We start from the raw sequence: 144,179 nt of genomic DNA on the forward strand, positions 1-144,179 counted from the left end.
TTTGTGGGTGTCTGCTTTGCTGGGTTTGCATCAAGGATTTGAACCCAAGATTTTTGTGCCAGGAGTGGTGCCAAGAGAGGTCTTTCTTGCTACATTATGAACTATCTTCTCAGTTTGGGTCCATTGAATTTCAGTGAGTTACATAAACTGTAATAACTCCAAGTGGAGACAATCAATGTAGAGCACTGATGTTTCAGTGAATAGGTCAACCCCTTGGATCACGGGAGTTAAAGACTCAAGATCCCTGCTTTGAATTGGGATGACTTTAACATGTGTCAGCCGCATCCTTGGAAAGTATTTTGATTATTGGTCTAATACTGAGGCAGTTCAAAAGTCTCCTGTAAATCAATATGTTTTCATGGAAAGCTTCAATTTTCATTGAGAAAAGGTGTTTCAAATAAAACAGTATCTGCAATCAGCTCTGGTTCGCATTTTATAAAGCATATTGGCAAACAAATGTCTAGAAAAAAGCTGCAAGAAATATTGGAGTCCTAGAAAATCTTCTTTGCTACAAAACCTTACGGCATTCAGTCATCTTAGTTTATCTTTAAAGGTAAATGGTGGCTGTTTACAGGAGATAAATGCCTAAAAGAGGAGCAGATTTACCAAGAGACATTTGAACTTTCTGAAGGCATAAAAAACTGCAAAAGGGCTGTCATGACTGGGACCTGAAGCTACTCAAATTCTGAACGGAAATCAATGGCAAATGTTTAAGGTAAGGATAATCAACCACTGAAGCACCTTTGAGAGAAGTAGATTATACCTGCCAGCAACTGCCATCATTAAACCAGGTTAATTTGAAACTGTCTCAACATTGAGCAGAAAGTTTTTCTATAAAACAAGTTTTAATTCAAGTGGAATTAGTGAACTTGCTGTAAGAATCATTCAATGGTATCCCATGGTCTGTTTTATGCAGAAGGACAGAATAGGTAATCATATTGATTTTTCTAAATAAAGTTTTACAATTACTTTTTGTGTCATAAGTTACTGTGAATGATAATCATAAAAAATATTAAGTCAATTAAAATGATTTCTCACTAGTCATTCTGTCAAAACCTACTTAGATGAAACAAAGCTGTTTCCCATGCCTATTACGTACAATTTACGTGATTAAAAAAAAGAAAATCTTTCTTTTTACATTTTCACAAAAATATTCAATTATTCATTAGAAAACTTTGGCTTTCTATTTTCCACAGTTATAATGGTCAAGAAACTTTAGACAAGTAGCTTTGCCTGACTCAGACATGTATTTTGTATTTCAGAAATGAAAGAGTCTGTATCTCGTCATCTGAACTCAAATGGCAGGATTCAAAGGAAAGATTCTGAACTCACTCTCTGGTACTTTTCCCCACACTGAAGAGCACACAGGTCCTGGGATAACATGCCAGCTTTCTCCCTTGAAGATCTGTGAAGTAGCAGTCAGTTCTAGGGAGGTGATAGAAAAAACCTTGTAGATTTTTGTTTATGTAGATGTTCATTAGCTACGTTTAACAAAGAGTAACAAATTGACATGATAAAAGCAGAAAAATAGCTGACAAACACAAACTAGTATCAGACCACTTCACTGCTGAATAGGGTGATAGCTAGCTACAAGAGAACACTAATGCTGAATCTCTCCAGTATCAGTGATGATACTGATCAGTGGTCTGTGATTTGCACAGGAAATAAATTATTCTGATCAATTTCACTCTCTTTTCACTGAGATTCTGTAGGCGATTTCCAAAGGGTATATAGATATGTGCCCATACAACTGTCCCCAGAGATGAAAGAGAAAGGTTACGAGAAGATTTTAATCATAAATGTATGATGATTTATTTTCAAAACATTCCTCTTCTTCATTTTTTACTAAGCATGCCATGGATAAGAAAAGCTTCCAGGAATATGTAGAGGTGGTGTACCTAAAACCGCAGAGATGATGTTCTCAAATGGCATCCCTTATGCTTTCTTATTGTGTGATGAATCTAACACACTGTTAAAAATACACTTTTTTTGAACATTCCCCAAGTACTGTAGAATGAGAAGCTTGTAAATGGATTAAGTTTCAAAGAAGGCTCTGTGTATGCTTTGGATTATCTGAGTCTCTGCCTGAACTGGTTTTTATTTCCAAAATAAACAGCGCCATCTAAAAAAGTCTCATGTGGAAGGCCGTAGTATTCTCGTTATTTTCAAAAATTCGCATGCTGTGACTTCAGGGTCCACCTTCATTTGTTTCGGCATCCCATTTCAGATAGTCCTAAAGGTGGACAGGGGTCTCATACCCCCTGAAACTTAGTTTCTCATAACTTCCTCGAAAAGAGGAAAATTGCTGCCTACAATGAAGGGAGTTCATGTTCAAATGCACAGTGAAAGCATTGCCACTGGCATCTCCATGACTCCAGAAGCCTGTGCCTCTCAGCAAAATTGAAGGGTTACCCTAGGTCTTTCCCCAGTTGAAAGCTGAGGGGTGGGAGAACACAGAAGAGGAAGGATGGCAGGGCTGGGGAGGGTTGGGTGAGATCCAAAGCTTAGTTTTAGTTCCAAAAATAGTGCTGAGCAATGAGACCTGAATTGATTCATTGTCTCATCTGCCAGTCCTGTTTCTGTATGTAATTCCTAGTAGCCTATATTGTGTTTGTGGTCACCTGGTATATCAAGTTACAGAGCTGCATATGAAACGTTCCTTTTCTAGGGCTGGAGAGAAGAAACCATTCTGGGTCTTGATTTGAAGAGTCTGAAGCACTGGACAGGTGGTGGAGCATCCTGGGTGGCAGTCTAGGGTCCCCAGCTGGGAGAGCTGCCTGTGAAACTCCTCCATGGGAATGATTTATTATTGCAATGCATTTCCCTCTGATTACACAGCAGGCGGCAATCATCTTCAACTGCAGACGTATCTGTAATGATGAATGTGTCAGGAGGAATACATTGCCTTCTTGGAGCACTGAAAGAAAGTGTTACATTTTTCTAGGCTACTGCTGTAGTTATTCTGTTGGGTTTGAGTTGCTGCCAATATATGTCATGGATAGGAATCGACCTTCAGGGATGTGTTCAGATGCAGACCTTCAAAACATTCATCTACCTCATTAATAAACTCAGAGCCACATAAGGAGCTGGGCACTGCAATGTCAGACTTTTTGGCATGCTTCCCTTCAGTGACAGGGGCCTAAAAAGCTTCCTTTGTAAGGAGCTGAGTGCCTTGGAGAGAAAGGTCTGAAAGCTCGCTTGCTGGAAAGGAGTTGATTTTTTTTGGTTAACTAGAGGCAGGGAGGAAAATAAAGAGGGCTTAATAAAATGGAGCATTTTCTTCTACTTTGTATTCCCAGGCACAGCTTTGGCCCAGCTTGCTGCCTTGTGCTTCTCAGACTTGAAACAATACTTTAGTGGCCCAGGAATACATTGGCCTTGGTTTACATCCCTGTCTGTCATGTCCAAGAAGATTCAAGCATCCATCTTCCATTTGAATCTGTAAGAGCTACTGATCCAGCTAAAACTCTTCTGCTTATCAGGCTAAACAGAGTGACCACTTAACCTTGTATTTGGAGCACTGACAAAAAATAGGAAAAATTGGTGCTGGTAGTTGGTCCAGCTAATATCTGGGCATTCACAAGTATCTGCTGCCCCAGCCAGGTATCCAGTAGGCAAGGAGCTGTTTTTTTTTCCCCAGACTAATTTAAGTAGTTCTTGAAAAGTAGGAAAAGTTCATCCAGGATTTATTAGGAGACACTGCTGACAGCCTGATCTCACTGCCAGTGTGGAGCACGGCTGGGAGACATCACGCTGCACCCCTCCATGGGTATGGTCTGCCATGCCATAGTAGACCATATACCATACAGCCCAAATTCCGTGGCCATAGGGGTGGACTGCTAAAGGTGGGTTGTGCTGTCTTGCTTGCAGTGTGGCCAGCAGAGTCCAGATGGAAGGTTTGCTCTGAGAACCCGTATTCCTCAGTCCAGACAGGCAGAAGAATATTTGTTTATGAGATTTTGAATCCCATCAGAGCTTGGGGATGAACTGAGAACCTCCCTGGTCAGCACTAGCAGGCAGAAATAGCTCTAGCACTGCAGCTGCAAGTATTTGGGCACTGGAGATGTTTTACCAGTCCTATACTTAGTCATCCACATGCAGTCCTATTACTGCACAGTGAGCCTGTGCCCAATACCTGCAGACTTGAGGTCCCTGGTCAGCTACCACATAGGTTTTTCTTAACTCCTTTAAGTAGAATATTTTTCTCTGTCATATTGTATGACTGCTTCTCTGTCCTTATGGCAAAAATTATGGATATGTTGTGCATGTTTTGTTGCCTTACTGTATTATAATTCTCATTGAAATTTGCGTCACAAGTGTGGGCACACGGGAAATGAGACCTATTTGGTGCTGCTAACTTCTGCTGAAGATGCCTGCTCACTTTTTCCCCTTGCTGTGGACTAGTGACCTGAAGTAAATCACCTTTCCTTTCTGTTTAACCCATTACAGCCTCTTTATGAGAAATAAGATAAAGCCAGGATGGCAGTTGGTTTACAATACAGAAAATAGCTAAGACTACTTAAAATAACTTGTTTATTACTAAGAAAAACAAGCAGAAAAAGAAACCTTGTCTTGCTTTTTCCTGAACACACATGTTATATCTACCTAGCTCCTTTTATTTATTTATATTTGCTTTTCCCTGGCCTGAAAATCAGATATATTTGCTGTGTGTTTAGGTACCTTTGCCTTTTTCACATAGACCAACAGTAAGCTGCTAAATGAAGCAGTGTAAATGGGATACCACACATTTCCACACAACATTTTAGGACTTTTTGGCCACCAAACAGAGTTTGCTTCTTCCTGGAAGCCAGACACAGGCAATTTTTTTTTTTTCCTGTGCTTTGTTCTCCATGCTCCTTTGAGGCTGTCATAGTTTTTGCTCTTGGTCTTGAAGACCACACAGCCATCAAGGTTGCTAATCAAGGAGGGACCTGGGGAGCCAATGGCTCTGAGCAGGATGGCCGCTCTGCACCGACAGTGCCCACAAGGGGCACTGACCCTGTGGAAAACACCTGATTAAGACACAGCAGCATCTGACATCTAATTGCGTTGTGTGGGAGTTTTCAGTGAAACATCCTGAGAGTTATGACGTGCAATTTATGGCACTTCGTAGAGCCCGTCTTGTTATTTAATTGATTCCAGGCTGGTACTTACTAAGAAAAATGCTGTTTGTGGGTGCTTGAGCTGTTTATTATCCATTAATAACCACGTGGGTGGACAGCTGTGTTGCTCTGATCAATACAGGGAGCTGCGTTCCTGCATCAGAGGGGTGTAGAGAATTTGGCACCCAGGATGTGCAGAGAAGAGAGCTCCCTTCTTGTCTTACAAAGGTCCTTCTTGCCCTTGCTCAGCTGCCATAAACCCTTACAGGAGTTCATCGTTTCCAGCTGTCTGGAGAGGCCGGTTTGCATCAAGCATGAAAGCCAGGCTGTGCATTAGTGCTGAGCCACCTCTTGCTATTGAGGAACAGAATAATACAGGACAGCAAATATCTGTTCTTTAGTCTGGGAAAAGGTACTGCTTTTCAGTGTTTTCCTGAGTTTTAAAACAGCAGATTTCTTTTTTTTGTCTGCTCAAACTATGCTCACTACATAATTACATTGAATGCAAATTTCAGTATAAATCTCAAAATAAATATTTGTACTAAGGAGACAGTAGTTATTTATACTTCAGTTTCTGTGCCTGTATAATTGTATAATGTCTAGCATGTCAACATCTTCGTCTTGAGCTTTTTCAATGAGAATGGAAAACATTTTCACTTGTACATATGTATGTGTATATGCATATGGATAATGCAGATATTAGAGACATTGAAATATAGGAAACTAGGAAATTATTATTTTGTTTTCTTATGCATGGAAAAAAACTTGTTTCTACAGCTTTCTATGAAATGAGAAATCTTGAAAACTGTTTTCAAAATTGCATGTTACGTGGTACACGACATCCACTGATTTCTTAGAACATCGCATAGAAATGTATATAAAAAGCAATGAATAAATGATAGAATTGTGTAAAATGAAATTTTCATTTTTACCGGCTTTTTCATTTCTGATTTTGAAATGCTTTTCTGATGTATGTGTCACTACAGGTATGATAGTCAAAAAAATAAAACCAACCCAACCACAGCTTCATCATCATGTAATATCTTGACAAATATACAGATGGGATGCACTCACAAATTGTTACTGGGCTCATATTTGCTCTGAGCTGAAGGTTAGTTTTGAATTTGTCCCAGAGAAGTTGATTACTTGATGAAAAAACACAGAAGTCAAAGATAAAAATCATAGCCCTCCCCACATAAGTTCTAGGTTTTTTCTTTACATGCTTTGTTTTTGGGCAGTAGTAGTCGCCATCATTAACATATTTTGTCATCAACAGAGTGTGATCAATTTTAGCCACTGAGGAACTAGAGACGATTTGAAGGCATTGACCTAGACATGAGAGGTACTTTATCTCATTAGAAGATAATCAGCACTATCTGGGCCCCTGAGGAATTATTGTTTCATGATTAGGCCCATAACCTGATGGAAAATAAGCCCCTTGGAGGAGGTAGCTTTGAAAAGTAGGCAAAAGGTAATACAGCAGCACATGAGCTGTGCAATTGAAATGACTTTAAACTAGAGTCTCTTGGCAAATGAACAACCAAGGGTGTATTTTCTTTTTTATTCAGTATATTTATTGCTATCCATCACAGTCACAACCTAAGTGTTCAGCATAACAGAAAGAGCAGTGGCTTAAATGGAATTAAATCCAAATGTGTTATTTTTTTGTCCCTTCTGCACAAAATGTAAAGTAAGAGAGGGAGGGGAAGGATGGAAATGGAAAACGTGAACGGAAACTACTTCCTTTCCCTTTCTTGCTCTTTGAGGCTTTGTCACTTTAGGCCTTTGCTGACAGATTAGCAGTTTCCTTTGTAAGGCTCTTCTCATTTCAGGTTAGCATTCATATGAAGTAATGTTATTACAAAGTGACTTTCCTGGCACCTTCAGCAAGATGCATGCTAACAGGGAGTGATGGAGAGGAGCTAACATGATGGGGATGTCAGACAAAACTGGCACAGCAGTGTTTTTTCCCGACCAGCACTGCACCAGGCCAGAGTTCTTTGCCATATTTCCTTGTTCACATGAAGAGCCTTTGTGGGGAATGAAGAGGGCAGCTCCATGCCAGCCTTCACCACTGCAGTCAAAGCAGGGAAAGAAGACTGCTCTCCTACACCCTCAGGGAACTTATCTCAAAGGTGGCTCTGCTGTATTCAAGGACATGCAAAACTGGACATCACAGCATCAGCAGTAGCTTTTTTAAGAACCAAATGTTCTCACAGAGGAGACTGGGAGACTAATGCACTCCTGGATGCAGAGCGAAGGCGTAAGAACCAATTAATTTTGTTTCCTTCTTCCATGCAGTTTGCAACTTTGCATAATGGATTTCTCTCCTCCCATCTCTACTCCTTCTCTCATCCCTAGCACAACCCATGTACATTTGAGATTATGACTCTGACTGTGAGCACAAGCAACTAATTAATGATAAAGCAGCAAATTTTTTCCCAGCATAACACCATTTACAATACTTATTGTTACAGATTCATCTATAGAATCTTACAAATACCAAAACCCTGGAGCTGTGCACAACTGGACTGGGAAGAATCTCATTTAACTGTGGCTGCTCAAAAGAAGGTTGTCTGAGCTAGTCCTTCTGGCTCTCCCTATCATAAGTAGAGGCAGAAATAACTGTATCCAAAGAGGTCTTCAACCCATTTAAATAAGGATCCTGTTCTAGAGAAAATTGTATTTCTACATTGCTCCTAGGAGGATGCCCTACTTTTGACAGATGAAGTATGACATGCCTCATCTTTTCTTGCTGTGGCTTCATGGCTCTTTGCAAACACCACTGAGTCACTTTTCAACCCTTTCTACTCTGAAATGTATCTGCCCCAGGATTAACACATATTTTAACATTCATAATTTAAAATATATATTCCTCTCTGTCATAAATATTTCCTATTTTCAGGGTCCAAAGTATTAGACTAGCTCTTACATAAGTGTTCATAAAAATGTAATCATGATGATTGCCTGCTTTAGAGTATGACACAAGCATGCCCAGAACAAAAGCCATGGTAATTTCTGTTCTCTGTGATGTGCTATGGAAATCTGCTTATGCTTGTTTTAGTATGGTGCATCTCTTTAACATCCTCTGCTCAAGACTGTCCATAAGCCATACATCCTCTCCCTGTCCTGTGCAAATTTACAATGAGGTGTTTGGATAGCAGTGCTCAGCTGGCTTTGTCACCAATATCCATTTGTAGCTCTGTTATATGAAGTTTCTTCAGAGGTTGCCTGAGAAGGACCAATTTCAGTGTACTGCTGTTATGCATAGCCCTCCCTGACACCCTGTGCTTAGCCACACAAAACATCCAATCAGACAAGCTAGCAACATGGGAAAACCAAGTTTAGGGAGGGCTTCAGATCAGTGTAGAGACAGATCTGTTCTAAGCATATACCTTTTGTCTCTAAAGTCATGTTTGATTTATTCCTAGAACATTTCAAAACCATGCAATCCTTTTAAAATTACCCTTTCCCACTGAAGAAAAAAAAACAAAAAAACTCCACCAAAACCAAAACCAAAGAAAAAAAAGAAAACCCCAATCAAATAAAAGCACTCAAAAACCAACAAAGAAATCTAACAAATCAGCATTTTATAGTGGAAAAATGTTCCCAGCCAACTCCATTATTTTGTAATTATCTAGCTCATGACTTCTCAGCATGATGTGAAAGCCTCCAAACAGAAGACATTCTACTTTTCTCTTTTTTTTCCATACATGTAATGGAAAATATAACAATTAAAACCCTGGAAAACTTCTGTTTTCTTTATTTTTCATTTCAGGAAGACAGCATAACAAAATCTGGGATTTGATGTCCATGTTTGAATTGTCTCATTTGTGTTTTCTATAGGACATCATTTTAGTAATTAAGCCTATATACACTTCAGTTCTGCTCTCATCCTTGTTTATCTGTTGGCTACAGGCAGAAAAGTTGAAGCCTAACCCTCCTGTTGTAACATGTGCAATCACTGGCAGTTCTCCTGCTGTAACATGTGCAATCACTGGCGGTTGCTTAGCCTTTGTTACCCAAAAAGACAGCCTGGCCAGATGACCCAGGGGTATCTTCCTTTGTGCCAAAAATTGTGACTTTTATGGAGGAAACTCCTTGCTCCTTTCGGCTACTGGCACTTAGTATGCGCATCTGTGAGGGGAGCTGAGCTAAATCTTCTCTGCTGGAGGGATTTACCTGCTTTGACCTTGCTGCCTATTCTTTTTTAGGCTGGAGTTTTAGCAGGAGGAATTTTATGATGTCACAGATCCGTTGTGCCCATACTCCCATGAAATGATCAGAAGCAGCTGCCACCAATAATGATTCCATTTGGGAATATTGCTACTGTGCCATATGGTTCCAATCACCTCTGCTCAGTGCTGCTCCTCAGCGTTTTACAATCGCAGGCAAAATCATAGTAGTGATTATGGTGGGAGTCAATGAAAGCCTCTGGTCTCTAAGAATAATTTAACTCAAGAACTTTTTGAGGCATTCCTTTGCCTCCTTTCCTCCTACAATTGCGTTAGATTTTTAAACCAAAGGCTTTGCTTTTGTAGTGATTTATTCAGCACCTTTAGAAAGCTATTAAAGAGAGAGTAAAACCTAGAGAGCTAGCTGAGACATTTCAGAGGCAGGAGAGGAAGAAAGGGACAGGGGAAGGAGGAAGGAGCAAGAAAGGGAAGGCAGTCGGGAAGATGAAGCAGTGATTGAGGGCAGAAGTAAAGGGGTATTTTTGTCTCTCCATTTCTTTGATACCATTCTTGCTGGCTTTATCATTCTCCCTGGTTCTGTGTGTTGGTAGAAATGAAGTTGGCAAGCTCGATTGAGAAGAAGGCGGCAAAGTCAATTTCCAAACGCTGCCAACTAGGTTTCCATGTCTAGACAGTGCATACGACGGTTGGCAAAAAGCCAGAAGCGGAGTCAATGGATTTACAAAATAGCAGCATTTCTCTGTATTGATTTTCTCAGGGCGTTTCCAGAACTCAGGGAGAAGCAGGTAGTTACATTTTAGATTTTTTTCTGCTAATAAAAGCTCTCACAAGGAGCACTAATAAAGATACTTGTGAGTCTGGGGACATTGACTAAAGATGCCCCTCCAGAGGGGAGAGGGTGAGTATTAGATACTACATTAGTTGTAAATGTTTCTGGCTGTACGTGGAGATTGAGGTGCAATTTTTGTCATGTTTAAGCACAATTCTACACTTTTAAAGAAAAATGAAACATTTTTCATATGCCAGTGGTGAAACTATAAATCTGAGAGAGCGGCTTTGGCAGGGAGATGAGTAGTCTGGCACATCCATGTCCCTGTCCCTTTCCCTCTGTGTCCGATCAGCTCTGACAACAAAGTTTCAAAAATACGTGTTGTCAGTGAAATGTACCTAAACCTCCTTTGGAAAGACAAGCAAAAGTTTAGCTTCAGTGCTCTGAATTTACAGGCGCCTTTAGTTGCAGGCTTTCTGTAATGTTAAGTGAACTTAGATAAATATACAAGTAAATAAATGTACATGCTAGGAAAACGGGGTGTTTAGAGCTCTGCTTTCCCAAATATATAGAGCAGGGGATTAGGTCTTGGCCTGCCATGCTGTGTTCCAGATAGGACTGGCACCTCCACCCTTTTGGAAGTTAACCCTCATATTTGCAGAAACTTACTCCATCTGTTAAAACTCTCACTGTCAGCATCTTGAGGGCCCCCTGAAGCCGTATGTTGGCAATTACAGGATGGTATAGTGTGTGTGAGAACTACCTGGACTGTGGAGGTATACTGACAGTTTGAGTTACACATATGGTCTGGGATGTGATGGTTAGTATAGCAGGGCCTGAAACCAGGAACCTGTTCTTTGAAGGGCAGAGACAGATCAGAAATAGGTAGACCATGACTTGGGAAAACAGAACTAAGGTACTGATTTTTATCTATGTTGTGATCTTGGCAAGTGTCTTTAGACCATCAGGAACTACCTGCAGAAGAGACATTACAGTATTTTCCCACCTTACAGACTATTTTGAGAAAAAAAGGCATATTAAAAAAGTGACTTTTCTTGATTTCATTGTCAAAAGTTGATGGACAGTAAGGTGATGAAATGGTTGAAGGGGGTCTTGGACCAAAGAAACCACAGAGCAAATAGCCGTGGTGGGAAGTCTTAGACAGATGGGATAAAGATAGGTGTAAAGTCCTGAAAAGGTGAAAACAATGAAAATCCTCAAATATTAAGGAAAAATTCAGAAAGAAGAATTCAATATAGACTACCTTATTAAAATTACTTCTTTCTATTTCGAAGCTGCTGGGCTGATGTATCCTGATCCTGACAGCTGATGCATTGAGATCCACTATCAGCCACATGTCAAATTGCTAGACTGACTGTACACCAGATTTACATGGGCAAGACTGATCTCCAGTCACTCACACTGTCTTCATCTGCTGCATCTGAACCTTGTCTGCTGCTAAAGTGCTGCTGAGACAATATCCTGAGAGCCCTTGGAGCTGAAGATATGCAACCTATTCCTACTCCCGGATGCTTTCCAGGTATGTCATACAGCTAGGTTTTCATTCATAAGGCGAAAGGAGCTCAGAATACTTTTAGTTCTAAGTGGTGTCATCTCCATAATTAACTAAAAATTTCTTTTGCTTTGGTGTAACAGGATGGCTACAAGAGTCTTACCTATTCCCTGTTAACTTTTGGATGATAGAAAGATATGGAGGAACGACTTATTAATAGGCCCTCCTCAGCTTGCGGAAGGGACCTTACATTTAAAGTGAAAATCTTCTTAAGAAAGCAGAGCCCTTGGAGGAGGTGAACTGAAGGAGTAACAGAGATGGGAACAAGACAAGGGTGTCAAGGAAGTGGTATTCCAGACTTCTCTTGAACTTGCCAAGAAGGCTTGGAAACAGAAAGTTAGATTTTTTTTCTTATTTTCTACAGGCACTCTCACAGCCCTGTGGCTGCTCTAGGGAAACTATTTTTTTCTCCTCTCACTATCCCTGTTTCACATTTCACAGGGTAGCTCACTCAGTAAAAATAAATAAAATAAACAGAGATACCACATACAAAAACATTTTTATTATTGTTATAATTCACTGTTTAATGCAATGCTTTAACTAGGAATACAACTCAGCAGAAGTACATATACATACATTGCATGTAATTTTAGTTGTGTCTTCAAGATATTTCAGACCCTCATCATCTCAGTCCTTCATCAGTTGTTTTGGTGAAACACATTCTTCCTTCAATCTGCATAACATATTTAAATGTTGCTGAATAACACAGATGTTTTTCTTCCAAATGGATCACATTACATCCATATTCCCAGCTAATATAAATTTATCAAACTTTGCTTTCACCATATGAGTGTTGTGTATAATATGTGCATATCTATACAGCGTATATAAATATATATCTATAATGTATATATAATCAAATGGATCAGTTTTACACAGCTAATCATAAACTTGTGCTTATCTTATTTATATGTGATCAGATGTACGGCATCAAGAATTTGACTAGTCTCCAACTTGTAAGATCCTCAGTTCCCAGTTTTGCCATATGATTTTAAATATCGCATACAAGTAATGCATTTTCTTCTTTCTTGCAGTAGTCTTTTCTTTTGAAGAAAAGAATGCAGTTGTTTTTTTTTTTTATATTAATGAATGACAGGTTTTCCATAGCCTTAAGATAAAAAAAAGCCTAGGAAGAGATAAAGTTTGTCTTCATATACAGAGCTTGAAGAGTAATTGGACATTCATCATAGATATATTTACATTGTAACCTTATCTGGATAGTATTACACATGATGTATTTGTTTATACAGTAAAGTTAATGATATTGGTCATGTTAAAACACGTTACCTAGAGGTATTTACAAACTGCTAGTCTCTAACTTACCAACCAAGGCTGCAAAGTGGCACCAGATTTAAGGGATAAGATAGAAGAAGGTATCTTTATTGGCAACCATGGCACCCTCACCAGTGTCTTTATTATTATTACTACCACTTCTACCATGATGTGCTTCAGAGAAAGGCTGTCTTTGGGGTAGAGGTGTAGAGACAGATCCTTCAGTGTGAGCAGAAATTCCCCCCTGCTCCCTACAGCCTACCTGAGCTGGAGGAGCAGAAAAGCAATCTAACTGTGAACTGCCTGTCCCTTTGCTAGTTAGGGCATGATGAGCTTGTCCCCCTGTGCTTTCTTCAGTGCTGTCAGGTGAGTCAGTCCAAACACTAAAGATCCAGCAAAATCCTTCCTTCCAAAGGCCACTGAAACACAGACTGTAATCATACTGCCTCACTTATCACCCACAGCCACTTCTCACAGTGTGTCAGAGCTCTTTAGGGCATCTCAAAGAAAACAGTTTCTGTGTGCTTCTAGACAAATACAGTCAAAAAGAAACAAAAAAAAAAAAAAAAAAAAAAGAAAAAAAAAGAAAAAAGAAACTCACTATAGAAAGATGAAAAAAAAATGTTGTTACCTAATGGCACTTTTCAGGTTATGGAGAGCTTTGGAAGGCAAAAGGAGACCAGAATTTGTTTCCCTTTATTTTGTTAATACCAGAATGAAGTGTGTATAACAAATCTACACAGTATTCTGAAATATGAGACCTGGGAGAATTGATAAGCTCGTGTAACCCACTGGTTCCACAGTGTAGCCAAAGAGGCCATAGCAAAAGGAGAGAAGTAAAAATATAGGAGAAATAATTGAACTGGTTGTGGTAAATGTTTCATGTCCAACTCAGCCTTGTTATAATTACATTTTTAGGCTTCATTTCTCAGTGAATACTCTCCTAGCAAGCACAAGAATGAAAAGGGATTTGAGAGAATGGAGGGCTGCGTTACCATTGCACGTGGCATAAAATTAATTCATGAACATTGCGACATGATATTCCACTACAAGAATATTCAGTCTTTGTCACTACCCACCATTCTTTCTTATATGGAAGTCACAAAACTGGGACAGAAGAGAAATGATTTGGCTTTGTTTCACACAAGGGCTGCTTTTTTTTACATCCAATATAAAGCCCATGAAGAAAGGATTTATGAAACATCTCACTCCACACAGCAGTTTGAACTTCAGTGGAGGAGGATTTGCATGCTCTGGAGGGCAGAATTTTGGTGGGGTTAAAGAGTTTGTATACCAGCATTCACAGTGCCTGAAATGGAAGAGAAACTGCACACCATGCAGCTGCATGGCATACTTCTTAAAGGAGGGCATGTAGAAAGTTTTTTTTGTCAATACTATGACAAAAGGGGAAAGGCAGACACAGAAAGAAGAAAAGAAGTCACAGCAAATTAAGGACCATCCCTCAGCTTCCTTCAGGGAAAGACTTTTACAAAATAAAAAAGATAATTAAAAAAAAATTAAAAAAAGTTTCTTTAAAATCTAGCACTTTTCATGATATACAAGAACAATGAAAGCAACAATGCATAGGAATCATACCATAAGCAAGTGCCTCCAGACATGTTATATGAAACATCTGTGGACCCAGGGGTGAAAAAAAGCTTCCTTTTAGCTTCTCAATTTCTACCACCTGCACTACTGCCAACTGAGAGTACAGAGCCGTGTAGGAGGAGATCCTTACAAATATCAAAGATACTAGACTCTAAGCCCACTGTCAGCAAACATCCCCCACATGGGACCAGAGTTTCTTTCCCTTCTGTTTGTTTCCTAAAACTGTAGCTTCTCACAAGCAGCACCCTGATTTGTCAAAACCCGAAGATATTTAGGAACTATTGTCAGGAGAGGGAGGGAAAACAAATAGCAGCAGCATTCTTCCTTCATCCCCAGCTCCATTGTGCCAGTTTTGCAGTATGACGGCTATGAGAATGCTGCATTTACCTGCGTGATACTTAAAGGCCAGTACCAGGATGACTTTTGGTAGCAAAAGTGGCAATGAGAGGTGCTGCTATTCAAGGTAAAAAATTCTAAGTGAAAAATCAGGAAAAATCAGGAGCTGCATCTTCAGGCAGCACTGGGGCAATCCATAAGAATGAAGAACAGGGATCAAAAGCAGTCAAACAGAAAATTGCCCATGGCTTCCTACCTCTTCCAGTCTGGGACTTCCAGGGTTTCCTCAACTGTGTGTGGGCTGTTCTCACCACAGCCATGCACACTAAAGCCAACACCTCCTATCAATATGTTTTTCTCCACCAGAAAAATGTAAAACAAAGAGCTGATAGGTTTAACACTTGCTTTTCTCTTCTTACTTTGTGGATGCCAAAACCTGATCCCTGATGCCCATTCGAGCACTCCTGTCCCCATGAGCTTTTGTGAGGCAAAAAAGAAAGACAAAGCTATCTGACCTATACAGATGTGTTTGTTGCCTTTGGAACATTTTTCATCAGGCAATGTTCAAACACTGCTATCTCTGAGCAGATCATCATGATTCCTAGTTAATCAAATGAAAATCCCAAGCAGAAAGGAGGCTGACAGAATGTTTTCTTAAGTTCTGTCTTTACTGGAAAACAGATTTCTTGACATTTATGAGGCTTTTCTTTCTTTCATTCTTCCTTTTGTTTTCTGTTTTTTACTGCAGATGTCTTTAATACTCAGAAAAGGTGCCGGCTGGATTGACATATCTTCAGGCTGTTGTTCTCTCCCTGGAGAGTGAAGGTAGGGCTGGCCTGTGACAGTACAAGTCACACCCCACGGGCTGCTGACGTGACAGATCCTGCTGCAGCAGGGTTGCTGTCAAGGGCTGGTTGGGCCTTTTCAGTTTTAGCCTGTTTCTGGAAATAACTGAGAGGAAGAAAAGGAGAGGGGCAGAAGTGCTAGCTGCAGGTTGTTGTTGTTTTGTTGGTTGCTTTTTTCTCATGAGCCATCTGCAATTTTCTCAATTGCTATGTGAAACAAAAGTGGCCAGGGCAGAATATGGTGTGGACATGCTGTTGTGATCCTCTGGGCAAGCCCAAGGTGAAGATGTGGCAGCATCAGCAGGGCCACCTGGGGTCTTTGGGGTGTCAGGGCACAGGTGACAGCGGGGGAAGCCAAAGGAGGTACTCAGGGAGCGCTGCTCTTCAAGACCAACATCTAGATCTCAGAGAACATCAGGAAGAACTTCTTTACTGTAAGAGTGACAGAGCACTGGAACAGGTTGCCCAGGGGGGTTGTGGAGTCTCCTACACTGGAGATATTCAAGGCCCGCCTGGACAAGTTCCTGTGTGATGTACTGTAGGTTACCCTGCTCTTGCAGGGGGGTTGGACTAGATGATCTTTTTAGGTCCATTCCAACCCTTGGGATTCTGTGATTCTGTGAGAACTATTACTCAGAAGGAAAGTGAAACCCTGTGAACATGGTTTGGGACACAAAGGAAAGACGTGAGAATTCAAAAGGTGTTCAGAAGAATAAATTATTTCATGGCTCTGAAAGATTATCCCACTTTTTGTCTTGCTGAGACAAAACTACCTTAGGACCTGAGAGATTCCCAGAGGTCTCAAGGCAGGCTCTGCCTCCTCTCTGCTTCCTGTAGGAGGCAGACTGTGTCATGAGTAGGTGTTGGCTCTGCACCTCCCACCGGCTGCCAATGAGCACAACGCAGACAACATCCCGTGCAATATCTTGAATGTTAGATGATTATTTTCCATGTATATAAACCATGCTGGGGTGTGTGTTTGCATGTCAGTGCATACATGTGTAGGTGCATTATGGCATTTATTTTTACATTGCTTAATTGTCTGTGAATGCGGATATACCACAGAAAGATTTTTTCATTGAGCTGGTACAAGGTGGAAACACACAGGATTGTGTGCCCTGCAAACCTTTTAAATATAGTATAACATAGACCAAAGCATCTTGTCCTTTAGGATCAAAAGTGAGGATGGTGCTAGGGAAGAGTGTTAGGAAGCTTCAAACTGAAGGTTTTTCTTTTTTAATTTTGTTATTGTTGTTTGCTTCATGAATGCGGGCCCTAAAATATCTGGTTTTCTGTATAGTATTTTGAATGTCCTCACCTCACATGATTAAAAAGTATAATTGCAATCTACATCTTGCACATTTTAACCTATAGAAGTGTCCTCAGCTGGTAGAGAAATTAATAATTTATGAACAAGTGACATCTTCAAAGGTCAAAATACAGGATTTTCACTCCTGTTGAAAAACTGAAGTTAAAAGATTAAATAGCAATATAAACCCCATTATTTAGCAATTTGAGTATCTGTATTATTTATACCCGCAGTACTTGCTGAAAGAAAGAAACAAGTGTGTTTCTTTTATGAACCTTCTCTAAAGGAGTAAGATTTAGAAAATGAACAGATTTCAATGTATCTTTGGTTTTTGTCTGGATTACTTAACACTGTAAGAGAATGAATAACCTAGAAGTGATCATGCAAGTTTTTCCCTTGACCTGTCAAGATAAGTCTAGTGAATGTAGTTTTGAAAGACAAGCAACACTGAGTTTTGCAAGCCTTATCACTGAGTTATTCTTTCTTGCAAGCAGGAAGATGAAAATAGTGATAGTAAATGTGACCCAAGGCAAGTGAGGGTTGTAAAATTAGATCCTTGGCTGCATGGAGACACTTAGCTATATTAGGATGAAATCACTAGGGGTATAAAATCAATGAATGCATATTAAGATGCATTAATCCTGAGTTTAATGTAGCCTTAATTTACTGCACTTTAATCCTCTTCATTTTCACTTTCTGCTAGGAAATTGTACTTCGAAACATGAAAATTGTCAGATTGCCAAAGTGCTTTGACACTGTATTCCAATAAGCTTGTCAAATGTAAATTTTAAGTCAGCAAGATTAATTTCCCTGTAATCTTGAAGGCCAGATATTTTGAAGTGCATTTTGGAAGACTCTAATGTGGTAACATGAAACAAGAGAATAATTTGAAGACAGTCCCTCAAGACACTGTTTGTGCGGCAAGCTACTTTTTGGGGTAACAAAATCTGTAGGTGTACCTTCATAGCGCCTTGAAGTTAGGGTTACTAAGAAGGAGGTAACTAGAATATGCATAACTCAGACAACTGCTGTTTTCAGCAATCTGATAAACTTTGCCCTGTCCACACAGTGCTCAGTTGTGCTACATTAAATATCAAATACTGAAATAGTAAAATTTTTGCCAGGCAGAAAGAATTGGAATTTGAGCTGGTGTGGAGTAGCAGATAGTATTTGAACTTGATCTTTGCCAGCCCTCCAACCAGACTATTTCAGTATCTGGTTTTGTGTAATCACTGTTTTCCTCTCTGCCTTTTTATTAGCATTATCCCTTGGCTTACAGACAAAATGTTGCTCCCAGCTGCTACAAAATGAGATGTAGCCAAAATCTTTTCCACAAAGTAAACATCTTGTCCAGGATACACCCAGGAAGGACTCTGGGTTCACAGTAAGGGCTTAGTCAGAGCTTGATCCATACGGGCACATCAGCCCATTTATTCTTTTCCTCAATAAATGAACATGAATCCTTTTTTGACTGGTCAAGAACATGACCATCTAATACTGAGTATTAATTCTGTAGAGCCTCATTATACCTCTCTGTCTGCACATCCATCTTTAAAAGGATATAACATCCATTTTTCTAGTAAAAACCTTGCTTTTATTCCTCAGCTGAGGCCCTTTGTTTGGCCACTATGGTGGCTGACTGGATGAGATCTTTGAATTTAGGATTTCTTTTGATATTTGTTTTGCATGCCCTGGACAAGTAAGGTACAAAAAGCAAAAAAAGCTGATGGTAGTAAGAGACAGATCCGCTGGTGGATGTTACATGACAAACAAAGCGAACAAAATTTTCAAAATCTTTGGTTTACATAGATGCTGAAATAGTCTTGGGATGTAGCTACCTGGGAAAGACCGTCTTTTCACTTTTATCTTGAGGGGATGAAGGAATCGAGGAACAAAAGCCCCTTAAACTATGGCAAGCAACAGACTTTGAATAGGTTAAGCAATGATTACACATTGAGCATAAGTACACTTTCAGAACTGATGCAGTTTTGGAAATGGCAGTGTCATAAACAACATAAAATAACTTTCATCAGGATTTACCTAACATTAAAGTTCTTACATGATAGTGGCAAAAAAGCTGCAGACAACTTTGAGCTTTAGAAACCTTCTACCATGATTCATTTCAAATACGTAGTGATCTTCCAAACTCCCATGCTTCTTCCACACAGTTGCTGTTACAATTTCCATTTTTTTTTTTTTTTTCCCCAGATGAAAACATACTAAGCAGACACAGGGAAAAATAAATAAAAGGAAGAGAAGAGCAAGGATTTTGCACAAACAACCAAAAATTGTAGACTCTAAAGCCCTTCTGCAGAATACCTGCAGAAAGCAAGGAACTGTGCCTCCAGTCCATATCCTTGAATAATTCCTCAAACATCTCCATGTCCACAAGATTTATTTTCAATAATTTAAAAAAAATGCTTCTAAGTGTAGTTCTCAGGAGTGGAGCTGATGCTCCATGTCAGTATTTCCACTAACATCCTGGATTGCACATTCTGTAGAAGAGCATAAAGTGCTATGGCGTTTATCTAGTTTGTTTGTTTGTTTTTAATTTAGAACTTCTTCATCTTTTCCATTATTATTTTTATTACTATTTTTACCTTGTAGCTCCTATATTCTTGTAATGACACATAAGAAGGTGCTTAAAGGTCTTCTTGAAGGTAGCATTGCAGAGCGCATAACAAGCAGGGTTGATGGTGCTGTTGATATAACAAAGCCAATAACCTATGGTCCATACAGTACCAGGGATGCAGGATGTGCAGAAGCTGTTGATGAGCACCATCACATTGTATGGGGTCCAGGTGATGATGAAGGCTAGGAGGATGGCCAAAATGGTCCTTGTCACTTTTTTCTCTCTAGAAGGAGGTGGTTTCTTTTTGGCTGGCTGTTTTGTCATCTTGACGATTTTCCGGGCTACACTATTCTGCTTCTCCTCCCCACTGGTGCCTACAACCTCCACAGTAGTGTTGGTGGGAGCACAGCAATCACCCTTTTGGGACTTGGTGACTATCCTGATGCATGTCAGCTTGGAGTTTCCCACTTTGAGATGGTCTTGGGAGACAGAAGCCTGGCTGGAATCTTTGGCAGCATCATCTTCTTTCATGTTGGAAGCCACCACACTGACAGAGGTAGAGTCGTTGGAGCTCTCCTTCTCCTCCCCTTGAACACAGTTCTCTGTCACAGTCTCTCCAGTGGCTTTTCCATTCTGAATTTTGCTGTGTTCCAACCCATCACCACTGGCTGGGATGTTGTTATTGTTTGGTTTCACTATTTTACTTTGGACAAGGCTGGGGGAAACTGTATCTTGGTTTTGGGCAGCTTCCTTTTTTCCTTTCTTTATTCGACTCTTACTGGCTTGAGAGATTTGCCAGTAAAGGACACTCATGATGATAACAGGCAAATAGAAGGCTGCGATGGCAGTACCAAAAGTGACAGCAGCATTGGAAAAAAACTGAATGTAGCAATCCCCATCTGGGACAGTCCTTCCTCCCACAATGAACTGCCAGAAGAGAATTGCAGGGGCCCACAGGATGAAGGACAGCACCCACGCAGCTGCGATCATCATGCCTGCCATCTTAGTGGTCCTCTTCACAGGGTAGGTCAGAGGCTTGGTGACACAAAAGTATCTGTCAAAGCTGATAATGAGGAGGTTCATTACAGAGGCATTGCTGACCACATAGTCAAGAGCCAGCCAGAGGTCACACACGACAGGCCCCAAAGGCCAGTACCCTATCACAGTGTAGAGGGTGTATAGGTTCATTGAAAAGATGCCGATGATCAAGTCAGCGCAGGCCAAGCTGAACAGGAAATAGTTATTGACAGTCTGTAGGTGCCTGTTGACTTTGATTGACACCATGACCAGGATGTTCCCAATTATGGTGACTAGGCTGAGAGACCCTGCTACCAGGACAATAAAGACCACCTCTACAGTTTTATAGGGGCTCTCCAAAGCCATCACATTTTCAGTAGAAGAGTTTATGTACGTTGAGTTATTCATTTCTGCTCTGCTAACAAGTTACCCAGTTATCACTTAAGCCTGCAGAGGAAAGAAAACAAAACAGATACCATCATGGAATTAGTCCCTCTGCCTTTAGGAAATGGACCCCTGAAAAACTTCCTGGAAAGAGTTTAGAGGTAGAAGATGTGTTCAGAAAGACCAGTCAACTTTGGCTTACAACAGCAGCTTACAACATATAATATCCCTTTAGGAACAGCATACCAAGAGGGTACCTCTAAATATGTGACAAAGACACAGCATTTGAACCCAGATCTAGATTCTTAAGTTCTCAGATGCATTTTTCTCTATGTCCTCTTATAAAACTAATATAAACTTGAAAATTTTGGAACCAGACCTGTGTATTGGTTTTTTTCCTACCTCTTTGACCACATAAACCCCTATTCTAACTAAGAAAGTCCAGTCCTAAGTGTGTGCCATGTTTCTAACCTGAAGTGAAAATGTGATTTACCAGGAGACATCCTGTGAAGGTGACTTACTTTTCCATCTTTCTTTCATGTTCCACCTGAGTATGCTTCTCTGAGATTCATGGAACAAGTTTGTGTTATGTCTCCCTCTCATTTTCTTACAATGTAGTTACTTTTGTTTTTCAACACTTGGAAAGATTTTGGCACTGCATGAAACTAAAGTTATTAGCCTGCCAGTAAGCAAGAAAAGGATAGGTCTGTTGAAGTCCACAGAATTAGTAAATTTACCTCAGTTGAGCATGTGGCTATTCTTTTCCATTTAAGTGAGATTAAGGTTAACTTTTACATCCTTTACACTATTTGTACCTGAAGAAAGCGTTCTTGTTTGGGTTTTTTTAACATGATGAGTTTGTCTCTTGATGATTGCTTTTTTGTACTTTTCCATATTTTTTCAAATCACAGTATATTTTAACTGTATCACATAAGCTACAACAGAAACTCTGACATAGATAGCATGGTAATGATAAAGAAACAGACACAAATCAGTTCTGTTTATGCACAGCAATTTTTTTTTGTGCCTACCATCAGGACTCAATGAATAGTGATTAAACTGCTCGCAATATACATTTGATACAACACCAAGAAAGCAGCACATGCTTTTGCCTTCAGGATACGTGAGATCCTTTTGTGCATCCCCTGGAATTCAATAGAATGCACTTGAATTGTACAGTCAGTCTCTGAACACTCATTATTTATGAGCTCTGCTCAGGGGATTATTGAGGCATGAAGGCCAGATGTGACAGAGAAGTTAGGTTGTTTCTAATTGGAATGCTCTCTTTTCCCCCCACACATAAGGCATAACTTCTTTGCAATAAAGATTTTAAAAGTAGTGACACAATCAAAGAAAGAAAAAAATCCACTATGTTTGGCTCCTCTACATATCAGGGATTAAGGAATCCTTCTCTGGCCCCTGGAACTAACCTGCTGATGCACAGACATATACAATTCATGTCACTGAAATGGAGGAATGTATTTTCACTGTTATTTCAGCACTGCATATTTTCTTTCAGATGAAAAAGGAAGAAGATGATGCAAAATGTCAGCACAACAATAAAACCCTTCTAACCTCTAAGAACAAATAAGCAAGTCTGTCTCCATAGAAAACTCAAAATGCTATACCAGGGCAAAGGTTTTCTATCTGAGGCAACTCTGTAATCTTGTATATATATACTTAAATATAAATATACTTAAAGAAATACAACTGGCAGAAAGTGGGGCTCATGCACTTGCGTTTGCTTTTAAAACCAGACAAGATTTGTTTGTTCACAGAAATAAATAAAGGCTAGACAGATTTTTTTTTCCTACTGTCTATTCTCAGGTACATCCTTAAAATTCTTGGGATCACATTCAAGAGAACAAAACTGTAGGGATGCATGCTTTAATTACATATGTGATTCGTATAGCAAGAAAAGGCTGAATGGTATATAACAGAATTTATATTCCATGAAAAAGATAGACAGCAGAATAGCCCAGACATCTTTAATATATAGGACTGTCATTTCAGCAATTCATTGCATGCTTTTTACCCAAAACTTCACAGCTGAGCAGCTGACTATCTGTTTAGATGTGTAAGATATCAATTTTTTTTGGACAAGTTAAGAACTTTTCCCAAGCAGAATAGTTTATGAACATTCCTGTCAGAATGCACTCACTGAGATGTACTGATTTCAAAAGAATTTCCTCTGAAAAGTTTGTGATCCAGGGCTCTGCAGCTACCTCTGGTGACGGAGAGTGAGAGGGGAAGCAGGAAGGGATGAGAGTGAGAGAGGATCAGAGCTAAAAAAATTGTGCTTTATGGTAAGAAGTATTTCCCTACAATTTCATTTTGACAAAATGTTCAGAGGTTTTGTTTTCATTCCCCTGGAAAACTAAAATGAAACATAAAACCTTGATACTTGTGAAACCAAATTACTCTCTCCCAGCAAAATTTGTTCCTATGTCTTTTCAGCTGAATTTTTTACCCACTTCCAGTAGAAATATTGGTAATTCAGTATAAATTCCCTTGATTTTATTACCTGAGATGAAAAGAGCTGGATGAAAGCTAAAAGCTTATTTTACCTGTTAGGAATAGGTTTTCCCTGTGTGGAACAGGATTTCACTGTTCTCTTTTGAATGGAAACAAAGCAGAGGAGTCCCTTTCCTAGTGATCTCTCTTTGCACAAAACTTTACTGCCATGAGAAGGCTGGTGGTCAGAGACTGCAAATTACAGTTACATCTTTTTTAAGTATGGAGAAACCTACCTGCTTTCATTTTTTCCCTTTGTTTGCATGAATATGACTATAAAGTGAACCATGATTTGCTGTTTGTTGCTGAGAAGGCATAGGGCTGGACAAATCTTTGATTTCAAACAACACAGATCATCACTGCTGACAGTGCTACCATTATAGGAGCAGAGACAGGGTTATGCATGCTTTCTAACCCAAGAACCCCTGAAATCTGCCAGGCTCTTTCTTGATGTTTCCAGTAGGGTTTGAATCAGGTCTGTAGTGAGGTCTCTTGTTACTTGCTGTGGCCACTTGCTCGCTCAATATAGGGCTGTTTGTGGACTACTTTTCTATTGTCATGCCACAGAGCCCATCTCTCCTACTGAAGAGGCAGTTGTTATGGCAACAGATGTTATTCATCAGGCAGACCTACGGAGCAGAGGCATTTTAAGGTAATATGACCTCCTGCTATGACAAGTACCAGATCTTATTCTTGAACAAACAGAGCTCTCCTCTGCAAGCCCATGGGTGTTTGCGTGAGTTGTACAATATGGCACCGACTCCTGTGGGATACCATAATTTATCCTTCTATACTAAGTGCTTTCTTGCTAAACAGAGAATACCCAGAAAAGGCAAGAAATTTCTCCTGTGACCTCAAAACCAAACAAGTTCATTTTTTGAAATATATTTTAAAATACACATGACTTTATGGAATGCAAACACAATAATCACCATATGAAAAATGACCAAAGCCAAGAAATCCACATATAGCATAATTTATTGTTTGATATTTGATATGCAGTTGAGAAACATTTGCAGTGCAATAGTTTCTCCCTTCTAAAGAATTCAGTGCTGAAAGTCATTCACTTCCTTTCTCTCAACTAGACACTGGGTTGGGGAAAAACTGCAGGATTTGGTAGGTGACGTGGTATGTGCACTTTTGACCTGGTGTGATGTAATGTCCTTTTGCAGTGAGTGGTAGACAGGTAGAAGCTCAGCACAAGTGGATTAACCTGGACCCTCACTGCCACTCATAACGAGTAACACAGTCCGGGCTGTCATAGGCTGGAATAAAACTTCACAGAACATGCTGGCAGCCACAGTCCTTTTCCTCATTTACCTCCCTAGCAGTTGCTTGGAACAGCAAAACAGAGGTCTAATGGATGAAGACTGTAAGCTGGTTCATTGTAAAAGGGAACCACAGTGAGTATAAAGAAGCAAAATGATGCTGTTGAGTGTATTCCTCTTATTCCATTGCAGACCCTGAGGAGGAGGCCTGCAGAAACAAGAGGGCAAGGAGAAGAGACAGGAGGTACTTAGATATTATATCCTTCTGACTGTGCTTTCCACTTGCCTTGACATAACTTCGTCCTTTTAGTGCAAATGAATCTTGTAAAGAGCATAGAATCATAGAATCATAGAATAGTTAGGGCTGGAAAGGACCTCGAGATCATCTAGTTCCAACCCCCCTGCCATGGGCAGGGACACTTCACACTAAACCATCCCACACAAGGCTTCGTCCAACCTGGCCTTGAACACTGCCAGGGATGGAGCACTCACAACCTCCCTGGGCAACCCATTCCAGTGCCTCACCACATTGTAACTTTAAATTCAGGATACATTTCCAACATCTGTCACAAAACAGACTGTAAGAATGTTGTGTATATTGAAAATAATGGCTGATAAGTTGTGCCTGTCAAAGTTTATTAGACAAATACTTCCTCTGTATTGTGCATATTTCCAAGTTAAATATGGTCAGGATTTAATGCCTTCTTTGAATCCTCAGAAACCATACAAAGGTCAGGACATGAAAGAGGTAACAAACGATCTGTACCTGAAAGTAACATTTGTGATTTAAATGGGATTACCCAGGAACCTATGTGCATTGCTACTCTGAGCACTTTTCAGCATTCAACTCTCAAAGAAAAGCAAAATATACCCTTTAAACTTCTCCTCTTTGATCCAGTTCCTCTTCAGTCCAAACCTGTGTAAAATGGATTTGATTTTTGCTGTAGCAATAATTTCTTTCTTTTTCTTTTTTTTTTTTTCTTTTTCTGAACTGATTTTGCTCCTTACGGCACTGGCTTTGATTCTGAAATTCCTTCCTGGCACCATTTAAAGCCACAGTGTGGAAAAAAAGAAAAAAGAGAGAAACAAAACCCCTAAGCCCATGACAGATACACAGGGCACATCCGTCAGAATTTATTGCAGACTTTAAGAGACATTATAGATCTAGTCTGGGCTTTTGGTGAAAAATAAATTTCAGAAAATTCCCTAATGCTGCAAGACTAAAATCTTTACACCATGAGTTATCTTCTGCATTCCATTTAAAACTAGAAACACCTTTGCAGAGTGCCACTGCCTTGGTGTGGTCCATTCTTCCTATTTCCATGTATTTTTGTTTTTCTTAATCGACACACGTCCTACAAAGAAAGATATTCTGTGGTCTTGTCTAGATCTACGTTTCCCCATCTCATTGTGAAGTACATCTAAAGGCAAAATAGAAAACTTCTGCAACTATCTTGAAACAGCAAGTAAATCAGAGTTGTAGAGCAGTAACAAAAGTTAACTTACACTGTGCCACTAACAACAATTAAAATCAAGCAAAAATAAGAATATGACCCCAAAAGCAGCGGAGAACAGTATGTAAGTAGGTGGCAGCACTGACATCAACATTGCTGTCTCAATGCTATTGTTAGGGTCTGAGGTTTTGTACAGCTATTAACTACATCTTACTCATGTTCTTATAGCCTAAAACTAGTAAATATAGTTTCATGAGCCCAACTGGTTTGTATTCAAAGTCACACAAGGACAAGTATGGGAAAAAAAAAAAAAGAAAAGGCAAAACAAAACAAAACAAACAAACAAACAAAAAACCAACAAAAAACCAAGAAAACAAAACCCAAACCTTCCTCAGTAATCTCTCTAGTTTTGGGAAATAAAAAAAGAACAATTTTCCCTTGAAGTTATTATGTATTTCTATTCTATTGGTACTGTTGTTACTATTACTATTGTTATGCAGATAGTCACCCACTGGTACTAGGGCACTTAATTCTTTTTCTGTAAGTGTAGTTTTAGCTGCAGATATGTCTTTGTTTTTCAGGACCTGTGTAATCAAGAGTAAATTTACATCCTGTCTTTGGGCAGCTGACACTATTACAAGCTAAATTCTGCATCTTAATGCGCTGGGCAAACCTGAAAAATATGCTTACTAGGCATGTTTTTATCTAACTGGTTTTGATCCACAAAAAGGGATTTTTATCTCCTGTACTAGAGGAGATAGGTACTTTCACTCATGTTTCTCCTTACTCTTGCTAGGGTTGCTAGGATTGTATATGAAGAACCCTTGGTCCCAAAATATCAAGCAAATAGCCAAGTCTCGTGGTGAAGTTATGGCAAGGCTTTCCTCTGCACTCTGGTGGAAGTTTATGATAAGGTCTCCTGTATGGTAAAAATGACTGAGTGCAGTAATCCATATCATTCCTTCTGAGTCCTACCTGCAATTATGTGCACCTCAGTGCATAGCTATGTGTGGTGCTTATGTGCTGAAGAGAATCTGCAGAATGGCAATCGAAAAGACAGAGTGTTTTATGACTATGGTTCAGGTGAAGCAAATAGAGCAGGACATTTTTGCTGTGGAAAGCTAGAAAGGAATAGCACTTCTTTTCCTTTTTTTTTTTTTTTTCCAGGTAAGCTGTGAAGTCAGAAGGGTCTGAAAATCTAGTTACTGAGATCAAAAGAATTTATAACTCAGAAATCAGAGAACAAACTAATTTTTGGTCTATGAACTATGAAAAGCAAAATGGAGCTCTTATTGAAGCATCACAAAGTTGTCTAAGTTAAATGGGTAGGATCTCCATCTAGAGGCACAGAAAGGCAGCTACCACAAGCAGTTATTTCTAGCAGTAGTATGGCTTCAATATGTGTTGAAAATTTAGCCATGTTTCTCACAGGTAGAGGAGCCCCACATTTTAGTACAATTTGCATTTTATTATAATTAAGGAGCAGAGATAAAATTTGATGATATTCTGAAACCATTACAGTTGCAGAATACATTATTGAATCAATATATTACACTGTATTTGTAGCAAACAGTCTGAATACTGAGGCATAATTATGCTGGGGTAGCCACTGCACAGACACACATGCTCAGGCCTGAGCTTATCCACTGCAACCAGTATTATTAAGTCACCACTTTGAGCATGAAGGAGCTCAAAGTGTTGCTTCAGAGTAGGCTGTAAATGGGTCAGAAGGGTGACTGGTGTCATTTAAAAGTGGCAAAACTAAGGGCTAGCTCCTGCCACACACACATTCCATCAGTTGACCTATGCTGATTTACATTTGCAGAGGTTATAGGCTAGATAGAAAAGGAAGACCAAAGTTGATAGATTCCAGTAAGTCACTTCTCCTCTTTGCACTGCACCACCGTTGCTGGTAGTTGTCCAAAGCTCCTCTCACCAGTCAGCCCTAACAAGGCAAGTGTTATCTGACTATGTCTTCTTCAGGCACTTTAGATAAAAAACTTATATGAGAACTCAGACTAAAATTATACTTAATCAGCCATGAGGAATGTTGCCTTGGCAGAACCATTGTCTAAGCTTCTCTTAAGATTGAATTGAAGATCATTAGGTTCTAGGGTATATTCTCTGAAGGAACAGTGCCATGATAGGTAAGCAATCCTTCTGCAGCCTAACACAAGTTGGAGGCACAGTACTTCATTATCCTCATATCAGCTATCATGATGCGCTATTAAATAGAAAAACCTCATGAGAGCTACTCAAAGTCCCTGGGTGACAAGTGGCAAAGCTAGTGAAAGAGGAGAGGGTTCCGAAGGCTGACTGAAACCAGTTCACAGTTTATTCCGAATACCTGGAGGTAATGCATAACAGACATGCAGCTCTTATTTAAAACATGTAGATCTAAAAAAACCCAGGCAAAACAAAAAAGCAAACAAAAAAAGTCACTCAACAAAAAAACAAACTCACACTTTTCCTGTTGGTTTGTTGGTGTTGTTGTTTAACTTTTTTCTTTGTTTATTTCTTGTTTGGTTGGTTTTTGTTTGTTTTTTGTTTTGTTTTGTTTTGTTTTGTTTTGTTTTGTTTTTTTGAGAAAGCCTGATGGAATATTGGTGATAAAATAATAACAGAGAACTATAATACAGTACAGGTGTGTCTCTCAAAGAACTGCTGATTAACCCCCTCAACCTGCCAGTATATCCAGCAAAGATGCTGTGATATTTTCTGCAAATCCCTCCAAATCATGGAGGTTCTGGATAAACCTCTCACTCTTCCTCAGAGATTTTGCAGCCCTCAGTAGTATTTCTGACAGATATATTACCATGCTGAGGGCCCAAAAAGACTCTTACCAAACTTAAAGAATATCTTCCTTTTTGCTTGGTTGGAAATGTCAGTACATTGCTTTCATTAGTAATTTTCTTATTCACTCGTGATCCAGCAGACTCACTTGTGATGCCTCCAAATGATCCTTGAGCCTGTTTTGGAAAGTATCCAGTTTCTTTACTCAGCAAATGTTTTTAAAATTCTCGTGAAGTCCATCATGGTCACTTTTACATGAAGTTCTCAAGAGCTTGAAAATGCAGTCCGTTCTGCTTCTGTGTCCATTAACCTTGGGGGTTTTTACACATCTTCCATCTTACTTAACAGCTTACCTAAGATGTAGATTAGAAGCACAGAGGAGAAAGCTGACTCAGATATAAAAGGAATGCAAGAATTTAAGCATATATTGAACCTGTTCAAACCTGTTTCTGAGAACGCAGATAAACCATTTTTTATGCCTGTATTTCTGCAGACTGTATTTAAGGCAGTAATAGTGAAAGATAGCAAAATTACTTCTTTACCTTACCACAAACGAATGGCAACTTAATTCCCAAAACAGAATTTATATTTCCAAGCCCATTCTGCAGTCTGAAAAAAGTTTGGGAAAGATGACCAGATGCTAACAATACTTAGCAAAATGCTTATAAAATGTTTGAAAATCTCAACTGAAGTGCTTGCTAGAGCTAATTATAAGCATGTTGATCACAGCTATGAATGCTTATAGCGAGCCTGTAAAATAATCTTCTATTTTGTGGACTGAGAACCTTAAATATTACAAATTCGTTGCCAAAGGAATGAAATATTTATTTAGCATTTTTTCTGCAGCATTTATGCTCAGTTACTAAGTTATTATAGGCTCTCTAAGTCTCTGACTGTGTTATGTTTCACTAAATGACTGCTACCGACTTTAATTATGTCAACTGTAGTTGCAGGCTAATTGCATTTTTAATCCACTACAGGTTTAAGAAATCCATGGCTAATTCTGGCTCTGATGCATGACTCCAGATATTGGTCTCAGCACACTGCAGTTACACTTAACAAGGTAAAATACCTTACCTTTGCATATGAATAATTCAGCATGGCATTAAAAGAAGCCCCTATCCTATGTTAAACAATAATGTAATGTTTAACAAGGTTAACATAATAGAAACTGGGCAACTTGTCTCTGACCATGTACCTTCTGTTAAAAATACATCCAGAGTCACTGGGCCAGGAAGCCAAAATGCATAAGCAAATATTCTCAAGCTCTCTGCTCATTTTGATTTTTAAAGTGACATTGCAAAGGTAGTTCACAGCAAACTTTGACCTCTCTTGCCTGCTTGAAAAAGAAAAATAATGGGAACATTCGAAATGCAGTTTCAGAAGTGTTAAATGGGATTATTTGAAGCCAAAACTGTTAAAAGCTTGAAAGGCATTAACCAACACAAGATAGAGAAGACCATGCATTTTTGTATGCATAGATCTGCACTCTGAGGCATGAAAAGACTACACTGAATGTAGTCCCTGGGTGCAAAGGCTTCAGCTCAGCTTATTCCTCATGGGAGACAGTTTGCTATGATGACTAAACACAAAACTTTATGCCCCTGTCACAGCATATCCTTGTAAACTAGTGTGTAAAGAAAATACTGCTATCCCACATAGGGTTTCGGAAACTGGTCTTGTCACTTTAGCAGTGAAGCCTGTGAGATACAAAGCTTTCACAGGGCAATGGTGATCAATATACTTGATTTCCCTTGTGTGTTTCATTCTAATTCAAAGATGAGTTTCGTTTTGGTTTTGTTTTTTTGTTTGCTGTTTTTTTGTTTTCTTTTTAAAGAGAAGAAAAGCTTTTGAGACAGATAGAGACAGGCTGATTTTGAAATTCAGGCTTCTGGAGACTACGCTATTATATTTACTGTATGGGAACCTCTTTCATGTCATGGTGGAAGCACCACATCAACTTCACCAAGACCATTGCTAGAGTTACTTCACTTGCATGAACATACCCATTTCTGGTACTGAGGATTTCAAACTGGTTTTTTAATATCCAGAAATTCCATAATCATGCTATAGATTTCTCTCTCTCTTCCTTTTCCAAGCTTATCTGTCATTGTCTGTAAGTTTGCCATTGCTGTTTCCTCATCTCAGACCACCTTTCCACGGCAAATATATCTGAGGATTAAAAAGACTACTAATGAATTTATTTTGTTTCCTGAGGTTTTACCTTACCCTCATCTTCTTCAGTGTAGCCTACATGGTCCAGTTCTCCCCATCTAACCCCTTCTTTACTTAACAACTCTTTGAATTGGTAAAGAGTTGGTAAATAAGGAAGTGAAATACTACCTAGGTAAGAACACTATCTAGTAGTGTACCTAGGGAACAATCTACTCCATCAAACTGCTGAGTCCCTAGGGTGTTCTGTCTGAGATGAAATCCCTCCTACTGTGCCATTCAACATCAGCAGAATCACTCAGCAGCCGTTGCTGCATTGCAATGTGCCTCCATGCAACACAAACCTATTTGATGGGCACCAGTGCTTGCTGAGGAAAGACGTATCAGTGGTGTGGGGCAAGAGAAGAGAGAAAATAATAAATGGGCTGAAGCAAGAGGGAGGAAATGGGACAAGACTGAGAAGTGAATGCAAAGCAAAGTTAATGAGGAGACAGCAAGAAAAGGTGCAAGAGAAACAGAGTTCTGAAATAGCATTCACCTGGTATCTTTGAATTGTCATCCCCTATTACCTGTTTTCAGTAGAAATTCCTCACTGGCCCTAGTTTCAGCACCTGTTTGTGTTATCCCATACCAGCCCACAGAGACATTGTTTAACATTCCTTCACAATTTTCACTTTGAGCAGCATTGTCAAAACACTAAAGTGACTTGAAGATCTGAAATCTCACTTCCAATAGGAACTCAAACATTTAATTTCTTAAATCCTGCTGCCATTCACTGGGACTTGGCCTCCATACCCTCTTTGGAAATGAGGCTGGAAAGTTTTTCTGAAAGTTACCCTTTTTTCATCTAATTAGGAATTCCAGTGTGTTCAGTTTTCCTGTAGAGATTATTTTTTCCCCTGATAGATTGCTTTTGTTGTTTCCTAAGCTGTTATCTATGTTGTGGACATGAATTTATTTCCTCTTGCTTTATTATTCTTTTCTTGCTCAGTTCTGAAGCAAAACCATGACCTTGGATCTGAGACCATTAGCAGTCATTCTGTGAGGGATCTGTCTCTAAACAGTATGAGATTTAGACAATCAAATGGGATTCATATATTTATCTCCAGGTAAGGCTGGATTTTCTTGAAGGGTTTCTATATTTCTCCTTCTGATCCCTGGGGAGGGTAAAATGGAAAAAAGTACAAATGGAAAGAAATCGCATTAAGTAAGCAAAACTGTGACTGAACTCTGGGCACCCTGGCTCCTGGTGTCCAGCACACCACATCCCTGCTGTCTCAGCTGAACTGTCAGAGGCGCAGCTCAGGTCTGTGGAACAGCCACAGCTCTCCGTAAAGTCGTGTCCAAGGTATTTGAGTTGTCATGGTATCTTTTTTTGCCCCGTTCCTGGTTATGTTATTGAGTGCTGCCTCACATCCTTAGCAGCGACACTCCTTTCTCAGGTCTTTGCAGAAGCTCTGTTTCAGGGAGAGGCACTATCTGATCTGTAAGCCGTGGGTCTGAGACAGACCCACATCATTTTCCTCATTCATTCCCTTCCCGTTTTTCCATGCTGCCTATTGCAGCACCTTGTTACCTTTCAGCCTCTCTGGTCTTTCTTATCTTGTTCTCCACCTCTCTGTTGTTCAGGTCAGTCTTCTGGCTATAATTTCCACACCTTGTACTGTGTTGCTTCTCTCATCTTCTGGTCTAACAGTTACTCCCTTTGTTAGCAGTGCTCATCTCTTTTTCCTCTGAGCACTTTAAACTGCAGAAAGTCAAAAAAGATTCATGCAGTCTCATATAAACCTCTTGGCAGGTCTAGCAGGAGGCAAAGCTGTAATGACACACTGCAGTGCTGCCCTCCCACTTGGGATGATTATTGAGTGAGGCTGATCAGTGGCTCTACCAAACAACTTACTTACAGAAATAGTCCTAGCTTTCATCAGATTTTCTTTGAAGTTTGTAAAAACCTGATACATCAGTATCAACTGTTCCAAAATCATAAGAACCAGTTTTGCTCCCTGTTTGAGAATTATCAGTGGAGTAGAGTATCCTTTTATAATACCCTTTATGTAATAGAAGTAATGAAAATATTTTTGAATGAGAAATGCAGAAGACCCGTGAGTGGATAACCAGCAGATGTAACCTGAACTGAGATGTTCTGCCAATCTGTGTGTTTGATTAAGAAGTAAATCAGATCCATCTGAACAGGAATCGTTTTAGTAAGCATGAAAAGTGGTGTATTGTGAGGGTAGTTTGAAGGGATGGTCTTACAACAACAGAGAAGTGGCAGTATATGTCTAACAATAGGAAAATGTACAGCGATAAGCAATAGCAGGGCTGAACTGAACAGAAAATGGAATCTGTACCTAATGTATGCACATATAAGAATTTATGTATATGTTTAATTATTTCTTCATAAGCAAATTACACTAACGCAGTCATTGCATACGGTAGCAGAGAGACCCCCAAAAGTAGGAAGGTAGAATGAGGACAGGAAAACGATTTTTCCTTGCTGAAGTTTTTGGTTCTCTGAAGCTCCCAGAGTTTGAGGCTGAACAAAGCCTCGATAATGCCATGCTGATTTGCAGATGTCGTGTACCCCAGCCATATATGCCTTGTGATATTCTTTGAGAAGTACATGGCTCAAAGGCGCATTTCACAGCTCCTTGCTCTCAGTCACTCACACTATAAGCCTGTGACTTCAAAGGGACATCTGAAAGGAAATGTTTGGAGGAAAAAAAGGGGGGGGTAAAAAAAAAAAAAGAAGAGAGAAAGATTGTCTGCCTGTCCCTTTTTTTTTCTTCTTATGATATAACAGGCTTAAGATACTTTGGAATAACTGCTTCTCAGTGGGTTAGTTTTACTTCTTACTTTACAAAGACCATAAAAAAACTGGCAGTAAGAAAACAGCTGTGTGATCCCAATCCAGATGCTGTTATCTTAGAGTGGGCTTGTCAAACAGCAGGCAAGCAACTTTCCATCTCTAAGCAGGCTCCTTGGGTCAAGCTGGAATGATGTCCAAGATGGTTACTCTCAGACTTTTTCATAACAGGACTTGCAGTTGTAGCACAAACAAAAGCAGGCAGTGCTCCTTTCTGCATATCCAGTCATAAAGTAAGTAAGAAAAACTCAGGGTTGGCAGTGCCCTTTTGGGCTTTAGGCAACATTACTAAGACAACACTTTCTCTTGTTTCTGAGTGTAAATGAGTTTCGATTTTAAATTCAGTCCATTTTATGGTTCTAAACAGGTTACCCATAACATCAGCATTCTCCACATATGTGAAGTCCTGAATAGCTTTTATGAAGCATCTACAGTGTAATTTTTTGGGGAAGGGATAAAACACTATGTAAATTAGGATTAATTTTTTTTTTAGCATTTTTAATGAGTTAATATAAATATTTTTGTTTTAGTATGTGACATACAATGCACTCACATTGGATGTTTGATGCACTGGATGGCACTGAATAGCTAAAGTGCAGACATTCTTGTTTGCAGGAAAACATAATGGAGGGATTTACTGTCAGGTTAATGTTTAACCTCTTAATCTTTCTAATGTTATGCTTGGAAAATGCCCTTTAAATTTAATTATCCACTTCTTTATATTTACGACTTTGCAAATGAGCATTTAAAAATGTCAGTCATCTCTCTTTGAAGAAATCTGTAGCAATTTTATATCAACTCATAGTGATGCTGGTTACCCTAAGCAAATGCCACCAAACACACCATACCACTGACAGCATCATTTACTCTCTTCTTAACTGTCTGAGATTTGCATATCTCAGACCATGCAATTTAAGGCACAGTGTGCTTTCTCCTTTACTCCACCAGATATTAGAAACATTTCAAATCTGATTAGATTATGGCTCTGTATCTAAATGAAAAGACTTCTGGTAACCCATATAGTAAAAATCTCAGTAACTAACTGGGGATGTGTCACATTGTCCTAAGAAGAGACTAAACTCTAAAAGAGTTTAACCATGAGAGTTTAACCATGCCCAGTGCAAGGTCCTACACCTGGGTCAGAGCAATCCCAGGCACAGCTACAGGTTGAGTGGAGAAGGGATTCAGAGCAGCCCTGCGGAGAAGGACTTAGGGGTGTTGGTAGATGATAAGCTGAACATGAGCTGGTTGATGAGAAACTGACCATGAGCCAGCAATGTGTGCTCGCAGACCAGAAAGCCAGCCATGTCGTAGGCTGCATCAAAAGGAGTGTGCCCAGCAGGTCGAAGGAGGTGATCCTGCCTCTCTGCTCTGCTCTCGTAAGACCTCACTTGGAGTACTGTATGCAGTTCTGGTGTCCTCAACATAAAAAGGACATGGAACTGTTGGAACAAGTCCAGAGGAGGGCCACGAGGATGATCAGGGGACTGGAGCACCTCCCGTATGAAGATAGGCTGAGGAAGTTGGGGCTGTTCAGCCTGGAGAAGAGAAGACTGCGTGCGGACCTCATAGCAGCCTTCCAGTATCTGAAGTGGGGCTATAAGGATACTGGGGATGGACTATTCATTAGGTACTGTAGTGATAGAACAAGGCATAACGGGTTCAAACTTAAACAAGGGAAGTTTAGACTGAGTATAAGGAGAAAGTTCTTTACTTTGACGGTGGTGAAGCCCTGGAATGTGTTGCCCAGGGAAGCTGTGAATGCTCCATCCCTGGCGGTGTTCAAGGTTGGGTTGGACAGAGCCTTGGGTAGGATGGTTTAGTGTGAGGTGTCCCTGCCCATAGCAGGGGGGTTGGAACTAGATGATCTTAAGGTCCTTTCCAACCCTAACTATTCTATGATTCTTCCAGAACAAGGTCTAAATATTATTATTTTTTTTTTTACAAACAGAAAATTAATTTCAGGAATTAATTTAGTATGGATTCTATGTAGGATACAAACTATGTCAGTATAGATACTATACATATCACTTCTCAAACCTTTGCAAAAGCAGGCACCAAATTCTTATATTTGTTTCAGGGGGGAACTGTGGGGTTCTGCTCTTTTTAAAAACAGTTGCCATTGTGACTGTTACATTGTCATACAGGAGTAAGAGACTCCATGGGGTCCTGGGAGCTCTCTGCTAAGGCAGAAAGGAAGAGGAAGAGTGGTACCATCACTGCTTCATTTCCATCAACAATCTTGCTTATGTTTCTAAGACCTGACACAAGGGATGTCTCAGTTATCCACACAGGCTGGAAACAGGCCAGGGACAAAAAAAAAAATAAAAAAAAATAAAATGTAAAGGATGTGGAAAAACACAGGACAACTCCTTACTTACATCTTACATAGAAGTGTGTTAATTCTTTCTTCCATTACCTCCAATGTAGGTATTGCAAATTCATAGTCCATTTAGATCAAAGATAGCACATTTGAATTGCATGATTCTTGCAAAGTAGATCAAGCATGCAAAAAAAATGACATTCCAAAATAATATGATTATATCTGATAATAAGACAAATGTCTTTCCTAGCTACTCATGCTAGGAGTATCACCATGCACCATACTTGAACACAGTCATTCTATAATGGAACATAGTTACATAGTTCATGCTTATTTTCAACTGTTAATTTGATAAAGAAATTGAAAGAACTGAACTCTTAACACCTTTCCTGGGACAATGTCTTCTTGCTGCCTTGTAGTCTTCACAGGTGAATGGGGTTTGTTGCTTTACGTTAACGGACTGGTTCAGAACTCCAGATAGTGAGAAACTGATGCAATTTACCCTGAACTAAGCTGAACCAATATACCTTAAGCTCCCATGTAAATACACATGGACTTCAAACACAAATAGAAATTTGAGTTTCAGGCATTCCAGTAAACTTGTCATGAACAAGCTGCACATAGCTTGTGATACCTTCAATTTTTTCAATACTAGGAAACAGTGTGATGTTAAAAAATTAAGTAAATAGTGATCTAGACTATTCTGGTGCAAAGACTGTACTGTATTTGGCTGAGAATAAAGATAATGTAGTAAAAAGAGGGAAAGCTCATAGCTTTCATACTTCCTTTTTTGCAATCTTGTGATGCACATTGTGCTTCTGTAGTCAGAAAGTGGTTTGATCTGCCTGTGTTTGCTACAGTCAGTATTAAAATAAAGAGTGAATCTGGGTAAGTGAGCCAAAAGGTTTTTTCTGCAAGGCTCTGTAGAGGAAGGCAAGAAAGGTGCTCAATTTTTTCTCTTTCTGAGAAGAAAGTTCATTAGAACTTTATTTTCAAGAGAAAGTTGTGCAGAGATTTACAAGCAAACTGACAGTGGTAGTTATCATTAATGGGGAATGCCAGAAAATTTAATGCTTCACTTTAGAAAAGCAATTGGTTGCTATGACATTCTTAAGGCCATGAGTTCAAGATTGCTCATAAGAATATGAAATTTCTTGTTCTTGGACAGCCAAGACACACATTTTGGAACCTTCACTTTAGAGCCCAAGAAAGCCTCTTGGGAAAAAAGGTAAATGAAAGCTCTCTCCAACCTCGAAAGAACATCTGAGTAAGAGCTTGCCATGAATAAGGTATGTTTGTCTCTCCTTACACACACAGGTTACAAACAAGTGTTGAGGCTTAAGAAATATTTTGAATTCTTGTGATTTTTTTTTTCCTGAATACTTTCGTCAGCTAAGACAGAATCAGCCCACATGCTTTTACTTCACCAACCTGAGTAGTTAACACTGTTCTGACTCTAATGGGATATTTCCTTCAGAGTGAGAAACTGGTGACACAAAGCAACTACTTACTAGTGAAATTTCCTTATTTACAGGAGTCTTTTCTGTTTCTCTTGCCAGGGATGAGCCCTAACAAAATCTGTCCCTGGTAGGCATGCCGCAGGGGCCTCGGTGACTCAGAAGCCTGCTCCTTGATTTCCTTAAAAATCACACTGAAGTGATTTTTCCCCCACCTCCAGCCCAGGCAGAGCCTCCCATCACCAGCTGAACTCTGGGGAGAGCTGGGGACTGCAGATATGGAAGTGCTTCACATCTTGTATTTTCTCCTTGTATACTCTGTAACTCAGAGAGCTGGGGAAGGACCTCACTAACCAAATAGGCTGCTCTGCCCTATCGATTGAGCTTAAAAGCTTGTGTCTCATCCCCCTTGACAGTAGCATGGTGGTTGTTTGGGGATATAGAGCACTTTTGTCCATCTTTGGGGACAATGGGCATCTGCTGGCCAACGGCTTCCTTTAGGAACTGTTACCTCTTGATACATTAATTTGAACTAAGCATAGTATGGTGACCCACCATACAGTTTCACTGAATTTAGGAATGTGTTTCAGCCAGGATTTTTTCTAGAGCACCTGGGCAGTGATCAACACAGCAGGTTCCTTACCCTGTCTGAAGTCTTCAGCTGTAACTAGGATCTCACTTAGGGAATATTTATGTTCATAACAGGCAGATCCTAAACTCATAGCAAAGGTATAAGGAGAGGTATTCTGGTCTCAATATCAGAGCTGCAAATGTACTTCTCCTAAAGTAGATTTAAATGCAGTTCTTGGAAGCATCCATTACTTGTTTATTCAGTACTTTTGGCAGAGTAGACTTTGTTACTTGTACAGTCTTCCTTAGGTTATGACTAATACTGGGCAACAGTTGCTCTCCAAGATTTCCCTCACTTCCTATTTACTCACTGTGGCAAGCATATTGGCTGGACAGAATAGGTGAATTTAAATAGGCACCTGTGAGGAACTTTCAGTATAATGTAACCAGCCCAGCCAGAGAAACAGCACAGCCATTTTCCTGCTCTTTTGAGAACATTCAGAAGATACCTCTGCGCTTTTTCTCTCACAGGACACATGTAGGAAGTCTGTGAATATAAAGCTAATGCATGCTAGTGTTAGATATCTCTGGCATATGCTCTTTCACACAGCAGGAATGTTGTCTTGCGCATTGCATATCCAATCTTACTCAGCTCAGCTGACACCATCCTTATTCAGTATTGTTTCCTTCCTTTTAAGGAAGAGACTTGTGTGCTTTCCTTCCTTTCCTCCTTTTACAGCCTGGACCCTAAAGCTTTATCCCTACTGTGTTGTCTCAGTTATCTCCTTTTGTCTTCCTATTTTTATTCAGGGACTTGTTATAGCACAAACAGTGACAGTAGCTATTCCAGAAAATACAAAAGGTGTTAAGGGCTAATCACTATTCAAACAACTATTTTTCCCATTTCCTTCAAAAGAATCTGTCTGCAACAGATAGAAAATCAAAATCCCATAATGCCTGTTGAGCATAATCTCTCTTTCTCTGTGTATGTATATATGGAATGCATATTTATGTTCTGCTGTAGCTTTATTTCCTGTCATTTTTGTTCTTTATTGATGTATTTCTCGATGTAGTTGATCTGCATTGCATTTTCTCCTGTTCATCTATCTTCTTATCACAGTGTACACAAGGGTTTTGGACAGAACTGTGAGTATTAGACAAAAGACAGTAAATCCAGAGTAATTCAAATTATATGGGCTAATCAACAGTAAGTAGTGTTTCTGTCAGTAAGCGCACAACCTTTGAATGCTCAGTGTCTCTGATGTCTCTTCCTATATACTGTTTGGTTTTGAGATTCACAGAATTAATCTGAGCTCCCTCCGCAGCTAATAAAGTTACCTACTCATTACAAAAATGAACAGATAATATTTGCTTGTGTAGATTCACTTCATCTGCTCTGAAAACTTTCTACTTTTGTGCAGGTTTATATTCTTAAAAATGAATTATATATCAGGTTGCTCATGAAAACAAACACTGTGAGGATACTGCAGGTATTTCATGAAGTGGGTTGTGAATTTTCACACATCGACATTAGCGGTGGAAGCCTGACTTGTAGAACACTGAAAGCGGAGGTCTACCGTATAAGCCACATTACTCATTCAAACTTGAACTTCAGAGTCTGAACCCCCATGGTAATTTGCTCTGAAAAAAAAATAATCAGTAGGTCAAAAGCCCTGCATATGCCAATGGCAAAATTTCTGTTGCTTTTGGTAGGTTCAAGACTTTTCTGCATAAAAAAGGAAAAGCAGGATTGGTGTCTGGGGACTAGTCCAACTTCATTGTTTTATTGGACCTAGAACTATATTCTTCTTTACTGTAAACTGTCCTGGGCTCACACTTGCTATTCATCACCTGGAAGAAAACTCTTGTCTTCAGTGCACTTTTGTAGCATTCTGAGTGCCCAGCCACACATCTTCTTCTGAAGGACAGCGCTTTCCCTATTTTTAGCACAGGGTCATGTGAAACTACCTTTGACTGTAGCCAGGCAGCTGGCACACATAACTTATTGCAAAACAATTCTGCAAAGGGTAACATTGTACTCAGGATTGGTGCCTGGTGTGCTTCTGAGTGTCCCAGAGGTGTGGATGCAGTCTTCTTCACATACATTTTTTCCAGATGTATTTACTCTACAATGCTTCCCCCCTTTTAAGCATCTGCTGCAGTTTGCTCAACACATTGTGTTTATGGCTAAATGGATGTCTCTGTATATAATCACTTTATTGAATCCTTAACTGATAAAAACACTTTGCTAATGACAGAGACTAGGAAAAGCACCATAACAAAGATCATAATAATAGTTTCATGAACAGACACAAGCAGCAAAACAACTAAGGAATAAAATCTCATCTTTGTGATTCACCTGTTCTGTGGAGGAGCTGTGGATAACAGGCATTTCATTATAAACTGGAAATTAAAACTGTGAAATAGCTGCAGTGGGATGGGATGGAGGAAGTCCTGGCAAAGATGAGGTCATCATACTGCAAACAGAAGGAGGTGAAAGAAATAATATGACTGCCATGGGCAAGTGTTTCTCTGAATAAAACAAAAGGGATCCAAATCTTTACAATTTTTACTCGTCTCTTGACGCTGAGTGAATAGACAGAAGAATAAATAAATATCAGGAAGCAAATTGAACTCCCCCACATTTGCTATTCCACCTCCCAAAAAGGAAAAACTGTTCCCTGTAGTAGAAACATGAGCACTAGATTCAGACTTTTCTTTAGCAGCTTTATGTCACTCTTGTGGCATAAGGTAATGGAAAAGCTTCCAGGCAACTGAATTTTCCCTCCCTGCTGGAAAAACTCTGGGTGGCTTAGACCCAACATTTAAAAACACTTAAAAATGTGAATAACTTCAAGATACCACAGGTGGCCACATCTAATGGTTTAACACAAAGGGCACTGATTAAAGTCTTCTTTGTGTAAAAGGAAAAGCAAAAGGCAATGTTATATGTATATGTTTCCCTCTCAAAGAAATCAATGGGGGCTACAGGAAATTTCTAAGAGAGCTGTTGGATGGAAGATTGTTTCTTTCAGTTCAGTTACTGAAACCATACAGAGTGGCAGAAGCGATGCAGTATTCCGAGGGGCAGCTGGGCTCTGCCTGCAAGGCTGGGGATGAGAATCACCATTGGAAGATGCTGATTCTCAAATTGTATTCTGCCTTTATTTTCCAAGGTGTTACCACTGTGGTAGCAGTGGCTGTCCTACAATGGACAGGGGCTTTCCATATCTCCTCATTTCACATCAGTCATGAGGCAGAAGGTATGCCCTGGGAGGGTTGTGTCCAACACATGAGAAGCATCTGTAATCTAGCAGAGATTTTGAATTAAAAAGTGCTTTTGTCCAGTGACTGATCCATCTTGGAAAGTAGTTTGAGAGCAAGCCATATGTCCAATATCAGTCACAGAGGATATATTATTTGACAACCTGAAGTATGTGACCTGTGAGGGAAGTTTGAGGGAAAGGGTCTTTAGCCTGAAAGAGAGATGTCTTTTGGGTTACCTGATAGCAACCTGCCAATACCTGCCTACAAAGGAGCTAGCGAGAAGCTGGAGACAATCTCTTTGTAGTGTTGTGTGGTAGGAGGATGAGAGAAATGATACCATGAAGTTGGTGTGAACTTGGCAGAACTGGTACAAGTAAGACTGCTAAATAACAAGTGATCCATGCTTATCATTCCCCTTTTTTTTCATCTCTGTGTGTGCTGAAAGTAAGTGAGCCCTTATTCCTTATTGCTTTGTTCAGTGAAACAGTGAATAAGCAAGGGTTGAGCTCCAGCTGTAATAACAAGAACTGGCAAGAGCCTGGAAGGTTTGCAGTATTTTCCCTAAAAACTGCAAGAAAAGCAAGAACCCCACCACCCCTGACAACCATCACTTTCTTTATTTATTAAACTGCTCTGGAAACAGATAATCTCTTCAATTCTCTTATTGCCTCATCTACCTTGAAATGGTAGCCATTGTCACTTTGATAAATAGACTGCAAAGTTGCTAATATTCACTGCAGCTTCTCTAACACTCCTGTATCCTCAGCCAATATGCCAGCTTCATGACTCTACAGCAATTTAATTCCCAGTGAATTACTGCAATGAGATTTCAGCTTCTTGCAAAGAGGGTTACTGGGGGGTGGTGTTTCTTTCCTTCCTTGTCAGGGCGGAATCAGGCCAGTACCACAAAACGTTTGATCGATCTACTGGAAGATGAAGTCCTAGCAAGTCCCGATTTTGAAGATGAACTTCCATTATGTCCCAGAGCCAGATTCTACCATCTCTTAGCTTCTCTATGTTTTAGCTGTCTAGCCTGCTTAGGCATTTTGTAAGACTTTTTAAAAGGCTACATACCTCTCGATGTACATGAATAAATCAGTAATACCTCTTCCTCAGACTGAAAATAACCTTGGTGCCATGAAAATAACAGGACTGCTTGTGAGCAGATCCTCCTTTCAGTCTGCCCTACAGGATTTGTATAACGTACAGTATCTGTACAAACACAAGATGGAAGTGTTCTAGGACACTTCCATTCAGTCAAAAAGCACTGGGGAGTGTCAGAAGGAATATTCTGGAAGGTGTGGACTGGAAACAAATTTAAAAATATCCTTTCTCTAATCTCATTATAAGTGAGGACTTTACCACATAGATGTGCTGTTAGTTTAGCTTTCTTTGGCTCTTACGTCCAATATTAACATTCAGCTGTTTCTGAATCATGAGAAAAGATTATTTCTGAGTATTTGTAGAAGAAAAGTAGCTAATTATCAAGGTTTCATTTTGAGGAGCTATTTGACTATTACTGTGATGACAAAAGCTCGCAAACCCAGAAAAGATTTTTCTCTCTAATGACAGCACATCTCAGGTGCTGTTTTAAGAGGTCAGCTCATGACTCATACAGAAGATATGTTACCTCATTACTTTGTGCAGGCCCTTCCGATACAGTTTTCATGAGTGCTCCGTAAGACAGCTCTTATGAAAATTAGGATTTAAATATTTTTTTCTGATACTGTATATTCATAGCTAATTCTGTATGGCATACAAATGTTCTAAAACACATTTTCTTAGAGCCTTTCCATTGCACTTTCAGCCCTTGTCAAAATTGCTAACACGCTTTTAGGTTAATCTTATATTTCATAGAATCATAGAATCATAGAATAATTAGGGTTGGAAAGGACCTCAAGATCATCTAGTTCCAGCCGCCCTGCCATGGGCAGGGACACCTCACACTAAACCATCCCACCCAAGGCTTTATCCAACCTGGACTTGAACACCGCCAGGAATGGAGCACTCACAACCCCCCTGGGCAACCGATTCCAGTGTCTCACCATCCTAACAGGAAAGAATTTCCTCCTTATTTCCAACCTAAACTTCCCCTGTTTAAGTTTTAACCCGTTACCCCTTGTCCTGTCACTACGATCCCTGACGAAGAGTCCCTCCCCAGCATCCCTATAGGCCCCCTTCAGGTACTGGACTAAAGAGTTTTAAAATTGTCCAAGATATTCATATGAAGAAGAAAAAAGAACAGTGCTGAAGCAATGGGTGGATATTGTACAAATGTGACCCATTTGAACGTATAGTTAAAACATTATAGTGCGTCACTATTCCAGTACTAAAGAAAGACAAATACAATGATTCCAGCAAAGCTGCATCCTTCCAACGGTGGAAACCAAACTTGAAATGTGGTCTCTTGTCAGCCACAAAATGAATTAATTGTGTCATACAGTCCCCTGTCCCAGAGGGGACCTACAGGCTTCAGACCTCTAAAAATTGCTGTTGTTATTTGCTACAGGGTCTCAGATTTGTCAGATCTCATTTATTATGGAAAATTCTCTCTCTCTCAGGGTACCTACTGTGGAAAAGTAACTTTCTAAAATTTGCATTAGAGAATTTCCTTCCCACAGCATCATGTGCTCAGATTTCCTGTTTTGTCTATGTATTTTTTCACTGAATTATTTGCTCATAAATCATACTTGTTTGTGGTCTGATGTCTACTGGAATCTATTCCTTATCCATCTTTTGGTGAAGTATTTCTGCATTGCTTTCCTGAGGAAATTCTGCTGCTATGGAGAGTGCATGTGTCAAGCATCAGCTGGTGATCAGAGGCTGGCATGAAAGGTGGACCCAGTAACATGATGGAAGAAATGTGAGGATTGATTGTGCCTCCACAGGACAGAGTATTAGGGATGATTCATTGCCAGATGTGAAACTGCAGCAAGGGGCTTGAACTGTTCAAAGGGGGAAGCATGGGTATGGTAAAGAGGTAAAGAGAAGTAATCTTAAGATGAAGATGAAAGAAACTTTAAGGAATATGCTAGATAGCAGAAAGGCAAAAGTAGGAATATAATGGAACACAAAGAAATAGAAGAAGAAAAAACTAGGAGGCCAAGTAAAGGTACAGTGAACCAGAGCTGAAAGATGTGTACTTGTGATAAACAGAAAGAAAGTAGGAAAGAAAATTGAGAGTAAGACAATGTTATAAAGTAGGTTTTTAAACAGTGTTATTTGCCTATAGCTAGCTCATGCAGCATGCAGTGTACCTTTCTGTTTCTGCTTATAGGAAGAGTGGTAGATGATAGTTGTATAGACTAACAAATACTTAATTCCCTCCCTTCAAAAAATAAAATAAAAAAACCCTCAAACCTTTACCTCTTCTTATTATTATCAAAATTGCAAACTTAACTAAATAAATTAAGAATTTCTGGATTCAAGTCTACCTTCACATCCTTCAGTGAGTCCATATGTAGACAGACACTGGGATATTTTTTTGTGCAAGGTACATATATGTTTATGCTGAGGACCAGAGTAACACTAGGAGATGAATACTTAAGTCTGTAAGAACTGGTGTTGGGAAAGCAACTGGCACTCATACAACAAAACTCTATACCTAGCATGATGCTTGCAAAACGTAAATTTTCATCTCTCTTTTCCTTTAAAAAGTCTATTGGTGAATTCAGTTACAGAAAAGCTCCCATGAATGTCTATACATTCTGACTCATTAATTCATCCATTTCCATAACTAGTCCTCTGATGCCATGTGAAATAAAACTGTTGAAAATATTCCAAATGCATATGCTTCCCTAAAGATTGTTTGATGCACACCACAGTGTGTTCCATCTTTTGTATCCACTAAGCTGTGCACCGTCTCTCTCTGTTCTGTCGCTTGCTGTCCTCCCTGGAGATTAGCAAAGATAAGTTATTTAGGTTTTGAAGACTCCACAGGGCTGTTTTCAAAGTGGCATCTTTTTTTTATAATCATTTTTTCTACTCAGAGGAAATATCTTTCTTTCTGGAACAAACTTCTAAACCACATTCTGCCTGATATTTGCTTTCCCTGTTAATCTTCACATCCAATTTTGTAGATATTCAGGAAATAAAAGAGCCAGCTCAGAGACCTGAAGGGCTGTGGTGCTTAGAAGGTGTTTTAGAAATCTCTTGTCAAATGATTGGTGTTCTTGGTTTGCAGAGCAAGTCCCATACGTTTGGCTGCTCCTTCTGCAAACATTTGTACAAACTTTCTGAAGACCCTTTGATCTTTTTCACATAAACTGACAGATGACCGCCAGGTTGGACAGAGCCTTGGGGGACATGGTGTAGTCTGAGGCGTCCCTGCCCATGGAAGGGGAGTTGGAACTAAGTGATCTTAAGGTCCTTTCCAACCCTAACTATTCTATGCCTAGTAGAAAACTACTTGGTTATTTCCTCCTTCTGCCTCTTCTGGCCTTTCAGATACTGTGTGAATAAGAGCTCTACCATGCCTTGCTCTTCTGCTGTTAACTCAGCAGTCTACCAGCCTCTGCTGAGAGTCTCCCAGCTGCGATCCCTCCACAATTTAATTGTCCAGCATTGTCACTCTCCACTATGTGATATGTCAGAAGGATTTGAAGCAGGTTGCCTCACTGGACTGCTTTTTACTCTGAACAGTCTATGACTGTCACTGATCCTATTATTTCTATGTTTACTTACTTATTTGATGTATTTTCAGGGTCTCAAGAATTACTCCAGATGACCATCACTTGGTGTTACATAATCTAAAAAAAATTGATTGTTGCCCAGAAAACCTTTATGACACTTAGATTATTTCATTCCTTAACCACATCATAAATACATGAAATGCAACTTTAAATATACCTTAAATGAAGATCACAGCTTTAAAGAAAGTTACCGTTATGACATTCCTTGCAAGAAATTGTACATTATGGCAACTAATTCAAATCCTGTAAAAGAGATCAAAGTATGGATGACCAGAGTCTTATAAATATTTTGTAATTATTATTTCCAGACAGACCTGTTAATATCTAATAGGAACATGAGCATCATTCCTCAATGATATTCCAGTTAATAGTAAGCCTGGTTCTTTCACTACACAAATAAACACTTCTCTGATTTTCAGAACCCCTTGTGGGGGGTTCACCCAAGAATGTGAACAAAGATTTGTCTGAAAAGGAGCAGCTGATCTATCTTCATCCAGGTACTTCTTTAGCAGCCTCATGTGACTTACACAATTTTTTTCAGTGTGGTGGACTTCAGTGTTAATAGGAAAAAATTCATTCTGGATTGTCCAAGGAAATTGTGATGTTCTGTGTTCATTTCATGTCTCCAAATATGTAATATTTTTCAGCAATGGGGTAATACCTATCTTCAGAAAAATCCAAAGAGTGATAACCCTTGTTCATTATTGCTGTCAGTGACATGCATTAATTTATGAGACATTTCCAGGATAAAACTGGAAAGAGATTGATAATGGAATAATGTCTAGTAGGCGGGGTGACTTTTGCAGAGCATCTGACAAGCATCTAAGACTTCTAAACTTTGTCCTAATCTGGTCAGCTCACCTAGTTCTGTTGACTTGCCTTTTTGTTTGTTTGTTTGTTTGATCAGAACTGTGAACAAAGTCTTACAACTTTCAGTTTAAATTATATTCAAATCTCTTTGGAAATATAGAAGAACGTATAAGGCAGGACATTTCAAGTGGTACATGTGATGTATCTCAGCTTAGAGGAGATTTAATCTTGTTGGCAAGCAGGAATAACTTCAAGATTTAATGTCACTTCTGCACTGACTGTAACAGTGATGATAACAACCTTTACTGACTTTTTCAATCCTGTGAAGGATGACAAATGAACAGTTCCCTCTTCTGATGTTTCATGACCCTACTCAGGGTTCTCCACTCCAGAATTATGCAACTATGTTGTAGGAAGTAAAGAAATAAAGAGTAACAAAATGTGGAATTCAAATGGAATAAAATAAGAAAAAGTCCTTGTCCATGGATAGGAATAAAAGCCATGTAGGTGGAATTGTACTATGACAAAGGTATCAGGGTCTTGTTGTGCTAGTGTACAGTTAAATATCTGACTGCTGTGGTTACTGGTTTACTGGTTAATTACTGCTGAACAAAAAAAGGAAGGAGGAGAGAGTTTTCATACCTGGAACAGTTGATGTTTAATTGTCATACCTAAATTAACAGCCCATCTTCAGCTCTGCAATGAATGACAATGGAGAGGTTCTTTCGCAATAGATTTGGCTCTTCAGAGTTCTGAATTAGCCTCCTGAAGTCTTTCTCTCTGCTCTCTCTTGCTCCTAACCTAAACACCTCAACTGTGTGCCCAGGGATGTGAAGCAAGAATCCTCATCATGCCAAAGAGTGGACTGTGCCATTTAGTCTCTTTTATCCTGTTTTATCTGAGGGACTGTTTCAATCTCTCATCTTTGTCTCATCTCCCATTCATGCTTTACTGTGCAACATCATCTGGAGAAAAATGAAGTCAATCAAGTATGCTGTAAATACCTGGAAATGAGTAAACAGCATGGCAATAAAGCTGACCAGCCAGCCCCACCTTGTGAGATGATTTTTATGTTTAGCTGCGTCATTTCACTAATGCACCCATTCATCTTGTGCTGGGTTACAAGTTAAATCTGCATGCACTCGTGCTCTCTTGGGGGTGGAGCTATCCAGCAGGGGTCATTTTATGCGCAATAATCTGCGTCATAACACTGCGAGGGTTCTCCTATAATTTTTTCTCCTAGCTTTTTATTTTGTTGCTACGGAGTAGGTAACTGCAACTGGACGTTCCTCAGATGCATAGCCTTGGCATGTCAGGCTGCTATGCATTGTTTATTTGAGAGGCCAGAGCAATAGCAAAGGGATTTAGAGTGGGAGAAAAAAAGGAAAGCTCTGGTGTAGTTAAAGCAGTGTGCACTGGTACAGTAGTAAAGCAGTGTGCACTGGTACAGTAGTAAAGCAGTGTGCACTGGTGCAGTAGTAAAGCAGTGTGCACTGGTGCAGTAGTAAAGCAGTGTGCAGTAGTTCAGGGTAGATACAGGATAACAAATATTACCTATTAGTAAACTAATCAGTTCAAATTTGTCAGTGTTCCACTAACATGATAACATTCACAGAGGGGAGAAAAGGGTATATTTCTGTGTTTTGTGAAGGGAGGGGAACAAAGAAATGAGAAAAATTCAAGCACATTGCTGTAGAAAAAAAACCAGTGGAAATTTCTATGAAAGCGGTTGCTCGATTTCTCACCCTGAGTCAAACTGAGGCAAAAGGTCAGTGAATGCAGCAATGGCAAACATGATGGCAGTTCAGCATTTATTTCAATAAGCATCAAAGTGACTTTGCCCTCTTCAATCTTTTGACATGAAGAAAGAGTGACTTGATTTTTAGCACTTAATGAAACTAAACCATGCCCAGCTCTAGAAAGGTCAATAAACTTTTCTGGTTAATATATTTCAGAAGCCCACATAAAATCATCTATCTAATATCAAATCCTAAAGCAGATACTTCTACAAATTCCATAGTATTCATATCTTCTGATACTGGCACTACAGCAGGCAGAGATTCTTTTGCTCTTTACTATAGAAAAAGCTTTCTTGCTCTTTGTTTTTTTTTGTTGAGTCATTGAAAAACTCCCTGGTAGAAAAGTCATTGAAAAATTCCCTGGTAGAAAATATAATTTACATTCATCTTTTCATATCCTAGTTCAATTATGTTTCTCATTACCTCAAAAGTCAGCTTAAATGCTCCCTGTTGTCCAACAAGTAAGTATATAAATAAATAAATAAATAAATAAATAAGCAAGCAATTAAACTACAGGGGAAAGAAAAGCTTAATTCCATCATTTACTACAAAGTACTCTAAGCAACCGTTTCCAAGCTGTATAATGGCTACACTGAGTTAAGATAATTATCTCTGAACATTTCAAATAGAAACATCTTTCACCTCTTCTGTCTTTACCAAGGTTTATTTAGTTGACCTACTGAGCCATCAGAGGTTGCCACTTGGAGACTTCAACTTGAAGAAAAAAAGAAAGGGATGCAGTGATCATATGAAAGGCACTAGGTTTTTTTTAGTTTTACTAGTAACAACTGTTCATCCTGGTATTTATTTAGGAGCTTCTGATATCTCTGATAAGATTGTTTAAAGCACTATCAGACACTAGCAGAGGGAGAATTAGAAACTCACTGGTCAAGTCCTGTGTTGGTACTTTTTGGCTAGCACACGGCATGCTGAGATCACCCCTGACTATGCATATCTTTCAGCCTTGGTTAGACCATTAGATCTTCCAAACATGACTTTTTCTTAAAAACGTGTTTTCTTAAAAACATTTTCTTAAAAACAGGCTCTAGGGACCTTAGCTTAGTCTTACTCTGAGGAGGAGGCAGGAAGGCTTGGAAGGGATAACATACCAGTTTTTGTAGTTGAAAGTACTTACAGTAACATAATTGCAATTATTAATAGTGGTGAAAGGATGTGTCCAATCTGTAATTTGATATAATGTTTGGCAACTTGAGCAATAGGAATCATGAATCATTCATTAACTGAGCAATGCTTTTAATTAGTTAGAATTAATTTTAGATTTTCTCTGTTATTTTGTTGTGCAATTTAATATCACCAGCATTATTTTTTTGAATGTTATAATCACATTTGGGCTTATATGCAGTTCCCACCAAATGCAAATGTATTATTTGCTGTAGTTCAAACTCTTTTCACACTTAGAGAAAAACCCTTGAAAATGGTAGTCTTAAAGATGAAGCCTGTGGTATCTTTCCAGTTGTATATGAAGTGCCATTCCTGTATTATAAGGTCTGAGAGCCATGATGCTGTAAAGAGAAGTTAGTGATATGTCTGCCTGCTTGATGTTTCAGATTTTATTTGGCAGTAAATAGGCAGAGCTGCATTGAAGCTAGCAAAGTCTTACTAGCTAAAAAACCAAAAGTGATATTATGGCTTTGAGCAGAGCTCAATTCCCCAGTCACCAGTTTTCCATACTGCCTACCACTCAGCCAGACATCAGTACTTTCAAATTAATTAAAATTCTTTTTGGTTGCTCCATCAAAAAATATTAAAGCTTTTGTGACCCCAGGACATGCTACCATTGTGTTGTGTCAGGCTGTAATGGAGAGGCTTAGGTGGAAAAGTCCATCTTTTCAGAGATGTAAGGCACCTTTTTTCTTCACTGACTTAGGTTCCATTTTAATTCCATTGTATCTGAATAAATTGATGAAAATACCCCTTCTCTCCCATAACTTACATCTTAGTTGTACATGCTTTCTCAGTCCCTGGAGACAGGCATTCCCACACTCCCAGAGGAATGAAGACAAAACTCCAGCTTCCCAAGAGAGCACTAAGACATCTTTAACCACATAATAATTGGTGGGTTTATGGAGTTCCAGGTCATTTACCGATATTGAACACTTCAGTGGCTTAATCTTTCCTCACACAATCTGTAGACAAATAATAGCTTGATAGACTTCATCATTTATGAAAAGCACACAGAACGGGCAAGCCAGCATGAAAATGTTTTAGTTATACTTTGTCAAAAGTATATCACAGGAGATAAAAGTGCTCTCCCTTCGTTAGCTTTATTTGGGGAATTTATCCAAGTCTAAATTTATTATTAAAGACTGCATTTGTGTTCAAAGATTGAATTTCCAGAAGCTAAGAAGAAAGTGAAACAAGATAAAAACCAGTATAACAATGAAGAGTGGCAGAACACCACAGACCCTGAGGACAGGGTCCTTTCCAGGCTTGGAAAAATAAAAATACTGCCTAGAAATCAGTACATATTATGGAAAAGAGGATAGGACAGACCTCAGGTTTCACTAACCTTTTGCTTTATGTAAATTTAATATGGGAAAGTACTACGTAGAATCATAGATTCATAGAATCAACTAGATTGGAGAAGACCTTTAAGATCATCAAGTCCAACCATTACCCTAGGACTGACAAGTCACCTCCAAACCATGTCACTAAGGGCCTCATCTCCATGATTTCTGAGCACATGGCATCGGACACATATGAGCAGGGTCAACTCACTGCAACAAAAATTCCCATTGGTCGGTGTTCTCCAGACTAGTAGATGTTCTCTAGGCATTTCTCCCTAGCTTCCCCAAACTATATCTATAAAGCATAAGTGTCTAGAAATGCAAATGAGTGGCACCTGGCATTGATAAGGAACACAGAAAAGCGGTTTTCTGATTAAATAAAAAGCTTATGTCATAAATTTAATTTATTTCTGGAGATGAATCCAATCTTACCAAAGCCAGAGCAATTTTCTCCACTGTGTTTCAATAGTTTTGGGATTGATGACTTGTGAAACTATGCAAATTTAAATAGGGCATATTGCAAATAAGGTTGTTGATCATTATACTGCTCAACTTCTGCTTCTGTTGGTATTATTATTTTTGCATTCTATAAAACAGCACTTGATAAACATTGTTTAAATTATTTTGTCTCCAGGGCAAACCTAGTATTGCTTTTATGTGTGACTGCTGGTCTGCTGTTACTGGTAGCTTATCTTCTAACAGCATGTCATTGTTAAGAGATGTGTAAGAATCATAGAATAGTTAGGGTTGGGAAGGACCTCAAGATCATCTAGTCCCAGCCCCCCTGCCATGGGCAGGGACACCTCACACTAAACCATCCCACACAAGGCTTCATCCAGCCTGGCCTTGAACACTGCCAGGGATGGAGCACTCACAACCTCCATGGGCAACCCATTCCAGTGCCTCACCACCCTCACAGTAAAGAACTTTTTCCTTATATCCAATCTAATCTTCCCCTGTTTAAGTTTTAACCCATTACCCCTTGTCCTGTCACTACAGTCCCTGATGAAGAGTCCCTCCCCAGCATCCCTATAGGCCCCCTTCAGATACTGGAAGGCTGCTATTAGGTCCCCACGCAGCCTTCTCTTCTCCAGGCTGAACAGCCCCAGCTTCCTCAGCCTGTCTTCATACAGGAGGTGCTCCAGTCCCCTGATCATCCTTGTGGCCCTCCTCTGGACTTGTTCCAGCAATTCCATGTCCTTTTTATGTTGAGGACACCAGAACTGCACACAATACTCCAGGTGAGGTCTCACAAGAGCAGATCAGCAATAACAAAATGGGGTAAACCATATACAATTCTATTTTCTTTCTTGTCAGTTGGTATAACAGACTTCAGAGTCCTCATACTGCTGTGGTGGTTGTATTGTAGGAATAAGGATGAGAATAAACTATTTAGCTGTCCTTTAGTGCATGCTGGTGCATGTTGATGGTTTGTCTGCCAGCTTGGTTGCCATTGAATGTCTCAGAGGGAGAATTAAAGAAGGGATTTCCAAAAAGTGGCTGGAATTTGCATTATTCTGTTACCATTGAAAGTAAGTAAGAAAGCACTCTTGGCACTTTTACTAGTGGGTCATAGCAGGACAGGTGCTTGATACTAGTGGGGTCATAGCAGGATAGGTGCTTGAAATTCTTCTGGTCCTAAAAGCTCTGCACATACTTTGCTAATAATGGGATCAAGCCCCAGGTTTCCAGCCATGTACCTCATTCAGCAATAATGTATCTTCTGTAATTAACCACTTTTCAAAACATAAGCATGGATCTTCCATGTAATTCATACAGGCACAATCTGTTTAAAAATGTTGCTAAGCTTTTAGCGTCAGTAAAATTTCCCTGCAGTGAGTAGCTTCAATTTAATTAAATGTTGCATGAAACTGTATTCCTTTTCCCCTGTTGTACATTTGCTGCCTATTAATGCATCCTGTATTATTGAACTCAAGGTAAACAGATATCTCCATTTGGCCTTATCTCTGCAATTCATTTATAATTCTGTCATGATTGATATAACTCTTTTCAAAGTAGACTATCATGCCTCTTCAATTCCTTCTTTTACTGATGTGTCCTCTCAGTGCCTTTAGACCTTAGAATTTCTATCCTTTCTTTCTCAAACACAACTGAAACTAAAGATGAGAGATGAAACCACTGTGGATGAAACACTTCACATTCCATTTTACACATTTCCTCCCTCTTCAGTGTTTTGTTTCTGATTAACTAGAGGTTCTTAGTTGTTATTTTCTTTCACTAGAAAGGTTACTTTGATTTCAAAGCTTATCAGTGTACATGGACAATCTCGGGTGTGTCTATATTTACCATCTTGGTATGTAATGCAATACTTTGGGCGTACTTGGGAAACCTACCTATTCTGTTTGTCTAACCTAACTGCCATCAGTCAATTTTTTAAGCTCAACCTTTCCCTTAAGCCTATTGACTTCTTTAGATTGTTAACAATTGCAACTGTTTAAGAGCAACTAAGTCAGGTAGTAGCCCGATCTTCTGCTGACATTTGATTATTTGATTATTTCTGCTAGCTTACTACCTCTTTGAGAAAGTTTTTTTTCCTTGAGAATGTGGGTTCTGAGGGGAACTGAAGGATGGAGGTGAAGAGTGTTTACACAGAACAGAAACCAAGTCTTAATAGGATATGAAACAATTCAGGTACTTCAAAACCTGCATGCTATAAAATACACATTGGTCTGACTAGCTTTTCAGTCAGAGAAATGTGGAAAATTAAAATGTCTTCTTGTAGGAAATATTAATAATTTGGTTTTGACCCACACTAATGAAATTTTGACATCTCCACTATTTTCACATAAAAGAAAGTGGAAAACAATCTCAGTTTGGAAATATTGGACTGAAAATGTTTACATTCTTGATTAAAAGAGAAGGCTATTAATCTCCAAAGGCTGATGTATTTGATACTAAAAATATTTTACAATACTACTGACAATGGAACAGATAAGTGTTAGGGGGGTTTAGAGTTTAAAAAAAAAGGTTTTTTGAAATGTTCTCCTTGATGTATTCTATAACCTCTATTGTAGGGGAAAAAGCTCTGTTTTGTTGCAGGGTTTTTTGTTGTTTTGTTTTGGTGGGATTTTTTTAATTTTCTTTTTGTTTCTTTGATACTCTAGATTTTTAAGGAAAATAGTCAAAAGGTTTTAGATTTCTCTCTGCTTTCCTACTCAAGCAGAAAAGAAATAGAAGGAGCATCTTCGAGAGGACTTTCAGTTGGTTCACTGAAGATACAGAGAACTTCGATGCTAGCACAACCATGCAAGACCTCTTTATGCAGTGTGCCAGGGAAGAGATGTGCATTTTGAAGAGATATGCATTTTAGAAAGACACCACATCTTTCTGCATGAACTCAGGCATTCACTTATTTTTATTTAATATTCTTGGGCCAGGGATTAATGCTGGTCCCCTGGTTAGCACATTTTCTTAACTGTGTCTAGTTTTCATTTTTATTAAAATATTTCTCATAAATTATGATAGTGCTGTCTTTATTTGCTGTTGTTAATACTAAAGGAAATAGAGGAGGTGAAGTTTTTGTTTTGATGTGGAAATTGAGCCAAATAACCTGGTAATAGGAATCAAAATCTCTTGGGTTCGATTGCAGGTAAACATCTGTGGAACTGGAATATACTTTTTAACAACAACAACAAAGAGTCAGTTGATGAAATTAAGCGCTCCAGTTATGTTGGTTTACTTGGATAAGAGAGTTATGTGGCAACATACATGCCACCTTTTGGGTTTCAAGGGGTCTTCACCTCACCTCTGCCACCACAAGCAGGTTGCTCATGGTGCACTAGCCCTCACTGCAGGCTTGGCTACCTGGGGGCGTGTAGCAATGGCAAACTGAATCAGTTAATTGCGTGAATTAAAATACATTAAAAATGCTGCAAGTGTTCTCTTTTGACTGTTATGAGGCTGTATGTCACTGCAGTTTAATGTGAGGAGGGCTTGTCCCCAGTAAAGTGTTACCATAACGTATAACTCCAGCACTGTTTCTGGCTCAGCTCTTGCACATACGGTGCAGCCTCGACTTTGAATTAAGCAATGATTTAGACACCTTTGCTGAGTTTCCCATCCATGCTGGTGGATGAAGTGCCTGGTGTCTTCCTCATCTGGGCGTGGAGGCTTGCTAGCAGCTGGCATGCACTGTGCCATACAGCAGCAGAGCTGAATTAGCTGGTTTGTCACAGGCCCAGGTTAAAGGCTGAGTAACTCTTATTTTCAAACCAGCAAGGGAAAATTCAGTCATTTATTGCTAATCCCTGCATGGAGTGTGTCACTAACCGGTCTCTCCCCACAGCTTCAATGTTTGCAGCATGACCATGTTTGACCAAGGGAGGCCAGTTCTGCAGGAACCATGAGGCCTCTGAGGGTACATGCATATGACTGGAAGCAATTGAGTTACTGAGGCTTGAGTTACCTCTAATCAGTTGATCAGCTATAACTCAATAAAACACAGAGATTTTATTGCTTTTAATCGCATGTCTCCATCTTTGGTAACCTGAGTTAACCCTGAACCAGAGATGTTTCCTGAGAACCTACAATAGTATATGAGCAGAGAGACATGAATGGGAAGGAGGAAGATTCATTGCTCCCACTTTCAGTGAAATAGCTGGCTTGTTTCTGTAGTCTTCTCTAGAGCCAAAGAAAAGAAGAGCCTCTGTGAGGTGGCTTTGAGTACACAAAATAGGCGCTTCCTCAGAGTTTTTCTGCACTGACCACAGAAGTCTTTAGGAAGAATAGCTTATTTAGGCACAGATGATCCTTTTGGGTACTGTGCCTATATAAAATGAAAAGTGGGGTTTTGGAAGTCATTAGCATTTGTGTCTGCTCTGCCAACAAACAATAGATGTTTCCTCTATAAGTCAGTGTCTGATGTCAGCAGTGGCTACATATGTATGTAGTCACAGATTTCCATTTAATTACACCTACATTTTATATATGACAAAAATTCAATATTTTAATTAAACTTCATTTTATGTGCTCATAACTTTTTTTTCTCCCTAAATTTGTCCGGTACAAAACTCTGAAGACTTTCATGTTTGTCCTGGAAGTGGCAAGCTTATGCTGATTGTTAGTGGTGGGAATGAATGGCACCAGGTGAGGCACAAAAGGTAACCAACAGTGTTACCCTCCAGCAGAGTCATCTGAGACAGTGGAAAGGTATTTTTCTTTTTTTTTTTGGTGATGAAATATGAGGACATCAGATCAGGGAAATGAGATCAGATGTGATTGAGGAATTTGGCCACAGAGTAAACTATAATTAGGATTTTGTTTTTTCTTTGCTCCAGCTGCAGGTTGCTGCTACTGTACTTTCAGGCATTGCCAAACTGCACAGTGAAATAACATCAAGAATTTTTTAATTTTCTAAATCGAAATTGGGGTTTCATTCACCTTTCTATCCTCTTGAGTTATTCAACTCCATATTAGAAGTATTCATTTGCCTTGCATCTAGTCCCCTTCATTGTTTATATAATTGAAAATAGTAAAACTGTGATTTTGTGGTTTAACTTTAGCTGCTCTTACTGACAACCGTGTAGAATATTGTTATATATTATAGTTTGGAAAATCACTTGTGTCCAAAAGCTTGTCTTAAATATCAGTTCTGAAAGCTTTTCTACAACTCCATGGGGTAGATGTGTTTAAATTTACACATTTTGCAATCAAGTTAAGGGAGCTAGTGAAGGTTATGGTGACCGAGGGTGGCTTAGAGGAATTTTAACAGCAGTGTAAGCACTTTTCTGCAAAGCTCTACCCATGCAAAATGCCACTGACTTAATGTTTCACAACGTGTTCAAAGCCTGATTCCTACTCATCATCTTTCATATCCTGGTTTTGCAAATATGGAGCCTTTTTCAAACAAACTTGACTTCCCAGTTAAAACTGGATACAATGTAAGGTTTCATTTTGATTTTCTGGGATATTTAAATGTTATATTCAAAATTAAATTATTAATAAATAGAGAGCGGTCTGCCATAAATTACAATGAAAAACTCATATACTCTCACTGCTGAAGTCCCGGTGCCTCACTTCTTGCTGGGTTTATATGAAAACCAAGCATATTGAGTTTTAGAAGCGTAGATACTTAAGAGACCAGTAATGCCCCTCTGCCCCCCAAATCATAGATTAATTAATAACACTCTCTTATTATGGTTCAAATTCCAACTGAATTCTCCTCTATGGGAATTTGCTTGAGGGAAAACACTCCAAGTTGACCATCTACTGGATTAGACAACTGCTTCATTCCCAAACCCCAGCCTCCCCCATTGTGTCCTTATTGCCTGCCTCCTTGCAGTTCCATGCAGCACATTTCAAAGGCTAAAAAAAAAAAAAGCAGCACTGGAACTTCTTTACCCCAGAAACTCAACAGTATACCCTGGGGAGACAACTTCTTGCTTGGGGGCAAGTCCCTTCAGTTTTAATTCCCATGCACTCTTTTTTTCTTCTCTTCTCTCATAATGGGACTAGATACTGGTGTTCATAGTTTCTCCTCACAGGTTATCCTTGCTCCTTTTAAAACCTCAACTGCTCTTCAGCAGATGTGAGACCCTCAGGCTCTCTTGCCCTCTGAGCCACAGAGAAGAAGTCCTGATTATACAGAACCAGATATTATATAATTTTAATCAAGCTGCTTAGCTCAAATAACTGCTGAAGGAAAACTGCAATAGATGGATAGAGAGTAGAATTGATGTCAAGAAACTGAAAAACAGTTTTAAAACCAGAAACACTGGGGGTAGAAAAAACAGCTTTGGAGGGAACTGTGTTGCATTGACCAACCCTCCTTTGAGGGATTTTAGCAATTCAGTTAGAAGTCTTTACAGGTTTAGCAGCTGATTGTTGAAAATACACCTCTATACTGCAATGCTTAATTCTTTTGTCAAGGACCTTGCTGGAAATAGCTGTCTGCTGCTCCCATGGTCTGCAGCCTATGATTGCAGTATCACAGCATTAGATATGTGGGCTCCTACTTCTACACTAGCTGCTGCTCTGCTATATGTTGTGAGACCTGTCAGTGCCATGACTGCTGTCATGGGAATCATGGTGTTGAATTCCTTTCAAAAACCGAGGTCTGATATAGGGATATTCAGACTCCAGAGGTCAACACTGCTACTTATGTGTCCTTCCTCTCATACAGCATATAGATGCTTTCTATATTAATCCACTTTTATATTGGCATGCCTACATTACAGCAGCATAATGCTGAAACAAAGCAGCGATGAGCCAGGTTTCATACCTCACAACTCAATTTATTCACACCTGTCCTTCAAGTGTGTGTGTAAATACATATACATCTATACATGTATATAGTGTATGTGTTTGTGTATTTGACTGCACATAAATATTTATATGCTTAAAGTTTGAACACCTTATCAGGAAAAAGTATACTGAAGTTAAGGTTAGGCCTGTCTCATTAGAAAATACACATATTTGTGATTATTCCATGTGTCCATTTGTTTGAGCTGGGCTCACAGTCCTTCCCCCATCCCACCACTTCTCCCCATTTCTTCTGGTTTAGGATGAAAGGCATTTTTCTCCTATATGACAGCTTCAAGGAGCTCTTAAAGCAAGAACTTAGTAGGAGCAGTAAAGGCTGTCAGTTATAATAAAATCTATAGACATGAACTCCAGAAAATGTTTAATAGCACAGCTCAGGTAGGTGTCTTCCAAATTATCCTATGGAATTCACCATTCCTCTGCAAGTGTATGGCAACGATGGGTTCTTGCACACTTGTTGCTGGTACTGTCCTTCATGGAGGTTCATTCAAAGGGACATGACAAGCAGCTTCAGCAATTCCAAGGCTTCTCTACCAGCCTGCTGTCTTGCAATCTCAACACTGAATAAGTATCTCACCACTCTGTGTTTTAATAACGAAAATTTGAGGTTTTGCACACAAAATTAGAAGCACACAAATGCATATACCAGCTTAATATTGAAAATCATGAAACACATAAATGCATTACTAGTGATGGTGCCAGATAGCTAATTACAGCCTTCCTAATATTCAGTGCTGCATATCCGAATAAAAGAGGAGAAAATATTGTACTTTTTTCTAAAAAACACACCAGAGTGAGCTTAGAATGCTAACATAAAAAAAAAAAAATATAAATTATAGAATCACAGAATGGTTGAGGTTGGAAGGTACCTTTAGAAGTCATCTGGTCTACCCTCTCATTCAAGTGGGGTCACATAGAGCAGATGACCAGTTTGAATATTTAATTGGCTTCCTTTATTTTGAATGTTTGGTGTTGAACTTGCAGTAGATGATCCTTCAAGTGCTTAAATGAATTTAGATAAGCATCCAATATTTCAGAACTCTGCCTGAAGAGGAACTGACATTCTCTGAACCTTGGTAAACAAATCCTACTTAAAACCTTGTGGAAAAACAATTATTTCGTCACAATGAACTAAAATGCAATAGAAATCCACATGCTGAATAGCTCTTCCCTTTGTTTGCAAGAATCTGAAATGTTGCTAGCCTCAACAAATATTTCAAAATTCCTTGAAATTTTCATCGCTTTTTCCCTTGATACTTCTAAGAATTCCTATTTCTTCTGTTCTTTGAACTAGATTGGTGAGAACAGTCTTTATTTTGCTCTGTTGGCATTTTCATGTATGGATAAATAATAAAAGGACAAATGCACACATGAACCAAAGCTTTTCATAATTGAAAATCAATTTAGCTTGAGTTTTAGGTTAATATTAAGGTAATTTCTAATTTTAAGTAAACAGTTTATCTCTACTAATCAAACAACAATCTTAGCTTCAGCCAAAACCTAAACTGAATGTAAGCTTTTTCCTCAATAAGAATTACTTTTCTGTCTGCTTATGGATTGAAAAGGAGCTGCAGTTCATTAGCATTCTCCTGCATTCACAATCACAACTTTCTCCAAGTTTCAATTATTTTCAAGTAACACAGTTCATGGCCAAACCACAATTCTAATAGAGAGATTAATTTAACTGTCCAATGTATATAGACAGTACACTTGTTCCAAAAGTAAAACAGAGCAGGAATAAGGCAGAGAAACTGACACTGTGTAGTAACTTCATGATTGTCTTGACATTGTTATTAACTTTTCAGAATATAGTGGAAAGGAACAAGGTGAGGAGGTACAGTGTGACTGCAGAAGACAGTACTGAACATATCTAAGACCTGGAGAGCATAGAGATTTCAACACACTGCTTGTCTGAACTGATGGCAGTAATTCTTATGTTTCAGGGCAGAACAGATTTCTTCTTCACTTTGGGATCAGATCTCTAACAGGAACAAGATGTGAACTTTTAAAACTTTCAAGGCGAAGTCACCAGCTCATTTAAATCTACATAACTTCGTTGTGGCTTAAATTCAATTATACCAGTGCCTGACCATCTTGTCCTTGAATATTCAAAGAAATAAACTCTTCCCTCTCAATGAGTGTATCAATGAGATAGGTGAGATGGAAGAAATGAAATATTACTGCCTGTAATAAAAATTACTTCTTACAGGCAAGTAATTAAGGGGTAAAGTCAGAGAGAGCTGCATTTTCTTTTTCTCAAAGAAATCTGTGCAGTAGAATTAAGGAAGACAACAGGAATGTGACTGCAGCACACTAATTCATGTGGTTGGTCAGAGACAAGTAGTATCTTGGAACAGTTCTTATGCCTGGTGTCACCTAAAGGACTTTCCACAGCTGCAAGGATGGTATAAAAGAGATTTGTTGTCTCTGCTTCTTCCTTGAAATGGAGAAGGAAGGTGACAGATGTAAACTGCTATTACAGTTAATCTGCACTCAGAAATCCCCTTTGGGTATAAGCAGCAAGGACATCAACCTTTTCACAGTTGTGTGAATTAAATTAAAAATAAGAAAATTTTGCTCTGAACTTTTTCCAAAGGAAAGCCTTGAGAGTCAATAACAGTTTGGAGCCCAGTTTTGTGGATGTTTTTGACTCTCTTGTTCATGAAATTGTCCTTCCTTCTTATTTATTTTTGTTAGCTTTATTCCTGGTTATGTAAATACCTTGTAATCCAAAACATTTTTTGTGCAAAATAAAAAAAATGCATGACAACATTTTGTCAATCAAATACAAAGTAACCAGATGATACAAGAATAAATGGGAACATTTATTCCATTGTGACACATTTAGAGATATCTTAGCTACTACTGCATTGTGTCCTCATATTCTTCAATGAAACTTCAGTTTAGATCACAGCAACATAGATTTTAATCTATTACATGTTCTTCCTGGCTCTTTGTTTGTTTGTTTATGTCTGTATATATATATAAAAAGCTTCATCTCTTCTCTATGTAAAGTGAATACTTTTAAATTTCCTCTTGACTTCTCCTTTTCCCTCTACTTCGAGTCATTGACTCTGTTAACAAGGTCACTTTACACACTAATAATTACATTCTTTAAACCTATCTGAAATATCTTATTAGAACTGTAATATTTTGACGATTTTACTTCCATATGTACTTGGTCCTACCATGGTATCATGTACTTAGACATATGTAAACAACCCTAAAGGAGATGACACTTTCTGACTTTCAGTTCATTTAAATCCATTTATTGTACACAGGGTCTGTGCCTGTCATGTTATTTCCCATTTCTCAGAAGGAAACCATTCTGTCTGAGGACCCCTTTAATGGTCTTAATACTGTTTATTATTCTCTGCAGAAACAGAACTAAGACCCTTCAAATATTCCTACACAAGCGAAACTGTGCCAGACCACGATACCTTTGATTCAGGAAGACTGCTTCGTATATTATCTATTTTCCCTTTAAAATCCTAGGTGATGACATTATGGGGCTATTATGTGACTCTGTGGAGTCACTGATAATACATGTAGTGAACCACAAAGTAATACTCATATATGGACAGGTATGAAAACCCTAACTCTTTTTCACCATCCTACCAGCATCACTCACTGCAGTTTTCATAGAAAATTATGGTAACAACACCTCTGTCAGCACTCCTCATTATGCAAGAAGATAGTTTTACTTCTTGCTATAAACATAAGGCAGTCTTTGACTATCAGTAGATTTTAAAAGATTCTGGATATGCCCATTGCAAAAATAAGACGGCAATTAAAGGGTAACCTATACTCAGGTGGCAGTGGTTTGAAAGTATCACAGCTGCATGAATGCCCATGTTGTATAAGAAACCCACTTTTTAAATTACTACACCATTTAAAAGAGCAAAGAAGAGGAAAGGGAGAATGGGAAGGAAAGCTTCTTTCCCATGAGAAAGTAAGTCCAGTTGAGCACAAGGATGAAAGCTACCATGGCCCTGTCAGTTGACCCACAGTTACCAAAAGCTGGATCTGAGCTTAACGGGGTGAGGTAAGTATAATTTTGTGTTCTGCCTCATGGTGACTGCTCCCATTACAAGAATGAGAAAGGATGGGTTCATCAAAATGTTCAAGCACCTCATGTGAAAAATGAGGTTTGAAACTGTGGCGTTCTCAGCAACCTGTTATCAGGGATTTGGAAATTGCAACCATGAGTGGCTGATGACCCGCATAAGCCAGAGCACCCCTCTGTGGCCTCTGCCAACTCTTAAGCAGTCTTGCTGCTGGGCTTACTGGAAGCTGGACAGGTACACAAGAGGAAGCACAGAATGCGGCACAAACTGTGGACGTCTCTGTTCAACCTTCTGCTTCCTATTTGCAGGGAAGGGACCAGTTCTACCAGTCTACCAGGTTGGAAGATTAATTCTTCCTGAAAAAGAACATGACACCACACTGCAGTGGTTGTCATAACAGAAAAAAACGTGGTCAGTGAGATAACTCACTGCCTCATTTAACTACCTGCATCACTGGAAATGTCTGTTAAACTGCAGTTCCTTGGGGAAAAATGAATAACAAAGAAGGAAAATGGTCAATCAAGCTGAACAACACAAATAGTATAATGGCAGTGCATGTTGAAGAGGTATTATTAAATGAAGTAGGCCAGATGATTTACCTGAAATCTGCTCAATGAAAATTTTACACTGAGAGACATGGGACAATGCCAAGGTTGATCATCTGCATGGCTTGTCCATAGCAAACACTCCCCACACAGACATCTATCTGCTCTTTAAAATTAAAGAAACTGTAAACTGTAGTCAGGGAGAAAGAAAGAAAGATCTGACTCTCTGCATCATATATGCAAGACAACAAGTAATGTTTTAAATTTCCACGTTACTAATGAAACTATTAAGCTAATAGAGCGTGAGAAGAATAGCACATCATCTACTACATGAAGTTTGCGTTTTAAAGAACCCTAGGGCATATCTTTAGGTGTAAGAGACTTTGTAGAACCTAACTAAAAGATGTTTCATAATTCAGAAGTGTTTCTGTACTATTACACTAATATTAAAGACGAAAAACCTCTTCCAAACGACTGTATTTCTCAAGTCCAATTTGATGTTACAATTTATGGCTAGTTTCGTATTTGTCAGGGAAAATATGACCAATACTGGCATAAGTTCCTTGAATTATAGAATTTAGTACAATGCCAGACACTGCATCTGGTCAAAAAGATCAAATATATTATTTTGATATTGTTAGAGGAACCAAGATTTCAAACAGCCAATTTCATGGAGATATCCATGTTAATTTCACTGTTTACAGCAACTGCAAGATTCAGTTTTGGTTTATCAAGGTTTAAGCACTTGGCATTAATGAAGTGTCTGTAACTAGTTAAGATGTATTTTGCAGATTATCTTGTCTTCAGAAAAATAAATTTTATTAGTCACATTTCTGCATAATTGATATTCATATAAAATAACTGTTATCTTGCAATAAAGGGCTGCCTTCAAAATATTAGTTGGATGTGACTGAGCAACACAAGAATGTAAGAAGGGACAAAGATCTTGGATATAACTAAGACATTTATAAAATATTATGAAGTAATTTCGTTAGCAGATATTAAAGGGTTTATTTTAATGGTTTAGGTGTATATAAGAATTTACAGAATTGTAGTGTAAATTCCCTGTTTAAAAGGGTAAAGAATAGATTTTTCTTTTAAAAGATATTTGAAAAAAAAAAATTGACCAGAGCAAAACTTTAAAGAAAAGTTACCACAGCATTTGATGCAAACTGCAAACCTCTCTGTTTCTGTTTCTTCTAAAATTTTCACCAAAATACAGAATTTCAGTTTCTGATAATGCAAATTATGGTGTTTGTCATGTTAGGCTTGAGTATTTGAAGTCCCTTTCCAGACAATATATGGGTAACAGGGAACTGTGAGAAAACATCATGTTCCCCATGGAAAATTATGTTCCCTGTAGAGGCTGTTTTTCCAATAGAAACAATTCTCAACTGTCATGTCTTAAACACACATGCAGTGGTTGATCAGGGAGAAGCTACATACTAAAAGCAAGGAAGCACTTGGGAATGATTTGTTCTTTTAGCCTTTTGCTACAGAGAGTGATAAAGCGTGGCAGAATCTGGGGACGTTTAGCAGTTAGAGAACCTTGACTATATGATATACAGATTGAGCCGTATCTGAACCCTGTTTAATATACTTCCAGCAGTGGTCCCCCACACTTCTGTCCAATCCTCAGTTTGTCCCTTAAATATTTGTGAGTGACAGGGTCAGCATACTTCAAAGCAGGTTTCTGCTTGCAATTTCTAGCATAATTTTAACTTTTTTATTCCAGCTGAATCATGCAGTGAGGCTTTACTCAGAGTATGAAACCTCCCTGCCTGCACACGTGAGGCTGAAGGCCACCTCTGTCCAAAGCCCTGCACATTAGACCTCAGGTGATATAAAAATTCAACAGGATTCATACCTTATATAAAGTTAGGGAAAGGGTCTTATAAAGATAAGGCTTCATTACAAGTATTCAGCTAATTCATTTATCCTTTTATGTACCCCCAAAATTTATCAAAGCAGATACGGCTGCAGTCAACACAAGCACTAAAGAGGGTGAAGAATTTTCTTTTCAATAAGCAGTGACACCTAGAAGAGGTAGCTCTTACCCATGCCCTAATAGGACGTGTGGTACTGCATCGTAGCTGAGCTTAAGAGTTTCTGGTCACAAACCCCTTTCTCAGGAAAGTTGTGTGATTCAAGATCTAACTACGTCATTTTCCTTATACTTAGTCTGAATGCCCTGACCTGACACTGGAAGTCTAATATGTTTGAACAAATGAAAGATGTCTATCCCAGCTTATTTATATTTGTAACACTTGTAGATATTCTTCAGAGAAAACATTGTTTCTCTCCTCTTTCCAGAGGCAGGTATGATGTGAATGACAACCTGATCGCTGGTTCTGGGCTAAGAATAAGGTGGGTGAGGCTGAGACCCTACTACAGAAGCACAAAGGGCAAAACATCTTGGAAGTAATGAGCATGTTCCAAACTATCTGCACCACCAATGCCAACGTTTCAAGGCTACATGAAATTCAGGGAAAAGGTCACAAAGAAGGGTGGATTGTGGAATTTGAATGGTCTTTTTCTGAGAAATTGGATCTCATAAGAAGTTCAATTTCTATCTGAGAGATTGTGAGTAAAATGAAATGAGATCTTATAGCTGGTTCTTTTTCTCTTCTCTTCTTGTCTAACAATAAATACAAGGAAATTCTGTTAAATTCCATTATGATTTCTCTCTAGTTGTGGCAGACTGATTCTCTGCCAAATCTTCTGCTGGCAAAATTCCACTATGCAACTGGAGAAATTCATTGGTTATATGAGCAGAAAACTTGGCTCATAATCTCCAGTCATAAGCAGAAATAATTGTAATTTCTGAGGTGTGCCCAAGATGATGAAAGTTATTGAAGTGCAGTACTAGAAGAAATAATGCTATTTTAGGTAAGAGTTTTAGTATCTTTTGTTTATTCAAACCTAGTAGGAGTAGATAAATATGTAAATAGTTGAAAATCAAGAGAAAAAAATGGGACAATTCTTTTAAATTAATGAAGTTCCACAGGACAAGGAAACCTTTCTGGTAAGAGAAGGAGGGAAGCGGGAAGTGCCAACTATTGTTCACGGAACAGGAAGTCATTGCTCTTCAGAACAGAAATGTGGCATGTTTGAGAAAGAAGTTCTTCCAGAAGGTCCGCACATGTTAAAATAAAGAATACTGCATTGATTTAAGCTGAAATTTTTGCAATTTTTTATACTCCACTACTAAGCAAATGTCTCATTTAGCTGTATGACTTTTTTCAATATTAAAACTCAATAAAGAATATATTTGAGATTTGTAAGCCTGAGGAGACAATAGAAAACAAAATGTATTCCAGGTTCTTCTCCTATCCTTTTATTCTGTAATGTTTTCTGAAAGGAGAATGGTGGGAAAAAGCATTGTATTTTAGCTATGTTTGCAAATGTGGAACCAAGTTTTTATTGTAGGGGAATTTGGACTTGCAAAGATACTTTGAAAGTTCTGTCAGCAGGACTGCAGTTGAGCCCCTCCAAGAGTCTCTAAATGGCATGGCATTTTGCACCAGCCCGGCAGTAAGAGGCTAACCTGATGTGACTATAATCTCTACTTTAAGGGAATCATATTAGCAGTAGAAAAGGAAAAAATATTGAAGCATGCCTAGCTGATTCAGAAGGATACAAATTTAAAAGAGCAGTAGGGTATCTGTGCTTCACATTGAGTTCCGAAAGGCATTTGGGTTCCTACATTTCTCCCTAACTAATGGAACTGTGAGGAAATGTTCCTCATGCTAGTGTATAGCTATTTTCCTGCAGCTATTTTATTAAAACAATTGTGTTATTTGTATAAAAGGCATCTTTTCTTCTTTTCTCTTTTTACTACTTTTTACGTTAAAGTTTTGACTGATATAAACAGCTTCATTGCCAGTCATCTTACAGCTTAGTACCCAGTTACAAGTTTCAAAATGTCCCAGTGTTAGAAAAGAAATAAAGACATCACAGACAAAGAATGAAAGTAAGATGATTCTATAGGCTGACTCTCATTTATCCCTTTTATTTGTACTAGTATTATGGTGCAGTAAAAAAACAAACATAGATTTAGAAAAGAGTACTGAGATACTAACACCCAGAGGTTGACCACTGTGTAAATAAGAATTTAGGAATCTGGCACTGAAGAGGTCATTAATTGGGAATGTGAGGAAATTGAAAATTAGAAAGAAGAAGCAGAAGAAAAATGGGTGTCTGTGCAATCTCTGTGTCACCTTCATCTGAACATTTCACAACCTCAGTAGAAGATGAATTATTTCATCCTACCGTGCTCCTGAAAACTGAGTGATGAAAACTTAAGTAGAGGGTGGAAACAAAAAAGCTAGAATAGATAGCATAAGGAACTATTCACTGTCTTTTCGGTTTCATGTAGTTTAATTTTGACATTATGGTATGCCCTGAATAAACAGTTGGATAAGCAGAAACTATTAGGAGTGAATTTTGGTTTATTTACACTTGATATTTTTCATTGCTTCTTCTGAATTCAGTCTTCTGTGGAAGAACCAGAAATTCCTTCTCTGCTTTCTAGATCTTTGGTTGTTTTGTTCCTTTTTTTTCAACTCCCTGCCACTTAATAACATTTGTATTCCACATTGGGTCTCAACTTCTGAGGGCACAGATGGAAAACCTCCTTTCATCTTACGAAGGTGATGTGGAGGTGACACTGCTTTGAATGAAAGCATGCAAGGACTGGATGTCCTGGCTTTTCCTCTTGAAACCCACAGCATGGGCACCCTGCTCACACACCAGGCTCATGCCAAAACCTGTGATATCTTGATTGCATGGCGTGCACAATATTCAGGCAGGAGACAAGAGGGCTCATTTCTGGTCAGATGATATGGAGAGTACAGCAAATGAGAGGCTCCCAGAAATAGCTTAGTTATCTCCCATCTAACTCTACACCAATTTCTGCAGTCTCTTAGGACTAAATTGCAGGCTAGGTTATCTGCTCTAATGATCATGCTCTGCCTAAAGGCTATGGTGAGACCATGGGCTAAAGCATATGCAGAACCACGGCAATAGTTCCTTGCATTAGCTACAATATAACTGAAAGTCATATTACCCTTGACTTTGAGGATTGTTCCTGGATGAGGGTTGATCCCTACTGGTCATGCAGTGCTGTTAAATATGCAAAATTTTGTTATGCTGACAGTAGCTATGCTATGAAGCAGAGGACTTTGTTTCTCAGAGTTATCAGTCTAATAACTTCCATCAGCACTGAACAACTGTTTAGTTGTTTTTTGTTTTGTTTTGTTTTGGTTTTTTTTTCTAAAAAAAAAACATTGTTACCTAAAGAATGTTAGATTATAAGTATCTGCCTATTGTAAAAATCCTTTACAGGAGAAATGGCACATCCCAATCAGGCATCTTTTGGGGACAAGACCTCGTTTATCAAAACACTTATTAGCGTGGACCAGTGGTCCTAGAGGCATCATAATGAATGCAGAACTCCTTGCAACATAAAATCATTCCTGTTGACAGCCTCCTGCAGCCTCTGATGGTTCCTCTCCTGCAATAAGAGGAACTTTATTCTGCAACTTCATCTCTGGAAGTTTCTGTGTATATTGATTAACAAAACCTCACAACAATCTCGTGAGGTCACTGGTTGTACTTTGCTGGGTCCTACCAGGGATACAAACACTGAAGTTACTGGGGGGCTCTGGGGTCTCAGGAACTGAATTGCAATGAGTATCTCCTCAATGCTAGCTGAATACCGGGTGCATCTGATTGTGGCAAGCTGGATGACTCTAAGCTGTTTTGAAATACCTTCTGTGAAAGCATCCTGCATCACAGGACTGAATCTTTCCCATAAAAGAATGAAGGCAATGGGAGGCATATGACAATAAGGGAGTAGAAAGAGGGACAGAGGAAGGAAAACTAGGGATAAAGGGAGAAACAAAGGGAGGATGAAAAGCATGAAAATGGGGAGACAAGTAATGAAAAACAGAAAGAAAAGTGAGGTGTTCTGAAGCTTTTACAGACACACCACAGATTTTCTCCGGAGGATTTGTACAGTGCTTGTTGTGGGTGAATTACCCCATGTTTAAAGCTTCAGAAGTTTCAGTTTCTGGCTACACAATAGCTGTGAGCAGCCCAAGATTCCTGAAGATCTTGTTCTTTTTATGTGTATGAAGAAAGGCTTGAGCCTATTGATAGAGGAAGACTGATGATATTTTTCCTTTGCATTTTTTTCAAGCTAATAAATACTAAAGACAAAAATTGCTGTTGCAGGCACATCGTTAAATAGAAGAGCTCTGTCACCTATCACTACTTACATCAGATCACTATAAATTCCACTTTAGGAAAGGTATACAGTAGATCTTGATAGAGGATACTGATAGGAGAATGAAATACCATTAAAAACTTGCTTTCTCACTGTGCTTCAGGGTGCTCCTGCTCATCCTAATGCTTTTAAGTTGAGTGTAGTACCGTATTAATATCAGATATCTCTAAGCTGAGACTGCATCCTACCCCCAGAGCACTTAGTGGTGTTGTGTTTTCTATCCGTAAGTGATATGAGCCAATACCTTACACGAGAACACCACATTATACCATGCCGCTGTGACACCATGTTACACCACCACCACACTGAGATGCAGCCCAAAGTTATCATGCTGTTGACCTTTGTCCTGAAAATGAACACTTTAAAGGTTATGATTATAAATAGACCTGGTACACTGCCTTATCACCTCTGTGTCTTGAGTTGAGGGGTAGCATCTGGTGCTCACAATGAAATGAGATAGACTGCATATTTCCAGCCTGCTAGAGCAGATCACAGCAGTGCCCCCAGGGCCCTGTGTTTTGCCAGATGTATGAGAAGTTGAATGTTTCATGTGCTGGAATCTGGGATGGATCCTATCTATACTAGAGTGTGGTATCATTTTAGCTAGCTCAGTGAAGATCCAACAAGTGTTTGGTCTTAGTACTTTTAGGCACAGGTTTTGTGCTGGGCAGAACCAGCCACTGCGAGCAGTGCCAGATAAGCAGAGCAGTAGCAGAGCTCAGGGCTTGCTGCTGGCTTTACCAATGCCATAGCTCTAGAAATCCCTGTTGCTACTGCCAGAGGAAGGAGTAGATGGCACCTAAAAGCAGATACTGCTGCAGTGATGACTCCTGATGGAAGCAGTAGCTGCTGACTGCTTCCCCAAGTCTTTCACCCTCTGCCTTCCTTTCCTAGTTATGCCTTTTTTCTCTACCTTGTTCTAGCCCCTGGGCAAGAGATAGCAAGTTTTGGCCTTAACTGGGCAGCTATAACCCAGCACTTAATTATGTGCCTCAACAGCATGTAGTTTCACTTAAAGAACACAGTGTGTTTAAGTAGTACCAGAACCCTCAGTTCAGTATCTGCAGGTACTAAAAGATAAATCAGTAATAGATTTTTCAATTTTCATCTCCATATTAATTTCTCATATAAAATGATCTAAGAGACAGAATATCAAATAGTAATATGTTAAAGTATCTAATCTAGGCCCTCAGAAACCCCATCTGACTTAAAAAAGAAACACTATGGTGCAGGAACTAAGGGAAAAAAAGAAAGACTCTAAATAAAGATAACAGTTCTGCAGTATGTCTGATCTGGGAGTGATATCCTCTAATGTGGCTACCGGGAGAGCTGTTTGATTTAATTTTATTTAACATATTCATTAATACAAGAACATCAACAGCTTAAAAATGAAACAATGTGAATATATTATAAGAAAAAATAGAGCAGATAGAAAGCTAATAGGAATTGACTTGAGCTCTCATTTGGGAAAACACTTATTAAGGAAAATTCTTAAAGTCTCCTGTAAAATTTAAGGAATATACCTCTAGACCTGGTGGTGGCCAGGATATTGATGGAAACATTGCACAGTGACACCTCTTTTTGTCACATATGCTCGTGAGTGCACTTAACCACATGAAAAAGAGAAGGGTAGGAGTTATTTTCCCCTTGGCTGTAAAATCTGATGCTATAATTTTTACTTTAAACTCAGGATTACTGTTAAACATCTTGTTAAACACTTTTCTCAGAGGTATATTTTTGTGAGTTGGTTTCTGAGGACATTTGGAGCCAGAACAGAAGAAAAGCTACATCAGCTGTCAAACTCGAAGAAAAATAGTCAGAATACAAATACGCAATGAAAGTGAGAAAGAGAATATATTGAGAGTCCTGAGCAAGAGGTAACATTAATGAGATAGTATATTGCACTGCAATATAGATACCAAGGAACAGTGTGATTTAACACTTTCCTGGGAAAGGTCATTTACTAAAATAAAAAACCAGCAGTTGTGCTTAGATGAAACCACAACATGGAGTAGCATATTTCTTTTAGTGAGTCAGGAGCAGATAAAACAGATAGGGCTCCACAAAGATGACAATCTCTTCCCCCTAAATCTCTTTCCCCCAAACCCCTGGGTATGTTAGTGAGAGCTGACCATTCACAAACTATACCGATGTTAGTACATGTGTAAGAATGGTAAGTACCTAGCATAAGGGGCAGAATTTCAAATAATCAAATACACTGAAAAAAATAAAAATAAAAATCATAAATCAAAACTTAATAAGGGCCAGAACAATGTGTTACATAAAGGAAGTGAAAATTAGATGGACAAAGATAACAGGTAGAATAAAGCCCTGGAGAAGGTCTGGTTCTTAGTAGAAGCCAATATACAATGCTGTTATGAAAAGATAAACACTACATTCTATTTAACACGTCACTTTCACAAATGCACAGACATGTCAGGTGTCTGGGACAGGAGAATTAAACTGATCAGAGGTTGAGAAACCATGCAATAGAGGAAGAGTTGGGAGAAATGGATTTTTTTTTTTTTTTATTCTAGAGAAGCTTGAATTTCAGAAAGCTGTTTCAAAGTGTCAGAAACTGTTCTCTACGGTTGTAAACAGTAACACAAGGAATAGTAACTTTGACCTGCAACAAAAGAGATTTTGGTTGCTAATTAGGAAAAGGTTCTAACTAAAAGGAGAGTTAAACACTGGACCAGTATATCACAAGAATTTTTTAGCACTTCCATCCATGAAGTTCTTTAATACCAGGTTATACAAACATCAACCGAGGATAATCAAAATACTCTTGGTACTGCTTCCAGAGAGGTAGAGTAAAAGCATATACGTGAGTACACTTTTAGTGTCTACTGGTACAATTTCTAAATCATGATACCATTAAAATGCTTGCAGGAAAACTCTGAAAGAGAAGAGACATACACCAGTAGGTGGTTTAATAGCTCTTTTCCATTTTTACTCTTTGTGATTTTCAACTTTACCTTACTGAACTTGTTTGGTATCGTTAAGGATGACTAGCAAATTCACACATGATTTTACTACAGTGAATTTCTATAAGTGCAAAGAACAATAATACTGTTCTATATCCGAGTGGGTTAAATTATATAAAAATAGTAATTCTTCAATATGAAGAAGGGGGTTCTCTCATATAATATGTGAACATACTGGAAGAAGCACAGAGATCTCTTCCACAATTTCAGTATAGCTCTGTAATACTATCTGCATATACCTCTATTCCTAGAAAATCCTGGAATAAGTTTAGGGAAGATAAATTGGAGCAATCAGTGGTAAAAGACCTACAGATCTGGGGTGGAAGGAAGGGCTGTAAAAGTGAGGAGAACAAAACAAAACAATTTTTGGTGTAGCTATGAGCAAGTTATCTATATTGACATATTTACACATCACAGAGGCACCGAGAACATTAAGTTAGAAAAGTGGACTAAGATAATTGACAGCAGTATCTTAGCAGGACATTGGTTATTTGCTTATTTCTGAAAATAATTTATTTGTGGAGCTTTAATATCCAGGGAATTCAGCTGTCTATAGCTGAGCTGGAACTGATTGTGGGTTCAGCATCTAGTACAAGGTAAATTTTCTTGGGAACTTTGAATCCTCCTTTAGTAGCACCATTAATTAAATAGGAATTAGGTATGGCAATTTTGGACTTACCTTATTTGTTAGGAAAAAACCTTCATACACAAATGTAGTTTGCTCTGTGTCTTACAGCTAAGACAGAGTATTAACAAATATTGTGCTGGGGATTAGGATATGTTCCAGGCTCAGAATCTGAGACCATAGACATTTTCTTTATGAAAAGAAGAGGCTACTAAAATGCTTGCTATAGTTCAAATGTCTTCAGAGACACACCTTTCCCTGTTGGTAAAACTCCTGCTGAAATCAATGAATCAGCTCCCAGTAATTTCCACAGAGCTATCTATAGTCTCAGCAAACAGGGTGGCAGGAGAGAAGAACAAGCACAATCTCTTCTTTCAAGTACCCACCAGAACATTTCTGTCTCCTTGACAGTATCCTTATGGCAGCACTCAGACTTATCTGATGACAAAGTATCTCCAGCTGACCATCCTCATTTTCTGCCTAAAAGCCAGTTCCTGCTTAGCATCAAAATGGGCAGGATGAGTCTTCCTTATGAACCATCTCACCCTTAGAAATGTTCTGCAAAATGCCATGACTGGCAATCTGGTCTGTTGGCAGCTGAACTGACATTATTATTCACTGTCTGTTGGGCTACAACCATCAACAGGTCTTTGTCACTAGGATATTCTGCCTGTCATTCCTTGCTCTTCATACTTCACCATAAGTCTTAAATCAAGCATTGTGGGAACATGCCCCTTTCCAGCTGAAATAAATGTTTACTGGGATTTGGATCTGGAAAGAAACAACATGTAAAACAGAGTTCATAAGTTGTTTTCTTTCTCCTTTTGTTGGATATTCTTTACTTGATTTTAGTGTTCTGAAAGCAGGGTCCCACTACAGTAAAGCACAACACTTTAGAGAGAAATTAATCCCCTTAGCCCCACTGTAGGATGGAATTAATTGCCACCAGTTGATGTTTCTTTACTGTAGAGAAACCCTTAGCCAGACCTTGTAGACTAGAAGCCCAACTTTTAAGCAGACTTTGAAACCTAACTGGGAGGAAACCCACCTCCAGTACTAAACTGGAGTACCTCACTGGGCTAAGTAGATTTCACTTGTGAAGCTTCCCACTATAAAGACATCATCACACCTGTGTTATGAAAGCCTTGGTGCTTACTAAATAGTAAAGGTATTATTCATTTTCTTTGACATTAGCAAAGGCTCTTAAAGCAAATAGATTTCTTTGGCTATTGTTAGGTAAAATGTCAACCCTCTAGCCTTTGATTAGAAAGCTTTCAAGCTAAAGGTATTATTTTCTTCTCTTTATTATGTGTGTGAGACAGAGCTCACAGTTGGCAAAAATGAAATGGAAAGGAGCTCTGGAAACAAAACAGAGTAATAATGGTATTTTTTTGCCCTCACTGCAAAGGTCAGTAGTAACCACAATAGTCATACCATAAAAGTATCAGGCAGGGTTCTAGTCCATATTCGCTGGCTTATATAGATTTCTATGCTATATTTGCTCAGTCCACAAGTAAAAAGTTAATCTGAGTGTCTACAAGCCCTGAATATCCAGCCTCGTGTCTAAAACCTCCTAAAATAAAAGTTCAGTGACTAAGACATAGCTGACAATTTTGCTGATGGTGCATACATAAGAACAGAACACAGCTTGTTCTTTCAGATTTCAATAGCTCTGCATTGTTAACAATAGAAAATCTTGGTTTGACCAGTAAACTGAAGTAGGAATCTTCAAGGGCACATATATAATGTGAGTCAAGAAGCGCCTTTTTTACACTTTAGACTGATACTACATTAACTGTGCAAACATTCGCTTACTGCTCCTTCATGGCATTGGTAATGGTATTGCTCCACCACAGCCCATCAATAGCACCTACTGAGTAGTGCCTATAATGAATATCTTTGATGCAGGGGCGTAAGAAAGCACCTCCTGTATACACTCCTGTATATCTTCAAGAAGGCAACAAACAGTATGACTGGCCTGATATGAGCTCAGGCTAGGAATTTAGTGCAGGATCTCTCCTGTCACCTATCTCTCAAAGAAGCCACCTGCATCCAGATGCTGTAAAAAATGAGAAAGAAGGAACATGCATGATGGTTATGGTTTCTGCTCTCTGAATAGAAAATACAGCAATGAGAAGGCTGCATCCTTTATGCAACTAAATAGAGAAAGAGAGAGCAATAATCCAACTTATGAATAGGTTCTGTTCCTATTTAAAACTGGCTTTCATCTTACTGAAGTCCTTCAAAAGCCTGTTAATTTCCTCATCCAATAAAGTAATATTGAACAACAAACAGAATTTTAATCTCAGCAGCTCCAGCTGGGGGAAGAAGCCATTACTGAGAATTCATAGCTATTTATGGGTTTGGTTTTTTGCTGTTTGTTGGTTGGTTTGGGGGTGGGTTTTTTCATTTGGTTGGTTTTTTTCAGTTTTGGTTTTTTTTTTTCCTTTTTTGTGTGGTTTGTTGGGGTTTTTTTGTGTGTTTTGTGGTTTATTTTTTTTTTTGTTTGGGTGGGGTTTTTTTGTTTGGTTTGGTTTTTTTTTTTTTTGTTGTTGTTTTTTCCCTGAAAAAGACAAAAATAATTTATAGAGCAAAAATTTCTATAAATAAGATGAAAGAACCAGTACTACCAGATTCTGTAATTTTAACACAAATCATGTTTGCTCTTTTTGTTATTTTCTTCCTTAAAATCCCAGTTCTGTGGATCAGGTAATGATAGCAATTAATATTTTGAAAGAAAATAAGTTTCCAGTCCTCATTCTGTTCCATCAAAATATTCCAGCGCCTGGAAGGATCGAGAACAACCAAAATGTTTTGTATTAAAAGACATTTGGTGAGGGAGAATCTTCAGCAAGACTGATCTGAGGAGATTCCTGGTGCTGAGGTGAGTCTGCGTCCATATCTGATGTTTGTAGAAAGGAAGCACAAGCGAGCTATCATCTAATGCTAGATGAAACCTTAATACTGTGTTAAGGTTTCTGTGTTGCTCTCTAGTGTCCTGTATCAGAAGGGGCTTGTGCTTCTAGTGAGGAAAGACAGCAAACCTTCATGTGGTGATAGTGGCATAACTTTAAACCTATACTCTATTAGCTTACATGCTAGAAGATGAGATTTCCTTCACTTACCTCTACTCCTTTTTCTTTCCACTTGTGTATAGTGAAAGGAGGGAATGGGGAAATTGAATTCTAACATGTATTAAGCTGCACTATGCTGAATAGATTTAGAAACATCCACCTTGCCATTAAAATGGATTAATCTGATAGATTAGTGTAGCAGTTTATTGTACCTAGTTTTATATGGGCCAGTTTCAAACAGTTGCTATATTGTTTATCCAACCATTCCAGAATGGAAAGGATGGATTTATAACCCATATAAAATCAGCAGGTTGAGAAGGGACTTGATTATCCAGTTTGGAGTATGCCTTACGCTTCGCGAACTAAACACACCAGGTGGAACTACTTCGCCTGCTAACAAATACCCAAATGCCATGAAATTTCATAAACAATGAAAATGGTCATCTTTTTTTCCTTTTAGTTCAAAATGTAATCTACTTTTTAAGTATGTTTGTATTTTTAAGAGACTATTGCAATGAGACAGAGAGTGACTGGAGTTAAAGCTACAGCTATAATACATGAATAAGCAGCTGTCATGGTGTATTGTAATTCAGAACCAATCACAGGCTAAAAACAAAAGCCACAAATAAGGGAAAAAAAGGCTTAAACCTATAAAAGTTAACACAGAGTTTCTTAAAGGAGCCTGAGGGAGTAGGAGTCTATTTTCTTCTTCAGAAAGCAAGAGAAAACAGGGACAATGATTAGAGCATACTCTCTCCAGGACTGTCTATACATATTGGTACAGACAGATCTGAGCCCCTCTGCTTCAGCAAGGACCCATTCTGCTCCAGGAGTTGTTTGAGGACAATCAAAGGCACATTAATAGATGAACATTATTTCCAAAAGCATCAGCGATCTCCTTGATCACAACCCACTCACACAGCCCGAATTTAACACACTACACTACAAAGCTCTTCTGAACAGGGGTAGGATTCATTTATTCCTCATTAAAAATATTTTGCTTAGTAACAGTGATCTGGTGACTTGACTGAAATCCAAAGTTTCTTTTGTGACACTAGGTCACCAGCAAGAAAATTACACCCAGTGTGCTTTCTTGCTCTCTGTATGCTGCTGCAGGTGGCACTACTGCAGATTGCTTTGGAGAGGGCTGTTACCCCCATGTCAGCCAGCAGTATGCTAATAGGGCATATGAAAGTGAGTAATAACTGCATCTACTTTCCCTGGTTATCAGCTCCCCCCTCCTCCTATTCATTGCCAACAGCTTTAAGGGCTGAGGTAAAAGAATGAAACAATGACCACACGGCTGTGGGTCCCATACCAATTTGTAACACATGGAATGGCCCTAGCAAAACAGAGAGCAAGGGAGCTTGTAATTCCATGTAACTCACAGGCTTGTCACAATCAATACTGTATAATACAGATCCATTGTTCATCCTCAGAAGTCATTTTATCCTGTGAAGAATCTTTTCTCTCTCTTTCTCTCCTTTATTTTTTTTTTTTTCCTCCTAAAGAAAAGCCTAACAGAAAGCAAAAGTCTGTGCAAATTCCATCGCTTTTAAATTGCTCATCAGTGTCAGTGCAGATATATTTAAATTATGGCTCGGTGCAGCATGCATAAAAATGCATCCTGCTTTATAGAGTTTTTGCTCACATCTATTCTCTTCCAACCTCCTACTCAACCTTCAGATAGAAATCCTGAATAGTAAATACAAAATGTAAATAGGTCTAGTAGGCAATGGCCTAAGCTTTACCACTGAGAATTCCTTAGAACAAAAGTGGTTTGCAATGGTTCATTGTCTGCCTCCTTGAAAAGCATTAGTGCTCTCAAGTGGGTGTGACCCAACAGCACCAAGGTCTCTGACCTGAGCAGCTGTCTTCTGCTCTAAGGTAATTCCCCTCTTCCAGTATGCCAAGACTTGCCTTTACACAGGTGAACAACAGAGGGCTCAGTACTGAATTATACCAATGCATGTAAATAGTTGCTATCATGAAGAAGACATGATCCTCTATAGGTATGTCTACGCTTTCAGGTGAAAAAAGACTCAGAAGTGGATGCAAAGATGCTATTCCACATGACCTCAAAGGTTTCCATCCACACTTGTATTTATAGCAAAAATGCCTACACTAAACACAGAAAAAGCTGTGCTTCACATATCTGCTGATGCTGTAAGAGCATAATATGCCCTGCCCCACCACAGCCTGGTTTGTCAATATCACTTAAACAAAACTCCAGGTTCACACAGAGTTGTGAATGGACTCAAGCTCTCCTTTCTCAGAAAAATCATAGAAAAACCTAAATCCAGAGCTGTTAACACCCCTGTAGGTAATCTATGTGGATGGAAGATAGCTATGGGTTTGAGAATGGAATCATACCCATATGTTGATAGTGTAGGCATACCCTTTCAGAACATGCCTGATTTCTTTGCTTTCAGTAGCTATTCACTTCACATTGGTAGCTGTTTCACAGAGGACATCATATACCCATTCAGCTTCTCCTTTTGACAATGAATAGAAATTTACAGTATTCACAGAAAAGTGTAAGAAAACCCACTGCAGAAGCAAGTGCACACACGTGCATGCATATGCACGCGCTCGGTAACGACCTGGAAATCACCTTATCTCCTTATCCATATCGATTGTGCTTTAGTCCCCAGTAGAGACAGTTTGCTCCTTTCTTCAGTTGTGGAAGGTTTTTGGTTTTCTCCATGGGTAAAATCCTCCAAAGTGATAGAAAACAATGCAGTTAGCAGAGCTCCAGGGGCAGACAAGGAAAATAACCTGGTAGCTGAGAAGAGTTTTTTGGCTTCCGCTGCTTATGAACAGCTCAACAGCATGGAGTCCTCCAGGTTGGTGTATCTCTATAATCTTGACCCACCTGGAGATCCATGGTGTCGAACCATGAACTTATGAAATCAGCTTCCAGTGGGTGCAGGAGCTCCTCTTCATCCTCAGTATGTTGAACAGTCCAGGAATTCCTGAATCCTTTACCATTTCTTCCATGACAAGGAAGTTCCTTTGTTTCTTTTACTACCCCTTTTCCACCATTGTAAAGTTTAATACACATGGACAAGAGGTGACACATATCTTTCATTTCAGTATTTGATAAGTGGCAATCACTTTACACGTTCCATACTCAGTAGCTTCTGTATCAATTAAACTATCAAAGTGGAAACCTTCAGCAGTAATTACAAAATCTGATTTCTTCATGTCCTAAACATCTCTAAATAAGTTTGTTGGGTGACTGTTCTGTTTTGCAGGGATGGTGAAGTAATTGAGAAATTATGAAAGGTATTCTTGGTTGGCTAAGGAAGTTTTATAAAAGAGGGAGGTTTCTCAGTATTTCTCAAAAATGGTCAGGCTCTGGATTGTACTTTATACTTGCTAAACAAATCTTTCCAGCACCAAACCACATGCTTATGTCCAAGGAAGATCAGGTGCTCTTTTGGAATGATAATGATCTTCCAAAATAATTTGCTACCATCACCAAACATGCAAGTACAATGCCATAAATTGGCTCTATACTTCACTTTTGTGTCCCTAATGAGACCTCTTTTTCAACCAAAGCTATTATTTTCAAGCTTTCTGGCTTGCCCGTTTCTCTCCTACATTTTGCTTTTGATGTATAAATAATAAATGGTCAGCATGATGGCTATAGGAGCTTTATGAAAAAGTATTAAGAAATCTTCTTCCCTGTGAAGGTTTAGATAAATTAATTTCACTTGAAAAGCAAATTTCGTCAGACTGCTTGACACTAATTTGCTAAGCTTTACAAAACCCCTGCAAGGTATTATATGAATTTTACAACACAGCATGCGTTTTACAGATGGCTATCCCAAGGTCCACAGAACGACTAAATGCCACATTACTATTTTATGCAAACAGATGACCAATGTTTTGATTAAATTGTGGGATGGTACACTCTTGGCAAGAGTCTTTAGCTTGCTCTACTGGTGAGTGATAGCAAGACATTTTGAACAAATATATTTTGAACCTCATCTCTCCTACTGATTTGCAGCCTAGGTTTCTTAATTTTTCAGTGCCTGTGCAAAGGCTATCTGTTTAAGTTGTGTTCATCTTTGGTTAGTTGGTTGGTTTTGTGGTTGTTGGTCAGTTTGTTGGTTTTAGGGTTTTTTTAATGAGTGAAAGATAATGTTAAAAAAAAAAAAATCACCCAAAGGGATGATGGCTGGAGACTTTGTGCCTCACAGGTATCTTCTCAGGTTATGGTTACATTAGTGGAGAGGCAAAGCTTGAGAGGTAGACTTAGGATAAATTGTGCAGCTGTACAAAAAAAGGTCACGTACACATAGAAAAACAGGCACTAGAAAGCCCTGATACCTGTAAGTTTACAGGTAAGCTGGACATTAATTTTCTGTGACCCCAATCACCTTTCTTTTTTTCTTTTTTTGGGGGAAGAAGGTAGTAATTATTCACTACTGATATATAATGACAATACATGACAGTGTTTACTGCCAGATAGACATGTAGAGACAAGACTCCTCATATATGCTTCACCAACCTGTCACAGGGAAGAAGCACTCTGTAAAAACCTGGAGAAATCAGGAGAAGCTTGAGAGGAAAACTTGCACCCTCTTAGGGTCCTGCTCAACAGCATAGTAAAAATGACTCCCTAATTCTCTTTTTCTTTCTTTCTTTTTTTTTTTTTTTTTTTTTTTGGTAGAAAAAAGATGTTGCGTTATCATTACAAGAAACCAGAATCTAACATTTAATATTGATATATATGATACATGTTTCTCAAAATATATAAAGAGATGCCAGTGACAATTCAGTTTAGAAAACTACACTGTATCAACAACGTAACACTTAAGATAAATTATTGCTGCATCTTGCAGTGCACCCCTATAATGATGCTCCACATGGATGTCTTTGAAGTATTTGATTTCAAGAAATGTCTGGTTTCTACAACAGCAGTCTGTGGTGTTTATTTTATTCTGCAATGGATTGCAATAAATATTTGTCCAGAGCCAAAATGCATGGGGTAAAGCTGAGGGTTTTTAAGGATGTGTATATATCCTTGCTGCTTACTCTTAATTTGAAATTACAAGGCTCTTTATGCCATTAACTTTAGATGCTTATGATGTCATGGCAGAGTCAAGTAATGAATATAAGCATAAAGGATAAATGAACTCTTATTCTTTTCTTTCAGGCACTTGCCAATAGTTGTTTCAAGCAAACATATGCACAGTAATTCAAATTATGTTGATTACATATACTCAGTTTCTATAGTGAATAGTACATTACTTCCTGAGTTTCTGTAAGGAAATGTATGGGATTCCTGCTTACGAAGACATTATTCTTCAAATAGCCTAATTGGAATATATGGAATGCTGCTGAGTAAAATCCAGAGAAACTTGTGACTCTGATGGGAAGAGCAGCTCTTCTCAGAATGAAAAAAATGTGGAAGAATCTAACTGAAAGGAAAAAATAAATAAAAGGCATAGTATCTGATAGATCATCTAAATTACAAGACTGCATTTTTGAATGTTTCCTACAAGACATCAGCAGCTCTTTGATCACTTTACTGTGTAATGGCCTTGTAGTTATTGTCCTCTGTTTCATTTCCAAAAAGCATAAATCTGAACAATGCTTTACTAAAACAATTGGCATAAGAAAATCTTTAAAGAATGGAGATAGGGAGCTGCCATCAAGTACTAGGGAAGGTGAAAGACAGTTTATATTTGTAGTCCCAGCTTCCAATGCTTTTTATATTTTCACTTACCTCTCCTGCGTATTTCACTGCTCTTCTAGGACTGTAAACCTATACTTCAAATATGCTGCAATGATGACTGACAGCAAGATACCATAGAACTGTGGAAAGATAATTGATGTTGCATTCAGTTACTCTCCCTTATGATATTATCACTGTAACAGTAAATTCCAGTGCACCGAGAAAGTTTCTTAAGAACTTCCTGACTGTCAACAACAGAGCAGACTGATAAGTGTGCCAATAAAAAGCTTGAAATATTCTTTCTTCATAAAGAAAAGATACAGAAAACATTCAGATTTTGTTTCTGTTTATGTTAAACACCCTGACTGGGGATCTGCTCCAAGATTTCTTTGACTTGCCTGATTGTACTTAGTAACTGCTTGCTGACTGATCACAGTCCATTTCCAATGTTACGCAGAATTAGCTGCTATGGAGAAGTGGACAAACATCTTTTGCAAATCTCAAAATATAACCTAGTCTCTGTGATTTCCTCTCTCCTCTAAGAAGGCAAGGAGGAGTTTTAAGTGAATCTATTCCTTCCAAAACCCATGAATTCTGTTAGTGTGCTTTGGTTTGGAGTAACGAATTCAGATTAATGGTTATTGTGCTGCAAAATATTATTGTCCACAAAATACTAGATCTCAGGTGTATGTTACTGAAAAACCTATCCATGAGTGATTTTAAGTTATGTGAAAGGCATTCCTAAAAGTAGATTTTTTTTTTTCTTGTTCTTCACTTATTACTTTAAACCTTTCTGGTTTTTAGTCTTTCTCTTTTAACATTACAATGGCTGAATGTTTTATCCAGAGACCTGCCTCCAGAGACCATTGGTATCACCAGCAGTAAATTACCAGCAATTGTGCTTGACTCAGAAGTCTTTCCTCTCAAATGATAATGAGCTGGATTAAAAGAGATAAAGAACTGCTACTCTAATATGACCCGAGTAATTAAATTTCAGTATTTAAAATTCTACCTAGTCTTGCAGTGGGACACCATATTCTATTTCTTATGCTCTGATAACATGCAATTCTGCTAAATACTCTGAACCAGCTGGCATGTTTCAGTCCAGAAGTGTATTGAATATGATGCAGTGGGGAGTTTTCAGTCTACTGAAGTCCGATCAATTGGTAACGTATTTTACTACTCCCTTAAGATGATACACAACATGAAAATGTAAACCATTTCCAGTAGCATCCAACTAAACACAGTGGAGATTTAATACGATTTATGGAAGTGTTGAGCTCTAACTCCAACTGAAAGAAAGAAATTCCTAAAATCTCAGAATATAAGCCTCATAGGTTTCCCTAAAATGTTACTGAAGTCTTTCCTGTAATTATGGCTAGTAACATAAAGGAATGCAGCACAACAAGATGAAAGCTCTGGTTAGGTAGTTATAATTATCACAGAAATGAAGGTTCCTGGGTGTAAGTTATGTATATAAGATGAAAGTCCTCCTAAATCAAGGATTTTCCTGCCTATGTGAAGTTACTAGTCAAAGGGATATGTCAGAGAAATAGATTAGTATTCATTTAAATGTTTTACCAGGGTGAAATCTTAGCTGGGTGAACTTGATTAAAATATTTCCACTGACTTCTGTGGGGAATTTGATCAAAACAGATACTTGTTTTATAAAGATACAGCTTTCTCTCAAGAGTAAAATAAAAAGTCCTTATCTATTAGGAGCTCTGGGGGTTCATTTTAATTTGGAGAAAGATGTTGTCTAATACTACCTGTCCTCAAAGGTGTAAGATGAAGTTTTGTAATGACCACAAGAGAAAGCAGATCTACTTTGACCTCTGTAAACCAGATTTCTCCCATGACAGCTGCCTGTGACTTGAGAGTTCTACCTAATGGGCAAAGCCAGGAAGAACTTATTTGATATGAACTGTATACTCTGTACTATTGGACTAATGAATAGTTGCTGATGGATATTGTATCTAGAGGGCATTTCACTCTGCTGAGTCATACAGTTTTGCAGTATGTCAAAAATGAAATGATTCTTCTAATGGCCAGCATTTTTCTGAAGACAGATGAAGACCAACGTGCAGCTAAAATCTTTTTAAGGGACAGCACAATCCATCATTTCAGACATGATTTTGACATTATCCAATATCTTAGCAACTGACCATGCAAACTGCTTGTTCCCAAATACTGCCACATGCCCTCCTTCATCAAAGAGTTATAACCAATACTGAAATGATGAATGGTTTATTTCAGCTGCTTTAATTGTCTTATAAAGCCAAGTAGCTATCTGACTACACAGGCAGAAATAGAGAGAAAATAGAGGTCTGAAATAATTTCACCCACACTGCGATGTGTAATTAAAGACATTGTCGTTACAAAAAAATTGCTCATCAGAGGTATCCATTAAAGGAGAGAAGAGAATTTGAGTTCTGAAGAGTTTTACACTGGGACGTATACTAAAATATTTCCAGCCTGATAGTTATCCACAGAAAAATCAGAGGCTTGAGTCACTAGAGGAATTTGTTTGCAAAATAAGAGACTACCTGTTTGCACTCTAAGAGACAATCCTACCCCAGTCTGTAGGTGGTCATTTCCTTTAGGGACTTAAATCAGACAACTCTTTGATAAAAACTCCTACCAGCTGTATCATTATGCATTGAAAACAAATAGCTTGCTGGGAGTTGGCTATAAAAACTTGAATCTTTGATGAATTTAGCTTCTGGTGTGAGACATGGCACATTTTATCTTGATCAAGTGGGACAAGGAGCACCCTGGCGTCCCTGGCATTTTCAAGAGAGATTTTAATTCACATTGATGCTTTAACTCATTGCCAGCTCACTCCTCTATGTGCTAGTCATTCGCTTAATGGGCAACAATGAGCCATTTAGGTACATAAAAATCTCAAGCACAGCATAAGACATTTTGTGCACTAAAAGAATGAAGTTCAGATTTGAAATAGTCGTATAGTATTTTAACAAACAGTGCTCTATCCATTACACTATCAAAAACTTTGGCCTGGCAGATGTCGTATTTCATCATACTGCTGTCATAGAAAATACTGTGTTTCATGTTCTAGGTAGGACATCAGTCTTCACATGTAGAAGACAATTTTTCACACAAACATAACAATTGGCCTCAGGATCTCACCTAAAGAGAAAGTGGCTTTAACATTAGGAGTTCGATTGAAGGCTTTGGAAATTTGCTTCTTATGCTATTTTTGATGTTTGTTTGCTTGCTTGTTTAACTTGGCAAGCAGTTATGATGCCCAGTTTGGTGAGAGTGAAATTGGCAAAACTGAGAGGAAGGTAAGAGCACATTTCACTCTCTTGTTTCACAGCCTTGTGATTCTGCTGTAATGCCAAGCTCAGGAAATCAGGTTAATTTTCAGGAAGGCATGCTGCTTTGCCAGTGTCTGAAAGCTCCTAATTTCTGCAAGTCTGCTACACATCATTCATGACAGATCACAAAGAGAAAGAAAACTTGTTAAAGCAGAAAGAACAACCCGAGGGACACCACTCCTACCCAGTAAAAATTGTATGCTGCTCACTGTAGAATGTATTAGTTTAAAAATGTATATATAGAGTATGATGATATTTTTTCTTGTTAATGATACTGACCAAACTAAACAGAAAATTAGACATTTATCTAAAGGGAAAGTTGCTCTTTCAGAACAGAAATATCTCCAGCAGGATGTTCTCATTTAGAGATGGTCTTGTTTGGAGACTTAATTGGAAATCTAACTTCGGTCTGGTATGTTTTTCTTTAGGTTTCCCTAGTTTGTAATAAATTTGTCTAAAAGCAAAAAGAAAAAATGGGTAGGCAGAAAAATGTCATAGTTAAAGGATAAACTGATTAAAATAGAGAAAACAAAATTACATTAAAAGGCTGTGATGTATTGCAGAACAAAACAAAAAAAAATCGCAACAGAACAAACCCTGGAAGATGAAAAATTTATTATTTTTTTGGTTTCAGAAAATGATTGTTTTTCTTATGTATGTTTCCTAGTTGAAATGTTGTCTTAAAAGAACTGATTTTTCCCTGTTAAATGAGTGGAAAGCTGATTTCCTCACTGACTACTGAAGCTCCCAAGAAATACAGTATTTTTGGACCAAGCTTCTGTGCATATCAGAGGTAACTGGTTAGAACAGCCTGGTAGAGTACAGAATATGACTGAGAATTTCAGAATACAATTCAGCTCAGTGCATTGTCACAAAACAAGAGCAGATGTGCATCGAATCTGCCACTGTCATGTTAATTCCTATAAGAACCATATTACATAGGGTTAGTTAAACAGTACCATGAAATATTTCGCATCTTCTCAGAAAGCAGATACTGGACTGCAAGCAACCTCTCGGTAATATCCTTGAACAAGAGACCTCTTTAAAGGTATTTTGACTATCCTTGCTCCTGTGGGGCTTTTTACTATCCCAGGCTTTAAGTAATTTTTTATCAGTTTTTCTTTAATAAACAGCAACATAAAGCGTCACACAGAAGTGCCATTTACCAGCTGTCAGATAATTTTCCAACATATTGCAAAGGTCTTCTCCTTAGTAGAGGACTGTCTGTGAAACTATGTAGGTGTCTACATCACCCATGGGCTGCAGTTATCTTGTGAACTATTTTCCAGTCAAAAGACCTACTTCCTAGGTAGTTTCAAGGTAAACTGGAAGACTTGTTCCCACTGTTCTTAGCGGAAAGGTTACTAGCTGCAAGCAGCCATGGATGACAGAAAAGTTTTTATTCAAATATTCACATGAACAAGGAGAAGTCTCCTTTAGAAGAATACTACTGAGTGAAGAACAAGAAGGGCTTTAAGGTTAATCTTTTTACTTCTCATAAACCTTACAGGAGTTTCTTCAGTAAAACTTGAAGAAAATCCATAAACATATGGAGCATTAAAAATGAAAGTGAAAAGAAGAGAAAAAATACTAAAAAAATATTAAAAAAAAATATTTGCTGTAGAAAACATGAAGATTATAATCAATAAAAACATAAAGAATAAAATTGTGTTCTCTTTTATTTCCAGAGCAGCCTGGGCTTTAAGGATGTCTCTTCCATCTCTGCAGCATCCTACACATGTACTTATGTTTTATGGTGATATTGATAAAAAGATGATCACCCTGCAAGGCTTTCAACTATTCCAAAAGGTGGAACAAGGGTTACTTTCCAATTTATACATGCTCACTTTGCTCAAAACCTTGAACAGCCCCACAGAAGCCACAAAGAAGTATTTCTGTTCAGAGTCAGCATGCCAAAGTGTTTTCAGGTTCAGAAAGTGTATTTGTGTATTTGTTGCAAATCAATGCTTTCTGTTCTAAGAAATTCTCATAGTATACTATTCACAAAAGAAATAGGTAGAATTGCCTATTGTATAGGAAATTGCAAAGTGTTCCAAATGGAAATGGATCCAGCCAAAAAAACCCTTTTATTCCATTTTACTCAAGAAAAACACCAAGCTTCTGGGTCACAATATCAGCATTTAATATCACAGTGATAACAACTACATAGCTTTTATCGAATTATCATTATATTTCAAGCATACGTGCCCTTGTTCTCTTTGCCTTCACTAGTTTGACATGACATTTTATTTTGCTTCTCCACATATACCTTGCACATTGCTGAGCTGGCACTTTCATCTTTCAAAACCATATTAAGTAAAAATATCTGCAAGGTTTAAAATTTGTTTGAAAGTTAAATAAACTGAAAGCAAACAGTTTCAATGAGCTGCCTGAGAACTGAGAAAATGTGGGTTTTTTTAATTTTTAATAGAGCCATTTGTCTTTTTTTTTTCCCAGACAGATATTTTCTCCTAGAATTTTTAGCTAACAGAAAATCAAATATTTTACAGAGGAGAAGACATTAATAAGCATATTAAAGTAATTATTTTCTTGAGTTTCTCTATTTTTTACATTCATTGTTTTCTAATACAAATAAATTACTATTATTGGCAGTTTGAGCTGTTTGTTATGTATCTTGCTCTCCTATTAGGTTTTTTCTAAAGCTTATCCATAGGAAATTGTCTGAAAAGAAATAAAACCTCTCTGCTCTAAAATACTTTATTTTGTCAGAGACACAGTAATTCTATAATGCATATATTAATAAGAATGTTTAATACATAAAGAAACACTATAATGATTGAAAATTAAAGAGGGAGACTATTTTAAAAAACACTGAGTCTGAGATGGAAAGCTCCTTGCAATTGTGGTGTCAGCTCAGAGTCTTAAAATTTAATTAGGAGTACAAAGAGAGAGGGTCAAAAAACATGAACTAAAATGGTAATACTGAGTCCTAAACCTGGACATTCAGTAGAAGCAACCATAGCTGAAACTTTACTCTTCAATTCCATGTAGATAGTGCAAATACTTCTCAGGCAAGAAACAGGAAACAGATACTTGAAATAAACCTGGTGAATTATATTTTTTTACTTTAGTTGTTGCCATGAGCTTTCAACTTAGACTGATTCATGCAGAGCAATACCCCAGTCAATGGCATGTTAACCTAAAGCAACACTGTGACACTTCATCAAAGTATAAAAGTAAGATCATTTTGGTCTCAAACAACATATGGTAAAACATGGAGTGAACATTTTGTCTTCCAAGACTAGCTATGTGCTAAACCCAGTATAATTAATGGGAGCAGAGGACAAAACTCCAGCAGCAAGGTGCAGCGACATCGATGCAAAACTAACCTTACTGGTTTGTTCACTACCAGCTTTTAGAGTGAGCTGATGCTGAATACTAGCAGATTTTCTCATACTTGTCCATGTACGCATACGTTCTGCATTTTCTAAAAATAGCGATTCCTGTGCCATGTCACTAGCAGCCTTCCTCTGCAGAGTTACAACACTCAGGTGGGGAATCGGAGCTGGATCACCAGCTCACTGTTTGGAGACAGTCACTGTTCATGCAAAGAGAGCTCCTCAATCCCATTTAAGGAGTCCTATTCTGCAGTCTTCACATAAACAAACCACAGTTACTCATGCAAATCTCCTACCTGCTTCTGAGACTGCTTGTGAGAGTGAGTTTCAAAACTCTTAGCAGGAGAAAAACACTCACTCTACCTCAGGCTAAGGACACTGAAGCTGCTTTAAAGACTGCAGCTACTAAAAAAGTATAACCCGAAGCACTTTGCTGTTTGCAGAGCTTAAAAAAAATAAGCCTTTCCACTAATTCATGAGCTGTATTGCAAATGTTACTCAGTTACCAACTCCTAAATAACAAGCTCAGGTATACTGTGCTGGTACAGTAGCAAGTCTAACAATTATAACTGCTGTTAATATAAAGATCAGTTATTGGTTTACACATAAGTTTTAAAAGTAAAAAAAAAAAAAAAATTATAATACAGAGATTTTTTTCTCTTTCTTTTGTCCAGAGCAAAATTCAATATTGACACTCGCTCTCAATGTAGCAATGTAGCAGAGAAAGAGCCAGCACTCAGACAACCACCATCTTTACATCTTTCTTCTTCAGGTATTTTTTTACTGCTGTCTTGAAATCTAGAACTCCCAATGACATGTTGCTGAAACCCTTCTGTTATCAAAACTTGATATTATGGAATTGTTCTGAAGAAGTTTGTTGATTTTTTAACTGCTAAATTAATTCATGAAAGATATTTTCAAAAATTCAGTAATGGAATATTTTGAGCACTCGTATGATTTGTTGTTAGTGTCAGATTAAGGAAGCAGTTTACATTAAGAGTGCTCTGCATGGAAGTCCCAGGATGGTTTATCCTGTCTTTTGATGTGGCTGAGTTCATTCTCTCTCAGTCTAGCCTCAGCATGGGCTAGTAAAAGCTCTTATGTAGCTCTCAGCCTCTCTCCTGCTGCTTTAAAATAGAGATACCACAAACATAAAATTACATTTTACTTGAAAAATGTGAAGACCCGTAAACATTAAATGTGAGTACAGTGAGGAGATTTATAAAGTGGATAGATGGCATTTATTTCAGATCAAGCTCTGCATCAGTCAGGAGCTGGAAAATAAAAACAGCTTGTGACAGGCAATAACCTGTTCCAATGGTTCAACGGCCCTTGTAATGAAGCCACAATCACTCTTCTGATCTCCCATGGTCTTGTTTCTTTCTTTTCCGTCTTGAGGAACTGGCACTTCCAATCTGTTCTAATTTCCCTGATTCTAGGCTTTGATTTATACTGCTCTGGCTATTGTACATCCTGTCAGAGGAAGGAGTTAAAGATTCAAAGCAGAGGGAGTGGCAGTCCTGACATGAGGGTGAGAAAGAGCAGAGAATAATACCAGAGATTAAACTATTCTGACGGGTGACGTTGTAGCCTGTCTCACTCTATAATTATACATAATATTTTTCCTTCAGTCCTGGCTCATGTGAACAAATATCTTCCCCCCCCCCCCCCCCCCCCCCCAATAAAGGACCTCAAACAAAGCAACCAAACAAAAAACCTCAAAACCAACCATCTATATGTAAAATGATGATCCAATATAATAAAGAGCATAGTGAACATAGTTGGCACATTAGGACATCTAGGTTCTGGTCCCCTTGACATCAACATGAGACTAGACAGAAAGCATTTATTCTTCCTTCTGCCTTTGTTTACTCTGATGCAGAGAAATGGATTTTCATAAGCTCTGCTTTGCTAACAAAGTGCACCAAATGAAGAACAGACTCCTTAGAAGTGACATCTTAAATAGAATTTCTCAGCCTTGCTTGCTGAGACACTTCTCTGTGTATTCGCAGGTCCCTGGTGCCCTGTCTGTGTCTTATACTCTTTTCTGGCCATTCTTTTATGAGTCTGAGAAATTTTTGAAACATAAGAATCATCATGTAAGCAGAGATCACTGATGCCCCTACCTGAGAGTAGAGTAATTACACATACTGATATGTAGTGAATATTTATTCATGCTTCAAGGGAGCATCATGCCCTTTGTTCATCAACCAGAAGTCTTAAGTGGAAGGATACCTTTTTGAACTCTAACTTAGCAATCAATGTAAAATCAGGGATGCAAGAACTAATACCACTAGAAATCTTAACCATAGAAGGCATAACAATTAGTATACCTGGAGGTGATACATATTTCCATGTTAGTTACCAAATCTTCTTAAAAACTTGCTATGTTATTTAGTTCAATAACTGTCACTGAGCAAAATACCAGTTGCAAATGTTTTCAAATGTTATACTCTTTATTTTCAGCATGTGTGAACAGGTTGTCTGTGTGGGAGAAGAGAAGTTAAGAAATGTGGGTGACAGAAATCATTAAGGACTTTGCACTCTTTTCTCAGACTGGATACCATTTCATTCTGTCAGTATGTTGTGCCAGACCTGGGGACTGTCACTCACAGTATGTAGCAGTTGATATGGCAAACATTTTTGGGGCATTTCTTCAACAGTGATGTACTACTTGAAGTGAATAAAAGAGCAGTAGCATCTGTCCTACAGTGAGCAGAAGAGACAGCAGGTGGCATAAAAAAATGGCAGTGTTAAGCCAGCGGAAATGTTGTAAGACTGGAATCCCTTTGCTTGCTTTGCAGTTCTCAAGCATTCAAGAGTGTGGATGATGGAGCAGCCAGATGTTGAAATGAAGGAAACTGTGAAACAGAAATTATCCTCACAGGGAAGCCAGACCTGTCTTGGGATCACATATTTTCCCTTGGGACACATACAGGCAACCAGATTTGTATTTTTGGAGCAGACTGAACCCTGATATGCAGCTAGGGTGGAGGAGATGCAGCACAGTTTCTATCCTGTGTGGTGGTAGTCCTGGTGTAAGCAATGAAAATATCCCCAAAGTTAGTTTCTATTCCTGCTTACCATTTTCTTGAAGATACCCACAGTGTGGACCTGCACTTGGGCTTAGTGCCTCTTTAAAGGCACTTACCTTTCCCTTTAAAAAGACTAGTGGACAATGTAAAATAATGTCCCCTTTAGCCTTGAATTGTAACACATCAGCATTATGATCAGAGCATTATGGTCCTGTTGCAAACCATCTTCAAGAACAAGCTGAAGTCAGCCAGCAGAGATCTGCAATAATTATCTAATGTGGGAAAAGGGAAAATAAATACAGTCCCTGCAGAACAATTCACCACTCTGGTTTCGTCTTTTCTCCAAGATCTTTCTGGTTTCGTATCTGTCCTCTTAGCTACGCCACTCTTGAGCCCTTCTTACAGCAAAAGGGAACAGTTGTTGGCCAGCTTATCTGTCTGTCCTATTATCTGGAGTACTTTCAACTTCTGCTTATAAATATCAAGTCATTAAACATCTTTAATTAAGGTGGGAAGCTATATCACATGAGTTAAGCAAAGAGTCACATAAAAAAAAAAAATTACTAAATTCTCAATGATGAACATGAAAAACTTAAAAGTATCTCTTGGCCTTGACATGATCATTGAAACTACTAATCAGGCTGCTAAGCTTAGCCAGCACACTTGCAGATGGACAATTCAAAATATAGGGGGAAAATATGCAGTGGACAAATTAATGACAATTAACAGATTGTTCAGCATATGTCATTTTATTGTCAGTGGTCTGAAAGCGAAAAAGAGCATCAGCTGTCTGATGAGACCAGTGACCAGTCACTCGGGACTGAGAGAATGTCTGTTCTCAGAAAAGCCCATCTTCAAACAACTGTCTTTGAAGCTATTAGCCAAAAATTTTCTCTCATCTTGCAGGTTAATGACGATCAATTATATACAGCCATTTTCCTGTACAGAAGACTACTAATTATGTCCCCATAATAACCATTTGTGTTGACACTACGCTCCAGTGCACCAGCCTGATCAGATGACTTGCTTGCAAACAAATTTCTTCACCATTACCCCAGAGGGTGGCACAAGCTTTATAATGACCACATGAGCAAGGCTGAGGGGAGAGAGTGACAGTCCAGAATATAAGAGGATTGCATGGTTTTGTCTCACATCTATTCTTATCTATAGCTTCACAACTTTTTACATCCTGCCTTCTCTTCCTTAGACTGGAAGGTCAGAGGTAACAACCAGACAAGCCCCATGGACAGACAGATTGCACACTATTCAGAACAGTGGTGCTTTCCTGCAGTGAATATGTGATACCAAGCAAAAGAGTAACTCTGCATGCGACTGGTGCTTTTTAGGTGATCATGTAACCTAGTGAATCAAAGACTTAAACAACAGATGATGTCATTTGATGACTGGGCTGCCTCTTTTCAAAGAGTGTTGAGAAGTTCATGTTAGAAGGGAGAGGTATATGTAAGACAAAAAATAAGAAAGAAACTGAATGGGAGAGGTCTCTATTTTGAGTCTCCTGGATGTGGATTTAAAAGAGAAATATTCCTCACTCCTCTCCCTATCCTTTGCTAATGTCTCCCATCAGGTCTTGTTACCAGAGTGTTGCTTTCCATAGAATAAGTTTTTGCTTGCTTTCAGAAAAACATTGCTCCTTTCAGTTAGATGTTTAATTACAGAATTGATAGATTATATAAAAAGAAAAAAGTGGAAAAAGTGGAGCAACATTGGCAAAACCTATTCTTTGAAGAAACATCAAGAAAGGAATGATTTTATTTTCAGATTATTTCTCCAATTAAGCTTTTCTTTTCTCACTGTGTGGCAGATAGCATAATTGTCTCTGCATAAATAACAGTAAGATCAACTGTACGACATTATCTGCTCTGTTGAGGAGAATGCAGAGTATTTTTGCAGATTTTTTTTTTTTCATTTTCCCCTTGAGGGGCTGTAGGTAGTAATTTCAGCAAGCAGCAAGATCAAAAAGATGCATGAAATACAGGTATTGTATCAAATCCAAGCTAGCCATGAGCTGAGCTGGCTACAAAGGGTCTGGTCCTGCACCTTCAGCATGCAGGACTGCAGGATTGAACCTACAGCTGGGATGGCACACACATAATTACTTATAGAAACCCAAACATCTATGTCATTATATTGTAAATTCTCTAAAGAAAGACCAGCTCTCACTTTCCTCACTGTGCAATTCACATTGGAGTTCAAGGAACAGAGGGATTGCAGACAGCATGCAATCCTTCTCCAAACTGGCACTTACCCACCACTTTCAAATAAAGTCAATGATGATTTCCCTTTCTAGCTAAGCAACTCTCCCCCAGAAAAGGACCAACAGTCAGGTTAAGATACAGCAGCAGCACTGAGAGTTGTCATGAAAAAACACATTGGCTCCTACCAGAGCAAATAAGAGCATCTGTGAGATGCTACCTTGTTCTAGGACCTCTCCCCCTCTTCTCACGTCTCTCTCCTAAACACCCATCAAGTCCCAGCTTGCCAAGCACTGATATCAGAAAAAATATGCCAGCTGACAAGGACTGGGTTAGACTCCTCCTGAAGATACACTTTAAACACCCAAAGAGGTTCACTGTAGAGCAGCAAGAGGTCTGGCACTCAGGATACATGTTAATCTTTTCGGATCGTGGCAGGGAAGCTTGGGCTGAGCAAGAGATAGCAGTCTTTAAAATCCCTGTGCCTCTACACACTAAATGAGGCTGTGGTGCTCTTTCAGTGTCCAGGATGCAGCGGAATCAGAACAGGGTGTGCGCAGCCTGGGTGCCCCCCTCCAACCCCGTGGCTGATTGTTCCAGCAGAATAGAGCAGGTTAAATAAGGATAGATTTGGCAGACTGCAGAAGTCTTCTATGTGGCCTGTGCAATAGCTAATCATTACACAGTAAAGGGTAATAATTACTTCTTAATTCTGCAGTGCAGGAACTGGCTTCATGGCAGAGCACAGCAAATTGAAGAGATGGGGTGCTTCTCAGTGCAACAAAAATAAATAAATTGTCGAGATCCCTATCAAAGAGGTCTTTGTAGACCTTCAAAATAAGTAAATGATTCATCTTTATTTAGTTATTACTAAAGTTATTACCTTTTGTCTATCTGCTCAGCTGCAAAAAATATTCTCCCTTCCTGGCTGTTGTGCTTTTAGTTTTCTTCCTTGGTTTATGAAGCAATAAAGTGCAACAAATGAAATCTTTATTTGGAGCCTTTCTTGTGAAATAAATAAATAAATAAATTGAGGGGAAAAAAAGTCACCACAATCCAAACACAGCAAAACAAAAAACAAAACAGGAGAGCTCTCCTGGGGTTTTCTCCTTGTTCTTATTGTTGTGTTGCATTAAGAACACCTCCAGAGGGTTAGGAAACAAGTTTAACCACAGCCTCCTCATGACTTAAAGGACTGAGGAGCCCTTTCTTTATACCACCCACTCAAGCTGGAATAAAAGTTAAATTGAGAGTTTTTCACCTACTAAGACATGCAATCAGGAGTATCTGCTCTTCCCCGTTGATTCAAACTGAATGTTGCATCTAAAGTGTATCAGAAATGCAGAGAATGCGTTTCTCCTTTGCTGTTGTGCTGTAGGCATTTGTTATGCCATCACCCTTAGCCCTGAATCAACACATGCTCAGCTGGTCTTGTGGGGGAAACTGCAGTAGGGAAACTTGATGTTTCAACTGTTACTTAAACAGTGGGGAAAAAGGAGTAGGTTCTCATTCAAGTCGCAGGCAGAAAGATCCCCTTTGAGAGAGGAAACAGCCAGACAGTCTGTGCCCTAGATCACGCAAGGAAAAGGTGATTCAGACAGTGTCCAGTGAGAGCAATTCTTCAGAAACTGCACCTTTTACTCAAAGCAGCCATATCCAATGCCTCTCCCTGAACATCGGCGCATTTGACTTCTAGGGTGCCTCTATGTCAACTAGTCACATCTTCCCATACAAGGAAAATACTGCTTTTGATGGTTTGTGTGGTTAAAGGCATTCTCTCTGCAAATCTGCAGCCTGCTTGCCCTCACAGCTCTGCACACTCCCATTCAGGTTGCTGGGGTGCTGTTTTCAAATGCCCTGGGGCAGTGTTTTCCCCTCACTGCTCCCATGCTGTTATTCTTACGCTGCTATCTTTATAGTCATGCACCTGCACACCCCAATGGTCTTTCTATGATGGGTTCTCATGGACAGTGATTGCCACCAGTGAGCGACTGAGTTTTTCCTCACTTTTGCTACATTTTGGTTATAGCTTTTGAGTGATTCAGGGAACACAATAACGTTCATATGCACGTAAGCAACTGACCATGCAGCCCCTGCCCCTGTAAATGCATGCTCTCTACAATCAACACTAACAGTAAGTAGTAACAAGCTCAGGGTTTCAGCATGTGCTGCTGGGAACTGTATAGTTATTGTGGAAAGAGTGTTAGGGGCAGAACCAGCTTCTCCACATCAGAGGATGGCCAGGAGAGGTCAGGAAATCATTGTTTCTCTTCCTAGCTGAATGCCATGAAGAAAATTTCCCTTCTCCTTTCTGTTTCTCCTCTTTGTTTTATTTCCCCCTGGTTTATGTTTTCCCTAGTTTTTCACAGTTAGAGTCAACGTAGGCCATCAGCTGTGGACTCCACTAATAAATCTCCATGTGTGTAAACCTGTCTCAAGATCGCTTGTGCAAAAAGCTGTAGCAGGAGGGAATTTCTATTACACTAACACATATAATGATGTATTAATTTATGTTGTTTATTTGGTTTACATATGTATCACCACATATATTGAGGAAATCACCAAATGGCTGAAATGGGTTGGGAAAAGTAAAAATATCAAATCTGTTGATAGATGTAGGAGCTGATAACTTAGAGGTGAAAGGCAATGGTAAACTATTAAACAACCTAGCCAACCCTGGCAAAGCAAATTTTACTACTTTCCATTGTCCTCTTTTCAGAATAACCTGGAGAATGACTTTACAATATTTATTAAGAGAAAAACTAACTCACTGGAACCTGCCATGCTATATCATCTACCTGCAAAGTTGCCCACTGGTTTCTAAAACCTACAAACACTGCCCCAGAAAAAAATGTACTGCTAATCTGTGTGGCATGGGCCAGGCTCTCCTTTGCTTCTTGTATTTTGTAGCATCTATATGTATATAAAATAGCTTTGAAGTGTAGCCCAAGCAGAGCTACAGCTTTTTACAAGCATGTGGGTAGCAAGGAAAGGAATTAGGTTCCAGATAGAATGGAACCAAGCACATGTTTTTCTTGAGATTAATTTTGCTTTGCTTGTTGAAGATTTTGGTGTACAGATAAAAATATTGTATGTAAACTTGGATTTCTAGAGCCATGGTCAAGAGCACACACTAACAGCTTGATTTTTTTAAGCAAGCAATATGGCCAGAATAATTTTTACAGATATTCAGTAGAAAATGTGGGGGCCTCAGCTACTATGAGCTTGGAAATTTAATTTTAACACTGCTGTTGTGTGGGTTTCTTAATAAACAGAAAGTTTGGCTTCTGCTCATTTCAAAGCTTTTCAACTCACCTTTAAGTTCATGCCTTTAAATTGGCATGTAGTTGCAGTACAAAGCAATGCTGCAGAAGTGAAAGAATGATGTTGTGATTCTCATAGGTTCATGGTCATAACATGAAAACTCTGACCTAGACAGCTTTCCAATAAGCCTATGTCTCAGCACTAACAGAAATAAAAGATATCAGCAAAGCAGAGATCATCTTCAGAAGGTGTCTCCATGATAAATTCAGCTTTAGTTTTCTGTTCTGTAAAATTCTTGTTTTCTAGGACTCACTAGTTAAAAGAGTATTGTCTAAGCCCTGATACAGAACATGATACAGAGCTTTGAGAAGGCTGTGATTTTGGAGCTTTCAAGTGAAAAGCAAGGAGAAGGAATCCTCAGCATTTGGAAGGGGCAGGTTTGCTCCAATGAAGTAAGAAATTTTATACATGCAACTGGTGAGGGAGGCTTTCTCTTTTCACATTTATAGGAGCACAAAGGCCTCTCTCAATGCCTGTTACATCCTTCCTTATTTTTGGAGTGTATAGATTCTTAGTTCCAGTTTACTTGTTGGAAGCAGAAGACTGAATGAGAAGAGTTGAAAGAACAACTTTCCATAAGCCAGATCACTTCCTGTCCTTTCTCAAAAGCAGCCGCTAAAAAAGGGCAAAGGGAATAGGCAAACAGTGATTCTACACCAGCATACATTTAATAGGCTAAAACAATTAGTGGTGTAGGGAACTCCCTGTGACTTTGTTCACATCACAAAGCTTCAGGTAGGTTTGGGTGGGGGTTTTGTTTGGGTTTTGGTTTTGTTTTTTTCTCTGTATTCTGTCTGATCATTTTTATTCATTATGGTTTGGAATCAGAAACACATCCTGGGACACTGAGTGCCACAGCTCAACCATGCAGTGTTTTTTTAAAAAAATTATGTCTGTTAATATCCACCTGAGAGCTCTGGGTCTGTGGCTGTAGAAAAACCCAAATAAACCATGTTCACCTTCTCTGTCTCTTCAAGGTTGCTTAGACCACATGTATTCCTCATTAGCCATATCATTTCTGGGATGATGTGTCGTAGTCTACTGAGGTTTCCTCTCTGGAAGGAAGGTAATTCTCACCATCTTTGTCACCTTCTTGTGTACCTTTCTCTGTTCCTCTCTTCCCTTGCAGCACTAGCATGGATGGGTAGAACTGCTGAGGGTTTAAGGAGATCTACCACAGTCTTGCTCCAGATAGATGCTGCTGAGAGATATCCCATGTATAGCTGTCTATATCATCAACACCCAGGGGTGAAAGGAAAGGCTATTACTCTCTGAAGAGAAATATCAGGTCCATGCTATAAGCTAATTTTCAAACCAAGTGTTTGAAAAATACATCATTCATTTCTTTCTACGGATGTCCAAATTTAGTTGAACATCCTGTGTTCAGACTGTTACAGAAGTGCTGGCAAACACTTTAAAATCTAAAGAGGAAGGGCAGACAAATCATGTGAGAATGCACATGTTATCTTACACATTTTCTGTGTTAAAAGCTGAGGTACAGGAGTTTGCTGAGTTTGTCCAAGGCCATTTCAGTAATCTGTTGTGAAACTAGAAATACAGCCCTTGTCACTATTTTCCAAAAAAAAGTAATAAGAAAATTACTCCTCATCTTTTTAGTTATGTGTCATTTCCACACCCCACTTTGATTTTTTAAGAGGCATTAAAAACAATAATGTAGAACATTGTCAGATATGTCATTTGAAAGAATGGCAATACTAGAGTTATCTGAGTTTTTTAAAACCAGGTATTTTGCATTCCCCTGTGCTTCAAAGTAGGAGATATAGTCTCACTTTTTTTTGCTAAAGAAAGGGAGAGAGATAGTTATAAGTTCTTCTCAGACAAAATGGACAAAATGGGTTTCTTCATCTTCTTTCTTTCTCTTTCCTTATTTATTTCCAGTTGTATACTTTTGGTTTTTTTTTTCCCTTTACTGAATCACATCACAAAATGATTAATAACAGTAGGATATTCTTTGCAGGGAACTGCTTCTGATATCAAAACCTTTCAGTAAAGATCCCTGCGTTCACTCCCAGTGGAGACGATTGTGAAAATGACTTGCAAACATCAAACAGACATTTTTAATGAGAATTTAACAGTGAGCCTCTTCATGTATTCTTTCCTTCTAGTGGTAGGTAAGTGTTCTGGCTATCACAAATGTCAAAAGCAGAAGGGCAACTTGTATTACCTTCCTTATTCTCTTTTTTCCTTATATTGAAGAACCTTCTATGTTTGGCTAAAGGCAGAAACTTTACAATCAAGTTGCCCTGCTTATACCCTCACTGCTAGGGCTCAAGGTCAGACCTGAGAAGACATGACATTGCCAGGTTAAATATAGCATTTTGTTTGGTGATAGTAGCCTCTCCTTTCATGTCACTCATGTTCTGACAGCTTTCATCAGCTGAGAATACACTGCTAGAAAAGTGAAATTAGTGTGGGTGAAAGATGCCAGTAGTGGATCAGATCAGTTTGCAGCTTAGCCTCATCATGGAAAAGCAACAGCAGAGAAGACAACCCTCTGGCTAGTTCTCCTCCCCTAAAAGCCAGTCTTCCCCTGACATTCATGTTCAGGAAAAAATTGTCTGTATACTGTTCCATAATGAGCCCCCCACGAAGGTTCCCACAACCAGCCCTCATCTGCCTTAATTTTCCACACATATATTAATTTAGTGCCACGCAATATTATATATAAAATAGAGTAAACCAAATTTCCCACCACGGCAGAATGCTGATGGACACATAGGAAAATAAGCCTCAGAGACAACCATTTTTAATACATCATCTGGCCTTGGTATCAATTGATGTGTGAAGTACTGAACTTTATCTACCATATTAACAATAATGCATAAATAGCAACATGTAATAGTACTCAAGACTAGTAACAATAATAGTCTTCAAGAACACTAGGTAATGGTGGAGAATAAAAGTGTACCCTCTCTGTCCACACATGGGCATTGATCCATCCATATGCTCTGATCTCAAATTCCACTGAATGTGTTTTAGATGAGAAATTAGTGTTGGAGCAGGGGGGAGCAGGAATATGAGCAAGTCCTTATAATTTTTGCAAACAGTTCTGATGCACTGTATGACCTGAGCAAGGTCATGGCATTGTGAACCCTACTTTGGCAAGTTTACCTCTGCTTAACACTGGCTAAGCTGAAAACACACAGAACTGAGTAAAGCCCCAGATCTAGATCCAGTCATTAAACATCAGCTTTAGTTTATTTCTCTCTCTTTTCCCTTTTTCAAATAAACCTGATAATGAGATCTGCTTTATTACATGTAAAACTGGCCTTGTTGAGCATTTATTTTCTCTTATTCCTCACCAAGATCTGGAGCAGTTATAAGCTTCATTTTCTTTTTTTTTTTTCTTTTTTTTTGAGAGATGGTGGACATTTTAGCTTACCCTTAGTTCTGAGCAGAATCTTTCCTGATAATCAGCTCCTAAAGACTCCAATTTTTCCAACACCCCAGTGCAAAGAAAGTCCCTCTGGTTGGAGTTTGTCTGGTCATGTTTTCACATGACGACACCACATCTGAACCTCAATACTGGACAAAATGCAGCCAATGAATCCTCACAAAACTGTCACGAAACCAGGGAGACTTACACTCCCCACCTCAGGCTGCCAAACCTGAGCATACCCAGAGGGTAACAAGAGTTTGTCTCTGACTTCAGCAGGCTTTGTGTCAGGCTGCAGGAATGAGTCAAAGATCAGGCAGGAGGTTGATGGCATGGTCAGGAGCTAATCAGTGATCATCTTGGTCTTGGTCCAGTGTGCTAAGTATAAAAATATCCTTCTTTGATTAAATCCTAATGCTTGCACAAAGCATTATCATGTTTAGTCCTGGAAATATCTGGGTTATTCAATGTGTTATATGGAGAGAGATCAAAGAGGTATTTAATAAAATGGTAATCACGGATTACTTCACCCACCTGTACCTTGGTAGGTTGACTGGTACATGCGTATTAAAAAGGTGATTTCTAGAATAACTGGAGGATGCAACAGTATGTGTTCTTAACTTGGTCTTCAGTAACTGAAGAAATCACCCAACCAAACCACTGAAGAGTAATGAATTTATTGCTATGTTAAGAGTGTGAGGTTAAAACTGATAACAGTTATTGAACTGCTTTAAAAGTAGTGGAGGTAGGGAAAAAAAAAAAAAAGAAAAGCAAAGAATAGAAAAATGAGGAAAAAAAGTAAAATCCATAGATTCAAAACAACAGTTTTTGATTCAGTGAAGTCATGCAGAAAGCAAACTGAAAAACAAGGTAGGAGAAAAAAAAGGTATTGTGAAATGTTAAGGTCCAAGGGGTTGTTTGAGCAAAGCAGCCAGCTTTCAGGAAATGACACTTCAGCTCTAGTGAAGGCCCTGGCTAAGAGAGTGAAATTATAATAAAACACAAACAAAATGTCAACCATCAATAAAGAGGGCCAAGGATGAGTTGAATGACTCTGGGGGCTGGGGACAGAAAAGGGAGCTGCAGGACTTTTCTGAAAGGTCTTAAATTCACCTAGTTTAGGAGGGAACCGATGGGATCTGCTGCATATCCAAGGGGATAATGGGAATAATTAATGAGCAAAAGGAATTTGCAGAGGTTCCAAATGATTCATTTGGATAAATCTTTCCCACGAGTGTTGTGCCAATGTCTACGCTAAACCTATTCTTTTCGAGACAAGAAAGGACATGAGCTATCAGAATGTGAAACATTGGAAGTGGAAACACTGGAACAAACAGATAAACTAAGCAGCAGCATATCACAAGGACCTTATGGTTATACATGCAAGGGTTTGGAAAGCATTTGAAAATGAAGTGGCTGCACTGATAGCAAAAATACACAAGCTGTTGCTGAAGCCAGATACACTACAGAAGGACTGGAGGGGGACAGCAAGCATACCTATCTTTAGGAGAGGCACTAGACTGATCTTAGGTGTTATATAATGAAAAGTCTTATTTCACTTCCAGGTAAATTGATTGAAACTAACAAAAAATAGAATTACATACAGTAGGGAAAAAATAATCAGTTTCCTTACAAAGGAAAAAAAAAGTCTCTTCTATAATTTCTTTGAAGCATCAAGGTAATAGACCAAGAAAAAAAAATCTGATAAGGGTGTGTATATGTGTAATTATTTACATATCTTCTTAAATTTTTTGACAAATTTCCTTTGAAAAATATGAATCTTTGTAAAATAAGCAGCTTATTATTACAAGTTGGAAACACTTCAGGAGAAAGAAAGCAGGAACTACACATGAATGATCGTTTTTCACTGTAAAAGATTAACAGTTGGGTTGCCTAAGTTTCTATACCATGTATAACTTCTTTACTGAAATTATTGCTGTTAGAAAATGGGAATAAGAATCGAAGTATTTTAGAGTGTAAGTAAGCTGGGTGAACCTAGCATTCAAATGGCAAATGGAAATAAGTGTTGGCTGATACAGAACCATCACAGGTGGAGAGAAATACTTAGAAACCTTCCTGGATTCTAAGCCAGCTGTGACCACTCAAGGAAGGATATTGGCATCATTGTGGACAACTCAGTTGCAAATTCTGCTCAGTTACAGCAGTGGTCAAAAAAAAAACCCACAAATTCAACAGACAAAACAAAATTTCCATTAGTGGATAGAAGGAGTACAAGGTGTTAAAATGAAAACAGCTTTATTGTATAAGCCAATACAAGCCAATAGTCCTCACCTGGAAAACATTGGTCAATACATCATCAAAAAAGGAGATAGAAGAATTGGCAGATTTTAAGTCATGCAAAGTGAGTGGCAACCCTGATAACCTAACTGAGGAAAGAAAAGTAAATGAGTTGAGTAAATGAATGGCACCTATGCAACAAACTGGGTGCTCCTGTTAGCCTTTTCACACCATGTAACAGAGATGTAGCAATAACACTGAAAGACAACTAATTTAAATAGATCAAAGGTTGACTGGAGTGTGATTTTTCCCAAGAAAATATGTAATTAACCTACTGAACTCACTGCTGTCACTAAGGTAGTGAATTTACTAGGAGTCAAAACCAGATTAGTTGCTTATCTGGCCAGTGAGTATATCTGCAGTTTGTCTAGAATTGCCAGAGGTTTCCATTTGGTGAGGAAGGCAGGTATCTGTTTCCATTTGAAATGGTCTCTGGGCAGTGAGAAAACACAGGCCGGTGGCTATTAAAACGTTTTACTTGAGGGCAGTGCATATGTCTAGGGCAGCATTCCCAGCACCTGCCTCTGAAGTGTTTGGTAAGGGACATTGATAAAGATGCTATATTGGACAAGACAAAACACCTGCCTGATCCAATGTTGCTATCATTGTCTTTTAATGTATTTTAACTGGATGACTGATGCCTTTTGAATAGGAAAATAATGAATAATGATAACAAATAACAAAATTTTTGTAAATTATTCATGCTAACATTCATGAAACTCTAGAGATGTATGAATATTTTCATTAATAAATCATCGGTCACCAGCTTGCACTAAATGACCTTAGAAATCATAGTGGAATGAGCTTGTTTCCATTATTCATGAAAAAATGTGTGAATAATTTTCAATATATGACCACTCTGCTTTCTAATTGACTAAATATGAGATAAATAAGCATAAAATAGGCATCAGTAATTCATTGCAATGCCAGGAGAAAGCAGGAACCTCTGAAAATCCTGTGGGCTGTACCAGAAACTTGCTGTTTTCCATGGATAGATTTTGTTATTTTTTATTTCTCTGCTGGAATAAAAACGAAGGGTCTGATCTTCAAAGTTTAAGGATCATCCTATTTCCACTGAAATTAAAAGAGCTTACATATTCAGACTACCTGAAGATTCTAACCCAGAGAAATTAGTAAGCAAGAGAACTCATTTAAATTACTAGGTTTATTTTATTTCCTTGGTTCCCAACACTAATTTTCACAATGATTCAGAAGAAAGATCTATGAAGATATTTTTTGTTTTGTTTCACTTCTTTCTCAAAAAAAAAAAAAAAAGACAAAAACCTAAAAAGACCCCAACACCTGCTACAGTTTACTCAGAGTTTGAGGAAAACCTAAAGAGATGATGTTTTACTGAATTTCTCACCTATTTGTGCTGTGGCATCTCATAGATATCTTTATTTTCACTGCTGTCAGAGGTGCCCCATATTATTCCCAGTGCCGATCATCACACTGCTTTTCCCTTTCAGCAGAGACTGGTGAAACAGAGCTGTTCCATGAATGGTTGTCAAAACACTGACGTATTCTAATTACAACACTTAATATGTTTTTGTGAAAGTAAAATTCTGAGCTCAATAAACCAGCATACGAGAATAAACCAGAAGTAATTAAAGTCAACAGAGTCACTCCTGATTTGAAAGAATGTAATTAAGATGGGAATCCAGCCCATGGAGTCAAAAGAGATACTGGAAATACAGAAATCAGAGAATCACCTTATCCAAAAGAAAACAGACCAAAGGATCTCAGCAAAGCAGCTGGCCTTAAATTATTGTCTGTTTCATTTTATCCTTATCATATTCTTAAAAATGAATACATGAAGCCCATGGACTACTGAAATCCTATTGTATAACTTACTCCCATTTGCAAGCATTCTTTAGGAAATGCTCAATGAAAATGAGATGAAATTTATTTCGCCCTGATCCATTCTCCTGGGACTTAAACTTACATTATATGAGAGATGTCTTTTTGGAACACCTGCTGATATGTGTCCTTCTCGGCAGGGAATAGATGGTATTAGATATAGGAAATAATACAGCTTTGAAGGTAAGACAGCTCAAAATGCCCAGCAGCTCCACAGCCTAAAGCATTTTTATATAGAAACAAGATCAGGGCCCATGGGAAAAGGATGCAGCACTTTAATACAACTGCAGGGATGGCCTTATCTTTTAATTCTGCCCACTTGCATCAGGAGGATGTGGGAAATCAGTGGGATAAGTCAGCAAGAGATCCCTACTCAACCTGGTGTGGAGGGCTAGACAATACAATCTGCTAGGCACAGGCTGTTGATGTTCAGCTCGTGGTACAAGGGCATGAAGGAGGCACTTCTGCTTCTTTAGGGCATCTCTGACTTGGGAAAAGCTGTGGAGACCCTGGCAAACATAAAGGTATCTTTGCTAAACTATAGGAACTGGAAAAGATGGCTAGGGTGGTGTGTGGGATGTGCTAATTGTCTCATTTCGTTACAGCCATTCTCAGTGCTTGATCCTTTGTGCAGCCTGGTTCTCTGAGATGGGAAACCAGGCTCAAATTTAACAGAGCTTGAAAAGCTATCATACAATTTAAGCTTTTTAAGATTTAAGGCTACAAGCATTTGTGAAAAAAGTAATCCCTGTCATTCATATGAGCTGGATCTAAGCTCCTTCAGCTTTTCTTAGCCTGATTGCTGTTGTCTACCTACCCGAAGGGCCCATAGAAGGTCAGGACAGCGGTTTCACAAGTGAGTAACCCTCTTCCATGCCTTTAAATCTCTGAGAATTAGCTGCAAGTTGCTGCAAGCTGTGAAGCTCAAAGCAAGAGAGATCCAAAATTTGTGAATCGATGGCTAGAAAAAATTGGGCTTCCCAGCTCCTATTTCTTCCTACCACTTCCTCCACAGTTTAACCCACCCTAGAGCTAATCTCTGGGTGAACAAACCAGGTTCAGTTGAGTCCCATCTGCCTTTTAGTTTTTGCAGCTTGGGATTTAGAAGAAGGAAGGGCTGGCTGGAAACAGACACTGGAAAGAATGTCCTTAACCCACACCACTTGCTCGTCTCCTTGCCCTGTAATGTGCTAGGAAGTCTCACAACTCCTATGCCTGGGGATGCTCTCCCTCTCCTCCCTCTAGCACTAGAGGGCTCAGAGATCTGGGCTCTGGGCTGGAAATCCACCTCTCTGGGCATCCTCACTTTCCCCTAAATTGAACTCAACTTTCAAAGTGGTCTTGATTTCACAGAAAGAGAATCTGCTTCATGATTACTGGTTTGTCTGTGTTTCTCCATGCTTCATTGCTATGGAAATGGAACAAGAAAATAAATCTTTTGCACATAGGTAATGATATTAGTGGAGAAGTCTGGGTGAACAGGTGAGTGGGTTACAGGAGTAAAGTAGGGCAGAGTAACTGCCTGGGACTGTATCAACAGCAGTGGGAGATTTTATAATAGATGTCCTCAAAAGATTATTGAATTAGACACCCAACAGGCTGAAACATCTAAGCACTTAGTGCAACTGGGAGCCATGAAACACACAAAGGGAGTCAGCCCAGAGATGACAATCAAAATGATAGTGGGGCATGAGACTGAACATGCAGGCAAAAGAAAAAACCAAACCAAACCAAACCAAACCAAACCAAACAAACCATGCTTTTGTTCACAGATGCTATTTTTCATTGGTGTCCTTGTTTTTTCCCTTTCTGTGTCTTGGTCTCCCTCTTGGGTGATGGCACAGCTCAGCGCGGCTGCCTCTCCTTCCACCTCCTCAGGACACTCCTGATCACATATGGTACAGATCTCCCCAAGTTCTGCCCAGATGCAGAGTTACAAACTTTTGAGTAGAGGGTATTACTTACAATCTTAATTTTGGATGGGAGAAGAGCATGACCTCTCCTTTTAATGATTTTGCCCTTCATCCAAAGCAACTTGGGGACTTCCTAGACCTCTCTTCTCAAGTATGAAGCCCCTTTCCTGAGCGGACTGCAATGCGGAGATCACGGAGTGCTGCAGGAAGGGGCAGAGAGGGCAGCTTAGTGGGGCACATACTCATCAGGTGAATGAGCTGATAGCATTTCACACTCTCCTGATGCAAAAGTGAACAGCACTGCTTTTGTAGCCCAAGAGTCCTTCAGAAGGGAAGTTCAACAAAAGTTACAATCATAAAGAGCCTGAAGGAGAGAGGGAGCGTACTCTCTGTAGCTTAACGCAGTTTATAGATGAGTCACCAAGAGCGGCTGGTGTCGTAAACTGCATGATCGAGGCTGTGATTGCAGGCAATGCAATACCACAAAAGCAGGCAGTGACCCTACTTCTGATCTCCTGTATTATTATCCTGTATTACCTTCTTCATTATCAGCCTTTTTTTTTTTTTTTTTTTTGGGGGGGGGGTTGGGGAGAGATGGTGTTTTTTGGGGTTTTTTCCCCAAAACTGAAAGAGCAGGCTGTCAAGCAAAGGTTGGCTCTTCTTCTGTTTTTTCCCCTTGCCTATTTCCCTTTTGCCAAAAGAAGATATTCCTTAAGGGACAGGGACAAGCCAATGTGTGCAACCACACTAGCTGACACATAAAAATGAGGAGAGACAGATACTATTCTGGCTAGATTTGCACCGAGAATTACCCCATCCCCAGAGTCCTCTTCTAGTTGAAAAGGAAGGAGCCTCTTCTTGCCCTGAGGGAACTTTAGCGCATGAAAGTAGAAGGAAAAAACAATCTCACACGGGAAGGAGGAAGTTTCTCTTGCCCTTTCCCCAGTGAAGGGGTAAAGAGTCACCCCTATGCCCGAGGGAACGAGTTACAAGTCCTGACGGCATCTCCCCGAAGCTGGCATCGGACCACTCTGTGAAGGCAAAGCCTCCCCACCGCAGCACCAGCTGCGGGGCAGGGGGACGAGTGAAGGGGAGAAGCCATGAAAGCTCTGCCGCTTCCATCCTGCCAGCTCTCCCATCACCCTGGCATCTGGCCAGCTGGGGAAGGAGCTAGCGTGGCGCCGGGTGCAGACCGATGGGGAAGAGTGAAAGCAAGAGTGGCTTTAGCCGGGCAGATGGCCAGGCGCGGCTTTTACACAATAAGCACCCCGGAAAGCACCTTGCCCCTCCAAAGCCTCCGAAATGGCTTGGCCCTGGGGAGACCAGCACCTCCATGCCCCAGAGCTGTTTCTGGGAGGCAGTTTCTCCCACAGCATACAGCATCTCGCTCCTTCTGGCCACAAGCGCCCCGTGGCTGCAGCACGAGAGAAAAGGAGCCCGGAGTCACGGCAGGGACCGGCTCAGCCCTGCCGAGGGCTCACTAGGGGCGAGCCGGACCCGGCCCTGGAGCACCTTCTCCCTCCGCACCCGGCTCCCTGGACGCGCAGGGGACCGGACCCCAGGCGTAGGGAAGCCGGTCGGAAATGGGCCGGGGAAACCCCATCCCTTCAGCGCCTCCTGCAGAGCTCCCCCTCCCCGAGGCAGGACATGAGACCTGAAACAGCGGAGACGAGCACTGACCCCGGGCAGGTGCGCGCTTCACAGGAGGGACGCTGAGGGGCGAGAGACCGCACTGACACATAGGAAGCCTCCTCCCCTTATACCCTGTATCCCTGCACGGTCCCCCTGCTCCGCAGGCAGAGTCCGCTCTCGGGGGACAGCTGCGCTCACAGCTCCCGATGACATTTTGCAGGAGTCATCAACAAACATGTCACAGCGGGATTTAAGAAGGATAGACAGGGAGATGCCTCTGTGCTGGAATGCAGCATTTATATAAAAAACATGTGAACAGCGCTTAGAATGTGAGGATTTCTCTAATTCGAGCCACTGCATCCCTCCTTCTCTGCTGTACCATGCTATACTAGATTCTGGGATGAATATCGCAGTTGTAATTCAACAGAGAAAGGCTGGGGACAATCCCTTTGCCTTTTCTCTTCTCGCTGCCTTTCCTCGGTGACCTGCACCTCTTATGGACTCTTTCAGGAAAAGTTTCCCTATGTTTTGTTCTGCTCCTTCTAGCAGGAAGTAAAACGTAAGCTCGTTTCTTGGACATGATTTTCTTGGCGGGAGCTTTCCTATGACAGCAGCGGATGAAATCCTAGGTGAAGCAAGGAAGGGGCGGAGGGTAGAGGACGAGAAAGAAAAGAGGCGGGGGGGGGGGTGTGTGTGTGTGTGGGTAAGACAAAAATAAAAAAGGCAGAAAAAGGAAATTCAAAACAGGAGAGAAAAAGTCAGTAAAAACCAAAGCTTTCCTACCTGCGATCCAGTTAGCAGAAGTTGCATCCCATCCCGCTGCGAGCGGCTGCTGCGAGCGGCGGCTGCAGTGTCGCGCCGGCTCTGGCGGCAGAGGCGGGCGGGCTGCGCGCATCAGAGCCCCGGGGCGGCCGCTTTATCTTTCTCTTCCATATCTTCCGAGAGGAGGGAGGGGGGTTGGGATGGAGGGAAAGACAGATTACTTGGTACCGTGATAATGGGGGGAAGCAGTTTGGAAGCTTTAAACGAGAGGTAACATTGCCTCGGCTGACGGAGTTTTTGTCTCTCCTTTGCTCGCTCACTCCCTCCCACATGCACCGGCACACACACACACGCACACACACACACTCACACCCTAATCGGCCCTGGGGAGTCCCTGCTTCGGCTCAGCCAAGCTGAGGTTTCGAAAAAGAAATCAATAAATAATGTAGAGCAATAGAGCTGTCAAACCTGGCTTAACGGTTTACACAGGACTGGAGAAAACAAACCCAAAACCAACCATAAGCTGGAACTCGTTAAGATAGCTGCTAATAATTCATACTTCCCCCAGCGCTTCTGAGACAAGGAGGGCAAGCTGCCACTTTCGGGGAGGAGGAGGGTAGCGGGGAAGGGACTGGGGAACGGGAAGCCTAAGTGGGCATCTTGGGTGAATGCCCTTGCTGGGGTGCTGTGGCTGTGGGTCCCCTTGCTGCCCACCGGTGGGTCTGGGAGTAAGAGGTGCGTGGGGGTGTGTGAGCGTGAAGTGGGCTCGATTAGCTGCAATGGGCAGGCAATTTCTGCAGAGAATATTTACAATTTTCTTTCAATATGACAGGATTAGTTGGTGTTGAAGGCTCTCCTCCAATGAGATCAGCACTGCTTTCTGATTTGGTGGCTTTGCTGAATAGAAATTACTGGTTCTTGTTATCTCTCAACACACTCTCCCCTCTTCTTCATTAGACACTCCTCTCTTCCTCATCAGAAGTCTTTATCTACAATTTGCACATCAGAACCGATTATTTTTTTTTCCATTACCTCTTCCCCATCTTTCCCCACAACACTCTCCTCTATTTCTGGTTACTTTTCACAATTCCATGATAGCTGTAAGTCTAAATCAATGTACAGGAGGAGAAGAAGAGGAAAAGATCTTGCTTTCAGACTGTTGCAGGCATCGGAGTCTCCACACACTGAAAAAGATGTTGTTGCACTAATCCAGTTTAGGTTTTTTAGCTGATTATTGTGCTGAAATATTCACAGAAAGCTGCTTCCCTGGCACAATGACAGACAAATTAGGGGTGACATATACATTTTGAGAACAAGAGTTAATTCTCCTTGGGTGTAAAGCATTCCCTTTAATTATTAGTCTCTAGGCTGAGAAGTACTTACTTTGCTTGAAGGAATTTACCAGTTCAGTGGGAATAATCTAGATATAAACATCTTTAGGTTTGCTTTGTCTTTGGTTCTCTCCTGGACTAGAACTGATTTGTAAACTGGTGTGATGCATTTTCCCTTGGTAGAGGGGCTGCCGGGGTGGGAAACAGGAAAGAGGAGCCCATCTCATCAATTGGCCAAAGAATGTTAGGGGAGGAAGTGATAAGTGAAGAGACAAGAGGTGCACCTTATGAAGGTGACTCCTGCTTCAGGCTGCTGCCTGCCCTGCCTCCCCTGCCCCATTTCTCTTCTTGAAGGGCTGATGGGGTAACAACCCAACCAGTCACTTCCTCTCCACTCCAAAAAAACCCTTCACTTTGCAGAAAGTATTTCTTGGCCTGGGCTTGCCCAGGCAGAGGAGCTGCCTTCACTACCCACATATATTTAGCTACTACTCCTGGAAAGATCTCAGTAGTGGATTTATCCCCAAGATGGTGGCGTACCTTCAGGGTAGCAGAAGCCTGGCATTACTTTGCCCTGGGGTGGGTATTTCCCCTGCCTTGGGTGGCAGAGTTAATCTGGGAGTGGGGAGCCCTCAATTCTGGGGGTACTCATGCTTCAGCCTTATACAGATATATTTTCAGGTAGGTTTCTCTACCTGAAAGAAGTTTTACAGGATTTGAGGGTTGGGTCACTTTGAGAGCATCAAGGCAGCTGAGACCTGACATCTGCTCCTTGATTTCTTTGCCTTCATAAAATTTTGCCTGGACTTCATAGCAGAGTTAGAAAACAGCTCTCTGGGCAGCTCAGATGAGATTTGTCACCTCGAGGTTGGAAGCGAGCCATGTGCAGGCTGTGGCCCTGTAGGTCTGCACCACTGCAGGCACAACCACATTGGGAGGGGGACAGTTACCCGCAAAGCCTGACTTAGAGAGAGACCCAGCCTCAGCCCCGGCCACCCCCTGCACCTCCTAAGGGCAGTCTCCGGGACCTTGGTGCTTAACATATTTTAACATTCATTAATCAAGATGATCAGCAGCCTCAAAAGGAACAATGCCAGCCTCCTCTTTCCCTTATTATTATTGTTGCTGTTATTGTTATCCCCCCCCCCCCCCTCCCCCCGCAGCGACGTCGCGAGTGTTTGATTGTGAACGTTGATTTCCGGAGATTTAATTAGAGTTCAAGCACCGCGAGCACCGCGAGTCAGCTCTTTCCAAAGTGAGGAGCAGTGAGAGGTGTCCGCCCTGACCCGGGCCGACCCCTGCAGCACGCAGCAGCCTTCGGGACGCTCCCTCCATTCATCGCAGGAAGGCGGCGGAGGTGTCGGAGCAGTTGGCTGCTCCCCACAGTTGGAGGGGAGGTAGAAGGCTCCCCCGAGCTGGGGCTGGGGCTCGGCGCAGCTCTACCCAGCTGCAGGGGGCTCCCCAGTGCCGCGCTCCGCGTGTAGTGGCCTCTCGGCTGCAGAGCTCGGGCCGCTGGAGGGGCATCCTCAGCCGTGAGAGCCTCACACAAGCCGCGGAGCGCCTCCATTCCTCGGCCCATATACCACCGTTTCCTCCTCTCCCCCACCCCCCCCCCTACCGTGTGACCCCCCACTTCCACCTTGCCTTGTTTGCAGCCCGCCAGGGGGGAGCGGACAATCTACCCCCTTCCCCCGAAAGGTATGTGAGCAGCGGTGCCTTCCTGAACCAGCGGAGCTCTGCTCTTCATCAGTCTCAGCAGATACATCTCGATGGCACCCAGTCACTCCGTGGTAAGCAGCGACTTTTAAGTTTGACAGAGTATCTGTTATTACCGGCTTCTCTCTTTTGAGCGCTACGTGCTAGACACACCTCCTGAAGGGAAAAAAAAATGCTGCTCCTGAGTTTAAAACATTTGAAATGCATTCCCCGCCTCTGGCTCATGCAAGAGAAGGGAGGGCGGGGGAGCCGAGTCATTTACAGTGTGCTAAACAGCTGTAGAGAGTAAATTCATCGTAAAACCACAGAACAAAGTGCTCAGCCTTTCGTTAGCAGAAAAGAAAAAAAAAAAAAGGGGAAAGTGCATGAGGAAGCGAATATTTGCTAAGAAGGATCTCCCCTTCTTAAGGAGACACTGAGGGGCTCACCCAGGAAGGTAAAGATAGCAGCTTTCAGCCGGGAGATTTCCAAAACAAATGACATTCATACCCATCGGTACACAGTAGTGTCAAGTGATCTCTAAGGAGACTTCACTGTGGGCCGTGTCCTGTCCTCAGGGTTTTGTAGCCTGAGTGGGCGAGGGGCAGAAACGGAGGAGAGGTATCCCCACCACTTCCAAGGTGATCTCTTCTGTTAAACTCAGGGGGGTGCAGTCCCCCTCCTATTCAGCCTTCATTCACTTTGAGGTGCCACAGAGATGTGTGGAGAGACTCATGGTCCTCTCAAGGGTGAGGGAGGAAGCAGACGGGCTGGGGACAAAAATATCCTGGTTGGGTCATCCTTGTACTTCCACAGCATCTACTTTCCCTTTCTCAATGCCTAGTCTCAGTGTCACGTCTGCTTGACCCCCTTGCAACAGGCCTGGGATTATAGGTGGTATGAGAAAACGGCAGACCCCAGGCAAAACCGCTGGTTTCTCTCTCATTCCCAGAGACACTTGTGTCCACATGGAGCCAGGGCAGACAAGAACTTCCTTCCTGTTAGCTTCTTTCTATCCCTATACAAATAAGAATGGCCAAGGAAAGTCTCCTGGATGACTTTGCATGCTGTTTCTCACTTGACAAGTTTCCTCAGAGGAGGGAAGGAGGGAAGGTGCACCCTTACACATGTGAATGCCTAGCAGAGGGGGTCTGCATGGTTTGGCTTCCTTCCAGCTTGTTTGGAATGTCTTAGGTGACCAGCTTCCCAGCCAGTAGATTGCTTTCTTGAAGGACTGAGAGAGCAAGCCCAGGAGACAGCCAGCTCTGCAAACCAAAATGCTCAAACCAAAATTTCCCCTCAGAGGTCTGGTATCCAGTGTGGTCCCTGCTGGAGGTGGACACATCACCTCCCAGGAGAGAGAAATAGCTCTGAGAGCCACGGAGCATCTCTTCCTTTGTTGTTTTTGCCACCGGTTTTAGGCTAATAAGACAGGGAAGAGCAGGAGGAAGACCTAACCTCTCTGTGAAGAAGAGACATCTGCAGAGAGCCACTTGACCCAAGCAGCATAAGGTGGTTAGGGTGTAAAGTGAAAGAGGGAGGATACTGGGTTCACCTCACTGAGCTGTACACCTCACTCCTGGCAGGGACCAGGGCAGGCTGTAGGTATTTGACAGACATTGAGAAAATGCTGGAGAGAATGGGACAATGGAACAGTAGATCATCCTGATGGTGTGGACTGCAGAGAACAAAAAAAGAAAGGAAGGAACAAATCCAAACCAAGGCAACGGGGAGCCAGATTCCATGCAAATAAATTGCTTATAGACATGTACCAGTGTAAATTAAATGAGTTAAATCAACTGATGGTCAAACCTTAAACAGAAAAGGGCATGTAATCACTCAGCTGTGTCCAGAGCAGTGCATCCACAAGAGCGTTATAATGCACACCTAGATCTGCCAGGCGAAGGAACTGAAACACTGACACATTGCAGCCAGGAACTCACTAGTGCTAGAGAACTGAGAGCATATCAGTTTCTTCTTCCCAGTTGAAATCTTTAAGCCCTACAGCTCAGCTAGCAAGGAGGTGTGTTGTTTTCATCCACCAGCAACAGTGATTGTCAAACTTTTCTTTCACTTTCCCCCAGTACTGAAACAGCATTCTTGTGGCCTCTTTAAGCCTCCAAGCCTGACATACTAGGAATCATGCAAAACAGACCACACCAATGAAATGGAAATTCCCAGCAAGTTTAGATGGGTCTCAGAATCTAAGTTTCAAAGCCAAACTGATCCTTTCTTGCAGAGCAGCTAGGTGGCGAGCTGGAAAACAAAATCTACCATTTTATTAAGGATAAACACAGTATCAAGAAGAGCATCCTGCTAGGCACAGTAAGCTGAAGGGGCAATTTTAAATGCATGCATGCAAGTAGTTTACCTATCAATAAAGCCCTATAAATTGCAGGGTTTTGTGCATGATATGACATTTTTGTGTAATTGATAGGAATAATTGCTCTTTGCAAATGTTGCAGTGCTTCAGGTGAGTAATTGAATATGTAAGTGGGCAGACGTGAAAACAGTTACAGAACAATCTGCAAATATATTTGCTGAGAACCAATGTCATCTTTATCCAGACTTAGAAAGGCAGCTGTTGAAAAGGATGGTATAACATATGTTCAAGTCTGTCAGACACTTCTGAATGCAGACAGAAAAGTGATTTTCAGGAAAAAGAAAACAAAAAGGAAGCATATGCCTTCAATTCATGTAATATGTGAGGGTTTTTTTTTTTTTGTTTTTTTTTTTTTTTTTTAAACACCCTACATTATCAAGGGGGCAAATAGTCATACAATTGTGATTATAATAGGATTTTTTTTACAGCTGTGATACAAACCTCTTGAAAGGCCAAGAGTTAAATAAAATCCTCTCTAAGTTATGTGCCAGTGGAGTGGGTTATGCACCGCATAAAAGCTCTACTTGACGTTGACCATAGAAGCACAGACCCTCCTTGACCTGGAACTCCAGGGCTTATAGCCTGAAGTGTCTCTGATCGGGAGGAAACAGGAAAACCCTGCAACAGGCAGAGCAGCGGGAGTAGCCAGAGGAGCGCAGGGCCGCCTCCTGTAGCACCATGGAGAGCGGTCTGCCCGCCACCGGGGAAGTGTCTGTCCCTGTGTCCGGGTGTCCGTGTGTTCGGCTGTCTGTCTGTCCTGGTGTCCGGGTGTGCGCACACACCCCCCTCTGAATATACGGCCGTTGCTCGTATGTGTATTGGCAGGTGTTTAAGCAAACGCAAGCCAATAATGAGTTGTGCATCTGGTGTGATGTGCATTGAGGTCACATCTGTTGTTTTAAAGGTGTTTTAAATGTATTCCTTGGAAGATGACACCCTGCAGCAAGATGGAGAAGGTTGCTTCTGTGCATTGAATGTACCCATTAGCTGGAGTCGTTGGCTAGAAATGAGGAAGATTTCAGTGTTTCTTTTGAAATTTCAGAGAAGCTGTAATGTACATTGAAGAACACAGTAACCTGAAGCTCGGGACTATGAATATCTCCTTCCAGTAATACTCCCTAAGTAAATAGTTGTGTTATTGCAGAAGTGTCAGTGGAACTTTTCTTCAGGGAGTCTTTGTCACTGAAAACCTGCCTGCTTCACTTGCATTATACTCAGGGATTGTGTGTGGATGTAGGAAGGCAGATGTCAGTCAAGCTATGCATTTCGTTTTGTCTTAGCTGGTTAAAGATCAAGAGGTATTTCAAATGGAAATTTTTCTTGGGGCAGCTAAACTCTGGGCAGCTTTATGTGCAAAGCTCTAGTGACCACTGGTTTGGTGAAGAAATTTAAAGAGGGTCACCATTCCATGGGAAATATTTTCCCCAAAACATTACTTTACAAGCAGACTCTAGAATTCATCTTCACCAGGAATGAAGTCAAAGGCTCTGGCTGCAGTTCAAGCCCACGAACCAAGCTCTGTGGTAGCACAACTCTGCAAGCACTTCTTCTTTGTACTTGTCATTCTGCCACAGGGCTTGTGCAAAATCTCTTTGGCACTGATACTACTCACTGAAACACACATAGTGGGAATGCTTGTGTGAAGCCCATCCAAACCCCATAACTCCAGAAACAGAATCATTAACAAGAGTTCCTAGACCCTTTTTTAGCAAGCTACTTCTGCAGGCAGGTCAGATCCATCCTAAGAGAAGATACCAACAGGAAAATTGATGCAGTTCCTTTGGGGTAGAGAGAATTGGAATCCATACCTCTTAGGTTCCCAGTGAGCATTTTCCAATGGGTTATTTGTTTTCTCTTGCTTTCTCCTGAAAGTGTTGTGTTTTATGCCTATTGTCACTTACCGGAGAAGCGACCCTTGCAGGAGAAGAACATTGCCTGTTCAAATGGCTTAACTTTATGGTGGTCGCACATATGCTCAGATAGGATGAGAATTCAAACAATAATAGCAACAAGTAACCAACAACAAGAACAAGTTTGCTTAAAACCAAGCATTAACAATAACCTTTCATTAACTATGCTCAATAACACCTCCTCCTTAATGCCCAGTGAGTTTTGGATCAGACTGGAAGTAGTTCTATTTGTCCTGCATGCTGTGCAGACGTGGCTCATCCTAGGCAGGAGCGATACCGCACTGTTTTATCCTTTTCCTTTCACCCACTGGTAGTGCCACAAGTGACGCACTCATCAAGGCTTTGCACGGCACAACGCCATGAGTCCTGAGACATGACAGACAGAGGTGCTCCTGCAATTAAGCACGTACATTTTCTTATTAGCTCTGTTTTCAGTACCTGAACTGGTATCTCCTGAGTCATTACAAGATGCCGTATGCTTTGCCAGCTCTCTAATGTCCAGCTTGCTAGTTTCTGCATTACACTCTACAGTCCTTTGTTGATGTGGCCTTAGAAATACACTTTCTATTTGTTTACCTTACTCTTCTGAGTTCAACGTTCGCTATCAATACATTTTTCATGTCCTTTCTTTCACAGCTGGAATTTCTTTGAATTTTTTTGTGTGTCTGACACACAGCATGAGGAAAGTAAAGAATTCCCAGTGTGTAGACTTGCAAATTTAGCAGCCCTCCTCCAGCAAAGGCCAGAATCCAGTATTTCTGTAGAAAGAGCATAGCAGTTTCTGCCCTAGACATGAGATAGTCTGTTCCCTCTAAGAAGTGTCCTCCTATTCACCAAGAATCACAGCTGCATAAGTTCTCTTTTCTTTTTTTTTATGTTATCTCTTCTGCTGTTTGTCTTAACATTAGCTACTGTAACTTGACATATTGCTAATCTGTCTGGGTTTATACCCATGTCACTAGGACATTTAACTGAAAAACTTCAGCAAAATACATCAGCACATATTTTTTCTTCTTCAGCATTTATGTCTTTGTATTTATCAACACTGGTCTTCATTCGTTGTGCTGTTGTTCAGTCACCAAACTTGTTAAATGTATTCGACTTTCTTTACTTTTCCTGCTGTTACCAGTGCCGCACAAATCCCTTGCTCAATTCACTGCACTCTTCTGAACTGCTACTAGAGTCCCTTTGTCAGAATTAATTTGCGAACTGTTTTATTGCTAATAGCTGAGTGCTAAATTCTAACTCCTAATTACTTTATTATAACGAATCTCTCGTCTGCTTATTCTTCAAAAAAAAAAAAAAAAAAAGTCCACAAAATGGAGCTGTTTAGACTTCCCCTCTATCCTATTTCTAGAGTTTCAGTGATGTTGTACTGACTTATACCAGATGTGTACCTACAGATTCTCAATCTTCAGTTTACAAATCAAGATAAATTAGTAACAGTTAAGTGACATATTCCATAACTCATCTTTTTTAATCTTAAATATTTTTTCCTGTTCAGATTTTAACTGTAGTCAATTATATCTTTCTATAAAAGCTAAAAATCCTGTTATGTTTTTTTTCCCTTCCTTATTTTCATTATCATCAGAAAAAGAACTTAAATATTCTCCTAAGCATTCTGGAGAATTTGCTTGCATCCTTTGTTGAAAACTGTGCCTTATGCACCAATGCACGTAGAAAGGGTGAAATACATTTGTAAATATGACAGTAAGAAGCCATTCTTTGCTTCCTTCTATTATTTTATTTTCTTTTTCTGTCAATAGGATATATTTAATAAAGATAATATTAATAAAACCAACAAAATTTTCTGCTGCAGCTTAACTCAGCAGACATAGAATATAGAAGATATGGGTTCTCTGACAGTATTCACATACTGTACACCTGAAAATTGCTTGTTTTCACATTCTTGTGCGGTAGCTCATTGGGTGAATTGCTTTGCATGGAAAGGAACAGAATCTCTTGAGGAGCCATGACAATAGTTTTGTAGCTCAAGCTGGTACTAAATCAGGTATAAGCAGCCTTTCTAATAAGCCTTTAAATTGGAAAGAGAGCAGTCTCAGATTAAGTTCTACATTGCTGCAATGATTATTAAGAGCAATGAATCACATGTGGTCAAGCTCAGCCAGCAAACCAAATGAGCTCCAGAGCTCTTCAGCAGTGTGTCTTGCAGGAACACTTTTAATAATGTTTGGTAATCCAGCAAGGCTATAGATTGCAAAATGTGGTAATCTTACACAGAAAAAGACCTGGATCCATTGGTATATGATTTCTGTATGAAATTTTAGAATGAGAAACAACTAAAATCTACTTCTTTTCATGTTCTTTCACCTTCAAAGTTATCAGTGTAGCCTTCCGCTAGGTTAAAACAGTCTTTTCATCAAACTGTCTTTTCTACAACCAATAAGAAATTAATCATGACAAAATCCCTGCTGCTTCTGTTGCTTTCCATCAGCCTTTGCTTTAAAAAAAGCAGTCCATATCCTGTACAGGTTCCTGGCCTGAAATATTGCCATGAGAAAGGTGATAAGAGGAAAGGAAAAGGTACAAGTTTTTTTCTGCTTTCATCCAGACTCACCATAAGAAGATAGAATCATAGAATCATAGAATAGTTAGGGTTGGAAAGGACCTTAAGATCATCTAGTTCCAAACCCCCTGCCATGGACAGGGACACCTCACACTAAACCATCTTACCCAAATCTCTGTCCAGCCTGGCCTTGAACACTGCCAGGGATGGAGCATTCACAACCTCCCTGGGCAACCCATTCCAATGCCTCACCACCCCCACAGTAAAGAATTTCTTCCTTATATGCAATCTAAACTTCCCCTGATTAAGTTTTAACCCGTTACCCCTTGTCCTATCACTACAGTCCCTAATGAATAGTCCCTCCCCACCACCCCTGTAGGCCCCTTTCAGATGTTGGAAGGCTGTTATGGGGTCTCCACGCAGCCTTCTCTTCTCCAGGCTGAACAGCCACAACTTTCTCAGCCTATCTTTATATGGGAGGTGCTCCAGTCTCCTGATCATCCTCATGGCCCTCCTCTGGACTTGTTCCAGCAGTTCCATTTCCTTTTTATGTTGAGGACACCAGAACTGCACACAATGCTCCTGGTGAGGACTCACAAGAGCAGAGTAGAGGGGCAGGATCACCTCCTTTGACCTGCTGGTCACGCTCCTTTTGATGCAGCCCAGGATATGGTTGGCTTTCTGGGCTGCGAGCGCACAATGAAGCCAGCTCATGTTCATTTTCTCATTGACCAACACCCCTAAGTCCTTCTCTGCAGGGCTGCTCTGAATCTCTTCTTTGCCCAACCTGTAGCTGTGCCTGGGATTGCTCCAACCCAGGTGTAGGACCTTGCACTTGTCATGGCTGAACGTTATAAGGTTGGCATCAGCCCACCTCACAAGCGTGTCAAGGTCCCTCTGGATGGCATCCCTTACCTCCAGCGTATCAACCAGACCACACAGCTTGGTGTCATCGGCAAACTTGCTGAGGGCACACTCAATCCCACTGTCCATGTCGGCGATGAAGATTTTGAACGAGACCGGTCCCAACACCGATCCCTGAGGGACACCACTCGTTACTGGTCTCCAGCTGGACATTGAGCCACTGACCACAACTCTTTGCATGCAGCCATCCAGCCAGTTCTTTATCCACCGAGTGGCCCACCTATCAAACTGATGTTTCTTCAGTTTAGAAACAAGGATATCGTGTGGGACAATGTCGAACACTTTGCACAAGTCCAGGTAGATGATATCAGCTGCTCTACCCCTGTCCATCAGTTCTGTAGCCCCATCATAGAAGGCCACCAATTGGTCAGGCAGGATTTTCCCTTAGTGAAGCCATGCTGGCTGTCACCAAGCACCTTGGGTTTTTTTGTGTGCCTTAACATGCCTTCCAGGAGAATGTGCTCCAAGATTTTGCCAGGCACAGAGGTGAGACTGACTGGTCTGTAATTCCCTGGGTCTTCCATTTTCCCCTTCTTGAAAATGGGGGCTCTATTTCCCTTTTTCCAGTCTTCGGGAACTTCACCAGACTGCCATGATTTTTCAAATATGATGGCCAGTGGCTTAGCAACTTCATTCGCCAGCTCCTTCAGGACCCGTGGATGGATTTCATCAGATCCCACGGACTTGTGTACGTTCAGTTTTTTTAAGATGGTCTCAAACCAGATCGTCTCCTTCAGCGAGCCCAAGGTCTTCATTCTCACAGTCCCTGTGTCTGCCTTCCAAGACTTGGGTGGTGAGGTCAGAGCCTTTGCCAGCGGAGACTGAGGCAAAGAAGCCATTCAGAACCTCAGCCTTCTCCAAATCTTTATGTTACTATAATATGATTACTTGATATTACTCTTAATTGCTATAATTTCTGTTCTTTCTCACTGTACCATACACACGTCAACACCTGAATAGCCTTTGCTAAGAACAGTTCTTTCTTGCATCACTTGTAGAGCCAACAGATGATGCAGTGAAACTTTGTGTAAACCCTCTAGAAAGGAAAAAGTATGTTTTTTTCCTCCAGAGTAGGTAAATAGACCCTTTTTTTACCTTAATGACAAACATGCTGAAGTAAATCTAGTCACATTTAATTATGAGCCACTTTGAATATTCACACGTTAAAGTTTTTCAGAACTTTAAGAAAAAAGTCACTTAATAAAATACTGAGATTTAAAAATTTGTTCTTGATTTTTTTCTTCAGAGATCAACTCTACCTGACTACTTAAACTGCTGAGTCCAGTGTATTATCTTTTGAAATATAGGTACCATTCAAGCTGAATTTGTGCACAGCAACTGACCCAAGTAAAAAGGCTACTTTCATAAACCATGAGGGAGAGGTTTTTTTGTTCCTATTACCATTTAAAGACAAACCTAAGGTCTGTGTTTATTGATAACTTTTGTAACACATGAGGGATATTCTGTGGTGAGTCCCAATAGTGTAATAAGAACATCAGTTCATGAAAAGAGGAACTGTGAACACCCATGTGGGTGTTCAATGCTCAGCACAAAGGTCTTGGTTTAAAGGTTAACAGATCTTTGGCTGCTCTTCTGAGTAAGGATGTTATGCTCTTAACCTCAGGGATAAAGAACAAGTTCAGGAATCAGGATTATTGCTTTAATGAATAACTTAAGCGACAGATTTCAAAATAGTTCCTTCAAGTATGTGCATACTGCACCTGTGCTCCAAACACAGGGCTGCTCTGGCTGAACTGCTGAATGTTTAATGTGTGTGCAGCTGTTGTGCAGAGGAGCTATTGGTGGGAATAAAGCATTCAGCATTGCAGGTTAGTGGTTAAAAACTGAAGCACTTAGCAGAAACATAGGGTACAATCTGCCTTGTCTTCCTTTTCTAATCTACAAAATCACTACAGTGATTATCTCCTTCAAAGGAGTGTTATGAGACATTACTAATTAGAGTGTTTCAAGTAACATCTGGAAAGGTACATGTGGAAAAGGTGCTATAGCACAAATTATTAAGAGAGTAGTAACCAGGCATGTATCTATTTAATTTAATGAATGGGTTATTTTTTCCTCCTACTCACGTCCCTGCTTCAACAAAGTTAAGATTTATGTGCCTAAATATTCATGAAATAGGGTTAGAATTAAGCACATGATTAATATTATGTCTCTGTACTGGTGTTTCATTGAGTTAGGGCCCACCTACTGTACAAGTAACCAGAAATATTGATAATGTGGTTTTGGTTGTTCTTTAAAATCAAAGACAAATACATCAGAAAATGTTCATACTTTTTTTATCTGTGAACTATGGTAGTTTGGTTTTTTGTTTTCTGTTGGGTTTTTTTTTTTTTGTTTCCCACCTGTCAGGGTCTGATTGGAGGAAAAACTCCAGTGCCGGACCCTGTTTCAGTTTGTGATCTCAAGAGTGAAATTAAGACACAAAAGAGGTCAAGTACCGCAAGTAGACTGTTTATTACAAATTGCAAAAAGACAGTTATTGTGAAAAAAGGGGGAAATTATTGTAATAAAGGGGATAACAACATGACAGGTTGGAAAAAAAGGTAGAAAATGAAGCAAGAATTCGGAGTGCAGAGAGAGAGAGAGATAGTCACCACCTGGTGATGATAGGTAGTGGACCTAGTGGTGTCCTGGGGATCCGTTGTCATCATCTTTGGTGGTGGGAGTTCTCCAGGGTTTGTAGTTGGTATCAGAACAGAGTATCCCCCAAGAGCCTATCAGCAGTGGGTGTTCTCGTGGAGGCATCCTTCTGGAGTCCCTTTGAAGGTACCCAATGGACTGTGTCTCATAGAGTCACCCTCACGGTGATGTCTCGTGGAGGGTGTCCCTCAGGGTAGTCATCGGTGGAGGGTGTCCGTACTCATGGTAATGTCATACTCATGGTAATGGCTCCCTGGAGATGGGTCTCTTGGTGATGTGTGTATTTGGTTATTACCTCTTCCTCTTTTGTAAAGAGCTGGGGGGAGTATCTCTGCTCTTCATGTCATGTATTACACATTCCTGGTGGACCAGTTTTCCTGGACTTGCAGCCAGCTCTTCAACTGCACGTCTGCACACACACACACACACACACACACACACACAAACACACATGCACAGTGTCTGCAGCAACTCTTGAGATAATGGAGAGCAATTCCTCACACCAATCCTCAAGGTAATGGACTAAAGAGTCTTATCAACTCTTTTTCATTCATCCTGCAGGCAATGGATGGTGGAGCCCCATTTCAATTCCTCACACCAATTCTTGAGGCAATGGATGGAAAAGTCTATCTCAGCTACTACCAATCTTTGAGACGGGACAGTGGAGTCTGATTTCAGATCAGTCTCTCACACCACCCCGATTTTTCCCTATATTAATGTATTCGTGAATATCAGCACATTTCACAAACTTCATGTTATTCTCTCATAGTTCTTCCCGAAAGAGATTTCCACTTCTGGTCTAGATTGAGCATGGTTTTATGAAAAGAAAATATCAGTACCTGGAAAAACATTCCTCATATCAATTCAATTTTTTTTGTATAAACTGTTGTCTGAAATGAGCCTAAACAGAACATGGAGAACAAAGACAAAAATCTTCACTTCCAGGCAATAATAGTACGCAGGGAAACGCATACAGAACAGAAACACTTTTTTCATCATCCCAAGCCATCCTCTGAGGCCTTAAGAACAAACAGCTAGGTCTAGTCCTGCAAAATGAACTGGTTTGTACCACATTAATTTGTAGACCACACAGCCTTGAACCAGGCACTTGGGTCTTCCTGGAGATGTTAAAGACTTTAGATTCATTAAAGATCACTCAGTCAGCAAGCAACTGTATGAATTGACTAAGAATTCAGACAAAGAATGACCTTTTGTGCTCAATATTTCTGACTATGTATATACCACCAGATTAATTTTCACCCTCTGTGTGCGTCTATGGGCAAAGAGAGTTGGGGCTTTTAGCTGCTCAGTTCCTGAACACACTGTTGGCAGTTATGTGTATTGGTTTTGGGTGGGAGTTAATTTTCTTCATAGTAGCTTGCTATAGTATGTTTTGGATTTATGACACCAGTGCTGATAACACAGTGATATTTCAGCTATTGCTGCAGTGTTTATAACACACTGATATTTCAGCTATTGCTGCAGTGCTTACACAGCATCAACACCTTTCCTACTTTTCTTTTCATTAAGTAGTTGGGAAAGAACACAGCTGCAAAAGATGATCCCAACTGATCAAAGGGATATTTCATACCGTGGATATGCTCAGTAAGAGATACAGTGGCAGGGGAAGTTTGCAGGGCTGCTATTGCTTGGAGGTGAGCTGGGAATCTCTTGTCTGGTGCAGAAAAAATTTGGGGTTTTTTGCATTACTTGTTTTTATTGTTGATTTTGTTGTTGTTTGCCTGTTTGTCTTTTTGTCTGTTTGTTTGTGTAAACTGGAACATAGGAAGTTCCACGTTAACATCAGGAAGAACTTCTTTACTGTAAGAGTGACAGAGCACTGGAACAGGTTGCCCAGGGGGGTTGTGGAGTCTCCTACACTGGAGATATTCAAGGCCCGCCTGGACAAGTTCCTGTGTGATGTACTGTAGGTTACCCTGCTCTTGCAGGGGGGTTGGACTAGATGATCTTTTTAGGTCCCTTCCAACCCTTGGGATTCTGTGATTCTGTGATTCTGTGATACTTATTAATCTGTTTTTAACTCAACCTGTGAGTTTTTTCATTTAGATGCTTCTGATTCTCCCCGCCATCCCACTGCTGAGGGGAGTGAAAGGATGGCTGTATGATGCTTTGTTGCCTGCCTGGGTTACACCACAACACAAGCCAGGCATAGTTCCCACACTGTGATGAGGAACTTCTGATTTCTAAATGTCTGCTGATGTGCTCTAAACCTCTGGGCTCAAGTTGTCCAGACTTTGAGTAAGACATCCAATTTTCTTTTTCAGTAGAAGTGACCATGGGCAAGAAAGGCCAGATTCACTAATTCCTGGTTGTTTATTTCTGGTTTTAGTAGAAATTGATTGCTAACATTTTAAAATCTGGAAAAACTAAGGTGATGAGGCTGTGCTGCTTGTTCAGGATTTCTGAAAGGACAAATAATCTGGACTCCAGGTTATCTTTTTCTTGGGCAAATTTACAAATTAGTAAATAGCACTGAAGTCATTTGAGGACATATTAACAGTATGCAGCAGCTCATGGAATAATGGCTACATAGGGGGTCACAGTTAGATGAATTCACAAAGGACTAAGTAAGCAGTTAGTTAACCTACAGTGGAAATTAGAACTGGCTGGAAAGGCCAATTTCATTTGGTGACACCTATCAGTGTTTCACAATTTCTTTTTGTTCTGCACTGTAAAGATGAGAACACTGAAAAAAAGTTTTTTATTCTTAGGAAGAGCTGTGTCAAAACATCGTTTTGTTAATCTAAGAAGCCAGCCTTTCAGAAGGAGAAAGGAAGAAGGGTCTTTATCCCTAGTTAATAGTAACTGGAAAGATTTATGTCCCCAAAACAATCTGCCTTGAAAACACCTTGAAAACTAATAAATACATACTTCAATCAAATAGAAAAAATACATTCAGCACACAATAATCCTACTGGATCTAAACAGTAGACTCTGGCCACTAAAAATAAGGAGAGTAAAAAGAAGGGGTAAAGAACTAAAGAGTTGTAATAATTCTTATAATTATCTATCCTCAAACAGATAACAAAAAAAAAATAGATTTATTACTACTCCATACTTTGACAGGTAAGAAGGTACAGATAAGAGCTGGAACTCTGGTTCTGCAACAGGTAAAATGATAAATTAGGAAACAGATCCCAGATGTGATTTGTGTAATGACAGTATGATCTGCTTAGCCACAATACCTCTATGGAAGATAAATGTTTGTCTTCACTAAATCACACAAATAACTGCCTCTTGCATGGTCCCCTGCGTGGTATAATCAGAGTCATTACCACAAAATGAAAATATGTCATCTTTGTTCATGACTTCTAGGATATAGGTAATTAATATCCCACACACACATATGAACACACACAAAAAAAAAAAAAAAAAAAGAAAAAAGTGTGAAGAATAGTTGCTGTTTTGTTAATTTGTTTCCAGGAGAAAGAAAATACTCATTAGCTTAAGCTAAATGCGAAGCGTGTTTGTCCTCTTTGTTTTTACAATGATCAGCTAACTGACATCTTCCAAGCTACCTTTGTTAGGAAGTCACAGAGCAGGTTCAGCTCCTCTTATACTGTATGATGAGCATGGATATGGGATATTTTATATCTGACCTAGTTTTTGTGGCCTGAATAATTATTCCTTTTTTGTCTGTTACAAGATTTACTCCACTTTTTCCTTCAATGCAGAGAATTTGGAAGAGTTCTTTGATAAATATTATTTTCATCTGTGCATTTGTTATTTAAGCTGTCAACCAGGAGCCAAGGCCCTCTCAGATGAACCAGGTTAGCTGAGGGAAGTCAACAATGGCACCATTATTCTAGAGCTCCTCATGCCTCTCTGGATCCATGAAGGACCAGGATCCTTTTGCTTTTGGGTAAGGATTCTCAGCAGTAAACAGGTTCCAGCATGGTTTCAAAGAACGGTGCTAATATGAACTAATTTATTCTGCCTGAATTCAGTAATGGGCAACTAGTATTGGCATCTCCACTGTACAAGGCAGGGAAACGAGGTGATATTTGTTCATTATTTTAAGCCTTTAGGCCACACAACCTCTCAAAATAGCAAAGCACAGAACTGCATTTGCTCTGGGGACTATGGCTAACAAGTAAATTGTTGCTAATGTTAACAACTGTATTTTTTCCATGTCTTTCCTAGCAGGCCATGCAAATTTTAGGTAGCATCTGCAAGGCAACTTAACATCAAGATATCCATCTATTGGTGTACTGAGCAAGGACATGGTTCTTACAGACGTTGCTCAAAGAAAATGGTAATTCTGGGATTAAGAGCACACCACAGGGCACTGACCACTTGCAGTCATAAAGTATTCTGTGCTTTCATGTGAGTATTTGTGGGGCAAAGGCAGAACTCACCACTGCTATCCAACAGAGACAACCTATTTGTGAACAGGTTCAAACCTACCTAGTGTGTTGTTACTGTTGTATAACTACTGTTTACCTCACTGAGTTACATCCTCTTTAATAGGCAGTACCATTACAATGGCTCCCTCTCATCTACAGTGAAAGACAGCATAAACAATCACCTGTTGTTTTCTATCAGGATCAGCCCAGCTCTGAGAGAGCAGCAGCAGAGCTATTGTTATGTTCTCTGCCAGATCTATTTATACACTGGCATATGGAACATTTTCCCTGCATTGATATTTTTCTGATAAACTATTATGGTTTGCTTTTTAGATTATTAATAACAATAGCAATAACAATAACAGCAACAATAATAATAATGCCATCCATGTCAACATCTGCAATTTCAGTAAAAATCCCAGTCTTAACAGATGAAGAAAAGAACATCCTCCACCCTGAAGCTCCCAGGAATTTATGTGTTTGTTCTTATGTCTTAGGGGACAGGGGAATCTATTAACCAAGTGGGTGAATAGGACTGATTCAAGAACGCAGATGTTTTTTAAAAAGAACAAAACCCTACCTAAAATCAATGGTCTACTTCATCACAGCACAATCTAACCTTATTAGAAAGTCACTGCTTTAAAAAAGACAGAGTAAGCCATGTATATTTCTTTATGAGATAAAACACAACCCCTTTAACATGATTGCTGAGATGTCCATTTCTAATGTGATAAATTAATGGATCTTATTCCCTTCAGTGGCATCCTTTTCACCCCAGTTCCCTTGTTACTTGTCCTTCTTCCACGTACCGCCAAGTACCTGATGTCTAGACTGTACAATCCTAGAGCAGAAGTTTTCAAACTTTTGTGTTTTATATATTGTAAAAAAAATTCCTAATGGAGCTGTAAATATACGACTAGTGAGAACAGATTTGTTTTTCTTAGCTATACTTCCTGCCTTCCCTAGAAATAGCTGAAGTATCTCCAGGGGCTGTGGATGAGCAACTGGAAAGCAGAGGCATAAAAGATGATTTTTGTGTACCTTGAGGCTAAGTCAAGCAAAATTTTGGGTATTATCTGAGCAGCAGACCTTTTGGGTTTGAGAAGGCTCCTCTGACAGTATGTATACAAGGATGTGGTAGCAAGACACATCTAGTGGAAAAGAGTTGATGCAGTCTGACATTCAACAAAGAGAGAGAGAAACAGTTTTTTTATACTAAGGAGCATAACAGGGCTTTCTTTTTAAGCCGGCAGGAGCATATCTCAGTGTCTCAAGGTAGACAGCGTACAATAACATAGTGAGCTGTTCTTTACTGAAAGAGTGAGAGGTGCCTTACGGGACTTGGTCGTTCAGCAAAAGTGCATTGTCCACTATGACTCGTCCTTCAGAAAAATGCAATGGAAATGGCACATAGGTGTGTATGGTGTTTTAACTGATTGCAGGACCAGCACTTGTTGATTAATGTAGTATATAATATTTTTTTTCATTTACTTATTCCAGATTTATATTTCTCAATGGGATATCAGTGACAATATGAGCTGATAAATAATTCAGTGATAATGTCACCCTCAGAAGATGGCTTTTTGCCGTAGTGAAATAGATTTATGAAAAAGACAGCGTTTGTTATTCCTATTTCAGCATATTTCTGAATATAAAAAAACTACTTGCATTTGTTTTCCAGAAAGACTTCACACTTCAAAATTAAATGTGACAGCTCAATAGAAATAAAACCTGAGATTTACAGACTCAATTAGTGTTCATATTTGAAATAAAAATTAGATAAATAATTCCAGGTTTATTGAATAATAGCTTCAGAAGGGCAAACGTATGCATTGAGGGTTCATTAACTATAATCATTGTGAGATATTTCTCTCTACGTGCACATGCACGTATAACTTTCCTTGTCTGCATGAGGAAGGATAGGTTCTTTTTTCTTTTGATAATAAATTTATTTTATGGGCTGCTATATTTTCTTGAGTTCTGAATTGCCCCAGAAGTTTCAGTAGATGTTTCTGGGGTTGGACTTTTTCTGAAGTTCCCTTATGAACTTCATAAAAATGGAAAATGTCCTTGGGAAAGCAAAGCAGACAATGTGAACTTCCTCTTGAAGGTGAAAGGAAAAAGTAGTGAAGGTGCAGTGACTGGACTGTTGTTGCAGCTGTAGCAGGACACTTGCACTCTGACTCTCATGAATCAGTGCTCTCCCTGTCTGTAAATGCTACTAGGTGTGTTAGATTTTTCTAGATTATTTTATTTTTTTGTGCTATATTCACTCCTCCTAAAAACCTACTGCTTTATGATTCAGATATTGTAATAGCTTGGTAAGTGAAGGAATAAAATGAAAATCTATTCTTAGCAGCAGTGATTCTTTGTCTGCAGCAGGTTCCTCCCTACTGACCTTATTAGTCAGCTCAGGAAGCCCCAGGGAAGTTCATGCTTATCTAGTAGAACAATCCCACTCATCAGAACAGCTATGGATTTGGATTGCATTAGATTACCTGTAGCTCCCCTTTCACGGGCTGCACATAGTAACAATAAAAAACAAAAAAAACAACCAATCAACCAACCAACCAAAAAAGAAAAAAATCTATAGAGCACTCATTCTAGAGTGTCTAGACTAAAATAGTGCTTAATTGTATGTAGTAAGCACTAGTCCTTTTCTTGCTTCTGGCTAAATCCAGAGGGTATAGCCTCCCACAGTGAGTAAAAGATCTGAGCGTTGGGTTACTAAAGAGGAAATGGTTTCCACATCTGAAGTATCATCTTTGCTTTCATTTCTCTCCCCATGGTAAAGCTGAAAGTACACCACTAAACAGAGCTTTGCAACCTACTGCCTTTTCCCTGCAGGTGTTTCAAAATCCTGAATTATAAACAGTTATGTATTAGGTACAGGAATCAGCAGTCATTAAAAAAATACTCCAACCAGCCTCAAATTCTGCTGGAGAAGTGCAGCTCCCAGCAGCATATCCTTGGCAGATGAGCTGCCACTGGTAGGGGTGAGTGGGTACAAACTCTCCCAGGGAAGATGCTACTGCCCAGACCCCCAGGACAAGTCCAGGTTGTAGAACAGGTAGCTTCAGTTAGGAAACTGATTCTCCAGCTAGGATATAACTAAAATCTGTACTGCAAAGCCTTTCTTTGGCAGTACTTGAAAAAATAGTACCAACAGCCATCATTTGTGTCATTGATCCTCACCATACCAGTGAAATTTGCCTTTGCACATGCAGACCAGAATCATTCAGGAGATTTCTAGGAACTCAGAAATTGCAGTCATGACCAGGTCTAGAAAAACTTTTGTTTCTTCCCTAGGAGAAATGTGCTTTGATTTCAGGGAGCTGGAGGGGTCTTAAGTAATCTCCACTCTACTTAATTAGATGTTCTAACAGAAACTTCCATGTCCCTTCCTGAGGAAACAGTGGGAGGGAATTTGAAAAGGTTCTGTTGGTTAAAAGGAGTAAAGATTTTGTAAGACACCTCTTGTGCCTGCCTAATTACTCACGATATGAACATACACGGCTGTGTCCAAGATGCACAGAACAAACTGTTCTATAAATTTACAGCAGTTTCTTGTGAATACCAGAAAATATATCAAACCTGTGCAAAACACAAAGCATCGGTTGCACCTAGGCAACTCTGTTGAGTAAACTTATACAAAGACTATAATAGACAATAAAACCGTTCACTTAAAAAAGTTTTAATTCATTCTAAGATGTTGGATACTTATCTCCCAAGGGATTAATTTGTTTGGGCAGACACTGAATGTTCCCAAGCTTTCATTGATAGTTCTCTGCTGAATGAGTGTTAAGCTTCTAAAGCTTGTACCAAAGTGGAGATCAATTTAAGAAGCTTGTAGCTGTGTGTCTGAGAAATCGTATTGGGTCATTTTCTTCCTTCTTTGAAAACAGAATCGGAAATTAAAAGAAGATCAAGCAATTTTATCATCAAGGAATGAACATAAATCTATGAAGCTTGATTTTTCTTCCAGCTACACTGGTTTTGCACCAGGCAGCTCTATAGATTTTAAGGTAATTATTCTCAGTGAGTGCTGATATAAATGAAAGAAGAATTATAGCCTTTGGTCTAAGAAGAGAAGATTGTAATAAGCACTGGATACTTGCTATAGAAAATATTTTATGTAAGTTCTAACAAATTCCTAAGATATATTTGGTTCTGTTTTAGATTATTCTTGGTGTATTCACTGTTACTTCAATATGCAAGAACATTTTAGCTAAACTCAAACATCTTTTGAAGTCTTATGAAAATAATAACTATCATGCAGGCTTGTACAATGAGACTACATCTACCCTTTAAAAGCTTCTTTCACTTTGCATCTTCATAAAAGTTCAATTCCTTTATACACACAGACATCACTGTACATTTGAAGTGACCACAAACCATAAATAAAGATGTTCAAAGATGTAATAAAAAAAATGAAAATTGATGCACTGCTGAAAGATTAGTGCATTCTGTTAAGTAAGGATTATTCTGTGTGTTGGTACCAGGGAAGAGAAGAGAAGCTTTCTTGTACTTGTTACCATGTCATTACTTTCTATATGGAGAAACAGGATCCACAGTGCAGAAAGTCATTTGCAAGAGAGATTATTCCTGCCCAGATGATTCAAAACATACCCCAAAATGAAACTGAAGGGAGGGAGTATGCTGTTCAGAGAGAAAGGGAAAAAAAAAAAAAGGGTTGGTTTACTAAAAAATAATTCAAAATAATATGATTCCTCTAATTTTTTCTGTTTGGTTGGTCGGTTGTTTTTTGCAGGTAAGCAGAAGATTTACTGTTTTTTTACTAGTGATATTTACAGCAGTAGTATGACAAACTTTTAACAACCTTTCTTTTTGGTCAGAGGGTCAAGTCCTGGCTCTGTTAATATGAATTGCAAAAGTGTCATTGATTTATACAGGGTCAGGTTCTCATCCATAATCATGGAAAACACAATAGTTTGGGTTTTTTTTTTTTAGTTTTCCAGCAAAGGATTACTTTGCTTTCAGTTCTGTTTCCAAACACAGGAAATAGTTGTCTTTTAAAACCATGATGAGCTCACTCCCATTCTTATTAATTTGTTTTGTATAGATATACTTTGGAACATAACAAAACCAACCTCTTTATTTATATAAACCCACAGAGTGTTGTTCATACCAGGAGGACCTAAAATTTATACAATGTTTTCAGCAAGTATCACCATGTTTAGTCTTCTTTGTTTGGAATACTGTTGCTAAATTTTTTATGAGATTTGATTCACATTTTCAGAGCATTAAAGCTGCCAAGAAAACTGGTTGAATACATTATTTTGAGGAAAAAAAATAGCAACATGCCAATTTTTTTTTGTTTTTTTTTACTTTAAGTGCTACTGGAGATTTCTAAAGAAACCTTCTATATAAAATACTATTGTAGACCCAGGTATACTTTGAGAAAACCTGGTCAAAGTATTCATTCTACAGATGTTACTTCTTGGTCTGGCTGGGAAGCAAACTGCAAGTGCATGTTAGTTACAGCCTTCATCAAGTAGTTTCTAGCAGTAAATTTCAGCATATGGCAGCTCAACATGTAGTTGGCTTTACTTACATATTGCTTTTTGCTCACAGGGGGTGAATATTTAAGTCACATGACAAGGATTCTTCTCCCTGGTTGAATGAGTGAACGATTTACGATAAAGAGGAAATGAGAGACTAAATACCCGTTTGAACAGAAAGGTCATAGTTTTCATGTTTGAATAAGTATTTAAGGATGCACAGTTATGCCTCAAGCATCCATGTGAAATGCATGAAAGACAAGAGAAGGAAACGACTGATCTGAAGCTTTTAATAAATAGAATAATTTGGGTGCTGTTTATACAGCCTGCAACCACTTCCAGTACAGAGCCCTGTAGACTAACAAAACAGAGGTAAGAAACTTAGAAAGACCCTATCTTCTTGTACCTGCTGAAACACAAGTTGTACCAAAGTACATCTTTTTCACAAGTGTCAAAGCTTTCTCTGAGAACACATGACCATTGCCTCTGATGGTGGGGAACAAAACCACATGGCTATTTTAATGAAGTACAGATTAAAAGACAATCTTTTGAGAAAGGCCATAACAATGCTGTGGAAAAGCATAACATTGAATAATGTCCACACTGCTGAAGTGATGGGAAATTCCCTGCAGGTGCTGGGTTGGAGAAGTCACATGTGAGAATTTCTCTAGGGCATTGAGACAATGCTATTGCCATCTTCTTGTAATTTTGAATCTCAGTTAAGATATAAGAGGGAATAATATTTCATGTAGGCATCTGAGTCAAACCCCCAGATCTACACATCTGCCAGCCTAAGGTAAATTTGGTTGTAGAGTCAAATGTTACTGCCTGGGCTCAGTGCCAGTGATCGAGTATGGTGACTCATTAGTAGTACGTCCAGAGTAAATGGAGTCTCTTTAGAGGTGTGAGAATGTTGACTGAAAGCCCTGTAGTACCCTTGGAAAGACTGTCACCCAAGAGTTTTAAATCAGGCTGTTAAAACTGGATTCCTGGGGATATTATTAAAACTCCACTATATATCTTGGGCCCCTGCAGAAAAGTAGCCATCTGTCTATTTGATAAAGCACAGAGATTTCTGGTAGAAATATCTAATCTTATAATGACCCTGCCAATTTTTATCTAAGTTCCAGTAGCCAGTTACAATCCAATATGGTATAAACTGAACTACATTTTTGAAGGTATCTTATACATGTCAGTGATGCTGTAATGCCTTTTGCTCATACTTTGCACTCCTTTATTTAAAAAGACACATCAAAACCTGCCTCTGTTATTAGAGGTTGAAGCAAGTATCAGTAGCATCAGGAAGGCAGGAAGCACTTGCAGAATGAGCAGTAACTTTGGTGTTGCTACTTGGTATTCAAAAGACACATCCATATCACCATTATCTTCTAAAAAGTAAATAACACAACAGAAAAAGTGTTAACAATAAATTTCATGCCTCAGAGACCTCAGCTTCCAGATGCAGGTACAATGGCACTGGAAGATGTGTTCTTAGAAGCAAATAATTAAATATGAAAATTATTATTTTTTAAAATTGAAAAATAAAAGTTCCAACATCAGCAAAACATAGGAAAAGCAGTAGTTGCCTCTGCTTTGAAGTCTACGCATCTTTGCTGGAAAGGCTGCAAATAGCACAGAATACTTTGAAGGATCCATTTATTGTTGGAATGATGTTAGGTCATTTGATGAAGTTTATAAGCCAAGTGCAACATATGTAAATGTGCAACAGAATGTTAATGTATGTACAAATTATAGAAATGCAGGAGATGAGGGTGAGAGAAGGAATGAAGAACACACAAGTTTACCAGTTCTGAGTTGTTTGAATATTTAGTCTGATTGAAAGGATTACACTTATGTAAGCCTAAGGAATATACCTTGGCCCATGTTTCTATGGAAAGAAAAGTATGAAGGAAATGGAAACAATTTTTAATCAAACGCTGTACTTGCATTATGTAATGGCTATAGCTTTTTGCCCAGATTTCCTTCCTTAAAAAACAGTCACTCTGCACATCAGTTCATCAGCAAATGCAAGCTATAGTAATAGTAACTTGTTACTAGACACAAAATTTGGCCATTTCCTGAGTAAGCTTGGTATTTCTTGAAAAACATGAGAAATGTAGAAGACTAGGTTTTGATGGTTTCTTGGTTATAATAAATGTCTCAATTTGGAAGGGAAAAAAGGCATTTTTTTCTAAATATATATGTGAAGAATATATCTTTCTAAAGTTAACTATTTTCTTTTTTTTTTTTTTTTTATTGCTTTTGCTCATTTTCAGATTACCACAGTTAATATAAAAGGAAATTTGAAATAAAATCTTTGTAGAAATGGAATATTTGATTCCTTTTTGATCAAAACCAAATCTCCATTGTACCTATCAATATATTCCATCTGAAATTTATTTACTGAAAGAAAGTATTTACTAAAAAAGAGATAAGTGTGAAATATTATAATTTTTTTAATCAAAGAATCGTATTAAAGTTCAGGCCTTGATACTTCTATAAAAATATGTATCTTGTTTTCTAAAACATTTTAAATGTTACTGATAACGACTAACATAGTAATAGCTATTTTAAATAAAATACCTTAGAACCACATTGCTGAAATGTGAGGTATGCAAGAGCAATGATAATAAGCAAATCATTAACTTATATGACTTCATAATGATTTATTGTCTTTTAATAAATTTGTTAATAGTTTATTAACAACATTGCAACAGAATGCGACCCTAATGGAAAAATGCAACCAGCAAACTATTCAGACTACAAATTAAATGAGAACACAAAATAAGACAAATCCTCAAACGGTGTGAATTAGTCAGAGTCTATTTAAGTCAGGAGAGGTGGACCAGTTAATGACAGTTGATTATGTAGTTCCACAAACTTAAGCCCGTTGTCCTCTCATTAATGGTGAAGCAGCTAGTGATCTTAATGCACTGAAGTGTACTAAGCTTTTGCTTAGTTAAAAACACATTATTCTTCTGGTATCAGAAATGGAATTTGGAGGTGTGAAGAGGTTAAGTGATTTGCAAAGTTCATAGAACAGATAAGTGGCGGAGCCAGGAATAGATCTGATATGTCACGACTTCTGTGCAGTAACCACAGAACCATCTGTCTTGTCACAATAAATTCACATTTAATTATGTGATGTTCTAAGGGCAAACAAAAATGTCAGCATAGGTTAAATGTCATCTAATAATTTGTCCTCACAGCAGTTCATCTGTAACAAGGCATTTTGTAGCCCTATTTTTTATCTGTTGCATCACAACTTCTTTTACATGATTGTTAAAAAAATCCTTCATCTTTGTCCTCGAATGCAAATTCAGAAGATGTAGTGCTGATTAGGCTGTGCTTTGTCTGCAGGTATAAACAAGGACCTTTTTTGTATTTATTCCAAGCAACACTGAATGCAAATACCAGATCATTTGCCCTTACTGCTCTTTCATTCATTAAATGTATTACCCAGCTGGGAAAGAAAACCTGCCTGATTTTACTGAAGGCAATTCTAAACTGAAATTCAGCTGAGCTGCTGCTGTAGCAACAGTCCAGCACTGAGTGGAGTGAGGAGTCCTGCTTCTATTGCAAATGGGGCAGCTCATCAAGATCTGGACCCAGTATTGGCCAAGACACTGGGATGTCTCTCACTTATCTTGGCCGAGTTTGTATTTGACTTACAAATCCTAAGCTCCTCAATGCCAGACTTACTTTTCCCTCTGCTACTTCCATTCCCTTCCGCTTCCTTACCTGCTGCTTCCTGTCATGCTGCTCTCTAGCAGCCACCTGGTGCTAGTGGTGCTGTTATATCCAGTCCTTGGCTGTGGACACAATTTTAATACCAGGTTAACTCTCAACCTTCTTTACATTAAGACAATAAATCTCTGAGCATGTTTTGCTCAGATATTCTCTTTGATTGCAATTTGACCTTTTTACCCTTTACTCCTGCAGCCTCCTCTCTATAGAGATTACCTTGATGAGAATTATTTATTTATTTATTTTAGTTTCCCTGAGCATCTCAGAACATCTCATTTACCTGCAGAATATAAAAGTGCCCATAAAATATTCCGCAATATTAACAGTGCAGAAAAGACAGTACGTAAAAATAAGGGAACAAAGCTTCAGACATTGTAACTCATTTACAGCAACCCAAAATTACAATTACTTGTCCCAGCTGAGGACCTGACTTACAACCTACAATAATAACTGACTTCTAGATTGAAGTGACGTTACTCCCATTTCATAGTGAAGCTTTGAGGAAAGCTCTACATCATTTCTCAGGGAAGGAAAAGAACTGCAGGCTTTTATGCTGAGACTAGCCATTGTTACCTATGCCAATCACATCCTGCTCTAGCGATAATTGCCACAGACTATGAGAATGTACCTGTTATCATAAAATAAATTAAACATATAAATAAGTTTCATGCAAGTAATTGCAAGCAAAATGAAAAAAAAAAGATAGAGCCACAAGAGAGAAACAGAAAAACACAATGAAGACTTAAAATGAGTATTTGATTAAAGACTTTTAAGACCTTCTACCCTAATTGATGACTTATATTCATATTTATGCAATTCGTGAGGAAAGAATTGAAAGGGAAATTAAAAGAATAAATTTAAGATGTATTTTTAAATTATTCTGTCTGACTGCTTTTGCTGTTGCCTCATAATTATCCAGTCCTCCCAGCTGACCAGAAGGACATGATTCATTCCCACCTGGCACCTTGTCCCTTCCTGTAAGACCCCATGCCAGCTTATTAAAGGCCTGGCACTGCTGTGGGCAACAGTGTGACTGAGGTTTTTAGCCAGTACTCTGGACATGTAATCTGCCAGGTCACTATTGTGCTCTGGAGACCAGGAACTCCCACATAGAATCATAGAATAGTTAGGATTGGAAAGGACCTTAAGATCATCAACATGCTTCCAAGCATGACCCTCAAGAAGGAAGAAGAGATTTGTCATGCTCATCCTTCCTCAGTGCTTATTTGTGCAGCCTAACCTGCTAGCTCATTCACATTAGCTCTGTGGTCTATCTGCAAGTTAACAAATCTTGCTGTTAAAGCCTCCCACTGCTTCCTTCTTTCTCTGTGCCCAGGAGTGGGGCTATGCACTTTGATTCTCTAAGGCCATAAAACCCTGAGAATTACATTAAATTATTTTTTCCATTTTATTTTGATGAACTTTGTGTGAAAGTTTCATCCTTTCTTTAAGGTGGCCTGCACAGGATTGCTTTCGGACTCCACCAATCACACGTGTTTAACTATGGGAAGTCATCACTGTTCAGAGAATAGGTGAATACTCAGGACTTGGATTAAACATACAGGTGGGGCACATGGTGGCCTCTAGCAGTCCAAAGGGTAGAGGAGCAATAGGGGAGTAAGAACCAACTAAGTTTTCTTTACTAGAATCATAAAATCATAGAGTAAGATTCATAGAATAGTTTGGGTTAGAAGGGACCCTTAAAGTTCATCTAAACCAACACCATGTAGTAAACAGAGACTTCTTCAACTAGATCAGGTTGTTCAACCAACCTGACCCTGAATGCTTCCCTCTACCACATCTCTGGTCAACCTGTTCTACTGTTTCACGACCTCCGTCATAAAAATTTCTTCCTTTAAATCCAATCTGTATCTACCTTCTCTGAATTTAAAACCAATACCACTTGTCCTATCACAAAAAGCCCTATTAAGAAGTCTGTCCTGATCTGTCTTATAAGCCCCCTTTAAGTATTAAAAGGCCATGATAAGGTCTCATCAGAGCCTTCTCTTCTTCAGGCTGAACAACCCAAACTCCCTCAGCCTTTCCCCATAGAAGAGATGTTCCATTCCTCTGGTCATTATTATGGCCCTCCTCTGGACCCATTCCAACAGGTCCACATCTTTTCTGTGCTGAAGGCTGCAGAGCTGGACACAGTACTGCAGGTGGGTGCCGCAGAAATGGACTCAGTCAGAGATCGATATGATCAGACAAAAGCCATTTATTACAAAGCATCTATCCTTTTTATACTATAGTCTGCATCTGCTTACAATAGCTTGCTGTATTATAATGGGATACATATTCTTGTAGCACACGGCAACGAGTAACAATTAATCAAATAAGCATATGGGAACTTAACCTTTAAAACTTGCCAACAGTTCACTATTTTGTATCTTAGCACATTCCAGTTTCTTCTTATCTTGCTTGCACCATTACTCTTGCTTCCTTACCCATGTCCTCCTTCATCCTTGGTTCATGTCGAACTCCACGTAGGCACTTGCTGACTTGGGAACGTCGCCATTCTTTGCTAAAAATCCATACACAGGTGGGTCTCACCATTGAAGAGCAGAGAGGTGGAATCACCTCCCTCAACCTGCTGGCCTTTTGATGCAGCTCAAGACATATTTGGCTTTCTGAGCCATGAGCGCACATTGTTGGCTCATGTCCAGACTTTCAGCCACCAGTACCCCCAAGTTGTTTTCCAGAAATCTTTCCTCAATGTCTTCATCCCCCAGTCTGTATTAATAGCAGGTGTTGCCCTGACTCAGGTGCAGGACCTTGCACTTGGCCTTGTTGAACCTCATCAGGTTCACAGAGGCCCACTTAAGGATTTTAGGAACCTAAATATGAACAAGTACATGGCACCCGATGAAATCCATCAGCAGGTCCTGAAGGAGCTTTCAAATGAAGTTGTTAAGCCACTGAACATCATATTTGAAAAAGTTCCTGATGACTAGGAAAAAGGAAATATAATGCCCATTTTCAAGGAGGCGAAAATGGAAGACCTGGGAAACTACAGACCAGTCTCACCTCTGTGCCTGACAGGATTGTAGAGCAGATTCTCTTGGAAACCATGCTAAGGCACAGGAAAAATTAGATGGTTGGTGACAGCCAGCATGGCTTCAGTAAGGGCAAATTATGTCTGACCAATTTGGTGGCCTTCTAGGATGGGGCTACTGAACTGATGGATAGGGACAAAGCAGTTGATGCTGTCTACCTGGACTTGTGCAAAGCATTCAACACTGTCCCACACTGCATCTTTATCTCTAAACTGGAGAGGCATGGGTTTGATGGATAGGTAAATTTGACACCCAGTAGGTAAAGTATTGGCTGGATGGCCGCACACAGAGGGTTGCAGTCAACAGTTCAATATCCAACTGGAGATGGGTAACAAGTAGTGTTCTTCAGGAGTTCGTGTTGGGAAGAGAAGGGAAGGGAAAAGAAAAGACTGTAGAACAGGCTCAGTTTAACAGTCTACCAATAATGCAGTGCAACTGTATTTTTCATAGCTCATTTCATGTGAACTGTATCCTAAAATCCTTTACAAGTTTAAATAATACAAGACCACAGATATTACGTTGTATAAATTACAGACAAACAGTGGCAGAAAGATGCTGCCTGTAGAATATATTAAAGAAAGATAAAGGCCAATAAGGGAGAAAAGAGAGTGAAAGAAATTAAGAGGTGGAGGCAGGGGAATGAAGAGATGTTTACAGATGAGATCTGAAAAGAGATGGAGAGTTGATGAGGCAGAGAGATACTGCAAGGCTGTTCCAGATGGCAAGAGATTATGCAGAGGGACAGAGAGGAAGCTGGTGTTAAATGAAGGAGGCAGGAAGAGGGGGAGACAAATGTAAGGTCTGGAAGTGCTCTAACAAGGCAGGCATTTTGCAGCTAGTGCCTGAGATGAATGAGAGGCTCAGGAATTTATCTGGAAAGATGAGGTATGAACTGATTTTTTTGGTGTGACAAGTGCAAGACAGTGGACAGCATTTTGCTTGCTGCCGAGAAGCAGAAAAGCCTGGGGGAGGCTCTGCAGCTAAATCAAAGAAACCTGTAAATCTACAGAAAAAAAAAAGCACTATGGTCTGTCTTCAGAAATAACATAGAATGGTTTGGGTTGGTAAGAACCTTAAGATGATCTAGTGCCAACCCCCTGCCATGGGCAGGGACACCTCTCTTTAGATGAGAATTCTTACAGCCCTGTTGAACCTGGCCTTGAACTTTTCCAGGATTGGAGCATTCACCACTTCTTTGGGCAACCTGTCCAGTAAAGAACTTTTTCTTTATATCTACCTGAACTTCCTCTGTTTAAGTTTAAAAATGCTACCCCTTGTCCTATCACTACAGCCCCCAGTGAAGAGTCCCTCCCCCGCATCCTTATAGGACCCCTTCAAATACTGGAAAGCTGCTATGAGGTCTCCATGCTGCCTTCTCTTCTCCAGGCTGAACAGCCCCAACTTTCTCAGCCTGTCTTCATACGGGAGGTGCTTCAGGCCCCTGATCATCCTCATAGCCCTCCTCTGGACTTGCTCCAACAGTTCAGTGTCCTCCTTATATTTGGGACACATCTGTTGTGGCTTTTCTTTTTGTCTGCTGTGGCTCTCCAAGTTCCCTTGCTATGCCTACTGTGCTCTGACCTACCTTTCCCAGTATTTTCCCTATGACAGTGTCCTGTCTAGCAGAGAGTAAACAGATATTCTGGACGTTCTGTGTTTTAGAAATCGCTCCCTTTTTAGCATCTGCAATTTTAAGGGCAACACATGTTGAACATACTTGTGCACATGGGACTTGCACCCACAAATATTGATGATACCCTCAGGCTGATTTGTTCAATGCTTACTTCTTCCCAGAAAAAACAGGGGATGTTAGAAGTTGTGCAGATTCATTTTCCAGCATATGAACCTCACTAACCATGACCCCTAAACTATTTTTCTTTTTTTTTGTCTCCCAGCACTAACTGTTGCACATTTCATTTGACCTTAGTTCTGTCCTGACTGGGTTATATCTGAAGAGTGAAGAATATTTTAGTTTGTGATCAGAGGGTTACCATATGGTGCACCATTGATCCTGAGGCCTCATGAGATTTTATTTTTCCAGAAGCAGTGAAAAGCAAATATTCCTGCATCGATTCCTCCATTCCAGTCTTACTTCCAAATTCATCACGAGGTCATTTCTGTGCAAGAGCACAACTTAAGGAAAGTTTAAAAGTAAATTTATTTACATAAGCAAATACTTACAGAAAATGAATGGCTTCTCCAGCAGCTGTCTGGTGGCTAGTCTGGTGCTCATTAAGCCTGTAAAAGTTATTGCTATGAAACCAACAGGTTTTAAATTAAGCCCTTGATTTTGATCAAAAGATAAAAATTCTACAAAGACTTGGGAAATTGTTAATAAAGTACTCCCTCGAATTTCCCAAATTTTCAGACAGCAAAACAAAACAAGGCTAACCAACCAACATATTTGTTTTTCTCCAGAAGTTTAACATCACTCATCTATTCTTCTTTACAGACTGATGTAAATGTAAGACAAGGAATCATGCCAAAATGTGCTGCAAGTGGATGCAAGTGAACAAAAGGAACTGAATCCCACCTGATCTGCAGACCAATCCCATGATATAAGGTACATATAATCTGCATCTAAATGCTTCTTTATTTTGTCAGAGAGTTTAGTTTTAATGAGACTTCAGCTATAATGCTAAACAGTAATTGCTGGGCCATGTATTCGTCAAGTGATTTTGCCAAAAAATACAGTCATACTCTCGTAAAATTAATTTCCAAAGCAACAGCCAAAGTGTAGTATTCACTTGAAGATCTGTCTCCTTACTTTCTTCCCTCTTCTGCTCCTGCTGCAGTTGTCCATTTCATGGACAATTAGTTTTGTTTCCCAACAATGTGTAACAGTTACATGCAACATGTTACTGACCAACTTGTAATGTAATGAAGATAGTACTGATACCACAATTGATATTTATTTAAAAAACAGAAAGAATATCAGTGTAACAGCTTAAGTAATTTCTCCAGTATGTTTTAAAGCCAACCGGATAGAGTGGGCACCTTATGCAAGATTCATGAATGTACAGGGAGACATTTTGGGTAATATACAGTGCAAATGTATTCGCCAGAGAGGTGTCAGGGAATGTTTGCCTACAACCACATTTGAATTGCTGTTCTTTTAAATCACCTGAATGTTCATCTCAGGATATACATGTTTTTTAACTACACTGCTCATATGCAATAACTAAACAAAACAAAACAAAAAAAAAATAACAACTAGCTCAAATTCTCATGCCTGCAGGCAGCAATCTAGAAAGAGCTATGAGTTTTGTACTGTTTATTAAATACTGTTTGGCTTGGATTCTGGAAGCCAATGAGAAGAATAAATGGAAGAAAATCATAGAACCATAGAATCACAGAATCACAGAATGGTCAGGGTTGGAAAAGACCTCAAGATCACCTAGTTCCAAGCCAACACATTTGACCATGTCACCCCAGGCTCTGTGCAACCTGATGTTGAACACTGCCAGGGATAGAGCATTTGCTATTTCTTTGGGCAGCTTGTTCCAGTGCCTCACCAGAAGATGTTTGGCTACCATCACTGAGGTTTTAGACCAACAACATCCCTAATCAAGTTATGGCAGCTTTCTGATTATTAATTCTAACATAAGTGGCATCAACATCTTAAATTAATCTAAAATTAATTAAACACTTATCTCTGAATAAAGTAAATCCCCATTTTCAGAAAAGAAAGTTGTTATGGTTCTGATGGGTAACTTGTTTTGACACACAGAAACTAGCTAACCTGTGTACCTGGTATTGCAGTAAAAGCTTTTCAAGTATTGTCCTGTGTAGAGAGCAGAATAGTCTGAACCTTGGACATCTGATTTTCACCAATTAGTGGAATTAGGGTTAATAGCGTGCCAACCAAGGCCGTACTCAGAGGACATACAGAATTGCCTTGTTCTGATTTTTCTAGCCTGATCACACTAAGTTTAGGAAGAATACAGACCTTACTTCCTTGTGAATCTTATCACACAATGACAGCCCAGAATGACAAAGAATGGCTTAAAGTTCACTTAGTCTCTTAAAGTACGATATAAACAAGACTTAAGTGATGCATATGGTATTTCTTAAGGATTAGTATTTTTCTAGAAGTATCAATTAAATATTCTGGGGTCAGCCATTTCAGAACTACTTCCAGAAAAGGAGACAGAGTATGACTGTGGTTAAAATGCACGGAACTGCTGCTAAGCAGAACAGCTTGATACACTGGAGAAGGATACAGAGGATATACAGAATGTTGAGCAAATCATAATATTGCTTTCAGCATTCCTGTTTAATGTCTATATCCCATAGGGCTAATGAAACTGCTCTTTGGAAAGCACTGTCCCAAAATCTCAATTAAAAAAAGTGAATGTTATCACAAATGGTGAAAGATGCATTTGGGGAAAAAGTGCTGCAGACTTTGAATATAAAAATGCAAGTTTCTTGGCAAGTATTTGCAGTACTTTCAGTTAAGCTTTTCAAACACACCTATGCAAGGAACCGATTTAGTTGCCAGAAGGTTGTCAGAAATGAGATTGCCACAAATTCTCAAAGAGGTATCCAATGTCTCTGGGCCAAAGTATGCTGCTGCCAAAAAGAGAGGATTTTACTCAAACCCCTGCAATGTACTGCCTCTCTCTGCCATTGCTTACGTCATGGGAGCTTGGCACTTGGACCTCTTTATGAGCAACCTTAACTCGTTAGCTGAATTTTCTTCTAATTTTCATTAGAAGAAAAAAACCCTTGAAAACTAACAAACAAGCAAAACCCTGGAGCCTAGAAAATTTTCCACAGGATTAGTGGATTGAATTGGTTCAAAAAAGGTCTAAAAAAGATGCAAAGGCATAGCTATCACCATATATTCAAGAGTATGGGTGGGCCAGAA

General features: G+C 39.5%; 1 protein-coding gene and 1 long non-coding RNA gene across 2 annotated transcripts; both read right to left on the reverse strand.

Moving 5' to 3' along the window:
• Positions 1-19,248: 19,248 nt before the first annotated feature.
• CHRM2 (cholinergic receptor muscarinic 2) lies at positions 19,249-21,026 on the reverse strand. The gene has a single exon (XM_065665139.1). It carries the CDS (start codon positions 21,005-21,007, stop codon positions 19,607-19,609), a length of 1,401 nt encoding a protein of 466 aa, XP_065521211.1. The 5' UTR covers positions 21,008-21,026; the 3' UTR covers positions 19,249-19,606.
• A 7,510-nt stretch (positions 21,027-28,536) lies between these two features.
• Positions 28,537-109,300, reverse strand: LOC136015495 (uncharacterized). Its single transcript, XR_010613240.1, has 3 exons — positions 109,208-109,300; positions 82,104-82,192; positions 28,537-29,365 (listed from the first exon to the last, which is right to left on the reverse strand). It is a non-coding gene; the product is annotated as an uncharacterized LOC136015495 (long non-coding RNA).
• Positions 109,301-144,179: the final 34,879 nt, after the last annotated feature.

Source organism: Lathamus discolor, chromosome 1, assembly GCF_037157495.1.
Source record: "Lathamus discolor isolate bLatDis1 chromosome 1, bLatDis1.hap1, whole genome shotgun sequence".
NCBI classification, from domain to species: Eukaryota; Metazoa; Chordata; class Aves; order Psittaciformes; family Psittacidae; genus Lathamus; species Lathamus discolor.

Bases quoted from the DNA above. Each gene is read 5' to 3' on its own strand.
- CHRM2 (XM_065665139.1), bottom strand. From the start codon at position 21,007: ATGAATAACTCAACGTACATAAACTCTTCTACTGAAAATGTGATGGCT.